Source organism: Tetrao urogallus (assembly GCF_951394365.1).
Source record: "Tetrao urogallus genome assembly, chromosome: 8".
Taxonomy (NCBI): domain Eukaryota; kingdom Metazoa; phylum Chordata; class Aves; order Galliformes; family Phasianidae; genus Tetrao; species Tetrao urogallus.
This window is the reverse complement of record NC_136821.1, coordinates 13594325-13720489: the sequence shown is the minus strand read 5'-3', so window position 1 is coordinate 13720489 and position 126165 is coordinate 13594325. Positions and strand designations below refer to the sequence as shown.

At 44.4% G+C, this 126165-nt stretch overlaps 1 protein-coding gene across 1 annotated transcript; it reads left to right on the top strand.

Annotated features, from left to right (window-relative positions):
* Positions 1 to 16412: 16412 nt before the first annotated feature.
* On the top strand, positions 16413 to 95283 carry MARCHF4 (membrane associated ring-CH-type finger 4; the record flags this gene model as incomplete). Its single annotated transcript, XM_079538743.1, has 4 exons — positions 16413 to 16874; positions 69464 to 69619; positions 76378 to 76570; positions 94922 to 95283. The coding sequence occupies 4 exons, from the start codon at positions 16413 to 16415 to the stop codon at positions 95281 to 95283; spliced, it is 1173 nt and encodes a 390-aa protein (XP_079394869.1).
* Between the last annotated feature and the right edge of the window lie 30882 nt (positions 95284 to 126165).

Sequence of the window (126165 nt, the reverse complement as noted above, 5' to 3'; positions counted from 1 at the left end):
GGGAAGGAGAAGCAGAGAAAAGCCTGTGGATATGCAGAAGTTTTGGTTTTGTTTTTTTTTTTGGGGGGGGGGGGGGGGGGGGAGCGGGGAGGGAGGTGTTTGTTTGTTTGTTTGTTTTTGTGGTTGGAAAAAAACAATTTGAATATGCTTTTAGTGTCTAACATGAATACTTTCTACAGTACCTGTCCTCCAAGGGCTGAGGGGATGTGTTTGGGATGCTCAGTGGGATCTGAGCTTTCTAATGGAGCACCAGAGCCCCAGGTTAAGAGTTCAAGAGAGTGTTTGGCCTGTTCTTGGGTTTTGGACTGGACTTGCGTGTGGTAGTTGACCTCACATCCCCCATTTCTGATTCTCTGTGGGTTTCTGTTGTTAGACAGCCATTGATTCCCTCTGCTTTCTCTTTGCCACTGCACATCACGGACCGTGGCTGACCCACTGGACAGCCCAGCTGTTACCACAAGTAGACTCTGAATAAGGTCTTTTCCCTGAGCATCTCTGTAGCATACAAGTTCAAATTTGGAGTTTGCTAAATCCAGTTGCATCAACACTGATGAAGGAAGATCTCCAGGGCCTTTTGTATGAGATTTTCTAGAATTTAAGGGTTGTTCCCCTCCTCTGATTGACAGCTTAGTGAAGACCACTTCTTTTTCCCTGCTCCTTGTCCACTGGGTGCAAGGAAAATTAGTTGCCCTCACTCTTTTGAAGCAGCCTCTTTTATCTACACAGCTTATTCTTCCCTGGCACACTGAAGCCTTCCTGCTCATGTTTATAGTACAACCCCACCAACAGATTGCAGGGTCTCTTTTCTGCCTTATGTCCTTCTTGGCTGGATTCCCCTCCACAGCTCCAGTACAGAGCAATGGTCTGCTCAGCACATGGCCTCCGCTTTGCTGCCAGGCCACCGCCTCACTCACAGGGCTGCTGCATGGCTGAGCTGGCTCTTCATCTTTTATACAATGCTGCCTAAGTGTGGGAAACAGTTTATTGGCATCTGAAAGAAAGATTTAAAAGAAAAAAAAAAAAAGGGGGGGGGGGGGGGGAGGGAAGGAAGAAAGATCTGCATTAAGATGCAAACAGTGATTCCAAAGCTTCTGTATTGCCAGCATTTAACACAACAGGAGGTGTGATCCCGCTCCAGGAGGCACAGGCAATGTGGTCTCTTCGAAGTCCTGTAGTGTGCTTGAGCTCAGGCCAGAGCACATCCCTCTGCTCTATACAACTGCTTTTTTTTTTTTTTTCTTTTTTTCTTTTCTTTCCCTCTTTATTTATTTGTTTTCTTTGTTTTTCTCCAGATGCTGAACAGAGCTTTATCATGATGAAACATGGCTGAACTGGCAGAAGGGTACAAAGAGAGAAGGGGACAACCATGTGCACACAAAGAATTTAATTGCATAAGCTTTGTTTCCTCAGGAAACCAGGCTAAAGAAACAAAAGTTGCATTTCCAGTTCTTTTCTGGAGCTTAAATTACTGGCCTGGTTTTTGAGCTCAGAATAAATAGCTAATCCTAGTGCCGCAGTATTGATATGAAGCCAGCTTTTGAGATCCTGTTTGTTAAAACTAACCACAGTCCTCTGCCTTTTCTCTTCCAGGTGCACAAGATACACAGAGATACTAAGAAATCCTCTAAGCAGGAGCATCAAAGGTGATGATGGTAAATAATTAACCATCAATCTAATGTTAGCAGTCTTTTGCCCTTGCACAGGAGCAGCATCGCTCCTTTAAAGATCTCAAAGCACACTTCAGATCAAGAGGTGTAGGCAATGAGGTAGCGGACTTCTCTGAGACACAAAGTCTGGGCTCAAGGGGGCTTCCAAGACACAGACCCAGGATTGTGGCATGCCAGAGACTTTCCTAAGAGTCCCAGTCTCACACTAGATTCTGGTACAGCTGTTTGTCCTAATCTGCTGTGTTTTAGGCCACTACTGCTTTACTGAGGAATGTAGGCTCAGGGCAATCCTCTGCCTCAATCTTTACTTAACCAAGTATGCAGGAAGGTTGTTCTCATCTTAGAAATCTCCACGAAGGCAGAGCATGGAAAGTGAGCCAGAATCTGGCCTTGCCAAGCAGCACAATTAAGCACACAGTTAACTTGAAGTGTGCATGCTAACGTTTGTTATTAAGATTCCTCTCTCAACAGAGATGGTTTTCCTTTATGTTGGGAGTCTCATCTGCTACACTGGGAAGTCGTAGGGTGATTTGTTTGCTACATTTTGTGTAGCAGACAGATCTAAAAAACACTTGCTGTCAGCTGTAGTATTTTGCTACTAGCTTGTCTCAGTGACTTCCACTGGGCTACTTGGGATAGCAGTTGCCCCACTCTTGGAGTGTCAGGTCAGCGTGCTCATAAGACGCTGCTGCAGTCGCTGCCTGAGTGGTGCTATGCAACTCTCATTATAAATAGCAAGGGTTGTGGGCAATGGGAATGCATGTGCCTGTATTTATGGAGGTATTTCCCCATTTTGATCGCAGTAAAACTCGTGATAGCTAGATCCTAAGAAACAGCTACAAAGGTTCTGCTTAAAAGTGTGTGACTACAGAAAGCAGATGCTCATCAAGTTAAATAAGGAATTTAATTAGCCGGCATTTTATCTTTTTTTCAGCAATATGATGACAAATCACATCTTAATAAAATAACATTAGGGAGCAGCACAATTCCAGTGCTTCAGGAAATGAGAAGCAGTATACGTTATAGGCCTGTTCCCACCAAAGAATGCATTCTCATTCAGAAATCTGACATGATGTTAAAAGGATAATGTTTTAGCAAAATGGTCCTCTGGCATTTAGAAAGATCTACAGCCACTTCCAGCTTTAAAAGGCTGAAAGTAGAGTGATAGGGGAGAAAAAAGTGGCATGAAGAACACAAGGGACTGGTAGGCAATTATTATTTTTTTTTTTTCTCCAATCCTCCACTGTCAAACACACACAGGGTTCTTTACAGATGAATAAAAGGAGTTGTCCTTTCCCCCATGGGACTATAACTAAACACAGACATGGTGCACTGTGCAATAAGTAGCAGTTTTAATGTTTGTTGTGTTGTCAGATATGTCCACATTCAATTACAAACTCCCATTTGATCTAGGAAATTGGTTTTATGTAACATTATGATCACAAGTCTCACTTTCAGAAAGGTTCCTGAAGGATTTTCAGAAGGTTCACTCAGGTCACAGCTTGAAGGCTGCAGAAGTTTGTCTCAACTCAGGTGTAACTTCTGGGACTCAACAAAGTAGCATGTTTTAGAATATTTCTGTCCAGTAAAAAGGATTATTAAAATACAAGAAAAAAAAAATCATTGCTTTAACAAGAGTTATAACAATTAAAGATGATGATATTTCATTTCATTATACAAGAATACAGGAGCCACATGTCCCATTCAGCATGGTTGTCTATTGATTCCTTTCTTCCGTCTACCAGCAAGCAGATTCATGTTTTAAGTGATAATTCATGGGATTAGTACTTAATTGTCCATCATAAAATGCACTGTTTGATCCTGAGTGATATCTCGAGGCAGTAGATTTCACTTGCTGATTGTATGCTGTAACAACCCTTATTCTCAGTGGTCCATTTGACATTTTCCATCTTTCAGATTCACTGGCTGCTCCATAGCACTGGTAACAGAAAGGGAGTATAAGAGTTGTCGGTTAGATCTTGTCATGCAAGAATGCACACATACACAAACAGTACACACATTAGTGCATATATAAATACATGCATGTATATATTTGCTGAGAGGATTGTTTAATGATTTCATAATTTTAATCAACCTGAAATTATATTGCTCTTACTGAGAACAGGAAGCCTTCAGAGATTATCAAATTAAGTTCTTCTGATAGTAACTTGGCCTGCCTTTGGGTTAAGTAAGTGAGGGCTGGAAGCTCTGGGTCCCAGACAGCCATTCACTGATGCATGTGAAATGAGTTTATGATTCTTTATGTACTTCCTACAAAAACAGATGTACATGCTGCAAAATTCACCTTTGCCATTTTAGATCCTCACTAAAATTTACTGGAGGGATGATGGTGAAGCTCTGCTCATTGCTGTGTGGCAGCGTTGAATCAAACCACAGTGTAAAAGTATGGGTTGGGAGCAGATCTCCTCCTTTAACAGGCATCAACTTTCTTTTAAAAGGATCTTGCAGGACACAAATTTGAAACTGAATGTAGAAGGGTGAGGTTTTCCCTTCTCTCCATCAGTGGAAAAATTTTTGAAATGTATTGACCTAGAAAATCCAAGCTTGGGAGCACAGCTGGGTTTTCAGCAAGTCTTTTGCTTCTTCTCCTATTGTCCATCTGGATTAATTGTAACACAAAGAAATGAAGCGTTCCCTCTGAGGTCAAGTAAAGTTTGGAAATAGCCATCATTTCCGTGCAGTTTTGTCAGGGGTGGATGGTGCTGCTTTGAAAATGGTACTTGCCAGACGTGCAGGGCTCAGGACTGCAAAGGATGGTGCAGCTGATTTTTTCATTTGCAGAATTAGATCCTAAGTCCTCCTGGAGCAAATTGTGAGGCAATGCATGAATCAAATCAAGATGCTGACTGTGACTGCATCATGGCACAATATCATGCGGATAGAATTTGAGGCTAAAAGCAATGACATTCATGTCTAGTGACATCTAATACATCATATGGTTGTAAAGTGACAAGCAAGTCCTGGAGGACAAAGATTCACACCCCCCCCCCCCACCTCCCCCCCAAAATGCCCCACCAATATTTTCTAGTCCACGGGCAAGTTAAAGATCAGGCTTTGAAAATCATTGGAGGGAGCCTAATCTTGAGCTCTTAATAGCTGACCAGGTAGTTCCCTCTGCATTAGCAGATACTGTTGGGTTTTATTTATGGTCATGGCACCATTTGGTATCAATGATCCCCATGGATGCAGCCATCTTTTTTTCATAGATTTTCCAAACTTTTACTAGTTCTTAATTGGTGCACAGTAATAGAAAAAATTGAGTGTATTCCTACAGGGCAGTCATACTTCAGACAAGAACTAGACTATTTGTGAACAGAATAAAGAACAAGCAGGAGAAACATTTTCTGTTGTCCCTGTTTCATCCCTGATTTCAGCAACAAAGCTGATACATTGCTATGTACTGATCCCACTACCTGGGATTTGTCCAGACTGAAAACTTATTAGTGCTCATTTGAGAGAAGGGAGAGAGAGAGAACACAGCCTGTATAAATCAGATTAAAGTATTGACAACTCCTAGGCAGTGCTCATTCCAGGAACAAGCTCAATATGTGTTAATGCCACTGCTATGAAAAAAGTCTATCTGGAATGCATGCCACTTTGCAAGCATCTGGCGGGTCATGAGTTCCTGGGGTTAGTTCCTAGAAGAGAAAACAGCTTTTCTGGAAAAGCCAAATACTTTGGACGAAAATCATCTGAATGATTTAATAGGTGAGAGACTTAACAGTGACTGGACTTTGCTTTGCCTGTAGTTGATGGTCCAAACCCATCTTGGTGTGAAGAACTGTAGATATTTTTACAACTGCTACAGACTACATGAAAAAAATCAGGGTTTTACCACAGGCAAGGTACACAAAGGACTCCACTGCATGCCACGATTAGACTCAGCTAGCACATTCAGCAGGAAGGGCATGGTTAAATGCAAGCCTAGAAGAACAAACTTCTGTTTCTCCTCTCAGTATGATTGCTAGACGTCAGAACCATGAAATATTAATAGTCAGTGTATGTTAAGTGTCCCCCTCTCTGCCTGATCCACAGATGACTTGCATCTGCCTCTGCTTTCATCCACGGAGCTCAGCTCAAGCTGTGGACACTGTTGCTTTTTGTTTGGGAGACTTCAGTGCACTCAGCAGCACAGCAGCTTTGCCACTGGTGTTCAGTCTGGGCTTGTTAGATGGCATCAGCTTTGTGACTACCACCCTGGCATCTTGCATCAGCACTGAAAGACTCTTTGTTTTTTTTTTTCATTTGATACATCAGTTTACTTTTCCACAAAGCAGAACTGCTGGAAGCAGTGTAACATGACCAGAGCAGCAATAGATAGTAAAGTGGTAGGAAAGAGAGGGGAGAGCTTCAACTCAAAGTGGAGGGATCTTCTGTGGCTCTACCAGGATCACATCCCCTTTCCCCTTCTCTCCTTCACAAACACACTCACAGACACATGCACACACAGGGAGTTGAGCAGTGGCAGATGGGAAAAGGAAATAAGTGTCAGGAGGATGAACTGGCTTGCACTTGGTCTTCTCTCATATCTCTGCATATGTCTACTGGTATGTAAAGATCACAAGACCAAGGGACTTAGTGCTGACCCAGAAAATGTATACCTCTTAAAATAAAAATGAATAAAAAAATAAAAACATAGGAAAAGGGTGATTCTGGAAGAGGGAAAAAAAAAGGGAGTGGGATATTGGTTTTTGTTTCTATGCACATAAGGACTTGAGATTTCATTGCTACAGCAATTTCGTGAGAGTGCATATTGCCAATGATACTGCTGGAGCAGCTCAGCCTGACAAAAGACAGCAGGTGGGAGGTTTCTGCTGCTGAGATCACTCATAGTTTTGACCTTTGTCTACCTAAACAATGGCACGTCCAAGGACATCAGAGCTAAACAGGGATGAACTCAGCAGCAGTCTCAACATGTGAGACCCAGAGTCATGGTGAGTCCCAGACAGGAGAGACTGTATTTCCCTCTGTGAGCTTCTCTGATATCACACACCCAAACCAGAACAGAGGGAGGTGGATGTATTTCAGGAGCCCTCTGAGCTGGTACTGCTGTGGTTTTCCAGTTTTCCAACAAGCTCTGTGCCCAGAGGAAAATCCTGAGCAGGGAACCCGAGCAGAGGCAAGGCAATGGCTGGGAGAAAGGGAAATAATAGCCACTATTTCCTCCAGTGGGGCCACAACACGCTGAAATGCTGTTCTCTTCTCCTTCAGGGCAGGTGGGGAGATGCCAGTGTCACCTGTGGGCTGCTGGGACTCCTGGCCTCCATGCATGGCAGGAAGCCGTGCCCAAGACCACAGGCAAGTGCAAGCATGGGGTGACATTCAAATTTAGCCTTGTCTTCTGTGTGGAAACCTTCACTTTTAGAACATGCTGGAAACAATTTTTCCTATGGCACTCTCTATCCCCCAGGGCATCCTTTCCTCCTTCTCATTGCTAGTTTCTACACAAATGCAGGATCTTTGGTGCTTAGTCACTCTACCATTCCTGCTGTTTATTTCCTCTGACGGGTGTAATTCTCCACTCGGGAGGCCTTTGCGAGTTGCTGCGAAGGAGCCCTGGGCCGTTGACATCCCATTTCCAGGGGGCAATAAACAGCAGCAGTCAAACTTCCATGTAACAAAGACTGTATGGTTATTCAGCCATAAAGAGAAGGAAGAAAAACAGATATGCATTATGTGTGTTTATTTGCACATCACGCAAAGATGTGCAAATTGCTCTCATAGGCGAGCCTTCCCATAACGTAAAATAGGTCCCTATGTAGCACTTTGCAGCTGACTCTGATGAGGGCTTTTTCATTTCTGTGCCTCAGTTTCTCTGTAGAAATAGCTGTAGGCCTTCCCACCTAGCTTAAGTGTTTGCAGGGCCAGATGGTTGTTCATGTCCTTATGCATGGTCAGGATGGCAGGGATGTAAGTTATGCGGTGACATAGGCAGGGATGTGTTTCATAGGGTTATGACTTGTGTTTTCCCCCTCATTAATGAGAGCAAGTGTTTGCTTGAGAGGAAGACCTAGAGAAACAACATTAATGTTAAGGGCTGGTATTGGAATCAGCCTATTACCACAGTGACAAGGATAAAAAGACATCAACAGACAGAGCTAAAGCTGGTTAGGAAGGAAAAGTCCCTTCAGCAGCAGGGAAATGCTGCCTGCAAGCCGATGTTGGCTCAGAAGCCACTTTTGAGGGACTGTGAATTCCTCAGTCCTTTGAGGCCAACGTGTTAACAGCATAACCCAACAACCAAAGAGGATTTCCAGCCCATCAGCAGGGTCGGTTCAGCCCACTGGGAGACCCAGTGCTCAGCACCTACCTAGAGGTGTTCTGCTAGCATCCATCCCTAAAATGCTCCCCCTGCCATGAAGTGTAATTATAAAACTCCTTAACTACATAAACTTTATTCTAAACCAATTAATTATCTCAGCAAGAATATGCATATGGTTTTGAAATCTCCCTTTAATTAACACTAAGTCCATTAGGAAGTGGTAAATCTGGGCCATCACTTGGAGGTAACAGTCTCTCACCTGACATGCTCCCGCAGCCCTGGCAATGTCCCCACGGGGCCCCAGCTCCTTTTTGAATGCTCTGCCTGGTCCACGTGCAAGGCCCTAAACCTCCTTTCACAATGAGGTTTCCATGCTGTTGTACTGTCGGGGTCCCTCCTTAGAAGTGCAAGGGTCAAAAAATCAACTCCTGTTTTCACTGGTGTAAATCCTTTAACTTTCCCCACTCACTGCTCTTGCTTTTCTTCCTGCTTTCATCTCCAGCAGCACTCCATCTCTGACAGCCCTGCCTTTAAACCCACACGATCCCCTTATCCCTATCTTATCTCTTCCTGATGGAGTCCTCAGTACTTTTATCACCAGACATTGCACTTGTCCTTTGTGCAAAGGTGTGAGGAGAAATCACTGGGAAGAATGATACCTGCCAGTGAAACCATCGCACACTTATTAGCAACAGTTCCAAGCTTCCCTGCCAGAATTTATGTGTATTGGAGCATATTGAGGGAAGGGGAGAGAGCATCTCGACAGGCTCGACAGGTTTGCCCTGTACTCAGTACCTGGCACTTCCAAGCATATCTGGAAACCTACTGACTGCTCCTGCTGGGAAAACGATGTGAAACTGCTGTGTGTGGTGGGTACTTGTCAGCACAGCGAGTAATGAGGGTGTCCTCCTCTGAGATTCTCCACTGTGTGTCTTTCTCTGACCTCCAATGTAGCCTCCCTTCTCAAGACCCTCAGTATGCGATGGGCACTTAGGAGAGACCTAAAATGGCCCTCATGTCTGAATATTTTCTTCTGCCCTCACAGAAACTCATCTCCTGTTGATGAAACTAATAAGATTACCTGACTTGTAAGTGACTTCACTGCCTGCCTTGTATTTATGCAGAGTGCATACGTTTGCCTGCTGATCCAGAAACAAGCTGCTCTAGCTGAGGATGTTATCTGGGCAGACTAAGATGTTAAATCCTAAGATACAGATTTGTAAGACTTTGGGGAAACAGCATCTAATGCTCCGCCTGTTCAGTGTTCTCAGGGAGAGTTGCAGCTCAGGAGGGCTCTCACTCAGCTTAAGATCCAGGACATCCCAGCACAACATCACCATGCATGATTCCTTTGCAAAACTGTTCCCTTTTTTTTTGGCAGGAAGCTGGGACATCAGCAGAAGCACCCCAAGTGAGGCATCTCTGGCCAAGCAGCTCCTATGTCTTTAAGCTGATTGTGACAGTGTTGTGTCACAGTAAAATCACAGAATATCCTGAGTTGGTAGGGATCATCACAGGGATCATGAAGTCCAGTTCCACACAGGCCCACCCAGAAATCTAATCCTATGTCTGAGAGCCCTGTCCAAACACTTCTCAAACTCCAGAAGGCTTCATGAAGATCCTATGGGGAATATTTCAGTGTTATTTTCAGTGTTATATCCAGCTGTGAATCCTGGTAGCAAAGCAAACATCTCATAATATGTCAGGTACACTCAGCTGATCTTGACTGGGGGAGTACAGTGTATCTCTCCGAATCAGCCTCAAATAGGTTTTTTAAATCCCATTATTTTCTCTCAGTCTCATATTACACAAGTGAGAGCTGGTTCTAGACGTGGAGGACCATGTCCTCCATGTCCTCCATGTCACCGAAATAACCAGTGCATCTGAGAACACAATTAGAGAATTGAAACAAATTTGTCTTGATTCAGGAGAGGAGTGGAAACACCCAAGGGACCTGCAATTATAGGCTTTCTCTTTGTTCTGTTTGTTTGTTTGTTTGTTTGTTTGTTTTAGTATCTACATTCCAGGTCCTTTTAGTCTGGGGATTTTATCACAATTAGTGCATTCCTAGATAGTTAAAGCTGCTCAGCATCTGGCTAAACGCCTTCTGAATCTATCCTGAAATCTGCCACCTATTCCAATTGCTCTTTTCAAGTCACAGCTCTGACGAGTAACCAAGGGGACAAGAAATTCTCTCTAGGACTTGAGGACAGGCAAGTCCCATGCTTGGTGTTGCCTCATCCTAAAGATTAGTGCTCTGGCTTTCCAAATTTCAATTTGAAACCCTAAAGGAGGATTCTTTCAAAATCCAAGAAAAAAGAGATGTACAGTTATGCTTGTGCTTGTCTGCTTGCATTACTATTGCAAGACATGTCTGATTTTTTGAATAAAAACAACAGTTCCTTCTCTTCATAGAGTAGAGAGCAGGGTGTTGTGGAAGTAGAAAAAAAATGCTTTTATGTGCTCAGAGGCAGACCACGATCCTCACAGGAAGAGAAGAAATGGAAGTTCAGTCCCTGCTTGGGGAGAAAGCAATAGCACAGGGACTCTCTGAGAGCAGAGTGTCATGCTTTTTGCTGCAGCCCAAGGCAACAGAGATACCAAGGCACAGCACTTCAGAAATTATTTCTGATCTCCTTTGAGAAGATCATTCCAATCAATACATGGATTATTTCTGGATGCTTGGAGGATGCATAAACCCCCACCCACTGAGCCCTGCTTCCCAGCTCCAGCAGCCTTTTTGTCAGCACTTTGCAACTGCCCAGAAAGAAAGAAAAAAACAAAAATGTGACAGAGTTCTCTCCAGTCCCTGTCTGCATCTGCCCACAAGCTTCATCAACTGAGTTATGGTAATTACATCACTTGAGATTTATTTAATATCTCCATCTAGGAAAAAGAATCAAGAAGTCTGGCTGTGACAAGCAATCAGAGGGTACTCAGCTGATGAGCAGCTCCCCATCACTGAGAGAGCAGTAGGAATCTTCGATGAATTGGATTTAAGTAATGGTGTGCCAAAGGGACGGGGCTCACACCACAGCAATCAGAGCTCCTGTGCACCATTAAGGAGCTCTAAGTGGAGCAGGAAGCGCAGTGCAGCTACTGACCGAGTAGGTGGGCATGAAAATGGGTTTAGGTAACTGTTTGCTTTCTGAGAGATGGAAAACACAAAGGGATGTTTCTCTGGCAGCTTTCTGGCTCTCTGATCCTGGCAGTCCCTATCAACATTTATGTTGTTTATCTCTCACATACTCATGCACAATGACTGGTATGCTGTGTTCAAGCTGTTAGGCTTCAATCCACATAGTTTTCCTGCTTGCATTTACCCTCCTATGGTCTCTGACATTTCTTTTTTAATCTCTGACTTGACAACATTAAAAAAAAAAAAAAAAAAAGAATTTCTAATATGATTCAATATCATACTTCCACATAGACAGGTCAAGTATCACTACCCTCTGCACCTCACTGAACTGAGTTACAGCTTATACAGAGAATTAAGGACAAGCACATTAACAGAAATATTTCTTTCCTCTTTGTTGAGGTGGCAGCTGAGTGCCATTAGCCCACATTCTGCTCTAGAAGACCACAGTTGGGATATCTGCCATGAGATCTGCAGTCTGACATTAGAAACCATCCTGATACACGATCTGTTGCAAACCTGCTCACAGGGCTGTACTGAGATGCCTGGGCATTTCCTGAGAACACCAAGTCTCTGCAGAGGCTCTCAACATGACCTTAACAGCCCATGGTGTGGATAGCAGCAGATCTGGTGCTGAGGCCCAGCCTGGATGGGTGCTTTGTTGGATGCATGTCCTCTTTACTAAGCTCTCTACACTGTGCAGCTTACAGAATGAAAATACTTTATGGATTATTAATGCCATTGCTGCTATTAAGAATAAATAAGGGTTATAGAGAGAGCATCATGACAGAATCCTGGCCTTATTTGAAGGGAGGAAGAAAAGCATGGGAGTGGTCCCATTGAAGGGAAGATCTGTCAATAGCACAGAGAGCTAGAGGTTTGCAAAATCTGGGCTGGACCATGCTTCTCTATGCTCTGTAATGCCCTGAACCAGAGAGGCACACTCACACCACTGGTCCCCACTCACTCACTCCTCTTCAGTAAGTTATAGAGCCCAAACATTTCTCATTCCAAGACGTTGCAGAGCCCAGGATGTCCCAGTCAGTAACCAATACGTAAGCACCCAGGAGGAACCAACCAAAAGGAATCACTTCCCATTTTCAGCCCATGCACCCATGTTTTTTTCTCACTCTTTCGGTACCCGAGGAAGATAAGATAGTTTGCATTAGCACTGATGCCTCCAGTATGCTTCCTCCCTGTGTTTTCCTTGCAACTGTTGGTGGGCTCAAGAGACACAGTGCCAAAACCCTCAGAGACAGATTTTTTCTAAGAGGAGAAGGTATTGCCCATTATTTACTCTACATTGCTTCCCATGGAGCAAAGTTAGGCAGCCTGCATTGACCCACTGACAACTCCCTGCTTTCACTAGGATCTCACCAATGAGGCTTGGGCCAGCTCTTTCCAGCGTGCACATTTTAAGCAAGAGACCTCAATCCATAACAAGGGACCTGAATGCAGCATCCAAGTGTGAAAACATTGGCCGCTGTCCCATTTACTGAAAGAGGAATATTAGTACCAGCTCACCTCTGGGAAGCATATGGAGCACCTCCGATTTATTATTTGTTTTATTTATTTTGTCACATTTATCAGCCATTCAACTCTCCGGGCACACAGCCCATACATTAAAACCCAGAGTATAATATAAAGATCTCCTCTATTGTGAGCACATCCTTTCTGAAAAACCAGGCATGGCCATGAGGGAAGGATGAAGGATGCATTACACATGCAAAATATGACAACAATATATTTTTCTCCAATTCTGTTATTGATGGAACCATTCTGAAAATGTTGGTGACATCAAAACAATAGGATGAGGGCAATAAAAAGCAGGAGGGTGGAAAGCCATGCTGGAGGTTGGGCATCTAGACAGCCTCTAATCAGCCTCTCTCATGCTCAGGAAGTCCCTAAAATGCTCTTACCATTATTATTTCTCTAATGACCTCATCAGACACACGTGAAATTCTGAGAAGCCTTAAATGTTGTAGAAATCCACAACGGCAAATCTGCCCAGTTTTTCTGAGAAACAGCAAGCTGCGATGATGAATGCTTTAACACTGCAGCATCTCGATGTGTAATTTATTTGCTGGAAATTAATTGCATATGCTGGTTTCATTTTTCTGTAGCAAATAATCAGTTTTGCTCCCTTTTTAATTAGGTAGCAACATAGATTCCTCTGCTGATCATGGCACAGTGGTTTACACATCACATCTTATTCTAAGGGAGACCATTTCAAATCATTGTTCAGGACCTACCACAACTTTTGGGTGGCATCACATTCTCTGTCAGCTCTAACTCCTGAGTCAGTACTGATGAAGACCCCATGCACCCACCATCTAGAGAACCCAATCTGGGTTTTGGTGGATGTTATACATCTGCCATACGGGAGCTGGAAGAAACTCTACAGAGAAAACAAATTAAGGATCCTGACATTTCAATGGTGTTGACATGATGTCAGGCCCAGGCACTGCTTTGTTTCACCAAAAAGTGTGTCCCATGGGCGGATATTCACTGATCCTTGAGCTGAGACACTGGATTGACATTAGCAGAACTTCACAGACTAGAAGCTTCCACATCATCTGTGCCATTAATGGGTTTGGTCCACATCAAACCAGCACCTTTGCCAACTGGAAAGGCTGGAGCAGCAGGACAAAGCCCCAGCTGAGAGCTCATTTTCCCCTTATATTTGGCAGCTGAACAGGGCTGTCTGGCACACAGGGCAGGACAAGGTGGGGAAAGCCACCTCTGCTGACATTTGCAGGAGAAAGCTAATGGACTGCAGCAGCTGCTACTTAAAATTTTCAAGTAGGCTGACGAGAATAAGAAACTATGAGGTTTGGCTGCTATTGGTTACTCTCAGCAATAATTTCTATCTTAATTAATTCTAATTAAGTGATAGTGTTCAGTCATATTTACCCTTTATTGGGCTACAAGGAGCCCATATTTCTACTGAAATATGCGCGACCGAAACAAAACAAATCTATCAGTGAACGAACGCTGCTGGGGTGAAATGAAAAATATTGATTATCATCGCTATTAAACCATGAAATCCTCCGCAACTAATTAATCTGCCAGGGAAAAAGTTTGTTAGCGGCATTTCTGCTTCCTGCCGGCAACCTGACAAGCAGGAATCACCAAACACTCGATGGCTGCCACCTGCCCCTGAAAGTTTCCCCATTCCTTAGCTCCCCGCAGCAGGCGGCGGGGAGGTGAAAAGCAGCCCGAAAATATGCCTGAGCGCTGAGGTTTGGCGCTCATCAGCTCTGCCCTGTTTCGCTGCCTTCCGGCTCCTCCGCGCCGCCGTGCCCGCCTCCCTCCACGCCCGCCCTTTCCGCAGGGCTCGCTGCGGGGTCCCGGGCGTGCCCGGCCTCGGGGGCGCGCAGCGCGGTGCCGCCGTGCCCGCGCCTCTCCCCGCGCCCGCGCTCGGCGGAGCTGTCCGCGGCTCGTGGTGCTGAAGCCGCAGCGGCCGCCCAGCCCTTTCCTCCGCCCCCCTCCCTTCTTCCCCGGCGTGGGCTCTTGCAGGCAGCCGGCAGCCTGGGGCATCAAAGGCTGGGGAGGGCCCCATTCCTCCCTTTGATTCTCCCCCCCACCCCACCCCGCCTTTTTGCTTCTTCTGCCTTTTTTTTTTTTTTTTTTTTTTTTTTTTTTTTTTTTTAAAGCCGGGGGAGGGAGAGAGCGCAGCCACGTTACACCCCTCCCTTCCTGCAAATCCCCGCTTGCACTGCAAACAATCTGCCTTCCCCATTGCATCCAAGGGAGATAGCAACAGCAACATCATCACTGCAAGCCGGATGGGAGCGCAGAGAGGAGGCTGCTGAGGGAGAAAGGCATACACGCACACACCAGCTCGATGTTGCCAAAGCGGCAGGAGCCGCACGAAAAATAAGCCATGCTGCTCGGTGTGTCTGGCGCATTGTGCTCTATCAGAGCCTTTTAGGAGGAAGAAGAGAATTACCCACACCGATTTTTTTTTTTTCCTGCCTGCGAGAGTGCGACAGACTTGCGATGGTTGAATGTCAATGCCTATGAGAGAGAACAACAGTCAGAGGAGGAGGACAGAAGGGGAGGAAAATGAAGGTGGGGATGGTGGTGAAGAGAAAGAAGCACCCTCATCCAATGCATCAAAAGGAAGTCCCTGCAATTGCTGATAGAGCTCTGGCTGCCTCACCATCTACAATGGTCTGTACAAGCTGCCAATGCGTTTGATGACGTTCATGTTTTGTGAAAGGAGGAAAGGAAACGTGACCATGTAAGATCCACGTTTCTCCGGTCAATTACATGCGAAGAATAGGTCTGATTTCGACGGTTCTTTTTTTTTTTTTTTTTTTTTTTGGTCCAGGATGGTAACTGCCTAGGGAATAATACAGCCGCTTTCCCTCACCAGTTTTGCTCTGATATTTTTAATTTTTTTTTTTTAATTTTTTTTTTGGTGTGGTCCAGACAGCTGCTGGAATAGAGAAGGTCAGAATATACAAATACGTATAATATATATATATGATATATATGATATATATTATATATATAAATATATTTATCTCAGTACATCTGAGATTAAGCTCATTGAATGCTAATTATTTCTTTCAGGACTTTTAATATTTACAGTGAAATCTTTTAAAGGCAACAGTACATTCTGACGCCACCTGGGAGTACAGTGTTGGAGACGTAGGGTGTTTTCCCATAAACAATGTGAAGGTCTTTTTGTTAAAGAGGCAATTTTGATATTAACAGCAGCTACCCATTTTGCATTTTGATAGCCAGACTGGCTGCTATTTTGTTCGGGTACACACCAGGTCTCGTGCGACCGAGTTTTATTTTATAATTGAAAAAAAAAAAAAAAAAAAAGAAAAGAAGAAAAGGAAAATTACTTGAGATGCCAAATACTGTCGAGAGGACCATATTCTCCCTCTTCCCCACACCCACTGGAGACGCGGACCCTTCTTTTTTACAGGCTTAGAGTCGCCGGAGCCGAGCTGGGCTCCCTCCGGAGCGCCGCACAGCACCGTGCCCGCGCCCCCGGACCCCGCGGCGTGGGAGATTTCTTCCCTCCTCCCGCTGATTTGCAAACAAACTTGTGGAATCCGCCCCGTCCGAGGGGGAGGGGGATAAAATCCCCCCGGGGAGTAGAGTGGGTTTCGGTTTTTTTTTATATTATTGCAAGATTTCAGCGGACTGCCGGGGATCTCCCCCTTCTCGCCCTCTTTTGTCGTTTCTCGGCCGGCCAGCGCAGCCCCCCTGCAGCACTGAGGTCTCAGCAGAGCCCCCCGGCCGCGGGGCGCCCGGCTCCTGCCCTTTCTTTCCCACCTCATCCCCGCCTGTCAAGGAAAGGCACATGTTAATACCACCCGGCGCGGTCATTTTCTGTTACTGCTGCTGCGGGCTCCTCCGTCCGAGACAGATGTTGCGAAACCAAGGCCTCCTCAAGTGCCGCTGCCGCATGCTCTTCAATGACCTGAAGGTCTTCCTGCTGCGGAGACCCCCCGCGCCGCCGCCGCCCTCGCCGCCGCCGCCGCTTCCCATGCCCGGCGGCGCAGAGGCGGGGGCCGGCGGCGCCGCTCCGCTCGGGGGGCGCGGGCCCGGCTGGCGGGCGGCGGCGGCGGGCGGCGGAGCGGGCAGCCCGGGAGCCGAGGAGTGGGGCAGCCCCGCCGGGGAGCCGCCCGCCTCCCTGCCCAGCAGCACCTCCTCGGATGACTTCGGCAAGGGCAAGGCCGAGGACCGCTACTCGCTGGGAAGCAGCGTCGATAGCGGCATCCGCACCCCGCTCTGCAGGATCTGCTTCCAGGGTCCTGAGCAGGTGAGGCCGTACGCGGAGGTGGGTGGTGGGGTTGGATATTGGCTCGTCCGGAGCAAAAAGGAGATGGGAACGCTCTCCCTCAAGCAGAACGGCACCCAGGGGAAGAGAAGATGGGGATGCTCACTCCTAACTTAGAACGGCCCCAGCCCAGTGGGCTCTAGAGATGGGCATGCTCTCCCCTAACCAGAATGGCCCCAGCCCAGGTGCTGGGCAGGTGTGGGGGCCAGATGTTGCTCAGCTTAACCGCAGCTGTGGTTCTTCATGGAAATGTTGGGGCTGTGCCCCTTGCAGCCCAGGAGCCTTGGCTCCAGGTGCCCATCCCCAGGCTTACAGCCACGCAGGTGTGGCACAGTGGGGACTCACAGTCAGAGTGCATCTCAGCATGGGAGTCTCCATCCCCGAGAGGGTACTCAGTTGTGATGATGCCAAAAGGGATGCGAAGGATGGGGATCCATTGTGATGATCTCAGAAGGGTGCGTTTAATGTGCTGTTGGCTTTTAAGAATACAACTCGAGTCTGTAGGAACACGTGGTAGAAAGCAACCCCACCTCATCAGCTGTGCCCACAGCAAGAGCTCTGCAGCTTTACCAGAGCTTCCATGCTCCCACTGCACTTGCTGGAGGGAAAAAAACTGCTGGCTCCAATTGTACCTGCTGAAGCAGCAGCCTTGAAATGCTCTGTGGTACAGACTGAGGTTGGGCCAATGAAGTTTCCTTCCATCAGATGAGAGAATTAAATAAATGCAACCCCACTATAACATAAGGTGCCACCCTTGGAGCATTATTCTCCCTCTTTAATGACAATTACAAGCAATTCACGTGTTTTCAAGCTGGGAACTTCCATGAAATAACATGCACAGCACAATTTGCACTTAATGTGATACAACTGCAGGCAGCAGGGAAGGCTGCAGATCTCTCCTTTTGTGATCAAACCCAAATCCAGGGTAGCTCAATAAGGTATCCTTGCACAAGCATGAGTCGAAGTTCAACTTAGCTGATACGCATTGCTATTTCAGGCAAAGATTGTGACACACAGGGCATATGTTAAAATCCTGAGCAAAGCAGGTTTTGCTCCATGTCTTCTTCCCTGTTTAAGGACCTGTGTGCTTTGCCAAGGAAAGCCATTGTTCACCTGAGAGCAGCCACATTCAGGAACACATCCTGCCAGTCCCAGGGCGTGATGCACTGTGCTGGGCAGTGACCGTGCCTACCACTGTGTCAGTGGTAGTGGTTCACAGAGGGGGCAGTGGGCTTGCGTTTATCTTCGGGAGAAGCAGGGCCTACCATGGACTCATCTGAATGCCCTCATGTCCTCCCCATCAGAGCTAGGTGCTCAGTAGACTGTAGCCTTCTCTAACGCTTGTACAGCTGATTAATAGCCACGAGACATAGTTCTCACTGTAGGATTTTAGGTGAAGGTTGGGGTAATCACTGCTTTTTGGAGATGCTTTATGTCTTCCTCACTTGACTGTCTCATCCTTGTCTCTTCTAAAAGTTGGAAGCTGAGCAGCTCCCTGCCTGGGAATTTGCATTATTCCACGTTTCTAGTACTCTTCTCTGGCTTACAATTCTGCCTGTGTACAGGAGGCGTAGTGCCGCATGATCAGTGTGCATGTGTGAGCAAATAGAGCCTAAGCAGAATTAAAACAGAAGTAACCTGCTTCCTTGGCAAACATCAACGCTGCGAAATAATTGGATGCTAATTTTCATGCTTAAAGACTGTGTAGCTTGCATTGTAAAAGTGGGACTGTTTGCTGACCATCTGCCAGCCTACCTGAGTGAGAAGCCAAGCAGATGTGACTGGCATTTAATAGAATTTCTCTTTTTCTCTTCTCACAGTTTCTGACCAATATAATAAGACACTTACAGCTGGATTCTGTCTGTCACCCCTCAGTAGTACCTTTTTCTGCAAATAATTTCTTTTTCACCAGCATGTCTTGAAAGCCTTAGCCCAGCTAAGACTTAGCACTGGTGAGCACAAGTCAATATGTGGGCCCAAGTCGGGAGTTGTAAGGCATGGTCATATCCTGACACAGCTTTTTACAAGTACGGTTTGGAATGACTGAGACCTGAATCAATGCACTGATGTCAAGACCTGCAGTTTGGTTTGTTTGGCCCTCACATCCATGAAACTCCAATGGTCCTAAATCATAGAACGGCTTAGGTTGGAGGGGACCTTAAAGATGATCTAGTACCAAGCCCCTGCCATTGGCAGGGCTGCCAACCACTAAATACACTGCCTGAATTCTACATTCTTACTCACTGAGGTGGTTGTTACTGATTTAGTATTTATTCCCCATTTGTTTTCCAGCTGAACAGCTGAGCAAAGCCTCTTTTTCAGACGCTTGCAGCAATAGATGCCATAAATGCACGTTATTCCCTACCACCCTTGCCAAGATCATCATGAAAATGTATCCAATTGGAAAGAAAATGCAATTGCAAGTTCTTTACTGAGCAGATTAATAACAATGGCAGAAATAAATTGTGTTTTATTTACCTGTCAGAAATATCTGAAACTGCTGCAGCTGTGGGCAAATTTGCAAGGCTGCATCACAGTACCAAGAACAAAAGCCTTCATTATAAATTGACTGTTAGGCACTTTAAGCTTATTTACTCAGATAAAATGACACTGAGTCTCCAAAAGATATTTAATCCTGTTTTGATTTTTTTATATATATATGCAGCAGCCAAAAAGGTTTCTTACTAATCCGGCTTCCCAAGTGGGTTTTATTTAATATCTAATGCGAAGCAAAATCTGTAGGGATTTTCACTTTAAATTTGTGATTGCCCACTAAGCACAATACTGTGGGCTACTGAATTGCTTCTATCTTAAGCTCCTCACGTTTGTTTGTGGCTCTTATGAGTAAACTGATTCTTTCATTATAAATGTGCTGAGCACTGTAGGAAGGAGTAAAGCTCACTATTGTAGAACCAATCCTTGCAGGTTATTCAGGGAAAAAAAGTAATGCAGACAAGAATGAAGGGACCTGGTGCCCAGGTGAGCACAGCACCTCCCACTTCGAGGGCATGGAGAGAGTGCAGCTTGGGTCTGGCAGTTGAAAGAGACAATTGAATATACTGAAGATTGGTTTAATGTCATGAAAGCCAGTGAGCTGGACTGTACACTTGGCAATGGCGTTGCCTTTCAGAGACTGACTTGGCATTTTGAAAGGTTTTACATCCTGCACCATTGTGTCAGCTAGTTCTGAAACTGCAGATTGAAAGGCAGAGCTTGAGAGAGAAAGTGAGAAAGAAAGATTCGGGAGTATTTTCTTCTGTTTTAGTTAATGCTTCATGTTTGCAGAATCTTGTCTGCTTTCCTGGATCTTTGGCAACGTTCTGCAAGAGAAAGAAACTAAAGCGAGCTCTGCTTTCACATATGTTTCATTGTGCTTGGTATGGATCCAAGTTGAAAGCAAGTCATGGTGAGTAGCAGGAAAGTACATGGATGAGAAGTCCCTCTGCATCCGCAGATACAGTGTTTGCTCATGTCACAAGGAGTTAGCAGTATGGTAGCATTTCGGATTTCTGAGCTGGTGCTTGCTGTGCTGAAAATAAATAGAAAAGCATTCTTAGATGAAACTGAGATCATTTAGAAATCAGCGTCTCAAGGATTGCTTGCAAGATTCTGTCAGAGTGTGCATACATCTTTTCCTACCTGTCAGTTTCTGCCTGTGTTTCTCTGTTCTGAGGAAGAATTCTGTAAAGGCGGAGATTTTAATAGCATGGATAGGACTGGTTGGCTAAGGAGGATCAGAGGGAACAGACTGTGACTTTTGCCAGCAGGCTGCTAGATTGGACATAGCTGTGTACTCAGCGGAAAAGCTTGGGGAATAGATTTTTCTTCCCACTAAAGTCCCTTCCAGATTTTAAGGAGACCGGCTCATTAACATGTGAACATGGAGACCTTTAAGGAAACTGGAAGGGAAGACAACTTGTAGTGGATAGCAGGACATGTATTTCAATGTGATATGTCATAGGGCTGTGGAGCTCCCTTCTGCAGGACATTAGCAAGCCAAAGGACTTAACTACATTTAATACTGGTTGTAAAGCCGTGTGGATACCAAATCATGTCTACAGTCATCAGAATTAATTAAAGATAATGCATTTGAAAGTACAGTACATTCTTCAGGTTTGATATCAGTCTGAGATCAGGAAAACTGAAGAGGAGCAGATCCTAAGGCTGGTCTATAGCCCCAGGGCTCACAGCTCCTTGCACACAACCAGTAAGACATGCCTCTCCAATGCATGTTTAGATTTCATGCGCCTGTAAGGTAATGCAGGCACTTGCTGCCACAGTCAGAACCTGCCTGGAGCTAAGGTGGCCCTAAATTCATCGAGAACTCTCTCCTGTGTACAGGACAGGAACAGCCCCACCTGGCAATTCCTGGCTCATTCTTGTTCCACAGTCTGGATGAACACACCATTCTTGATGCTTCCATGTAGTAGCAATGCATGTTGAGTACCACTGAATGGATAGCCCTTAGCATGTGCCACTGGAAATAACAGGTGAGAATCTCGAACTTGCTCCTGTTACAAACACAGGCACACCCAGAAGCGCTCCTTAGCTTGCTGGTTCGTAGCATCTGAAGAGAAATCACAAACTATGCCAGGAAATATGGCTACTCTACAGACTGGTTTCTCCATAACACAGAGAAGTTCAGGAAATCACTGGGATGCTTGATTTTTGCTTTACAGTGTTGTAAGACAAAGCAGAATTGGGTATCTCCTTTCTAGAGTAAGATAAAGAGGATAAGAGGTAGCTTGTGGCTGAATTAGAAGCATAAATGTGATAAGGAGCAACTACACAAGTATCATTACAAGCAAGTGGAAAGGCAGGGAAGCTCAGGAAAGGAGATGCAGGTGTTTGGTGAGATCTGTCTAAGCTGGCTAGAACATTAGCACATTGTTTTCGAACATGTTGAATCACATAATGGCAGTGCAGGCACCCCATCCGAGTACTTTTCATAGGTGTGTTCCCACACGATTCATTTATGTGGTCTTAGAAGGAGAATTATTCGTTGGAAAACAGCCAGTCCTGCTAAATCTGAAGCCTCAGAGATGCTGGGTTGCAGCTCATCAGATTTCAGTCTGTATACTGCAATTTATAACAGAAAGGAAGGGAAGAAGCTTCCTGTGACGTTCAATCCACCTCTCTGCTTTCCTTTCTTTGACTTTCAGCACTTCTATACATAGCGTTTCTGTTTCACCTGTTCCTGGATGAAGTCTGTGCAGTGCAGGCAGAACTTCTTTGGCTTCAGCAAAGGCTTTTTTGAGCGATCAACTGAATGGAGCACAGGATGTCATCTATTTTAGATTTAGACTCTGTTGCCACAGAGTTGATTGGCAAAGCTCCCATTAACTTCAACAGCAGAAGAGTAGGCATCCAGTACCAGGGACTTGACCCTTGTATTTCAGTAATGTTGTGCACACAGTGGGGTTTCTATAAATAATTGTGAAGGCCGCTAATCCCATTGACTTTTAATTGCTCCAGGAGACAGGGTGCTCACCTTTTGTGCCTGCTGAAACTCTGATGCCTGACCCATTTATTTCAGTGCCACCAGCTAGCCCGAGGAGCAGTTTTTCTTTTCTTTCACTTTCCTCCATATGAAAGGCTTTCTGAAGGAACTTGTCTGTGTTTCTGTCACCGTTTCTTAAATATACATTTCAAGCCGTGATTAACAGTGGCTGATGTCAGTTAGTGACAGAACAAGCAATGCAAAAGCATGTAGCTCCATTGTTTGCATCTGTAGAGTCACTGTTATTCCCACAAAGGCAACACTTGCTCCTGGAAGGGCTCTGTTTGTACAAAACTGAACTGCATTCAGGTTTCTTTCAAACAAATATTCATTCACAGCAAGAACCTCCACTATGACAGTTTTTTTCCTGCATTGGTGTTTTTCCATTCAAGGATGGTCCAAAGGTCAGAATTACAGTTGTGCCACAATCTGCATGATTCATAGTGTCTATGACGCTGCATTTCCTATTTGTCCACTGCATGTGTGGTTCCAAGTTGTGAAAGGTGATTACCTGTGCAAAGCTTTCAACTTCATCTACATTCCTTGGGTCAGGCCTTGGTCCAAGGCTTCTGGGTGAAAGATGTCCTTGAATCACTTCCCAAGGAACTGCAAGTGCTCAGCAGCCCTTCAGATTATACCTGCAGAAATCCACTGCCGGGGGGGGGGGGGAAACATTGGTTGGGGATTGCAGGGAAAGGCAATAGTAGATAACCAGTGCAAAATTACCCAAAAAATAGTGACAGTCACAATCCAATTAAAGAAAAATTTGTTTACCCATGCCAAGGATCAGGGCTCACAAAATACTCCAAAAGAAAGGATCTCCAGATAGAGCACCTTCCCTTTTGGCAGCCAGCCCTTATGAGGCTTAGGGAGTTGCACAGGTGAATTGCTTTTACCTACTCCCAGGGCTGGCTGTGTCCTTTTACCAGGTGCTCAGTCATTGGTTCAGGCTGTGACATAGCAATTCCCATACAAGGATTGTGCTATTTTAATATGTAGGGCTTGTGATTTTAAGCTGAACTTTTATGCCAGAGACAGCAGCAGAACTACTAGCCCCACACCTAAAATCCTCCCTTTGCCTGCTAGAGAGTGAGAACCCAACAGTCTCTTGCTGAGGAGGCATTTCAGCCTCTCCATGCAGTTACACCTTAGCTCTCTCTATCAGCTGTGTAAAGGGATGATTTAATGATATGGAGTGGATTAAAATAATCTGAACTGAAAAATGGGTTATGTTTTCCTCACACCTAGGTCTAGAGTAAAATAAAGAGATAGACTATAATCAGGGTTGGCACATATCTGTGGCCACCCAGTCTCTGTTATTAGCAGATTACTGAAGTAGTAAAGCCACATGAAGGTGTTAGATTGTATGCTCATCAGCTCTCCTCTACCGTCCACTGGCTGATTTCAATCAGATTTGGCAGGGATTGGAGATCTGAAAAGAATTAAATTCCTTAAAGTTTCATGAAAACTAGCTGATGAAAAAGAGGAAAACTGTGAATGTGCTGTTATGGAAAAGACAACAGCATTGGCTCAGATGCACTGCATACTGTGGCATATGTGTGTAATCCATGTTTTTGTTGCCCTCTTTTTGTTACTTATATGCATTAACCACATGAAGTATTTTAAACGTGGCCAAAAACAATTCCTCTTTATTCAGTGTGGCCTAGGCAAGCTGAAAGGTTGGACGCCTATAAAGTCCATGGAGAACAGAGCTTCAACAGCAAGATTTAACAAGAATGTTAAATCTGTTAATTATAGGGAAGAAAAAACCCCCACAAAATAACATTATATTCTTCCCATAGAAAAGCAGGCTCAAATAATACAGCTTGTTAACTTTCTGTCTTTCTCCTTTTCTTTTGTTAATTGGGGTTACTTGACTACAATGAATTGATTGATGTTGAAAACTTACTTACTTTTCCCTGTCCTTTAACAACTGACCTTTATCCTTTTCTGCTTCATCAGTGGTTACAGTAGAACAAATTAGGTTGTTGGCAGTGAAGAGTGATGAGTGTTGCCTTCTCTCCATTGAGGAAAAAAAGAGCAAGACCTGGAAGCTTATGTAGGTAATAAATCCGCTGTCGCCATGGCCCCCTGTGAAAAGTTGTTAAGCAGGTGGTCTCCAATGACAAGATCCAGAAGCTGAAGTTCTCACAGATCATTTCTTCTGTCATAGTTTTAAACTCTTTGGTGGTTTTCTCTCAACTCCTTTTCTTTTTTGTCAAAGTCAACAAAAACATCAAGCTTTGGTCCTATCTATCCCATGGGACTCTACTCTGCATAGGTTTTCCTATGGTCCATGTTATCATCTTATCCAGGCACACTTTGTTTGTAGCTCAAACATTGGTGGTACTCTGAAAATCATCACCCACAACAGTCACATCAGTTTAACCTGCTTTCCTGGGTGCAAATGAAGGAAAGGATGGTAAAGAATAGAAGAATTATAACACAAAATATGTTTCACAGGTTGTTTCCTTCTTCCCTTTGGAGGCAAAGACTGACAAGGATCAATTGGTTGACATTGTGTTTATGTTTGTCACCTCAGCATAAAATACACGTTGTTTGGAAACATCTTTAAATAAGTTTGTAGTACATTGAGCATTTGGGGGTGTCTGCCATCATCTGACGTAGGCATGCTGTAACTAGTCTCTGTGAAGCCTTTTCCTGTGGCTACCATCGTAACCTCTGCTACTATATGGATTTACCTTGTTGCTTAAACCATGCACTGATATGCACTGATCCTGTCCAAGCAGTAGGCGGTGCACAGGTCTCAAGAGATCAATTAGTCCACCCATCTAAAAATCTAACACAGGCTGATATAACCAGTTCTTGAGGGTGAGCGTGGTTGAAGACTCCACTTGTCCCTAGACACCCTGTTATAGGACTTCATGATCCTTCTTCCCTCTTGCTAGCAAGTTTTATATAATGTCTGACCTGAATCTTTCCTGCTGCAGCCCATTTCTTCTTGCCCTCCCCATTAGGAGGACAGCAAATTATTTTTTTTCCCAAGTAGTAAGTAATTGAAAGCCTTATCCAGCAACTGAATGTAAATATAGCAAAAATTGATCCTCTGAGGACTTCACAAGTTGAAGTGATATCTAATGTTGTGACACTCCTTGCTATTTTGTAGTCCAAACAATCCCAAATTTACCTTTGCTCTTACGACATAATTTCTAGAACTCTAATAATCCTTTAGTATTCTCCTCTGGATTTTCACCAGATGGTGTATATTCTGCTTTAAAAGCACTGTCTAAAGTGGAAACAATTATCTGGTTGAGTCTTTGTTAATGCTGAGTAGTGCAGAAAGATTTTGAGTCCTCTTCAGGAGATAACAGATGCCAGCCATTTCAGGGTGATGTTTGCTTTCTCTTTTCTTTCATTTACTTATTTATTTTTGGAGCAGCAGAAGGTTATTAATTTTATTCAACTCATGGTCCCATATAATCTTTGTGTCCTTCAGAACTGCTCTCTAGTTAGTCCTCCTTCATCTTAGATCTGTGCAGTTGAAATTGCTGCCTTGGTGGAGAAGCTGTGCTTGGCCCAATTTAGTTGCATCTTTTTTTTTTCTTTTTTTTTTAACCAGTCTTCTCCTTTCAGATAAGCCTGCAGATGTAGTAAGTATTCCCTCTATTGAATCTTTCATGCTGTTAATGATTTAAGTTCTTCTGCCTTGATTCTTTAAGAGAGCTGAGAGAAAAGCGCTGCAAGAGCAGCTTTAAGGCTGTCTTCAATGAGGCTTAGGCTAGGACTGTTCCTTGTCACAAATAACCACATACAGGATGGAAGAAGAGATTCCCATCATTTCATTGCAGGCGTCTGCACTCTGTTCCCAACTAAAGGTACCCTCAGCAAGCCTGAATGTGACCTGTTCTGAGAGATCCAGGCCTCCAGCCTGTCCTACCTCAAACGTTGCCCTAGCCTCCCCTTTTTCTCCTGCTTCTCTGATCACTCTAACATTGATGTGGTGGCTCACATTTCCTCCACATTCCTTCCTAATGGAGTCCCACAAACCTCCTTTCTCTTTGCCCTTCCCATCTTTTTCCAGCTTGGATACTTTCTCCTTTATGGCCCTTAAGGCTAGTTCTGCAGGTTTCATTTCTTTCACTCCAGTCCCAGATCTCCTTGTGTTTCCCAGACTTAGTGAATGCTTCAGCATCAGTAAAAGTAGCTCAGATTTCTTGTATCCAGCATTTTCCTCCATGTTCATCTTTTTTCTGCCTTTTTCTTGTGCCAACACTTTCACTCAGGACATTAACTCTACCCTTAGCTTGAGCTTCTTTCCTCTCATTTTCCAGCTATGTATTGAGGTCATGCCCAGATTGCTTGTTGCTTTCTTTCAAGTCACACAAACACATGCTTAGATCCTTGTCTCTTGCTTTCACTTCTATAATCTTTTTTTTCTCCAACATTCCTGGCACAGACATTACCTTACTTCAGTTGAATCAAAATGAAAATGTGAAGAACATTTGCTTTGATGAACGCTTGAAGAACAGGTTTCCCAAGAACTTCCATGTGCATCTTCCCTCCCATCAGTGTTCTCTGTCATTACCCAGGTGGATCCTGTCCAGTTTTTACTCCAATTCCCAGTCTTTGGGAGAGTTAAGAAAGCCTTGTGGATGGCTGATGAAGACACAATACACAGCATTGGCACCCAGGGAGACTGCTGACACTTCACCCTCATCACATCAGCATCTACCCTGGTATTTCATGTGGGCACTGAACTAAAGCTCAGAGGTTATTTGCATTTTCCACAAGTACAGTGCCATGAACTAAGCTCACCCCAGCACTTCTAGTTGTATCAGATCTTCTCAGTCTGACTGGTATCTTGTTTGACCTTGTCCTGTCTGGGAAATGAAGCACTTTCCCTCTCCTTTTCTTCTTGTTAAGTGCACTAGGACCTGTCAGGATTAAAGGTACTGGGAGAGTACAAGTTGATTATTATCCCATTCCAGGTGATATTAAAAGAAGATTAAGACGGATCAGATGAGCATTCAAGAAAAGTAGGTAATAGTAAAGTATTATATCAGCAGAGAAATAGCAGTTAAGTAATTAAAGAGAGGGTTTGCAGAAGAGGAAGAAGTAAAGTTATAGGTGCTCCTGGCCTCTAGACCATTCTTTATTTTAATATGGTGGTAACCTTTAGAGGATGTCAGTATGTCAAGCACAGCACCAAGAAGTAATGCAGAGGCTTTTCCTGCCCCAGAGAGTTCACATTTTAGGATGTAAAAAAAACAATATTTCCTTAACATTCAAGAGAGGTGAATTCTGACAAGATTTAGGGCTTGAGGGAGGTTATTGGGCTAGTGTAGTCTGAACTTTTTATAATAGCTGTGAAATAAGTTCAGTCAATGAAATTCCTGCTTGAAGGTTAACAGCTGTGCAAGGACTGGAGAAGAAATACCCCATCTTGATTTTAAATCTTTGACAGTGGGAAATTGTTGCAGTGCCCAAGGAAAAAATCTGGGGAAAGAAAGAACTGAAATTGTCTTCGCATATGAACTTCTGTCTTTTCTGTCACAGGAAGGACCGTGTAACTTCATGTATCCTTAGAAATGAGCTTTTGTAACCCTTAGGCTGCCTGGCAAAGATTTCCCTCAAGGAAAAATGTTCTATAGTTGAAGACAGGTTTATCAGATTGAAAGCAAGAAACTTTCAGACTGGGCAAACATGCATGAGATTCAGCAAGTTAGAAAAAAAGCAGTTCATGGCCTCCTCTGACATATGAGAGCAGAAGTGTTGTCACCTACATTTAACCCACATTTGGAAAATTTTCTTCATAGATAGGATGGCTACATCATTTCTAAGAAAAACATTTCTGCAGCCCCCATAGCCCGCAGGGAGGACTCCTACATAAAATTGAGCATACTAAACTGCCATGACCTGACCCAGCTGCCATCAGCATTCTCTTTGCCAGTTCTCATGGGTTTATTTCTTGCCCTTTTTGCAGATGCGAAAATCTGCAGGAGAGCCCTTGGCCTTCCCATACTGCAGCTATTCATGAGAATTCCTCTCTCAACTTTTTCTTGATGTTGCTTCATTTCTTTGGAGATGTGCTCAGGCATGTGATGCAAATATAAGGGGAAGGAGGTAATTGTGAGTGTTTAGATCAGATTACATATTGGGAAAAATTTGTTCTTCGAAAGAGTGATGAGGCATGGGCACAGACTGCCCAGGGACGTGGGAGAGTCACTGTCCCTGGAGGTGCTGAAGAACCGTGGAGATGGGACACTGAGGGACACAATTAGGGGGAACAGTGGAGATGGGTTGATGGTTGGACTAGATGAACTGAATGGTCTTTTCCAACCTTGATGATTCTATGATTTGATGACCTCAGCTCGAGCAAAATCACATGACCATAGAATGCTTTAGGAAGCTGGGACCTCTGGAGGTCATCTCTATCACCTTGCTCAAGTAGGTTGGACTGATTGAGGCTGGGCAGGCCTTGTCAAAGTGAGAGCTGTGTCACTCAAAGAATGGTTATTCTACTTACTTCTCTGGTCCAGTATTGGGCACCTGGTCCAATATTTGAATGCCCTCCTGGTGCAAATGTTTGCTTTTTTTTTCCGATTTCCAATTTGAATTTCTGCTGTTCCAAATTGTGTATGTTTTCTTATCTTATAACCAGGTACCTTCGAGAAAAGTCTAGCTCTGTCTTTGCTCTACCTATCCTTGAGATGGCTGAAGACAGCAATAACATCTCCCCTTAGCCTTTACAGTGATTTCAGCAGGAGGTGTACAAAAGGATAGGATTAAATGTCTGCTTTAGCTCCCCAGGGTGGATTTGGACAGTGGTTGAGATTTTTCTAATGGTAGTCAGATAAATATCAAGGGAAAATAGCTGCCCAACCACAGGTTGAAGAATGAGAACAAACATCGCTAATAATAGCAAAGGCTCAGATATTTCTGTTTGTCGTAGCCAAGATATTTCTTGATCCAATAATCACTAAGCCTCCAAGAGGTGAAACTGTTTTAAATCCAAGTCACAGAAAAACTGATTGTAGAAAAGCTTGATTGAGCAAGAACTATTTCTGTTTACATTAAACAGAAGGAAAGGCAAAAGGAGATTTGTAAGTAAGGTTTTCAACTTTGCAAATGCAGATTTTTAAAAATCAGGAATCTTTAAAACTATGCAGTATGTTATTATTGTACCTTGACTAATGGCTACCGAAATAGGCATTAGTCTCTTTATAACAAACAAAAGCATTCTGTTACAAGTGCTGGAAGCTCACTGTCATTCTACAGGCTATTTTTGCTTTCTGCTTTCACTTAATTTGGCTGAAAAGCTGGAAGGCTTCAAATACTGTCCCAAAATGTATTTTAACAATGAAAAAATCTTCTCCCTTTCTAGCTTGCTTTCCTAAGATACTACTAAGCTACAGTGCTTATCTGTGCGAGGTCTGTTTAGAAGTCCATGAGATGCACTGAATAACATATAAATTTATTTGCCAAAGTCAGCCACCTTTGACAAAGAAAGGATGCAGAACTCTTAAGCTCTTATGAGTTGCATAAAAACAAGTGACCAAGTGATAACACTGGAACATAAGAAGTCCACTCTTACTAGGCAGCAAAGAAGCCAGCTTAGCAAGTTTAATTACCCTACATTTTTTAGGAAATTGTGGTATTCAATTTAGGGAAACCAAGGAACCACGCAGTATAAGTTTTGGAGTCCTCTCTGCTGACCACAGTCCAGGATCAGCTGTTTTTGTTGGCCTCTTCTGACAGGGCAATTGCACCCAGCCAAGACATTTTCACCTCAGACAGAACAAGCATGGAGGATGTTAATGGGAAGCCCTGAAAACCTGAGCCAGCATACTGGAAGTTGGTTAGTAGAGAAAACCCAATTGGAGTGGAGAGCCAGATGGTAGGGGCAATTGCAGACCAGTTAAATGAGCATGTACGGTGGGGATAATATCAGAAGTAATTCTGTGCTGTTTAAGGAAAGAAGGAACTTTGATAAGAGGTGGCCGAAGTGCCTCTGTTACTGGGAAAGGGAACTAAGCTGCTGGAACCCTTCAGAAATTGTCACGGTCTTGGTACACCAAGGGCAGTGCAGTGATGGCTGCAAGCTTATGTATTTCCTCAGAGCAGTTTGAGAGGCTCCACGTCAGAGATTATTTGCAAATGCAGGACGTACAAATGTGTGTGTGTGTGTTTGTGTAACTGAGCTGCTGTCTCTGTGTTCAGGAGGATCAGAAACATACAGGATGAATGTTGCAATCTCCTCTGAAGCTGGTGAGAGGCTTATCACCATATCAAGGCTCTGTTTTATGTTTTGGTTGGATCCAGTTATTTTTCTTTTTACTGGATTTGAGGAGGCCTCTGAGTGGAATAGCGCAGGCAAATGATCTTGAGAGAGTACTGGTTGGAAGCTATGCTCTGCTTCTCTGATCAGTAGCAGGCTGTGTTCCTGCAGGCGATCCCACCACCTGCAGGAGACCCAGGGACATTCACCTTCCATAATCCTTGCTCCCTCACAGCACTCCCAGTTCTGCCCTTCCATTTGTGTAACTCTTTCTATGGGATTTATCACTTCCTACAACAAGGGAGGCTTTTACCTTCACTGACTACGTCCTGACTGTTCCCAGTTTTTCAGCATGCTCTGCATTTCAGTCTGATTAGACTATTTGTTCTGTTGGATTGTAGAGACAAAGAGTGGCACTTAGAGGCAAGAGAACATGTTCTTTCTATATGCAGGAAAATAAGGGAAAATGTGCTCAGCTGTGCTCAGCCTGGAGTTCAAAACACTTCTACAGACAGCTTTTCTGCATTTTCATACCCTTAGCAGCCACCAGCACTGACCACACACTCTACCCCAGAGTAAATGCCCCCATTGGCACTTAAGAGTTTCTTTGGCACTTAATCCGTATCTTTGCTGCAGATATGGATGAGGAAATGAGTAGCAGCAAAAACACATGGAGATTGGAAAAACCATCCAAATCTCTGCCATCCAGCCTGCTTTAACTCTGACTGTTGCAAGCTTGGAGCCCTTGAGTCTCTTTTCTCAGGCTGCTTTATTGAATTCAGCAGATTTCGGATAAAACCTAGGAGCCTCCTTGTCAACACTCTGTTGCTAGAGTTTGGAAACCCTGTGGGTCAGAAATGTGCTGGTCCCCTCAGTAATGGGTGGGTGGCAGCATGAATAGGACTCCACAAGATTTATATCCCACAGGGAAGGAGAAGGAGGGATCTTTGCCAGATATCTATCTACCTGTAAATGCATATGGCGTAACTGCTAGGACCCAGCTGCACTCACATGACTGTCTTTAATCTGTTTCCTTTTAAATCGCTGTGTCTACATTGCCTTGTGCTGTTTTTTTTTCTTTCCAACTCCTGAAATGCACACACAGCATTCAAGGTAGATATCTTCAGTGCATTGCTCCAATCCTGGACTATACACCCTCCAGGGCTTTCATGGGATGCCCCAAGGGATGCTATAGGCCAGGGACTCGTGATTTCCAGGCAGCAGACAGCCACCTTGCATCTTCACAGCATGCACTGAGCACAGCACTCATTAGGCAGGGATTTGCTGTGTGCAGATCTGTGGCAGTGCAGAGGAAGGCAGATGCCACGTGGCTGAGCCAAATTGGATAGAGAAGGAGCTTAAATGGTCACTTGTGGGTCATCTTCTCCTGTTGAAAGTGACTCATCTGGGTAGTTGAGTAGAAGCAGCAGTTTCAGGCTGTTGCAAGGCATCTTCCTGGAAATCTCTCCACAGCGTTGGAGACACAACACACAACCCAAGAGCTTCCTGTCCAGGGACATTCCTCTGCAGAAAGCAGCTCTTTGGAAGGCGAGTGCTCCTCACTGCTGCCTGTACGTTTGTACTCAAAGATCAGTACTTTCCTTTATTTCAGTCTCCATACAATATTCTGTGTTCATCCACTGAAAAGATCTATCCATTTGGCTGGTCAGTCATCAGGTTCACCAGGTCATGAAAGCAAGCTGACTTAACCATTCTAAGTCATTATGGTGTATGAGAAGTTAGGATTGCTTTTACTACTCGTAAAAGAAGTTTTGAATCCTAGGACAGCCCTAGCAGTAGTAATTCCTACTTTATTTCCTTTTGGTCAACCTTCCCCGTCTTGTCAAACCTTTTTTTCAAACACTTGCACAGATGTATCTGTGCCTGCAGAGTTGTATGAGCTTGGAAAACTAAATAGCCTTCATGAGTGCCTAGAGAAGGGCATCTCCACTTCCTGAGGAATCAAGATCTGCCATTCTGCAGGAGGAAAAAAAAAAAAAAAAAAGTACAACGAAGGATGGGAGAAGCTGAGCAGCAAACAGATTTTCAAGATGAGCAGTGTTAGCAAAGACCAGGCATTAGGATTAAGGTGGCAGCTTGGTAACTGGTTACTAAACAGGATCTTAACTAAAGTGCAGGGGAACACTTTTAGAGTAAATCCTCCATAAGTACAACTTTACTAGGTGTTACTCTTCCAGTTCAAGTGAGTGAAGATAGAAGATCTTAACTTTTCCTGTGCTTTGTAAACAAGCCATGATCTTGGGCACATCCTTGAGGTGGGATGCAGCTCTGGATTACAGACATCTCAGCGTGTCACCTTGTAGGTGTTTGCATGTGGACTGGGTGTCTAGGCAGAGAAAATCAAAAGCTTGATTCATACCCACACAGTGATTACATAGTGGAAAAACTTCTCAAGGTAGGTAATTGAATTGAGCCCCCAGTCAATACATTCAGTGGAGCTGCAGAGCTAGACACCTACATTTGCTCAGCTGACTCACTCTCGGGGCTCCACTGTCAGCAGTGACTAGACCTTCTGTTGATTACGTAGGAAGACAAATGCCCACTGTGCATATAGCTACTACATCCAGGTATAATCTTTCTGGACTCAGATTCTCCTATGGTGATATGAACAACTCTTTCATCCCACCATAAAGTAAGTCTAGAAACCTTCACTTCCTCCTAGGAAAGCTGTAAGGGATTGTTCCTGATCTGTACAACGCTTCAAAGCTAGGTGCTCTTTGACTGCTGAGAATTCATATTATTATAAACACACCGTGATTTAGAAATGCATGTAAGACATTGAAGAGTAGTAAACAGATGGGAGATGGTGCCAAGTAAGGCCACGTTGAAGTAGCGAGCAAAAATAAGTGTAAGAGACAGTCTGACATCTTCATAAAGAGACAGACACAGCCATAATTTGAAGCACATAGCAATGAAATAGGGTCAGGGGGGTGAACTGCCTTTTCTTGGCCAAGTTATTCTCTTATGGGGCAGCTCCTTCTGCACTCAGACCAGAAAATCCTTACGGCTTACCAGGCTTGGCATCTTCAAGATGATCACTGCACAGCTCCAGTGGACAAGGCAGGAAAAATGATAGTGTTTATGATGAGCTGCTGTGTGGGAGAGATTTTAAACGCATCTTTGAAGTCACTGGGTTACATCAGCTCTGGGCTGGCTGAACTGACAGGTACTAATTACTAAAAGAAAAGTGACTCACTGAAAACCAATAATAATTGTCTTATATCTAATTAAAATGGATGATTTACAGTCAAATAGAGGACTACAGCCTAAGCATGAGGGGCATACAGGATGTGATGGACAGTCTGCAGCCCCACATATTTCATACAGAAATAAAAGTTCAAAAGTTGGGTGAGTTGTGCTCTATTTTAATTAGCTACAGTCCAGAAAAGCTGTTCTGTAAGAGGCAGAAACTGCACATGGCAGGACCTTCTGCCAGTAAAACAATGAAAGCGCAGTCGATGCTGCTAACACCAAAACTTCTGTGGCTTCTGAGGAGTCAGTGTATTCATTCCTTTTTTCAGTATCCTACCAACACTGCCGCTGGAAACTGTTCCATGGGAAAGGGAGAGCACCTGCATCTCATAAAGAAGTGGTGAGGAGGGGGACAGTACTCAGGGACAAAAATAGTAAGCATGTAACAGACACTTCTGAAAATTCATGCATTCATTGAAGGCGTTAAAACTATCTTCTGCTGGTGTGATAAGAATGTATGAAATATTTGTAGGGATTTACATGTGCATGGATTATAAGGAAAGCTCTTGTATTTTAAGGGATTACATACTCTAACAGCCTATATGCTACATAAGTAGTACTGAGAACAGTTCTTGTGTATGCAGTGTGCCATGAAAGAACAGAAAGCAGAAGACAAATGATTGACCATAGTCTTAGGTGTAATTTGGATGAATAAGCAGTTTACCTCTTTTTGGCAACCAAAGTCATCTTCTTGCCTCCATGGAGTCACCTGCAGTCCACAGGAAAACCAAGCTGACAGTTGAGTTTCTCCTTTTTCATTGAGTTTCTCCTTTTTTGAGTGACAATGGCTCCATTGTACTTCATGGGTATCAGAGCTCAGGGATGTCTCTAGGTCCCAGTTCACTATTTAACCTTAGTCAGGCCATCTCCAATCCCTGTTTTGGTAGGGGCAGCTCAGCACATCTCAGCTCTGAATGTCAAGCTACTGGCCCCACTCAGCAGCCAGAGACATTTCCTGGGGAAACACCTCTGGGATGCACTGTCAGTTCAGTGTCATTTACTTCTAGAAAAAATTGGCTTGGCCTTTCACTTAGCGTTACCTTTTCATGAGTTTGTTGATAATCCCTTGCTTTTGGGTTATTTCTGTTGGTAAAGCACTTAAAGGTCCCACTTTACACTTCAAGACCAGTTTGGGACACACTTTTTCCTAACATGAAGCTGTCCTCTTTGCTTTCCCTTCTCTCATAAGTTCCTTCAAGCCCTTGATTTCCTGGTTTGCCTTGGACTTCGAATAGCAAGTCTTAATCTAGGGGACTTCTCTGATTTTGGGGTCTGAGTGGGAGGTCTGCGCAATTGCTCTGAACAGCAAACCCATTTATGCAAAGTGTTTCACTCTCTGAGTGGAATTACTGAGGAAGGATGAGATTAGAAGGATATCACTGGCAAAGTGACTAAGAGATTTATCCTATTCATAGGCTTGGCTGGTACTTAAGGAATTTGCATTATTGGGATTTTTCAAAATCTGAGCTGGCTGAATCCGTTCTTCAAACAGCATCACAGGTATTCAAGGCCTACTTTTTCTTTTCAAGCTTTTACCTTTCCACACAGACGCATTGCTTCCATTGCATTCTCTGTTATTACACACTTATTTCCCAGTGCCAAGAGTAGCACAGCCTCCTCCAATCATTAAGGCAATTCAGTGTCAAGATATATTCCCTAATGTTCAGCATGTTGGTTTTTTTTTTCCTTTTGCTTAATTTCTTGCTGATTTGTCTAGTTAATATTGTTGGAAAGAATTAAGAGGGGTACATCTTCCTCTGACACTGTTACATCCAGATATTTGCAGACTTTGAAGAGTTAGATCTCCTTGAAACATCTAGGTTGGAGAACTCAAAAAATTGGGCTAGACCATACGCACAGTAAAAGAAGGCAATAACAGTGCCTTCAAAGGGGATACAGGCACTAAAGAGCAATTGCAGGTAATAAAGAGAGAAAAGTTAGCTCACCTCTTCCAACAACCAGTGAGAGCCTCAGAAGAGCACCACATTTACCAAGAGAGCTTCTGCTCCTTGGCTGCCAATCCTTAAATGAGAGTGAGAAGGATTGGATCCTTGCTTTACCCCTTCCAGTCACTCAGGTACATTGCTTGCACCTGAGCTCCCTGGGTTAGCCATGCCTTCTCACCTGGTGCTCAACCATTGGTCAACCATTGGTTCAGCTGTGACCTGGCAATTCCACTGCACTGTATAGTAGATAAAGATGTTTCATTGCATCTGTCCTGAGGGAAAATCCTCAAGAGTACAGATTTCAGGGAGTCCTGCAGTAGGGGATGCCAGCGCCAGCCCCCAGCTCACAATACCAAAAGAAGTCCTGCAGTGCCTTTTCTCTGCTAGTAATCTGCATTCAGCCTGCCTACTTCAGAAATTGTAGCAGCCAAAAAATATACTTATCAGCTAATGGAGGCTGACACCTTGATGGTGTCTTCAGAGAGGTGGATGGGGGTAGAAATGGCTGGGCTGGGCTGACACAAATGAGATGCTCTGGGTAAAGACTGCACGGAATGAGACATACGGTGCTGGAAGGCAAAATGTCTGTGGTGAACAAAGTCAGACTAATGTCAGTTCAGAAACTGTGTCCTCCCAGTGTGTTATCTCCCTGCTCAGTAACTGAGCCAGGAGCCGCAGGGACGTACCAAGGAGAACAAAAGGTGTCAGTGGAAGTTGGATGTTAGGAAAAAATTCATCTGAGAAAGAGTGGTGAGGTACTAGAATAGGCTGCCCAGGGAGGTGGTGGAGTCACCGTCCGTGGAGGTGTTCAAAGAACGTGTGGACGTGGCACTGAGAACATGGTTAGTGGGCACAGTGGGGATGGGTGGATGCTTGGACTGGATGATATTAGAGGTCTTTTCTGGCCTTGGTGATTCTGTGACTCTATGAAAGAAAACAAAACCTTATCTATAGCTCTTTCCTCGGTGTATCAGTGACTTTGTGATCTCTTGGTGTGTGTTCACGAGCTCATCTAGACCCACACTGCTACAGTGAGCGGCAGCCTCAGCTTTGCATTTCCACCTTATTCTTTAAACTGCTATTCATTTCCTCTTTATAAATTTCATCCCATTCTCCTGTACTGTCTGGCTGGGATCAGGTCCCACCACCATGGTGTGAGGCTGGCACCAGCTCCTTGGCTCACCCAGGAACCTGATCCTGGGCGTGATCCTGGGCTTGTCCTCAAGCTGCCGTGAAAGGAGAGGCAGTAGTGAAGGGCTGTGAGGTCTCCAGAAAGCTAGACCCAGGTGGAAGTGTGAAATGCCGCTGTGCTGGCGGGGAAGAAGGAAGAAAGCGTGTTAATGCTTCCCCGGAGCACGGTCAGGCTACAGCTTTCATTTCTCAGCCATCCACCTCGCTGTGCTATTCGGCAAACCGCAAATAGTAACACCTCCCGCCCGCCCTCTGGGAAGCAAAATTAACTATTGCAAAGCCTGCCAGGCACAGGAAACAAAGAGTCCACAATGTAAATTCTCACTTGCGATGTATTTTGGGCTTTCATTTAAAAAATATTAAAGCACAAAGAGAGACGAGCCGCCTCCCAGTGCGCAGAGCCAGGCATGTGTACAAGGCTCATAGCAGGCTCTGCTCCTCGAGCGGAAGAAGTGAGCCCAGCCTCGCATTGTGCTTTAAGATCCGTAGCACAAAAAGACGGGTTTTGAGTCCAGGAAGCAGTGCTGCCTTTCGCTGCCACCATTGTTCCACCTTTGTTCCAGCAGCTTGCTGCTGTCGGCAATTAGGCAGAATGAATTTTGTTCTTGCTGAGAGAATGGGCGTTAGCACAGCTCTCGTGCATAGGTTTGAATTTTGCTGTGAAAACATGGCTTGGCTTGGGGAATTTTCTTTTTGACGGGGTGCTGCCATGCAGGTTGGGACCAGCTGGTTTTGTTAGAGGAGCAATGGATGCAAAGCATGGAGGGGATACAGGCTAGATAGAATGCAGTGTGGTGGGAAAGCAGGATGTTGGCACATGGAAGTCCGTGGCTTAAATCTCTGGTCCACCAGAGCCCTCCCACATGTCCTCCCATGCATCCCTGCCCATGCACTGGCACCTGGGGACATCACGCTGTCCCTTCTCCCTGGGGACCCCACAAAGGTAAAGGCATCGACCATTACGCATCCCCCAGACAGTCAGAAAAAAGGAGACACACACATGCCTGAGATAGCTGCTATTAACCTTGCCTTATTTTATATGTTTTTACAGCTGCAGCAGATGTCTGCGAGCCTCCCTGGGGGGACCTTAGGTACTTAGCCTTTTCAGAACTGCCTTAGAGGAGCTGATGGCTTCAGACCCAGCTCTGCGAGGCTCCCTGCTCACAGGCAGGCTGAAGCTGCCTTGATAGGGAATTGCCTGTGAGAGTACGGCTGGATTGCAGCAGCCAGGTCAGCACCGCTCATCCAGCTCTAATTGCAAGCTGGGAACATAAATAAGACAAAGGATAAATAAGAAAGGATGCACTGGGAAGCCCCACAAGAGGAAATAAGGATATTATTATTGATTGATAAAGATAATAACAATAGTTGTTATCGACTCGGTGTTGCAGAGTAGGGCACACCAGCCATGTTGTGCTAATGCAGGAGAAGCAGGAGGTGCCGCCACCCCTGCATGCCTATCATGCAGCTCATTTGCTCTCACTGAGCAGAGCTGGAGGGAGCACATTTCTAAGAGGCAGCCTGAATATCACAAAATAAGTGACCCATAAGATTTTCCCACTACAGTTGGCAGCAGTAGTCTAGGCGTATTTTTCCATGGCATTGGCGAAGAGGGCTGTGATGACCGGCAAAACTGCTTCTGCCTATGCATGCACCCCACACTGGCCTAACCCTGGCTAGACCCCCCTCTGCAAAATACAGATGGTGTTCACACCTGAGCATCACTCCCCTAGGCAACCCAAGTGGGAGCACAGCTTTGAGGTGGGACACAGAGCTGCCAGAGTGGGACAGCCCTGATGGGCAGCTTTGCCTCCCCTTAGTCCTGCTCCCCATCTCATGCATGGGCTCCTCCAGTCACCTCTGCTCTGCCTCCCACTTTCCTTGTAAAAATAAAGGGATTTCTCAGCCTCTGCAGTTGCTTTATAGGGCAGATTTGGGTGTTGGAGAGCCAAAGCCCTGGCACATCACATCCTGCAGTTTGCAGCTGCTCCCTCTGCCCTGCTTGTGCATCATTTTGCACTATATGTGAAGTACAAATGAGAGCAGCAAGCTTTGAGAGGTGCTTGGATGTTTAATGTATTAAAGATCACACAGCACTTGGGTAGCCTTGATTGAAGGCAAATGGGAAACAGCTCCATGTCACTATTAACACCTGCATTTCTCACCACTCGTGTGCTGCCTCTAAGTCTCTTGCAGATCCAGTGTAGATCTTGCACCTAGCAGCACAGGGATGCTGTGGTACAGACTTGGGGCTTTGCTTTGGAATTGGGGGGCTCACCATGCCACCCCATGCTTGGAGCTGACACAGCTGCTCCTGAAGATGATGTATTTCTCCAGTTTGCTTTGTCCTCTCACTCCTAAGCCTGATGAAGGATGGCATTATCTAGTACAAAAAAGTGCTGATTTACCATTTCTTCCATGTTTTGGAGCATCTTGATGTTCATCCTGCTAGTACATGGGTGTAAGTGCACCGGGGGGTGGGATACCATTTGGAACAAGAAATGTCACAGTCCTGCCTCTATGCAGTGAATCTGCTCTGCGAAGGGAAGTTGAGTTAATTGGCCCCCAGGATCAGGCACAATGCTAGCTGTAGTTGTTCTTAGCATGCCATAGGCTGTACTAACTATACTCTGCCTTCTGCAGGAGGCTTTATCAAATAACACCATAACCCCCCCAGACTTCACAAAGTGTTCCACGCTGGTGTCAGTGTCTGCAGCCTGGAGTCTGTCCTACTCAGTGGTGCTGTGGAGATATTCTGTTGCATGCACTGGTGATGTGACCACCCAGGCTGATCACTCCAGGGTACACCATCATGACAAAGCACCCCATGGCTCTGCCTTTTTTTGCAGGGCTATCGCCACTTTGCCTGTGACATAGGCATGAATCATTCTACCCAACGTTAGCAAACAGCCTCCTCCAGAATTGCTACTGGTTACTCATGCACATCAATGCTACGTGCTGGCTTAGTGCTCCAGGCCTGTCCTCTCCAGCTTCAGAAAACAAGATGAGGGGATTTGGACTTGCCCCATGCCATAGCTGACTGGGGCTGAGCCCCTCAGTAGGCAAGAGGAGGGGTAGCAAATTGCCCCCTTCTCTCTGTGAAGAGCGAAGCTGCATCAGGACTCTTAGCCCAGTGTTGAGCTCAGAGCTGCTCCATTGCCTGACATAGGAACACGGACTTGTCGTCACTAGAGACCTTCCCCCACACTAATCTGGCCTGGCAGGGGAGACAGAGTGAGGTGCCAGAATGCTATTTTCTTTTCCTTTTCATCCTCTTTTTAAATGGCAGTTCAGCTGATGGGCAAAACATGATCTAGAGCAGTGTTTCAGGCAGCAGAAAATTAGTTCAGCTTTTACCCTCATTAGCTGATTGCCAGTAATTAACATTTTGTCATTAACTACAGATGTTTATGGCCTGGAAGAGAAGTTTGGGTGTCTACACATTAGCTCTCAGAAATGCACTGATTATCTCCATTTAATTGGCTGACTGTGCCTCAGTTTCCTTATCTGCTAAGGGGAAAAAAGATTATCATGACTCATCCCCATCCGCTACTTCACATTTCAGCCTACTAGGAATGTCAAAGGAGAATCTGCTGCCTTTGGATATGGGTCTTTTTAGGAAGTTCAGCTTCAGGAAATGCAATTTTTCACTTTCTCTAGCTTGCCAGCCCTTGCCTTTAATGAGCCTCATTGTCCAATAGATCATAATCTCCTTGGCATTAAGTGACTCTCCATTGAGTCCTGGGGCTTTATTCTAACTATTATCTTCAAATGAGTGTAGATGCTCACAGATTCATTAATGCCTGTTTTTTTTCTTGGTTCCTTTGCTGCTGGTAATGCTGAGGTGTGTTAATGAACCACAGCTGTGGACCAACCCACTCAGAAGACCCCACTTCTGAACTGGAAATATGTGCTTAGCCCAGCACTTGGGTCCCAGCCGAGTGGGTGCTGGTTCAAAGGGGCTTGGCAAAACAGCATATTGCCTTGACCCTTCCACAAAGCTTGGGCTGTGCAGGCCTTGTTTATATCACAGTGGCACCCAAATTGTGCTGTTAATAGCATGATCCCTAGGGTGAGCCTGTCTGATTGGTCATGATGTGAGGGCATGAGTGGTGTCCTGGTTAGGGCTATTCAAAGCAGGATGGAACTACTGGGGTGGGAGACCAGGCACAAGTTGTTGCGTGCAGACAGAAGTGAAATATATCCCTTGCACATTGAGAGGAAATTTCTGAGGAGTGTGGAAAACGTGCTCTTCTTACTAGTTAGATGTCTTCAAAATGGCTGGATCCTCCACCCAAGGCAAACATGGTCCCCAGCACCGGTGCCCTACTCCTAGCTCTGCTGTATTAGGGCTGCGCAGACTGGTGCACCTAGTTCTGCACACACTACTGCACAAATGCTTTATGCTCTGGGGAAGGGCTTCAGGGTTGGGCTGCCAAAGCATCTCAAAGGGTTTGGACAGGAAGGTCTCTGGCAGCTGCTCAGTATGCCAATGAGAATGGAAAATGCCTGTGGGACATCTCATTGCATAACTATGAGAGAAATTCTTTCATTCTCTCGACAGCACTGTGGTGTCCGTTTGGTCACCAGATGGATACAAGCAAGGCCATTTTGCTTGTGAGAAGTTTTTCATTGAGATACAACAGCTTATCCAGAACAACCACTTCCAAGTGGGGCTGGAGAGGCATCTGGGACCCAATCATGGCCCTGTACAGCATTTAGAAACCTTTCCCATGCCCCAGCAAGCATGAGAACAGAGAGAAACACTGCAAACTGGGAGCCAGATATTCTGCCTGGCTCAAGACACATTCACAAGGTCTGAGAGGATCCAAGAGGGAAACAGTAATGTAAGTACCAAAGAGATTTGGGGAGAAAACAGTGTGAGAATGGTGTGGGAACTGACTACAAGAGGAGGCAGGTTATTCTGCTCTTGAACGGATGAGGAGCAGAGGTCACAGCTGTCATAGGGCCCTTGAAAACCAAAGCGGGAGAGGAGGAGTGTGTGCAGGTGATTAAGAGCCTGATTAACGTTCTCCTGTGGAGAATATGTATAGTTGTGCGATGCACAACTCGTGGCTGGAAGGCAAGAGCTGTTAAAGAGAAATTCGGAAGCCTGTAGGAGGTAAAAGTAAATTTGTGGATTTTTAAGTGGGTTTTTATAAACCAGCTATCGTGCTTTCTGTGTGAAGGGAAACTGTAGCAGGTGCCTGAATTTCAGACCCATTGATACATGTCATTTCTAACATAACAAGGTTTTGTTTAAGACTTAAGAGGTGGGAGACTTGATGCATCTCTTTGTAGGTTCTTTTAATGGCTAATTTCTTTCTCAGTTTTAAACAAAAATATACCTTATTTCTGGACTGCATCTGCCTGTCTTCAGCTTCTATCCACTGGATCTCATTCTGCTTGTCTAGTGAATTAAAAAGCCCTCCACCGTTAAAAGCCTTCTCCCAGTGGTAGTACTTAGCAGACTGCAGTGGCGTCATGTCTTCACCTTCTCTTCATTAAGCTAAGCAGATTAAGCTTCTCTCTCTGCTCATCAGAGAGGCAGGCTTTCTCTAACACGGCCGTGCGGCTCAGTTTTCCACTGCTGAAATTGCAGCAGGATTGTAGGGAGTCAGGGCACTCTCCAGGTGGTCTAGATGGCCAGACTAACCTTAGGACTTGAGGATACGTCGCTGGATGTCTTTGATAGGCTTTGGGATGCTGATTTTGTGGAATTGTAGAATCATAGAATGGTTTGGGTTGGAAGGGACTTCAAAGATCATCTAACCCCAACCTCCCTGCCTTGGACAGGGTTGCCAACTTCTAGATCAGGCACCAGACCAGGCTGCTCAGGGCCCCATCCAGTTTAGCCATGAACACCTCCAGGGATGGGGCATCCGCAACCTCTCTGGGCAGCCTTTACCAGTTCCTCACCGCCCTCTTGGAGAAAAACCTACCCCTGACAGTGTCAGAGTGTTGTGCATGGAGATGAGGTATTGTGAAGTATGGCCATGGAGACCGCTACACTGCGTCTCCTTTCAGGATGTATTTACAGGAATACAGGTCCAAGAGCATACTACCTAACTTGTAGTGAGTCCTCTTCACGTCTGGCAGTCTTTGGGTTAATCTTGCACTTGGAAGTTTAGTGATTTTCAGAAATCTGCTTATTTCATATGTACACTTTGTTAAGGAAAGGTCCATATGTCCTGTCTGCTCCTCTAGCACGAATAGGATTGACACAAATGAATGATGCCATCCACAGCCTGATCATACTTGGCATCCTCGCATTTGGCAGAGGCTGTGGAGCTAGTTTTAAAAAAGAAGGAAGAAGAAAAAACTGTAAGATGCTGTCAGCTCTGCTTTCCTAAAGGGCTTATTAGAAGGTATGTTGTAAAAATCTGCTCAGCATTTTTGTGATTTGATCAAGAGTACCCAGGAGGGATGAGTGAAGCAATCTGGAAGGAATAAGAATTGATCCGAAGCTCAGCCCTAAGATTATTGGAAGTCTGTAAGTTTGAGCAGACTCTTGTTTCCACCACTAGTTTCGTGAGCTCCTACCTTGGTTACACTGGGGCCAGTGTCCCGAACAACAGTAGAACTGCTTTTAAACTAGGATGTGTCCTGCCTGACCAGGCATGCCAAGTTTTGGAAAGGATTTCTGCCTCTGGGACCACATGTTCCTTGGTGTAAATGCAGTTTCTCATCCTGGCAGTCTGAGAACATGCTGTCACTGTTACCACTCAGGTCTCTGAGCTAGGGCCTGAAAGATGTCCAATCCTTTATGTTTGCATGTTTTATATGATATTGTCTTTGAAATGGGAATCTGTTACTATCTAATTTGGTTTAATGCACTCAAATCACTTTGTCTGATCTCCCTAAAAGGCTTTCTGGCCCCGTTCATCCCAGGAAAGGGATGATCAACAGGCCAAACTTTACCAGGGACTGTAGAGTCCTCAAGAGGGATGATGACACAGAAAGATGTAGTGAGGGAAAAGATCAGGAAGCAAACAACTCCACACTTCATGGTGAGAAAGGTATTAGGTATGTTACCTGCTGAGCTGGAGCATAGATACACTCAGTTACAGACAATGTTCAGACTAAAAATAATTAATCCTTATGAATGCTAAGAAGGAGTTTAAGGTGCCGCCTGTCTGTTTGGTTATAAATCCCAACTAAATGCATTTACCGCAGTCAATCAACCGTGTAACTTAATTCCTGCTAAATTTCTTCCTAAGCAATGAGATAATTAGCTATTTGGGCAGGAAGAGTGGATCAGAGTGTTGGTTCTTAGAAGTCAGCACTCCTGTGGTGGTTAAAATGTCCTCTCCATGCCCTGCTGGGATTCCACAGAGCACACAGGGCAGGAAGTTCAGCCACTCTTACTTAAGTCACGGGTGAAATTTTCAAGCCTCAGGAGGCTTGGGGATACCAAACCCACCAAGGATTGGTTAGCATTGAGGGAATATTCTAACACTGTGTTTTCCATGGAGAGATCATGTGTGTTTAATATGTATACCTGTATGGATTCACATTCCTTTTTGCGCCTTAAAATCAAAGAACATGGCAAGGTTGAGAAAACACAGGGTGCAATAATAAAGATTAGAAAAGAAAAAAGGAAGAGGAAATAAGTATGTATAACACAGAGAGATACCATCTCTACAGCTTTCTCCACCTCTGGACATGTCCAGAATAAGTACCAGACCTCTGGTACTCTGCGCAGCTAGCACAGCCCTATTCATGTCTGCTTGTGTGATGAGTTTTGTTTAGCAGGGGAAGGAAAAGCCTGACTGAAGGGTATAGGGACTCGGTGGGCTATTACAAGAATGCCCTAATAAAATCTGCTGATGATATGAGGTTCAGAGGCACTGGCCATGGACAGGAGAATGAGAGTATCAATTTTAGACTACTTTGGGTAACAGAAATTACATGAAATGAAGTAAACCTACAGGGATCAACAGCCTGGGTTTCCAGTCTTGTTCCAGGACTGATTCCTTTATTTGGGATTGAGACTTGCATTGGAAGTCACGTGATTTCATTGGTCCAAATTCAAAGTCTCATATATACAGGTCTGTTCAGAGACGTCTCATGTAAATCAAGCACTCAGATTATATCCCAGACTGTAATCCTATTGTTCTTCACACACCCAGCACACATTTGCCAAAAATTGTACATAAGGCAGCGACAGGTATGAGAAATCATAGAATCATTAAGGTTGGAAAAGACCTCCACGATAATCTAGTCCAACCATCGGCCTATTGCCAGTACTGCCCACTAACCACATCCCTAAGTGCCACATCTGCACAGTTCTTAACACCTCCAGAGATGGTGACACCACCACCTCCCTGGGCAGCCTGTGCCAGTCCCTCATCACTCTTTCAGGGTAGTTTTTCCTAATATCCAACCAGAACCGTGCCTGACACAGCTTGAGGCCAACTTGAGATGAGGTTTTACTTGAGAGAAGACAGTTTGAGATTCCAACATTAAGTAAGCTGATAAATTCCATCTGGGTTTGTTTTAGTCATTCAAGTCATCCACTAGCAAAAATAAAAATAACTCCCAACTTATGACTATTTCATCATCTCTGATCAAAATCTGGAGCTATAAATCAGTTCATCTTTGGAATCTACAATAAAGAAATGCTACCATAGATAGTAATCAGAGTAAGGCTTCCTCTGGACACAGAGTATTCAATATGGCTAAGGTCTTGGGCTCCACACATACTCTTCGTCATATCAAAGTCACCTGGTCTGCTGTCATAGAGAGGAGCTAAGAGTTGTTCTAGTACAGCAAGCAGACACCAGTCTGTCAAGATACGGCTATCTGAGGACAATCCCAGCTGATCAGCAGAGAATTGGGTTTTGCGTTAGCTGTAGCTAATTACATCTAACTAGTGCAGGCTCTTCAGAGGTAGCCTCGAGTGATGGTCGTGTTGTCCCTCAGCCATCCGTCCAAACTCCCCTCTGTCCCCAACATGAAGTGGGCCTGGGAAAGAGCCTTCAGTTCTTCCCAGTGAACACCTAATGGATTTGAGTCCACCCTCCCCAAGCACCCTGCCCTGAGACTGTACTGCAGCAAGATATAAATTACCCAGCTCCTGCCAGCTGTGCAGAGAGCATTAAATGACTCACTAGGCTTTTCTACCAATTTGGGTTATTTTTTTTTAAATCTTTTTTATTATTATTTAGCCTGCAAAAGCATTTTCTGTATCCTCTCATCTGCTTTTAATGGAATGCATTTAGATTTCCTTTTTTTTTTTTTTTTAACCTAAGACTAAGGCAGAATTTTCTGTTTTTAGACATAGAATGGATGGCCATTATCTCTAAGTTTTTGGTGTGTCGAGGATTTACTGTGCCTGCCACAAGAACAGTTTCTTATTGAAATGAAGATGCTTCTTATATCTGTGGTGGCAACTGCCAGAGAGAAAGCATTACACTTCCAGCATATGCAGTGTGGTTGTGGTGCTGTGTGTAGGAAGGAGGAGCGTATTTCTGGAAGAGCCCTTTATGCAGGTGCAGATGCCCTTCTACCACAGAATTCTTGCAGCTGGGCTGAGGGACACCATGAGCAGTAGTTAGCTTCTCAGGAAAACATGGAAAGAGCAATTGAGATGAATGGCATGAGAGTGTTGCATTTTTAGGAAGCCTTTGCTTTCGCTGCACTCTGGCTAAGGCTGACGTGCTTTTCTGGTAGAGCAGAGGGCCTCTCAGATGCCTCCAAGAGGAGCAGCACAGCACTTACTGCCCACCTACACAATGGCACATCAAGGTCTCATTCCCAGCCTCTCCTGAAGTCTTCGCCAGCCGTGGAGATGGAGGCGTATGTGGATGAGATAGTGCCTCTCAGAGCAGCTCTCCAAATTACGTCATTGGAACAAAACAAGGAATACAGGGGAGGCGGAGGGAGGCAAATCAGGATGAAGCCAGGAGCAGGGGAGGGGAGATCAGCAGGATGCCAGGAGAGAAGCCTAAATATTGCTTGATGTTATCGAAGCTTGCATGCAGCCAAGAAGGATCAGATGTAGAGTATGGGGGTCCCGAGAACTGTGTGTGGCTGCGCTGGGACATGTGGGTGTATTTGTTATCTGCCAGAGATTGCACAGCATCATCATCATCCCTATCTAAAATTTTGACTGTGATTAATGCTATTACATGGTGTATCCAATTAATTAACAATGGCCTCCCACTTGTGGCTGCTCCTAGCCCAGCAAGTACATCAGCTCTCTCCTGGCAGTTGCTGGCTGTGGTGTTGCTGGTACCAACAACAGAGCTCCCCGGTGTGGTAGCATAGTGTCTGGGACCATAACAAAAGGACTGGAGGAGATGTGCAGATGGACCACACTGGTGGCAAACCAAGCTTTGTCCCAGCGCAGGGTGGCCCATGGTGGGAGCAGAAGCGGTAACAAAGAGGTGGGTGTTATCTGGCTGGAAGGACAGAAGGCGTGGAGGATTGAGAGCTGCCTATGGGTTTCAGGAGCCTGCATGCCTTCATCTCCCCTCTTCTGCTCTCAAAAGCCACGTTAATGCTCTGTCGATTGGTGCTCACATGGGAACCAGAGGCGAGTGGCAGCCCTCCTCCTGCCTTCCCCCTCACCCAGGGATAAAAACTCTTTGGCATTCCTATCCCTGCTACCTCCCCACTGCCACCACTTTCACGTGATGTCTTTTTTTATTTTGTAGATAGTTTTTGATAGCTGATAACCTGTTGCCATGACAACCAGCCTCTGTTGTGACACTGGTCTTGAAGCAAGCTCAGTTTTCAAAGTTCCCACATGTCTCGAGCAGTTAGAGGGCTGCCTTTGTGCCCTCACATACCCTGGCACGCCTCTGAGGCTGAGGAAGAGGCTAGAGTTTCCTTTTAACCGGGGCAGTGGGTGCCTGGCTACATTTTTATGTATTAGTGACTCAAGAGAGATTAAAAGAGAGGCTCCACTAAAGGATTAGCAGATTTGGTTATTCAGCTATCTCTTTAAATTATTATCCCCTAATTATGAGTATGTTGAAAGTCCACTTGGTGAGGGATTAGAAAAGAGTCAGAGCCAGTACTTGGGGCTCTTGTGCTGATGTCTGGCTCCAGGGAAGGTCTCCATGTTGTGCTTTTGTGTGCTCTGCTCAAACAACTCATTTAAATGAGGGGCTGAGGGCCTAGAGTTGCCTGTTCTCTGTTCTAAACCCAGAATGTAGGGGAAAACAGGTGAAGAGGACCTATCAGCTTCCTGGCTCCCATGGCTTACGTTTATGTTTGAACATGGTTTCTTTATCTCCCCACATCAAGCCATGATCAGAGCCTCACCATGATTTGCAAAACCCCTTGGAGTTCTCATTATTTGCCAGATGCAAAAACTACTGGTATTTTAAACCCATTCTCTTTTTGCTACTTGTAGATCTTTTGCATCTGCTGTGTTATTTTGCAATTAAAGGACTTCAGGGACAGGACTTTCCTGCAGCTGATGGTACTGGTGCTGGTAGGGAAGAAGAAAGTGACTGCCATACAACAGTTCAAGCAGAGCTGGAAGGGCAAGGGATTTTCTTCTAGGAAGAAAGTTGCAGTTTGGGCAGGAGACAGGGACTAACCCACATATGCCTGCAGAGTGCACACAAAGAGATTGTAGGTCATTTTTGAGTGCTGTTGCCCATTTTCCTGGTAAGCTAACATACCCCTTCCTTGCAGTCTGTAGGGTCAGTCAAGAGGCAAAGCTTAGTGACCCGACAGCCCCATGTGATTTGTGTCTTCCTCAGAAGACTCAGGGCAGCAGATCAGAAGCCCCAAACCTGCTGCAGTGTGGGTTCTTGTGTGCAATCGTGCATTTTTTTTGACTGAACCATTTCTTTTTTTTGGCATTAGGTGTTTGGGGATGGGGGAGGGAAGGGTAAATAACTGGCAAGAAATGGAAACACAGCAATTAAAAGGATTAAAGTGTCATGTTTTACAGGGCTGCGTACATGATTTACTATAATGGGAGTTGTAATTATAAGTGCTCCCAACTGACAGAGGAGGCAGGCACAGCTCTGCAAGTCAGAGTACCTTATCCAGCTTGTGGCAGCATCTCTTTGGGATGGGGAACAAATGAGCAGCCCTGCCTGGGAGCAGCATCATTTTGGGAGAGGAGTTGTTACATCAGCTTGTATGGGAAAGCAGAGTGGCCCCAGGTAGGGAATGGAAACTGCATCCAAACTGCTGTGGGCAGGTGAACATCATCATAGTTCTTAGGGCTGCTGGCCATTATAGCATTGTCTCCAAGCAGGTGTAACCATGGCTTTTCTGAGATTTTTGCTGAGAAGATCAGAGAGGAGGTGGGAAATCATATTTTGATCACTACTTTGGCTCAGTAGGTATAAATGTTCTACAGGTTTCTTAATAATAACCTTAGGTTTGGTGGAATAAAAGTGGATGGTATGGGAGGAGCGCTACAGGTACAGGGAAGATCAGTGGGGTGAGTTGAAAGGGCTCCTTGGCAGGACTAAGGAGTGGTGCCTTGTGCTACAGATAGCTGCCCACCTGGGTCAGTCTTCTCCATAGGGCAAAGCAGCTCCATTTTCTGGGTCTAAAAGAGGGAAGGTATTTGGCTTCAGCTAATCTTTTAGGTCTTTGGATAATTGATAACGTCACAGTGAGGAACCAAGAGGTGTTGGCAATTGGATTCTACTACATTTCATTTGTAGCATGCACATTTGGAGTTTTCTGGCACAGGGATGTGGGTGCCAAGCTGGATTCTGGAGGATTTCCATCTTGGGGAACTCTCTTGAGGTTGTCTGTGGCATGAACTTTTCTTATTCAGCATGCAGTTGAACTAGTTCTCCTGCCCACCTAGTGCCACAGGCTCTCAGGAGGAAATCCAGGCTCTACATCATTACCTGGGTAAATTGTGCATGTTGAGCTATGGTACACTGTCCCCAACACAGCCAGTATGGAAAGGCCAAGATGGGTAAACTAAGAAGCCTGGGAGAGATGACCTAACTTCTGTTTTTATAAGCTTCAACTTAAACCATTCAGGGCAAAAGCTGAATTTTACTTGTTAGTTTTCAGTGCTGGGGTGCTGTGGCAGGCTTGGATTCAAATGGATGATTTACCCAGCATCACAGCAATTTACACCTGCTCCCATGTCATGGGAGGAAGCACACTGAGGCAGAATCTGTCCTTTTCTTTGTCTTCCAAAAAGCAGGGGAGCTTCCCACAAATGGTTCTCTCAGCACTACATGGGTATACTCCAGAACAGTCTCATATCTCTAGAAGCCAGGATCAGGTTCCCCATAAAGATCAGCTTGGGAATTACCAGGTCTCCAGGGGCAAACAGGGACAAGCTGGTCTATATGGTCTAATACCAGAGTCCAGCACCAAGTAGAAAAATTCCAAACTCTCAGTGAATCTTCACTGAGTGAAGGCTTTTCTGTTGTGTTTCAGTAGCAGCATTCAAAGTCACCCTCCATGTGAATTTCAAGCCACCCTCTCACTGATTTAAGTGTTTCATAGCTTGCAGGGCCTTAAATGAGTTGTGCATTACGAACAACAAATTACATCACAGCATGTGCAGTCAGGCTAAGCATTTAAAAATGAAACACTCCTTTTCCTTAGTCAGCAAATTTTCCTGGATAACTTTTAAGAGCATTTGTATTTACACGTCATCTGCACTGCATTGGGCCCTATCACTTCACATGCTGTATCCAATGACTGCCTGCTGAATGTCAGCAAGAGTAAAAAGAATGCTAGTTATCCCCACTCCTTTTGCCCATGAGCTTATTGCTTTGCTCACAGAATTTTCACGTGATGGGTGAATACAATACTCTATTCTACTCTATTCTATTCCATTTCATTCTATTCTACGCTGCAAAATATGATTGGCAATTTCAGTCTTTGGTGTCTGGACTGGGTCTTGAGTTTGACTCCAAAGTCCTTATTTACTCTCCCAAGATCAACCTGTGACTCAGTTTCCTCACTGGGGAAATTGGAGATAATTATGCACTCTTCATGTAAACTGCTATGAAGCAGTTCTGCAAAACATCTCAAAAGAGAGGGGTTGTATTCTTCAATACAGTGTTAATAAATACTGCAGTACGAATCTTTCAGTAGCCTTACATATAATTATATACCCTCCTTAATTATTGAACAGATGCTTTAATAAAACATGCAACAAATAAAATCTATTCAAGGAAAAAGATGTAAAAAAAAATTCTTCCCTTAAGTATGTACAAAAAATAATCTGTTTATTATTTAAAAATCAGAGCAGTCCTTTTCTCTATCTATGGAGAATTGAATAGAAAAATATTGAAGTTAGTAAAGAGCAACTTAATAATTCACGTAGTATTTACAGTCATCCTACACAATATTTTCCTACCAACTGCATGTTCCCTTTCCACTAATCAGCTGAAGAGATGCTGCAGTCAAAGGCACTGGTAGCTGGACACTTTTTTGAGTTCTTTAGTGTCTGAGGAATGCAGCTGTGAGTGACATATCAAGTTGTTCTGCTGCCATTGTGGCCAGTGAAAACTTGCCAAGATGGAAAACCAGCTTCTGTTTAAAGGTCTGCAGTGTTTCTGCTCCAGTAGTTAAAGCATAGAAACATGAAGTCTGAAAAAAAACACTAAGATCATCTAGTCCAGCCCCAACCCATCACATCTGCTGTGTCTGTCAGCACCACATCCACACGTTTCTTGAACACCTCCAGGGATGACAACTCCATCACCTCCCTGGGCAGCCTGTGCCAGTGCCTGACCACTCCTTCTGAGGATAAGTTTTCCCTGATATCCAGACTGAACCTCCACCTGTACAACTTGAGGCCATTCTCTCTTGCCCTAAAACATTATACAAGCTTTGCTTTATGCGAGGACTAGCGATCTCATTGGCACATTCTGCATCCTGGTACTGCTGTCACAGGCTGAATCCAGTTTATGGCACACAGAGAATATGTTTTTAAATTATTTGCTTTGCTTCTACCTCTGCAGTGGTCAATTTTGGAGACAACTGTTACATGTTAACATTTATTCTTTTCTTAAATTGTCACAAAATCTATTCCTTGGCCAACACCAAAACCTGTGTGTTGCTCAGGAAAAATAAGAGTTTACAATGCTTACTTAAAGAGGAAATGAGGACAGAAACCAAACTTTCTTCTAGCCTCCCATGGGATCTTGTTGAATCTCTCAGAGCCAAACTGAAACTGCCAGTAGTACAACATGCGAGTTCAAAGGAAAAAGGACCAGTTTGGATCACCTGCTCCCCCAAGGGATGAGCACCCTTCTGTACCTCAATATTGAGTTCACAGGACTCATAGAATAGAATCATAGAATGGCTTAATTAGGTTGGAAGGAACCTCAAAGATCATTCAGTTCCAACCCCCTGCCACAGGCATGGTTGCCCCCCACTAGATCAGTCTGCCCAGGGTCATATTACCTTGGCCTTGAACACCTCCAGGGGGTGGGGCATCCATGTCCCTGTCCCTTGGTGATGAATCAGGTCTGTAAATGGAGTGGTTTGAAAGCATTCTCAGAAGAAGGCAACATGCAAGGAGGCACCAGAAGGTCTCAGATGCAGTGGGGGTTTCTGTACGCACCCTATTGAGTCAGTCCCAGGCAGAGAGGACTCTGTAGGTGTGTGCTGTTTTAGGCTCTGGAGCCTACAGCAGGCTGAAGTCAAACCCCCCCCAGTCAGACTTGATGCGGGCAGCCCTCTGGGGAGGGCTTCAGACTTGAATCCAGCAGCTTTGGATCACTTCTGTTAGTATCAGCTCTGACTTTCCATTTTTTTCTAATAGCATTACCCAGGGCAGGTCTCCAGAGTTGAGTGTGTTTAAAAGTTACTCTTTTTAGTGCTAAATCTTGGGGGAAGAAAGCCTTTTCAGAGGCTCTTCGAACAGTTTTTTCTAAGATCTAAGTTTCCATTGTGTCCCTTCCCTTTCTTGAAATCTGAAAATTAAGAGCTACCTGACTTTTCCAGGAACTTATTCCCAGAGTGCTCAGATTTTGCTTCCTTGCTGAAAATCTGGACCACTCACAGCATCAGAGTACTGAAATTGGGAAAAATAAGGGTTTTCACTTTTAGCTTACCAGTCTAAATCCTGGTCAGCCACTGCCCACATGGAAAGGTCCTTCCAGAAGAGCTGAACCCCCAGGCAGGAGTTAAAGAGTTCAACCCGGAGGTTGAGCAGGGAGAGATAGACCCACACTCCTGGTCACAAAACTCCAGGACATGAAACCTCAGCAGGAGTGTCTGGCTCCGCTGATGAGGATGAGGAGGAGAACCACCAGAGACCTGCCTCCAGGGTTATTTCTTCAATCAGCCTCCTCTGTGTTTCCTCCAGAGAGCCCCTGAGTGACAGCTCTCCAGCAGGGATTCACGCAGTGCCGTCAGTCATTCATTACTGCCAGAGACACTACGTGCTGACAGCAGCCACCAATGGCACTATATAGGAGCACAGGGTGTCCGAGGGACAGGAGGTAAATTTTACTCCATCTATCATTTCCCCTCCTTGCTGGGGTTCGTGTGACTTTGTATCCGCCTTACAAAGACAGGGCTATTATCTTCAGCACTGTGACTAGATTTTAATGAGGCAATTCTTTTATTTCTGCTTTACATTCACTGAATGCCTGGATGCAGAGAGGACGCACAGCACGAGGATTAAACCATTATCAAACCTGCCAGATGTTTCAAGCCAGAGCCTCCTAGAGAGGCTGCAATGGACACCTTGCTTCAACCTGTAGTCCACAATTTCATCAGGGAATGTCTGGTAGCCTGGGGTGAGAGTTGCCTGTGAAAAACAACATCTTGCCACTTAAGGTTAAGGCTGTAGGATTATGCCTGAATAAGGCATAATTGGATGCCCTGGGTTTCACAAGTGGGAGTACAACATGGGCATGCATTGGGGACATCCTGGGAAAAAGAGCCCTTTGGTTCATCTCATCTTGTGCATTTTCTTAAACATGGAGAACCACATTAAACAGAAGAAAGAGAAATTATGCGAGCCAGGGAGGTGGCAGGCTCACCACCACTGGAGATATTCAAGAAAAGGTTAGATGTGGTGCAGAGGGATGTGGTTAGTGGGCATGGTGGTGATCTGTTGATGGTAGGAACTTGATGATCTTAGTGGCCTTTTCCAACCTTAATGACTGTATGAACCACATGGCAGCCTCTGCTATTTTCAGTTCTAAGTGCTCTCTCATATTTTTAGTTCCTGTGGGATCTGTGCCTCTCCCAGCACCCCTGCAGTTGTCTACTCATGGGGGTGGACAGTTTTAGCACTGTCTCATGCTTTGGCCCCATGCTGACAGGTGCCTAAACTCAGGGTTGGCTGTTCCTGGCAACAATAACTTCCCTATCATCCCGGTGGGGGCCTTCCCCACTACCCCCCCCTCGTTCGTCCCCCCCACCAAGGGGATGCTCTAATTCTCTAGAGATTTAATACTGCAGATAATTCCCATTGCTACCATGAGGGAGAACTTTTTTGGGGGCCTTTGGCATGCATTTAATGTACTTAGCATCCTTCTCATGCTAATGCTGCTGTTTTCTTTTGCTCCTGTAAGAGCACCAAAAGAAGTGAAGTGAGATACAGAAGATTTTCTTCTTTGTTCTCCCAGAAATATAAAAGGCATTATTCACGGTAAATATATATTTAAATCAACCGCAACAGAAAGTCCATCTCCCTCTTTATATACGTATAATGTAATTTTAACTGCAATTTAAGAATGAAGAAAGTTATCCCTATAAAAGCTAATTATACTCAAAGACGATTAGTACAAATGAGATGTCAACTGATCAAAAATATTTTTGCATTTATAAAAATTTAAATTCTACTCAGCCTGATTGTGCAGGAAAAAAAAAAAGTCTAAAAATATCACATCGCTGATTTCTTGAGACAGAATTTCTGCCACTGAGATCCAAGAAGAGAAATTTCCAGGTCCTCAGAGAAGGTGAGCACACTGCACCCTATAAACCTCCAAAAGCAGCCAGAAAACAAGAGCTGGCCCAGGACACTGTCTTCATGGATTAATAGTGGATACAGCACAGTTAGGAAGTACTGTACTCATGACCAACTAGTTGAGCCTGGCTGCCCAATGGTTATTGCTATGGTTGCCAACTGAGAATTCCTGCTTACTGTGGGTCTCATCACATCAGAAAGCAGGTGACCACCTCTGACTCAGCCTCCCTCAAGAACAGTGGGCTGGAGGGCATGAATCATCTCACAAAATAAATAAAATAAAATGAGCCCTGTCCTCATCTGTCTTGGCTAGCCCCTACATCAGGAGAACAGGGAGACAACCTCAGATGGAATGTCTGCACAGGAACGCTGCATGTTATATGCAATAAATCCCACTGTCTCTGAATTGAAGTGTTTGTCTTGCTGCCATTGCCTTTCTTAATGTTCCTCTCCATTTCAGATGGTTTTTTTTTTTTTTTTTTTTTTTTTTTTTTTAAAAGGCTGATGTTGCTGCTATCTTTAGGTTATGCAAATGAAACAGTTTCCCCAAAAATATGCCACCTTCCTTTGCTGTGCTATTAGATAGGAAGAAACTAAATAACGTTAGTTTGGTAAAGGAATGATGATAGGGCAATAAAATGAAATGTGGAATAGAATAAAAGGACTGGGAAGAATTACTCAGTGCTCATTCCAGTCCAGCCCTAAGGATGATCAGGTACCAGATAACAGATCTGAAGGCAGCAAAAGGGAAGTACTCACATACAGTGCACGGGCAACTCATTTCCTCAGGATGTTGCAGGTGGAAAAAGTAATAAAGCACCTGAAAGACAGATTAGGAGTTATTAAACTCAGTATTCCATAGGCAACCTCTCAGTGAACTTCTGGCCTGGCCTTGATTTTATGACAATTGCTGCTGTGAAACATGAACACCAGCCACTGTTGTAACCCCAAGAGAGACACTGATTAAAATGCAGTTGTCTATCTAGTCCAGGGCAGAAAGTGCCTGGTGGTAATGGGAGGCAATGTAGTCCTCTGTAAAAAAGACAAGACCAGCTGGGCTCCAGGAAATGAAAGGTTGGTCTGCTGCACAGCCTTAGGCAAACCATTTCCTCAGTATTGCTAGTGACCCTGGTTTGTCTTATTAATACGATGGTCACCCTATAGGGCAGGAGCAATCTTTCACTATTTGCCTGTTCATCTCTTAGGAGAAATCAACCCATTTCCCAGGCAGGGTCTCTCTGCACTCGCAATGGGGACTAAAATCTGCATTAGTTATGAAAAAAATTCATTCCACTGTGTTTAAATCTGCATATCTGAACCTGTTCCACTTACAGATACCCTCCATGTGTCACTCCACTCACTGACGGATGCAGATGGTCCAATTATTTATTAATTTGGTTTTAAAATATCTTCAGTGTTTCAGCAGGAGACACTTTTATCAAGGTCCCATTTCCAGCAGTCACTAAGAGTTCTGCTGTTGACTTTGATGGCAAGCAGGATCAAGAATTCTTTCATCTTTTCTGACCTTCTCTTTCACACATAACCATCTTGGACCTGGGAGGGGCAGTTTCTCTTATTGCATCTTTAATCTGTCTCCATCCCTAGAGCGTCTTCACACTCTCACAAGCTATGGCAGCATGGATAAGATAAGTATGGGATATGAATTACATGCTAAGAGCTGTTTCTTTCTGCAGTGCATTCCAGAAGACTCAGGACATCTAGGATGTCAGCCCCAGGCACTGGTATGCACTGGTTTAGTGGCAGCTCCTTGGATTTTGTCCCACTCTTTGCCAGTAGGTGAAGCTGACCAGGCAGTTCATCCAACTGCAGCTGAATCAGGCATGCCCATGACTCAGGGTTTCATGTCACAGCTAGAGAAAACATCTCACTGCAGAATAGGCACAGCCAGTCTCCATTAGCTAGTCATTGAGCTGGCCACCAGCTGCACTGATGAGCTGGAACTTGCAGAGAGCACTGAAAGTCAAAGGACAAAGTCACCTAAATCATAGGAGAATTCAGACATCAACTTGGGGATTGTGCCCTTCCTCTGTAAAAATAAAAAGTGCTTGGAAGCATTTCAGCAGGCCGCTGTTTTCCAGCACCACTGACTGTGCACCTTTACTGATGTGTTCAGGGAATTGATGCACCAAAGGGGTTCAGAAGGCACTCAGGGACCTGTCCTGCAACCTCCCACTGACTTCACAAGGTGAGGCCTGAAAATAACCACAACCTTCAAAAGATCACAGCGGAAAACACTACACAGATGATGGCTTGTGCATCTCATGAGCCTGAGGCCATAATATTACACCAGTAGAGCCAGCCTGAGCTCATGTGGGAACAGCACTGCCTTGTGCCAGTGGTGCCAAATATAACCTTGGTCTGAGCTTCTGCCTCCACTCAGCACTCTGCCTCATGTGTAAGAGCAGCTGAAGAGGTGCAGGGGACCAAGTAAACTACAAACCTTGTGTCCTTGTTTGGCCTCATGTCCTGACCCCCCCCTCCCTTCCCCCCCCCCCCCCCCCCCCCCCCCGCCTTTTCGAGGGGGATAAGCATTCAAATTCAGTCATAGCCAGGTTAAGCTCCCTTTGGTTGCAGCAAGTCAATTTAGAAGCAGTTAGTTAATTGGTACATTTGTTACACGCACACTGAATTGCAGTGCAGCAGAAAAGGTTTACCACCAATAAAACAATTACAATAGAAAATGAAAGGAGCTGTTTAATTCCATTTTACAATTAATTGCTTGAACAATGTAACATTTGAACTGACGAGGAGGAAACAAAGAAATCCTGCCTTGCAGGAGCAGACGTTCTCCCACTGCTGATCCCTGACCTCCCAGCTAGGAGCATCACTGCACCTTGTGAGGAGGTGCAGTCAAGTGGCATCCCCAAGGCTTCAGCTTTGGTGAAGAAAAAAAAAAAAAAAAAAAAAAAAAAAAAGAAATCTTTAGCTCATCTGGGCTTTTGCTTTGTTCTGCCACTGCATGCTTGTCCTCATTTTGGCCTTTTTGTAACCAGAGCTTTCTGTCATGTAAAAACACTTGGGGCTTTAGGAATAGCTCAGATCCTTGCCCTGGGACTAAAGAACACATCTAGTGATAAGACAAGAGGTAATGTCCTTAAATTGAACTGGGGGAAGTTCAAGTTGGATATTAGGAAAAATATCTTCTCCGAAAGAGCAGTGAGGCATTGGCACAGGCTGCCCAGGAAGGTGGTGCAGTCACCATCTCTGGAGTATTCAAGAAAAGGGTAGACGTGGCACAGAGAAACAAGGTTAGTGGCAGTATTGGTGGTGATGGGTTGACGATTGGACTAGATGATCTTAGTAGACTTTTCCAACCTTAATGATTCTACATGAGGAGGAAACACAGTGCCAGTTCAGTCTTGGGCTGTTCTGGAGCCAGTCTATTGCAGAACAGTGCCAGAAGTAGGGTATCACCTCATAAAACCTCAGTCCCCAGTGCACAGCTTAGCAATTTGATAAATGTGAGACTTCCCCTGGGATAACATCTCTTGTAGGCTAGGCTCAAAGCTCCAATGTACATGGAGTGGTACAAATAATATTCCTACACTTGTTGCTACAAAGTTTTGCACGAATCAGAAGCAAAAAATAAAAGTTTCTTCTCACATCTTATATTTTTCCCTCAAAAAAATTAAGAACATAGAAAAGGCAACCGAGCTCCTTGAGGAAGTTTGTACGTAGTAGAAAAAGACCTTGGTGGTGTAGTTGAACCTTATGGTAACTTCAAACAACTACGGTACTAATAAGCTGAGACGTACAACTGCCATCCTGCAACAGGATGGAAAACAGGGACACCCCCACTGCACTTATGCAGCATTAACACCTCTGGCTGGGAGCTAGGAGGTCTGGGCAAGGAGCAAAACACTTAGAAACAGGCTACAAAGAAATACAGTGCTTGGAGACCAGGGAAAAAATAACAGCTGACATGAGGTGCAATTTCTCTCTGGAAATACACAAAAGGAAACTCTGGGGAGGAAAAATGGCTACTCAAGCCACCCCAGATAGTCGGTAAGTGGAATAAAGTGGGTATAACTATAGCTATAATGAGTTTAAGAGGAAGATCATAAACAAGTTTAAGTAACCAAGTCATGAGCTTCCCAGAAGGTGGAGCATCTCTAATATAATACATCAGCAGCCCAGATGAGGCATTTACAAATAGAAAAGAATTATGGTTCGTGACACACAAAACATGGGCCATAGCCAATGCAAGGGAAGGACATTTCCCTGCATCTCCTTTAACTTTACTAAATAATTGCTCTTCTTCATTGCCCCTGCAGCTCTCAGCAGGTCCATACACCAAGGATGTCCATTCCTCTGTAGCCTTCTGGGGGACTTACAGTACAGGTGCTCCCCTGCTCCCCTCTGCTGAACCCTTTGAGTTTTGTAAGTCCCAACCAGGGTAAGCAATATCAACCACAATCCTTGAAAGCTACCAGCTCCAAACTTGCACATACGTGAGGGAGCAAGTAAGCCTCAAACTGGTAAACAATTTATTACTCATTTAATTTTATCATTCAGCAGATCCCAGTTTGCTAATACACCTGGGTGTTTTTGTTACAATTACCGCTGAATTGCAGAGAAACATCCCCCAAGATCTTCCCATGTAGACAATGTCTGTCTGATAGACAGGTCTGAGGATCCCTTGTCATAAGAGTTCTAACCACACCTACATAGAATCTAACAAGCCGTCTGGGAGAAGAAACTCACTGCTCTGAAGAAAAGCATCCCAAACAACAAAACAGCCTTCTGCTAGCCATAGTTTTATTTTTTACGTAATATTAAGAAGCAGTTTTATGGGAATAGCCCTTTTGCTGGTACCATCAAAACAATTAGTGTGTACCCACTTGATTTACAGCCAGCCTAGCAAAGAGAGGGGACCCAACTCACAGCAACCCAAGTGCCAGAACAATACAAGAGAACCAACCAAATCTTCCCAGATTTGGAAAACAACACCCCTCCAGAGCCTTCTCTCTTTCAAGCTAAAAAAGCCCAACTCCCTCAACCTTTCTTTGTAGGAGAAGTGTTCCAGCTCTTTGATCATCTTCTTGCCCTTCCTCTAGACCTGCTCCAACAGTTAGCTGACTGTGAGGCTTCCTTACAGTGGTCTCTCACGTTTATAAAGAATACCTTGAACAACATACCTGCTCTAGATTGGGCCCATCTCCAGCAGCTGAACAACAGGACCTCAGGACAAGAAGGAAGAAAATACTTCATCCAAAACCAAAGGTGCTCTTGCTTTCTGTTCTTAAAAGGAGTACATGAGATGTTCAGGTACACCTGATAATGAGGAAGAGTACTCTGAAGATTGGCTTAGTTTCCTACCACAAGTGACTTTAATCACCAAATTAAGGAGAGAGCTTGGGCACGTTTGTCCTGGGGTGTCTGTAGTGTTGCTGAATGGTTTATGCTGAGGTGATCTGAGCCTGAGAAGCCATACATTCCCCCCTAGACCATCTTTTAGGAGGTTAGGCTCCTGGATATGCTTTCCAGTTTGGCTAGGATACTTTTATTATGAAATCAATGTTAATACTTCAGAAGGAAGGCTGTGATAGGACTACTTCATATTCTAGGTTTTTTTAGGACCCTTCCTGTTCATGGGAACAGGAAAGATTTTCTATGTGTGACTGTTTCTGTGACTGAGTAGCAAAGGGCAAAACCTGTGTACGCCCTTACTGGTGCCACACTGCAACCTATAGGATGGAAAACCTGCTAAAAAACCAGCCAGCGCTGCTGTTGGTGCAGAGATTGTTGGCACAGAGACTGTGACGGGCTGTGTCCAGCACCTGCCGTTGCCTCTGTTCCTCACACCACAGCTCCTGTGTTGCAGTTTCACACCTCACTCCGTTCTATGGCATTGCCCCAAGGTGACTGCTTCTCTCCCTTCTCTTCCTTTCCCAAACATTGATGTTGCCAGTACATGCCCAAGTCACCTGCAGGCTCTCAAATAAAATCATTCCTGCAGTGATGAGCACGCCCATATTTTTGGATTGCCTTGGGGGAAACACTCAGCTCGTGTCCTGGCTTCCTTCCAATATGACTACTTAAGGGGGACGAGATCTTCTCCTGTAACCACAAGCAGATTTAATGGTTGCAGATTCTTTTTCCTATTATCAGTGAATATAACAAGGCCAGGAGAAACCTGGGCTGCCCACTCTGTAATCCAGATGGCCCTAAAGCACGTGGCAGCACAGCAGGGCATATTTCAAGATCTAACCTCAGTGTAGTTGTTTGGCACTGTTAGCAGGCAGACTTCCATCTCTAGTATTTCCAAATAAAAAAATACCAGGAGTTTTTCGCCCTCCTCCTAGCAGCAGGGGGGCAAAGCTGCTGGAGATCCTTTGTGGTGATCGCAGAGATAAACTGAGGGATGCAGAAGGAGCACTTCTATCTGAAGGCACAGAGGCTGTCAAAAGTCCCTTGAATTCTCAAGATGAATCATAGAATCACAGAATCATTAAGGTTGGAAAAGATCTATAAGATCATCCAGTCCACCTACCACCAATAATTTCCTCACTAAACTACGTCCGTTAGTACAACATCTAAACATTTCCTGAACACCTCCAGGGATGGTCACCTCTCTGGACCATTCCAGCTCCTGACCACTCATTTGGAGAATACATTCTCCTTGCTTGCAGATACTGCAATTTTCCCCCTCTTTGATGGTCCCACAGAAGCAGGATATAGGTGGTAGAGACAGGGAGAATATTGCTCTCGGCCAAAGTGGCAGCAGAGGGTCAAGCTGATGTGCAGAGCTGGGGATTTTTGAGGCCCACCAAGCCTTCTCTGCCATTTCAGTTTAACTGGAGCTTTATAAGGGTGGAGTCTGGTGTGTTCAGCAGATATTGGTGTGCAATGCACTGTGTCCCAGGCCATTGCCACTGTCAGAGACTGCCCAAAAGTCAATGGCATGGTGTGGCTGGAGCTGCAGGAAGGGCTGGGGCTCACTCTGCTCATGCTGACCCAGGGGCACCTCAGGCTGTGAGGAGCGCTTGCAGCTGCCACAGCTCTTCCCTATTTTCAGAGCATCACTACAGAGGGTGATGGCTGTGTAATGAGTTTCTTTAGTCTTGCCTGAATGCTTTCAGCTCTGCAGACAAAACATCTCAGTGTTTGGCACTAAGGAGCAGATGAGTAGCTGATTACACACTACCCTGCCCTGAACACAAATCTTCACAATTAGTGGGATTTCTTCCAGGTAATGCACCTCTATGAATAGTGATAATTTTTGAGCTCATCTCTTTACCAACTGGGGAAAAAAAGAACAACAAGAAGAACTTGCAAAAACCTCTTAAAACCTTTCTAGCATAAAAAAGGAGTCCAGGAGTGATGCAGTGAAAGATCTCAGGACCCCATCTGGGCCCACCCAACGTGCTCAAGAGGTGGGCTTGTATGTATCTCAGCAATGCCAAGTGCAAGGTCCTATGCTTGGGTAAGGGGTATCTCAAACATGAGGAGATTGAGAGCAAACCTGGGGGAAGAGTCTGGGCATGCTGATTGTTGAGATGAGATTTTTGGGTAAGGGTGTTAAATGTAGGAAGAAAGGAAAACCAGAGCAACTAGTGGTTTTCCTTTTTGAATTGGACTCTATTGCAACAGATATGACTTATTTAATTGTTTAGGTGCTTGGCAGCAGTTACCCATCCCAGAAAATGATAGTGAAGGAGTACCTGGTTTTGCCAGAAGACAGCAGTCATCATCAGGAAAGGGAGCTGGTTACATGGCACGCTGCCATGGTGCTCTTAGTTCAGTGCTCTGAGAAGTAGGGTAGAGTGGCTGGGTTGGTGTGAAGGAAGATGCTGGACATTGCCAAGGAAAAATAAAAGCCCAGCCAGGACCAGGCATTTGGACATTGCCTGTGCAGAGATACAACTTGCAGAGGGAATTGCATGTTGTTATGGAGCAGACATGTTGATTTGGATGAAAGCAGCCTATTTCTGAGCTAAGGAGTACGTGGCAAGGCCAATCTGATTGAATTATCTAATCTAGGTGCGGTAAGGGAAACATCATCTGGCTGAAACAGGTTCTGTATCTTATAGTACAGATCTTGGGAAGGAAGTGGCAGAAGCAATCTGATTGTGCACAATAACAACCAACAACAGAGAGGCTAATAATTCTTATTTCAATAGAGCATCTTTCATGCTGAAGGATACAAATGAGTTTTTCCTACTGGCCACTTTGAAATTAGGCCACCTCGAGAGTGGAACAAAGCTGTGCATAACATCTGACATCGCTTCCATGTTGATGTATTTGTTAATATGCAAATTGCCAATCAGTGTACCTTCAAAAGGTTGTTGCAGTCAGATAACAAATCAGCCCTATGTACCTATGTGTTGACAGTGCCCAAACCTCAGAGCCCTGCTGTTGTTTTTGTATACGTGCATCTCGGTGTGGAGTTCAGTGCACTGAGCATTGTTTTTCTGCAATAGGAAGATCAAAAGAAAGAAACAGAAGATGGCATTTGTGGTCCTCTTCTCTGATGTTACAGAGTTCTACACTCATTTCTGAATTTTCTGCTCTCTGTTTTGCATTCTGCCTGGAAAAGGAAGGCTGCCTGCATTCCTCTGCTGGAGGAGGAAAACACAAGACTTTTCACCAGGAGGCATATGCAGGCAAAGACAGAAACACATGGATTCATGCAGCTTCAGATACAGGAGGTCTTTGGCCAGGACAGCAGAAAATCAGAATTAATATTGTGCAGCTTCTCCTGGCACATGCAGGCAGTGCCTTTGCTCTGTCCTCTTGGCCTTCTCTCAACTTGAGTGTTGTCAAGAGGCAAGGGGATTTGGGGATTAAGCCACCTGCTCTTCTTTCACATGGTTTGGTTTTTGCTACCAGCTTCACGCTGGTACAGCTACATGCTGTCCTACAGGTCCTTCCCCAGGTCCTGCTGAGAGGTGTGACTGCTATGGGTAGATGTGCCCACTCAGATCCTCCCAGAACATCCATCACCACTATATGTGTGCATCCTGCGAGCAGCAGCCTCACTGCCACACCACCAACCACACTGTTGGGTACCTGTTAGAGAAACCCTTGGTGTTCCTGGCTGGTTTCTGCCAGATGAGGCAGCTCTGCCTCAGCTCTTAGCTGCAGCATTGCAGGGCAGTTGGACCAGATGGTCCTTAAGGGTCCCTTCCAACTCAAATAATTCTATGATTCTATGAAATGCTTTCCCCACAAAGACGTTCTGTAGTCATAAGGAGCTTGATCTCACCCAAATTGGGATGTTCTGAGAACCATTTTAATTTCTTCTAATCAGCATATAAAAAATGAATTACTTCAGATGTCATGTCCTGCCACATGGACCTCATAACGCTTGGAAAAAATGCAACGTAGCTACCTGGTAATTGAAGGGCTCTACATGGGTGAACTTTGTAATTGCATATTCTTCTCCTCAGGTCTGGGAGGCAGAAAGGAAAAGCAGATCAGGGCCATGTCTTAATGAAATGGTTGAGTCCTGCCAAGCTACTGCAGATAAAATTAACCAAACCACTCACATTATTTCTTACTGCAGCTCCTTATACCAGCATACCTGTGGGTGCAACACAGGCCAGTTCCCAGATGAGAGATGCTGGGAACACTGGGAAGATGCTCTAGACTTCTGTCTTCGCATTGTTACTGGGCTCCAATTAAAGTGCATGCAGACCCTCTGGTTCCCTGCTAATGCTGCCCTCTGCCTGCATGGGAGCCACTCAAGGTTGATAATGTCGAACAGGGGCAAATATTGCAGAATAGAGACTCTCTCAGCTGTCATGCCAGAGGCTTTTTTCTGGGAAAAAAAGAAAAGAAAAAAAAAAAAAACAAAACAAAAAAACAAAAAAAAACAAAAGGTCTACTGCTGTTTGTTTCACTGTCTTTGAAAATGGGATCTATCATCTGGAGAATCTAACCAGCGTCCATTTCTGTGGATTTTCCATGGCTGCTTCTTAGCGGTTGATGGCATAATGTTGTCTGAAATGGCCATTAGCTGGGTATCTTTATGAACAGCTTCTCAGAGAAAGTTCAATTTGCTGAATTATGAGCACATCTCTGAGAAGAGTTGCATTATATGGTACTCGCATGCTGAAAGCATTAACTTTATACTTTTAAAATACGCACTGATGGATCCGATGAGGATTGAAGAAGTAGAAAGGTGAAGGTCCCAATGGATTAGATACAATACGCAATAATTGGTATCTTTTTTTTTCCAAGAAAAATAAATGGTAAATTTAGAAAAATTCTATTTAGCTGAGGCTTTTTCACTAGGAAAAAAAAAAAAAAGGCAATTGTATAAAAAAATTAATGGAAAACCTCTTCACTTGATACAAGCCATAACTTAAGGGCACTTGATTTGAGCTGAAGAGCTGTTTGGCTCCATGGAGTCACATCACATTTATCCCCAGCATCCATGGGAACAGAGCTTAGCTCACTATTCTGTCTCATATAGAGTAAATCTAAGTATTGTCAAAAATACTTTGTTTTTTAATTAGAAGAAGCAGAGTGAAACAACAGTGAATTTCTCTTTCAGAAGAGACGAGATCATTCCGTCTCACAAAATGGACGCGGTCCACGGCAAATCTCCAGAAGTTTAAAGCCTCAGTATGCACTGGGTGAAAGCCCAGGAGCTATAGACTAGGAGACCTCTTCTCCTTGATGCTGAGACAGCTCCCACTCTGTATTCAGCTCAAGTCTGGAGCTGAACTCTCTCTCACGCCCAAGAGAGCTCAGAAGTATTCAGGTATCTTGATTCCACATGCGCAGCACTGTGATTTCTCTGCATTGAAGGCACTTCACTTAATCGGTGCTATTATCACACCTGATGAGGCACAGCAGGTGATATTTGAGATGCTTGCCTTTTGATTCCTTGCAACTGAGCAACATTTAGTAAGAATTACTTAAATCAGCTAATCAAAAACAAGTTCAATGACATTAGGATGAAGTGGGCTCCAGAACACCTAGGCAAAGTTATTTATCTTGTGGAAATCCTTCTTTAGATGGAGAAGCAAATAATTCCCAATGTGCTCTATAAGCTCTCTGCTTCTTGGGCTGTAGATAAGTAGATGTCGTTCCTGAAAATCCTTCATTATCCCCTATTTCAGGCAAAGTTTGAGGTTGTTCTTGTGGAACAGATTTCCATGACCCTTTGCCTGCCTCCTGGTGCTGGGGAAGCAGGATGGTGGGGCTGCTTGCAGGTGGGGACCGGATGGAGGTATGTGCATGAGGCTGCCCTGGGAATGACATTGTCTTACTCAAAAATTCACATCTGACTTCCCAGCTATGGAGGTGACCCAGCATTTCCTTTCTTCAACAGGGATTGTCCCAAAGCAGAACCAGCCCTTAGCATTCCCACTGATCCCCTTTCATAGCTGAATGGGGCTTGAATTATTCTCTGCCTTAACTGAGGTGCTAACATCCTCCAGAGCCCATTGCACAAAAAATAACCTGCAATCGTCTGCATCTTGGGAAAATGTGTTTTCTGCTCCTTTGAACTACTTTAAAAAGAAACTGATGATAAGAGACACCTGGTCTGCCTTTAGGGCAAGTCTCCCATAGCTTATGGAGCCAGTGATGGTGCTGGGGACCATTTGGGACATATGGACCCAATGGTGGGGCTGAGGGCCATTTTTGGGGCCTGGGCAGATGCCACCCATCTGTGACTGTTCCCAGTGATGTCCCAGCATCTGGGATACATAAGCTTTGTGGGGTCCATGCTTAGCATCAGTGTCTCAGAGTGCTGGAGAATTTCATGCAGTGCACGCAATAATGGCTGAGAGAAAAAGCACGATGGAAACATGTGGCTTCAGTTCTTCAGAGGTAGCTATTAAGTGTCCCCTGTTGTCTGTTGCTGGCTGGCACAGCACTCACACACAGGAGGGGATGCACAGAAAGCATTCAAGTTGCTGGTAGCAACGCATGTATTTAGGTTTGAAAGGATGGAGGTTCCTGTAAGCGAGTGTGAAGACAGAAAGATCATTAGCACATATTTATTGGAGTTTACCAGCTCTGTTAACAATGGGTTTCTCTTTGCCATCAGAGTTAATTCCTCTGTAATTATGTTCCTAATATAGAAATCATTTGGCATTTATTTGCCATAATAAAACTTCCCATTGCATTTAAATTCAATGTGAAGTTAAGTGTATTTAGAAGACTCGATTGAAGACCCAAAATTAAATATTCCTGGTTTCCTTTTGCAAACAAGACAAACTCAGACAAATGCTAGCAGTCAAGTCCATGCGTGCAGCTGCTCCTATGAGCACTGGATGCTACTTGTGCTTATCTGGAGGGATAAGCTCTGTTCTAGTGCACTGATCATGCAGGCAATGCCAACAATTGGTCCTTCTTGTTACACCTGAGCAAGGAAAATGCTCAGCTGAGGAAGCATTACTAACAGCCATCCTGGTTAGTAAGTTGTTTCCAAAATAGGAAAATACTCTGGCAGCTGGGGTGGCAGGATGTGTGCAAGTGGCTCTTCCCAGCTCCCAGGAGCAGCTTGGGACAGCTGGGGCTGGGAGAGCCCAGAGACCTCATCCTGGTCAAATGACACAACTGTCCCCACCCCTATGCCTTTCAGCTGATGTGTGAGCCATCACAGCTTTGGAAGCAGCCTGTGGATGTGGATGGGCTCCCAGCACTGGTAAATGATAAATAAAATGGCCAGGGCAACACACTGACATCAGTATGCAGAAGTGCTGATGCTGATCCTGATGTCAGTATTTTCTCTCTGAATACACCAACCTTTAGAAGCATGCACTGGCAACAGTGTTTTTCCCATCCTTTCTCAGAAGTCTTCCCAGCAGGCTGAAAATAGGCAATCCTTAATCGCGCTGATGTACTGCAATGGGCACTGAGTGGGAGCAGCTTCAGTCCATCTCCAGCAGCATGGTCCTCCTGCAGTAAAGCCAGGTCAGCCTGGCCTGGCCTTGCTGCTCCTGAAGACAAGCTCCTATTTTAGACAGGAAACAAAGCAGGTTGTTCCAGGGGGACAGTACAGAATCATAGAATCATTAAGGTTGGAAAAGACCACTAAGATCAACCCTGCCATGGCAAGGAGATTGGAAGTAGATGATCTCTGAGCTTCCTTCCAATCCTAATCTGTCTCTGATTCTATGATTCTGTGATTCTATGATTCTATGATCTAGTCCAACCTTCAGCCCACTCCCACCATCTCCCTGGGCAGGCTGTTCCAGTGCCTCACCACTCTTTCTGAAGCTTTTTCTCCATCCAGAGCATCTTTGTAGAGCAGTGACAAAGAGCATTGGTGGGAACGCCGTTCTCTGGGGCACTGAAGAGCAAGTTGTGCAGAGCTATCTTCTACAAACCTACAGAAATGGCCGTGGAGTTTAACTTCCATTTCTCAGGGCACAGCTGAGGGACTGTTCCTGAGCAAACTGTACAGCCAGTGACAAAGCTCCTTCTCCTTTGCATACAAAGGATTTATGCCTTTAATATGCCCCCAGTGTTTATTTTTTCTGTTGGTACACGAGCACGTGTGTGCAAGTGTGCGTGTGGCAGTGTTTTATGAATGCCTGCTGTGGACAGAATTGGGCTTCACAGTATGCAAAAATAGCTGTGTGCCACATGCAGGGATATCATACTTCACATGGCTGGAGGAAATGTGATAAATCACAGTTTTGCTGGATTTGCAAAAGCCCAAAAACTGTGGGTTTCATCTCTGTGTTCCAGCCCTGAGCTCTAGCGAAGGGCAGCAGGGCTGTCTGGGTTGGAGCAGTGTGATGTTAGAGGACCAGGTTGGACCAGGAGCAGGTCTCCACTGCTGTGTAGGATGTCTGTGGACATCTCTTGGCTCTGAGCAGCTGGAATTTCATAGACCCATTTACTATGGAGACCAAGGAGACCTAACAAAGGTTGTCACTGTTGGCTTCTGCTCCATCCCATCCATCCCTGCTGCCTCCAGCCACCTGTTAAGCCAAACCGCAGTCATGCTGTGGAGCCCTGCAGAGATCCTGGTGTGTGGGACACCGTCCTGATGCTTGTCCTTAAAAAGTTTGGGGATTCTAAAGCCTTTCTTGCTCCCCTCTCATTGTGTCTTTTCCAGTGTGCAATGGAAGTGGCTGACAGGTAGGGCTGAGCCTGGTTTTGTAGCATAAACAGTTATTTACAGTTGTGCTGAAATTTCATGGAAGATGACATTTTTAGGTCACCTAGCTGAAGCAAATGAAATGATTAATGTGTTTGCATTAGATTTCATAAAAAAAAGTATCACTCTTGCCCAGCATGGCTCTCACTTCCTCGGGCTTTCAGCTCTGATGTGATGCCCTGAAACCTCAGGCAGTTTTCCCCCAGGTTTAGGAGGAGCAGGATCTGGCCTCCCGACCCAAGGCAGATGGGATGTGGATGTCTTCTGCTACGTCCAGCATCCTCAGGGAGGTAACAAGATTACCTAAGCCAAACCAAGTGAAAAGGGGCAAAGAGCAAAGGGGTGGTGGAAGGCGCACTTTGGCCAGCACCAGGTCTGTGCAGGACCTCCTTGCTGTGCCCTGCGGGAGGAGGGAGCCTCATGATGCTATCTCTCTTTTCCAGGGGGAGTTGCTGAGCCCGTGTCGATGCGACGGATCGGTGAAATGCACGCACCAGCCATGTCTGATCAAATGGATTAGCGAGAGAGGCTGCTGGAGCTGTGAGCTGTGTTACTACAAGTACCACGTCATTGCCATAAGCACAAAGAACCCTCTGCAGGTAAAGGTACTAGAGACATTTCAAAGTCTATTTATTCTTGGTCCTCTGTTTGTTTCTGGGAGCAAGTAGATTTTACTGGCACGGGTTTTGCCTCCCTGTATGATGGTCCCTAGGAAGGGCTGTAGGGCTGCTCCAATGAGCCCCATGCCCTCACTGGTGGTGCTGGGGCATCCCTCAGGCCCTGCTCTTTCTACCTCTCCTCTCCGACCTTGATACCTTTTTCACTTCACTGCTCCCTGTGTCCTAGTATAGCCTGCCACAGCACTGGAGGTGGTTGCTCTGGTGCTCTGGTCTCTCCAGGCTTAATTCTCAGCGTGCAGGTGTGCACACAACAGGTAGAGCACATCCGAATGTAAGTACCTGTGGAAGGCAGCAGAAGACCTTCCTTTTTCCTCTTGTGAGTTCAAAAGCGCTGCGGTTTATTAAACGCCACTGCAGGCTAGTAATTTAAAATCAAGATTTAGAATGGAGAAAGCTGTCTGACTGTTAAAAATGGGATAATTTATCCTTAATAGCTATTGATTTATTGCTGAAGCAACACCTGAAGATGGACTAATTGCTGAGCACCATTAGTGCCTCAGACATAAGGAAACACATTAGACCCAGGCACTACTGCTTAATTAGCATCATGTGGAGGGAGAGACATTGCAGCAGCATGCTGTGCTCAGACACCAGGACAACGCTTGTGTGAATGTTGATCTGTCCAGCACTTGGTTGCATTGGCTCTCTGTTCATCTCTCTGTTTCTAACAGGAGGCAAACCCTTTGCCTGTGATGGTACCCAATTGTACAGCACTTGGGGGATGCAAATCCCTGTTCTCTCCTCCAAATGGCTGCCTGTATTCAAGGCTAGGTTGGATGGGACCCTGGTCATCCTTTCCAATGGGTGGTAACCTTTCCCATGGCAGGGGGTTGGAACTGGAAGATCTTTAAGATCCCTTCCAACCTCAGCCATTCTGTGATTCTAAGATTCTGTGATTCTGTATGTGTCCTTCTTCATGCCCGAGGTCACTAAAAACAGTGGAGAAAGAGGCACAGCCCTTAGGACTCCAGGTTGAAATGAAGTAGCAAAATTAGTGAGGCATCATGAGGAAATTTTACTGGGGGGAAGGAAGAAGCATCCCTACTCTCTGCAAGTCCCTGCAGCTTCTAATTCAATTTTCCCTGTGCCACGGCCTGGAGAGAACAGTAGTTCCATCCCAAGCCTAAGACCCAGAGTGTTGGAGATTCTTGGCTCCACTAAATCAGTCCAGATTGAAACACAGCAGGGGATATGTGGACAGAGCAGCATTTGTTTATTTCTGGAAAGCTGGTCCATAAGTGCCCGAATACTTCATGAGCCTCAGGTTGATGGAATGATGCTGAGCAGTGTCAAAGGCTTGTGGGTGCAGATTTGCAATATGTGTGTAGCCAGCCTTTAACGAACAACCTCCAAGTTCTCTACATCCCCATACGGCTCAGGGCAACTCAGGACATTCCTATGACTCCTCACTTGGCTAAAATTTCTTGAAGCAATTCACAAATGAGCTCTCATCCCGTAAACACATTTCAAATGCCTGCCCGAAGGATCAGTTTTTTTGTCTCCCCTGTTAGAAAGTGACCTTTGCCACAAACATGAAAACTGACTGCCAGGGGCAGCCAAGCCAGAGAGCTAGATAGACATCTCTGCTCCGTGAGCAAGGTTCCTGGGGGACTGTGTTCTGAGGGCTTCTCACTGCTAGCAGGGACTTCACAGTGCCTCTCATAGAAATATGGGAGATATGGATCAGCAGAGGGTGGGAAGAACCAACTGGAGTGAAAAGCCACTTGATCTGGAACAAATGCTGCACGTGCAGAGCTGCAGCTGTGTGCCCCAGTGTCCTGCCTGATGTCAGCACAAAGGCACGGCTGGGAAGCAGGTGTTACACCAGCACAGCATGTGAAATCCTGCGGGATGTGGGTCATGTATGAAGCCTGGAGTTCCCAAGAGGACTAAAGGATGTGAGACCTGTAGCCTATCACCATGCACACCTCTGTGCTCCTTGGTGTTTCTTGCCATTCTCCAGTGCTGGAAAAGGAAGGCAGAGAGGCTGTGATGCTCTGGTACTATGTGCCATAACAACTTGCCACAGTGTGGCTGGGTGGGAAGTGTGTCTTTTCTGCTCAGTCTTCACCCTGCATGTGGTCAGCAGGGGCCCCTGGACATAGTGATATGTCTCTCAGCAAAGCCATTAATTCCTGGCTTTTCTTCTCAGGGTCTGTTGGAATTTCTACCCAGCTTTATTCTTTTTAGAAAGCTCTGAATTTCTCAAGCACAGACTTTGGAAGGCAGGGACGTCCCTTTATTCCAGACCAACCATCATATGGGCAAAGACCACATAGAACTCACCTCCTCATCAAGTGAAGGATGTTCAGATGAAGCTCAGAGCATGGCTGCGCTCCAGTTGGTCAGAGCCAGGCAGTACACCCAACACCCACACGCCCCCCACGATCTGCCTATTTCTCTGCCCATTTGGACACATGCTGCACATTTTCTAGCGAGCCTAGGAGTATGGCATGGGCCAGATGTGCATGGTGTGGGCAGAGAAGTTGCAGTCAGGGGAACGTGGTTCATACATAATTAACACAGATTCCTTCAAGCCTCCAGGCTGTTATGATGTCTCATAGCAGAGAGGAGCCTTCAGTCTGGCATTTTGATATAAAGAATTTCTATAAATTAACCCCTCAGCCCTGGATGGCTGAAATTTTAAAGCAAAAGACTTAAAGCAGCAACACTGCTGAGACTGGAGGATTAAAGTTGTTGGAGAACATGGCAAGTGTTCTGGCAAGCAGCAGCAAATGAGCAAAAATTTCCCACCCACTATGAGCAATCAGGAGGTGCACAGCCTTTGTCCATCCGTCCCCCGCTGTAATTCTGCTGGTCCCTGAGGCAGGAGATATGGGCATGGAGAGTCTAAAAGCTCTGCTGTGTTTGTGCAAAGCCTATGATTTTAATGAGACCCTGAAAACACAGTTTTGGAAGCATGCAATAGCACTTGCTATGACAGGGCTCTGCAGTGGGTTTCATGTATACAGCTTTGTAGCCACTCCTATGCCACGTTCATTCGGATGCTCTGATTTCAGCAAATACCAGATCAGTTTGAACTAGCCTTCCCAGACCTACTGCTGTTTGCAGTCTCAAGGAGTCCAACTCTGCATCACATTCCTTTCCCTGCCTCTTCATATCCAAAGGCCCTCAGTTCTGGAATGCTGGGGTTGGGATGTGGTCTCGGTTCTCTCCAGTGCTTTGGGAATGGCCCCTCCTTCTCCCTGCTCTCTTTCTTGCATCTGAATAAACCAAAGCATCTGTAAGTGTACAGCAGGGAAGCTACCACAGCTTTAGGACAAATTTGCTTGGTAAGTGTACTCTCCTAAAGATAATCAAGGTGGATAGCCAAGGCCTCAGGACAGCACTGAGGAGAGAGCCAGACCCAAGCAGTGATGGGAATGCTCCACTGCATCCTTCTAGGATAAACCTCCACTTGTTTGGGATGCTGGGTTTGAAACAAAATTGCTGAGTAGCACACTCAGGATGTTAATGATACGTACTAAGGGGACGTGTCAGATATAGCAATAAAAATAAACTGAACTGCCTGAGGCAGGCATGGGAGAGCTCTCAGAGGAGTGTAGGAAGGCTTTTCTAGCAAGCAAGGCTTCTTAGCAAGCTGCTGCACTAAGACAGAGATATCTTCTGCAGGCAAATACGTGCCTTGGATCTGCTCGTGCTCATGCTTGTGAATCTTTGGAGACTGCTGGTGTTGAAGAAAGGGAAATACGGATCAGACCCTAAATACTAGACTAGTGACTTAATTTTTGTTATATTAGCAGCAGGGGCTTTGGTTACAAGGCTCTGAGAGAAGCACTGAAGCAAACAGGGGAACGGTCTTGCCCCAGGTACAAACCACAGATCGCATCAAATGGGATACGATGGGAAAGCACCAGTCCTAGATTCATCTCTACCTATGATCATTGCAGATGTCAGACTTGGGCTCCTAAGAACCTTTTCTGAGGCATCTGGTGCACAGAACTTTGGGGAAATTGAGGAAGGTTGGGGGAAATTCATCAAGAGAGTATGGTGTTTTGCACATGAACATCTGGGTGTTGTGCCAAAGTGGTCAGACGGGGAGAATGGTGACAAAAGACACCTGAATGAATTAGGACGTTTAAGGTGGTGTGGCAAGGCACAGGCTGCCCAGAGAAGCTGTGGTGCCCCATCTCTGGAGGTGCTCGAGGCCAGGTTGGATGGAGCCGTGAGCAGCCTGAGCTGGTGGGAGGCAACCAGCCCACAGCAGGGGGTTGGAACTGGATGATCCTTGAGGTCCTTTCCAACCCAAGGCATTCTGTGATTCTATGAATCTTCAAAGCAGTCTGCAGAAAAAGAGCCCTTTTTCCAGTGTGGTTGCCAAAGCCATTGCAGAGAGCTGCTTCAGCTCTCTTTGTGGCCTCTGTGAGTCCAGCACTCAAAAGCTGTTTCTGTTATCCCACAGAAGCCTGTAATGCTTCCTGGTATCTCCAAGTTACACCCTGTTCAGCAGCGGCACACCATCTATAGGGCTTTCTACCTGCCCAAACTCGGTCTCGATTGACAATGTGAGTCAGCTTTCTGTTGTTAAAGGTATGCTGCAGTACAGGCCAGCAGCTCACTGCACTCAACAGTTCACATGTGACACTTCACCCTCTAAATCCCTGGTTTGCTGGCCTTACTGATGATGGAGAGAGATTAGGAAAAAATGAAATTCTTGTGTGAGCTGGTTGTTTTCCCCAGCATTCAGCTCTGACCTGTGAATAATTGCCCCCAAAAGGCAACCCCCTGAACAGTCAGGGTTGCTTTGTTACCACCAGCACCAGGCAGCAGCCCTGTCAGTGTTGCAGCATCTCTGCTCTCATCCAAAGGCAGGTTTGAAGCTGTTTCACAGGTGTAGCTTCTCTGCCCTGAGCCACGTCCCCTTTGAAAGTATAATGTATTTAAAATCACACTGATGCCTCCCTGTCTCTGTAAAGCAGTTGCACGCAGCTGCTAGCTGTAGGAAACATCTCCTCCTTTTTCTCTTTTTAATTGCTACCTTGGAAGGACCTGTTGCTGCCACAAGCCTTGCAGTGTGCCAGACAGATGGTGAGGAGCCAGCCCATTACCTCCTTGAGAGAGAGAAATGATGCAGAATGATTTTGCTGGCACCGGCGGGTCAATGTGAGGAACCTGCAGTAAAACCATAGCACGCAGCTCTAGGAAAGGCTCCCTGCACCCCCATCCCTTCAGCATTTGCCAGGCTTAGTGGAAGGGTAGAGGACTGCCTCAGCATGGAACAGCCTCTGTCTCTTCTCAGAAGCTTTGCAGTCATCTATCTATTCCATGGTCATCTATGAATCAGGCTGATACCATCACCTCAGAGAAGCTGCACATCCCTGACGCACAACTTGAGGGCTGTCTGCCCTTGCAGGACATAAGCCAAAGACTGAAGCTAGCAGAGGCAGACACTTCAGCTCACCTCTGAGCCAAGGCATGCGATCACCTTCCAGATCCAACCTTTTCCAAAGCAGCACTTTGCAGGGGACTGCATGTAGTTCAGGAGTCTGGTAACTGGAACGGTAACAGTGTAGCACGAGTCACCTTACTGCCCTTTGAGCAAGGGGCAAAGTTCTCCCTGCATCCCAAAAATGTTGGTGACCTCTAGCAGGTCTGGACATTAAAGAGCAAACGGCTTTCTTGCCGTACAAAATAAGGTGATGAGGCTTGACAGATGACCCCTGGTGTCCCAGGATGTGTTTGACAAAGAGGCAGGGTGCTCGGGGCTCTCCAGAGCTGACACCTCACTTGGACATTGAATTTGGCACGAATCCAGGCTAAAATGTTCAATCTCTCTGAATCCTCTTCACTTGGAGGAGGTTGAAGTCTCCCTTTATTTATCCTTCTACCAGCCCTATTGAGATTTCAAGGGCATGTATCTCACAGCTAAAGGTGGCCTATATATTTCCATCTCTCCCAGCCTGTTTACGCATTTGATTTCTGATTTGCAGGAGGCACTGTGGGCCATGTCCCCCCAGGTCTTGTTAGAAAAAGCAATTTCTGCTCTTGGTTTTTACAGGACAGTTCTCTCAGTAGCATAAATCTGAGTAAGGAGGTTTTATTCTGGATGACAGAGAGGAGTTCGGGCTTTGGATATTCATAATGTAGCTTATACAAAGCTATTTGACAAAGCAAATGGATTTGAGGGAGTTAGTACTATTTTTTTCCTCTTCTGAGAAAGAAGCACTGCCTTTTACCTTAGTAAACAGCCTGAACATGTCATCACCTAAAGGCAGGGAGTCCTGGCAGCAGCAACTTTCATCGTTGGTAACATTTTGTGGGGTGTGTATTGCTTCCATGAGATCTTATGTACTGCGGTTCTGTCACATCTCACCAAGCATCACGGAGCCTGCTCACAGGAGACCTGCAAGGCAAAGCATGGCTGTCTGAGACAAATCTTGTGGTAAAAGGATGCCATCACCAAGGCTGCTGCCTGGCCTCCATTTGAGACAGCGTCCTGGTTTGTGATGGCCAGGTTTATCTCCAGCCACAGGGTGGACCAGGTAAAAGCGTCTGTGTGTAGAGTGCACATATATGAGGCATAGGTGATCTATGGGATTTCCATGAATCACCGCAATGAAGCAAAATAGCAATGTCCATCATGTAATTACTTTCTCCTCTTTTTCTCTCCTCCCTTCCCTTGTCTCCCTTCCTCTCCCTCTTGCCATCCCTTGCAGTGGCAGGCCATCTCCCTGACAGTCATTGAGAAGGTTCAGATAGCAGCGGCCATCCTGGGTTCCCTCTTCCTCATCGCCAGTATCTCGTGGCTCATCTGGTCGACCTTCAGTCCTTCAGCCAAATGGCAGCGCCAGGACCTGCTCTTCCAGATCTGCTATGGAATGTATGGCTTCATGGACATTGTCTGTATAGGTGGGTGAACACCTCTTGCAGCACACGGCCAGGGTTGCCAACTGCCCACTCACCTGCAGAGAGGAGTAAGAGAGGGTGTGGAGGGGCTCTGTTGTTCTTGGATTGAACCTCCTCTGTTCTTTCCCTTCTTTGCTTTTTTTGACATCTTTTCTACAGTGCTCTCTGCCAGTCTCTGTAGCCCTGGAGAATCTCTTTGGCTGGGCTGGCAGAGGGACTTGCAGCAAGCCTGGAGAGAAACAAATCTCTCTTCAAAGCAAGAAGAGGGCAGGGAGGTCTGGGGGAGGCTGGCAAGTATTGATTAACACTGGGGAGGAAACACCTGCCTTTCTGGAATAGCTGATACAGGGACTGATACAGGGACTGCCCTGTGTTTGACCATGGCATGCTCTGGTTTGCACCTTGCAGAGCCACACTCTCCACGTGCATGGCTGTGCAGGGAGCTGTGGGAGGGTGGTGGGTTCAGAGCAAGGTTTCTGTCCCCGCAGGCAGCCTGAATAAGAGGACATGGCTGACAATACCTGTGGGCAGAGGCACTTACCAGCCAGGCCACGAAACAGTGGTAGTTACCAAAACAGTCAAGTAAATATCAACGATCTCCAATTGAAGATGAATTTCCATCCAAGCACAGGCCACCGGATAACATGAATTTGAGTGACCTTGCTGGGAAGCAAAGAGCATTCCAGAAGGCTCCTCATACCTGTTTTCTTCCATTTTGGTATAAATGCAGAATGAGTTTCCCAGAAAAAAAAAATAAAAAATAGGACAAGGCAGTACTCTTGGCTTGGTGCATTAGTGTTAGTGTGAGTAGAACCATTCCTGAGGAAAGGAGCACAGCCCCAGGTCAGCCTTCAGGAAGAGCAGTACAATCTGTATCGCAGTTAGTGAAATTGGGATAGGGAAATAACACAAACCAGGCCTCGGGAGAGAGGTATTGGCAACAAGCCCTGGTCTGGGTTCAGATTGGCATCAGAACCTCCCAGGACAGGACAGCCGAAACCCAGACCAGTTTTTCCCACTGTTGCCATCCCTGTGCTGACAAGATATGAGCGTGAGCCTCATCTGCTCCACTGTGAGCTGCCACAGATCTACAGCAACAAGAAGTGGCCAAGGAGGGTGAATGAGAGACAGGCAGCCCTGGTGACATTTTCTTGTTGGTGTGATTGGAAGTGGAAAAAAGTGATCTCTTTGTGCATGTGGCATGCACACGTGTCACCTTGCTGTCGGAGGACAGAAGTGGAGAGCCTTGGCATGGGCAGACGTCAGTAATATGATTAACTGGCTTTGATAAAGCTTCAAGAGCTGAGGGGAACTGATTAGCTCATCTGTCAATAGATGCTAAATCCTCCCACATGGCAGAGAACAAGCTATGCCAGCTAGGAACTGAAAGGGAGCTGGGTGGAAAGATTCGTCTTTGAGGGGTTTTGCTTCTTCTTCTTTTCTTTTCTTCTTTTTTTTTTTTTTTTTTTTTTTTAAAGGATCTGGCCTTTATTTTTCCTCTCTGTCTTCTCTAGGGGGTAAAAAAATATCCCTTTGCCTCTCTACTGATGTCACCACTAAGCACACTGCCCCAAGCTGTGAGCTTTGATTTTTCCAGTCAGAGAGCAAGGGGCCATCCCATTCCCAGGAATACTTCAGAGCTGCAGCTGAGAGCAGCCCCTTGCCTTGCAGCCCTCCCTGCACAGCTGGCAGCCCTGGTGAGCCAGACATGCTGTTTTTCCCACAAACTCAAAAGCAAGTGGGAAGCACTACAATGCAGTGCCTTGATGTGTATGTTTTCTCTTGCCCAGCACCTCAGAGCAGTACCCACCCACGGCTGGCTCCAGTCGTGTTGTGTCTGCTGTGCTTTCAGGCAGCCCACCCATGATCAGCCAGGGGAGATGATGTTTTGTACCATGAGAGCCTTTTGTGTACATTTCATACATTTCTCTGGAAAAGCTGATATGTGCATGCAGTCAGCACCAGTGTTAAAATGTGCTTGTGTTGTGGCCTTTGCAATCCCAGTTGCTTAATTGATTTAGATTGGATACAAGGAAGAATTTTTTTACAATAAGAGTAGTGAAGCACTGGCACAGGTTGCCCAGAGAGGTGGTAGATGCCCCATCCTTGCAGACACTCAGGGTCAGGCTGGAGGGGCTCTGAGCACTGATGGAGCTGTAGGTGTCCCTGCTCATTGCAGGGGGTAGGACCAAATGGTCTTTAAGGGTACCTTCCAACTTAAACAGTTCTATGACTCTATGGACTCCTCATTCATGGCAGCTTTCCTTGACTGTGATGGATGCAGCAATGGCAGCTCTCTAAAAGTTTCACATTGAGTTTCTTGGTGCAGAACTGCTACTTCCCATCTTTTGTCCTTCTCCCAGGCCTCACAGCCCCATGCAATGTCTTTGATCACAGCTGGGCAAAACTGGCTCCAGAGACTCAGAGTTCTGCTCCTGACTGCCTGAAGCCTGGTGTTACTCCTCCCCGGGCTTTTTCACTTCTGCAAGTTCAGGATAAAACCTCTCATAGATAATTGTAGTGACAACAGTTCTAGAAATACCAGGGTGCAGTCTGTGCATTTTTGTAACTCCTCCTCCACAGCCCAGCCCTCTTCTCCTTTTGCTTTCCAGCCTGTGGACAGGTACAAAAAAAATAAGGCACTAAGAAATGCTCAGTGATGGGGAAAGAGCAGGACATTTAGATGCACTCAGTCCTGTTAGATTTGTTGTTTTTTTTTTTCCAGCTAACATAACACTCACATCCTTACCTTCCAGATGCTATTGTGTAGGTCCTACACTAACTGTGTGTATTCCAATTGCTCCTTCCATCAGTTTGATCCCGAGTTTTGCTTCCACTGGCAGACGAGCCGAGGTTTGAAAGGCAAGGAAGACTCTCAGCAACCTGATCCAGCTGTAGGTGTCCCTGGTCATTGCAGGGAAGTTGGACTAGATGGCCCCTCCCAACTCAAACTCTAATTCTATGATTTCCATGTGAGCAGATGTGCTGAAGCAGAGTCCCTTGGCACTTCCTGCCTGTGTCCACTTTGGTTGTTCTTCTATTTCTCAAGTCCATTGGGTAGTCATTGAGTGACTTTTGTCCAGGAGAACAATTGGCACATGGAAATTGGGATTCACACCAATCATTTGGGGATTATTATCCTCACTTGAGTTGCATGCACATGCTCTGAAACTGTCTGATCTGCTCCAAACTGAGCTTTCAAAAGAAAGCATTAACCCAGAGACTACTGAACCATGCATTCAAATTCAGAGGGTTTGACTCAGGCACTCACATGCAGTAATACACAAGCTTTCTTTGGACTCCACTAGATCCCAGCATGCTCAGCAAAGACAGCTTAATGGACAGATATCATTTACTGCCCCTGCACCCACCTATAGAAACAAAAAACACAACCGAAATAAAATGAATCTGCTCCTCAAAACCAGCAAGACAGAAGGCATGGCCCTGTGCGCCAGAAGTTGTATCCATCTGGGCAAGATGTGCAAGATGGTCTTTCAGCATTGTTCTCCCCTTTGTTCTCAGATATCTAACAGGAAGGCAGGATGCTCTGAAAAGGATTGCTTGGAATTTGCAGGAGTCTCCAATACTGGAAATTTTAAAGAACCTGTTAGAAAAACATATGTCAAGAACAGGTTGCAGAGAGATGATCCCAGTTTGTGAAGGAGGAACAGACTAAATGCTTCTTGATATCCAGCCAGCCCTAATGTCTTTCACTCTGATCTCTCTCTCTTTCTTTTATGTGTGCTACATCTCGTCATGACTACAGGACAGACATGAGAGCTGAATTAAACCAGAAACTGGCAACAGTGCCAGCATAAGTATTGCTCTGCTATGAAGCCATCCACAACATAAGAGCCTTGAGATCCATGGCCAGGAGGTGAATGAGAAGCGAGGTGGGGCAGTTCATTTGATTAACTGCTCTCTCCACAGGTCTCTGTGAGGTAAATCCAGAAATCTGGCCTAAAGAGGGATTAGCAGAAATGCAGGTATTTGAAATGTAAAGATAAGTGGAGTGAGCCTGAGCTACAGACTAGAGAGATTGGCAGCTTATAGCTGGGCTATAAATCCTGAGAGATACCTGCCTGTTAATTAAATGACAGTCCTTGGAGGGGGAAGGAGGGGTTTGTCTCTCTTTCTGTCAAGGTGCAATTAGAGAAAGTCGGTGTTTGTAGATTAAAGTGTCATTTGGGGTCAGGAGGACAGGAAACAATCTCCTGTTAAACAAGGAGTGACTCTGCCAGCTAATGAGAGCATGTCACAGCCTAGGCTTAGGAAATCACCAAGCCTGCTCCAAGGGAGAAATGTGGCTCAGGAAGGACATAAGCAGGCTGTTGTGTGCAGCACTGTCATTGTGTATGCGCGCAGTCCTGCTTGTTTTTGCTCACATGGCATCCCTGTGATTGACATGTCAGGGGCTTATCCCCAGCGATGCAGAAGCAACCTGATCTGCCTTTCCTTGGGTTGCTGTCTGGTGGGGTTGATGCTTTGTCTGTGCTCAACCACTCCTTGCACTCTGACTCACCCTGCTTTGCTGCTGACAGTTACTCACTTTTGTAGGCACTAAATCCTCGTGTTCTTTGAAGCTTTTCCCTCGCTTTCCTTGGCAGCCAGTCCCTGAGGGTATTTGCCTTCACTACATAGCTGCAGTGCAGCTCAATAGCACAAGAGACAGGCAGAGCAGGACCATTCATCCTGCCAACGATTTTTGTTGGCACACCATGGCAATCCATTACAGATCAGGAAGTGTGTGCCCGCTGTTTTTAATCCCAGCTGCCAGCAAGAATAATCAAAAGCATCCAATATGTCTGACGGCATCTCAGCACAACCGTAGGTAATAACATAAGAAATCAATAGCCAATTAAAACTGATCCACAGCATTTGATCCTTCATAGAGCAATGGGAGCAGTAATTAATGGAGCTTCCTTGCGATGGTCACAATTCAAGCTTCCTGCCAAGACTAATGTGGTTTTGTTTTAAATGAGCTTTGCTTCCTAGAGGAAATGCCAGGCTGAGGAAGCCTTGGGGTATTTTCTAGACAGGTTACTTGGGCCCTGAGCATTCAAAGGATTTAGGAGCCTAAGTCCCAACAAAATAAAATGAAACTGAGAAGTGCCTTCAGAGTCTTAGTCTTCATCTGTATAAATGATCTGATTCTCAAAAGTAGATGCTTTCATTCAGGTCTGCGAAGTTTCCCAAAGAACATAGAAGGAATTACTACAGCAGCAGGGAATAAGTTCAGGGAAAGCAACAAGCTGGCATGTTCTTGATGACACTCTATATGTGGATTAAAAACAGAGAAGACAAGTTCAGCCTGAAGAAGAGAAGACTTCATGGAGACCTGAGAACAGCCTTTCAGTATCTAGAAGGGGAGTTATAAGAAAGGAGATAGACTCTTTAGCAGGGTCTGTAGTAAGAGATCATGGGGAACTGGTTTCAAACCAAAAGAGGGGAGATTTAGATTAGATATAAGAAAGATATTTTTTACAGTAAGGGTGGTGAAGAGCTGTAGGAGGTTGCCCCAAGATATGGTGGAAGCCCCTTCCTGGAGACACTGAAAGTCAGGCTGTAGGTGTCCCTGTTCATTGCAGGGAGTTGGACTAGTTGACTTTTAAGCGTCCCTTCCAACCCAAATGATGCTATGAGTCTATGAAATGTCATCAGAGGATAAGCCTGAGGCCAACCCAGAAAGCAAACATGTATACCATCAACACACCTGCAAGAATCCCATGAGTATTCACAAGTCTTCCATTCCCATCAGCTTAATGCACAGCTTGCCATGCTGTTCATGTACTTTTTGACCAGTTTGCCTGCAAACAGATGAGGACAATCTGGGAGCACGGTCCCAGATTAGTCGGTCCCAAAAGGTCTCTTTAGAAGCAGATGTAGCTAAAATGCCCCTGTAGTCTAAGAGGTCTCTCTCAACTAACATTCAAAATGGAGCCAGCAGGCCAGGAGAGACAAGGACAGTCCCAAGAGGGGGACAGGATGAACAGTCCAGCTTTGCATGTTAATTGACTGATGGGGGATGTTAGACTGTTAGACTCCTCCCTGCTCACTGTGGAGCAGTTTTCTGTGAGCTATGAGGAGCTAAGTGGAATGACCAGTGCCCATGCCCTGTCAACAGAGAAGGCAGTAAGGAAAAAGGCAGGCTCATTTTTTCATACTGTGAATCTTGGTTTGCATACATTTGGTCAAAATGTGCATGCCCTAAAAGTCTCTCAGTAAATCATTGATTTATCAGTTGTGGAGACAGGAGCATTCCCTGCAGGATGTGTTGCGAGGCTCTCAATCCAGATGGGCAGGGACTATCCCTTGCCACTACTCACTCAGGGCCCTGTACCTGGACCAGCACAAGCAGCAAGGCTGCACAGTTGAGCTGCTCACCAGCTTCTTGGCCACTATCCAGGAACAGTGGATGCTCAGCAAAGCCAAGCCATGCCACCCCTCTGTTCCTGAAAGATAGGACCTATTTTTATCTAATGCTGCATTGATTATTCAATAAGAGCAGAGTAGGCCAGGCTAATTCTGTGTGTATGTGTGTGCTGCTCTCACCAGCAGGCATTGCTGCAGGAGCTCAACTTGCATTCTGAATTCCAGCACAGCAATGGCAGTTTTTTTCTCCCTTTTCTCCCTCTCTCTCCCTTTTTACAAGGTGGGCCTTGGTTTCCAGCACCACCAGAGCAGAACCTGGGCTTTTTACATACGTTCTTTCAGCCCCAAAATCCTTCGCCACATCTAGCTCCATACAGTTTCCCACTGTTGCAACAGGGCTTTGGAGATGTATTTTGTCATGAATAACCATATGGTGCTCTCTGCTCCAGTGGATCAATGTGTTTAGCATTTAGTGAGGGCAACATAATTAACATTTTCGAAGGGGGAGAAGAAATCCTTCTGCCTTGTGAACTGCATCTTCTGATATGTTATAATCAGAACGTGGCTTCCCTGTCACTGGATCCTCTGTTGAAATGGAGAGCCTTTTGTCACTGGGTTCAGCTCCTAACCACAGACAGAGGCAGAAGCACTCACCTGCCTGTCATAGCAGGAGATTCCCTTGTAAGCAGCTGGTATAACCTCCACACCAGCTGCATAAATTGTGGTGCATAGTTAGGATGGAGGAAGCCAGAGGAAGAGGTAAGAAGAGATCAACATGAAGGCACATTAACCCAGTCCTGGAATCACTTCTTATAACAGTGACTGATCAGTTCTCCTAAGGACAGCCATCCTTCAGACCCATACACAACAATTCCGTGAGCAAGAATTGAAACAGGAGCATGGGTGGTCTCAGGTCAAGATCTGATCCTGGGTAGTGATGGATCAGAAATGATAAACATGGCCCTTGGCCTCTTGGCTCTGATTTCCTTCCTTAGTTCTGCACAGTTAGCGGAAGAGTGCTTTGGTGGCAGAAGCAATCTCAAGGGGTTAGGCTCAGACAGGACCTGCAGCCCTCAGAAAATGAAAAATTCTGTGAAGCTGTCCCCATTTTCCCTTACAGAATTTCATTTCCTAATAAAAACAGAGAGACATTAGCTCTACCTTCAATAAGCAAATGTCATATTTTGATCATTACTGAACAAAGCATTTTGATTTAGCATTTAGAGATGACTGCTCACACTGAGTATTTTAAATTCAGCATCAGAATTGGAATACATTAAAAAAAAAACAAGTCCAAATGAAACATTTTCATCTGTCTGAAAACATATACGTATACTTCCATCCTGGGGGACAGCATGACTTTTCAAGTCTTGCTTCAAGCTGGTATGATGCCAGATTTCAAAGCTCTACACAAAACAATGCTGTTGCCCAGCTTTCCCTTTAGAGAAATATCCCAGGAATATCTGAGGATATAACATGATTACAAAAGTAGCACCTTAGTCAAAGTGGTATTAGTTATAGGATAGGGAGGTTTAGAACCCTCACCAGGAGGGCTGACTGCTGTGGCAACAGAAGAAATGTCCACCTCCATGGACTTCTATCAGAGAACATCCTGAAGATGTAAAGGAGACCCATAGAGTCACCAATAAATGAGGGTGTGCACCAGGCCAATGCCCTTCTCGATCCAGTTTGATCTTCTGTTTCCTTCTTTTAAAGAACCAATAGCATCTGCCATGCACACAACTGGTGCCATGTACCTCTTGTGCACAATGTCCTATCAAGGTGTGGGGTGCTACTGTCCTCTCCATTGTAAATGTGGGGAGAAAAAACACGCCAAAAGGATTCGTACAATCCTCACTATGAAGCAAGGAGGAGAATCTTGAAGAGAGCAAGGGGGTATATGGGCAATGCCTTTAAGCCCTATAATTGCACAGTTACAGGTAGACTCACAAGTGAGGAATAGTGGAGGCGTATGATTCAGAACTAAGAGCATTCTGCTTGTGGAGTTCCACTCCTTATTTATTTATTTGCCTTTTCCAAGAACAGTCTCCATTTTTTTGCTGCCTGTATAGCTAGAGACTGCCCTTTAATCTTCTGCTTTATCGTGTGCTACGAATTAAATACCACAGGAGTACAAGGGCCCTTAAGGGCACAACATCCATTTTGCTGTAGCTGTCCACAGCCAGCTGAGCTTGCAGGAGTGCTTTTGTTTATGGCTTGACTGTTTCCTGAGCGAGGATTACTTAGAGGTTTATTTTACTCATTTTTGCTGATAATTCTTGTTTTGTTTTTTTTTTTGTCCAGGTTTTGAGGGAGGGAGTGCAAGTGGGCAGGGTGGGAGAAAGTTGTGGCTGGTAGATTGTATATGTAGAGTTGAAAATACTTTGGCATTTCTAGAGTGATGGCACTGCTCTGTGTGGCTCCCAGGGCCAGCCCAGCTCCTCTATCACAAGTGGCATCCTGCAGACAACTGATGCTGTTTTCCCAGGGCAAACAAACCATGTTTAGGAGTGCTAAATGGAAAGGAATTTCCTATCCCTCGGACACTTGATATCACCTTCTTCCATTTCCTTATTTGGGGCCTTACCAGCTCAGCCCAACAGGGCTATGCCCATGTGTTGTGGAGGTACACATGGCTGGGCAGAGGACTTGACTGCAGATGTAGGCAGCAGCTCTCAGAGAAGCTGGCTTCTGCCTGGTAGCCATAAAAGCTCTACATTGCACCTATACCATATTGACCCCACTCCCATCAGCCCTATGACAGAAAGTCTCTACCCATCCTCTCCACTCATCCCAGTGGATTAAGTGATCCACCTCCTACCAGTGCCATAGCAACTGTAGTGACCTTATGAGACAATGGCACATTGATCCCTCTTCCAGCCAGCAGGAATCCTGCTGAGTCCGAAGGTGGGTGTTAATGGCTGTGCAGAGCTTGGGACATAGCTCAGATGGGGCTGCTGCTCCTGTTGTTCTGCCAGATGGAGCAGAGGAGGGAAGCAGAAGAGCTCCTGCTACCACTGCATGGGATTGTGGCCCACCTGGGGCTGAGGAAGCGTTAAGGCAGAGCTGTCCTTCAAGCCCAGCTTGCATGAGAGGAGCCAAGCTGTACTAAGTCAAAGTTTGCTGGTTTATCAGCAGCAGAGGGCCTGGGGGCCTGCTTATGCTGTTAATGATCTGAAAGGGAATAGTCCACACCTTCACAAAGTACCTCACCAAGAGAGCTGGGAGCAGCTTGTCTGTATACATTGGAGGGGCTCATCTTCAGTTTTGCCAGAGTCGTGGCCCGTGTGACCTGAGGAGCGCTAAGCATGAGACAGGTGTGAAAGCTGCCTGTCAGTGCAATCCCATTACAGAAAATACACCTAAGGGTGATGGGGAGAAGAAAGTGGTTTGTCTTCCCCAGACCCATGGGCTCCATGATGGCACATATCACTCACTGATCCAAAGGTCATGCTGGACCAGGCTCTGAGTGCCCTGATGCAGCTGTAGTTGTCCCTGTGCACTGCAGGGGTGTTGAACTAGATGGCCTTTAAAGGTCCCTTCCAACTTAAACAATTCTGTGATCAACAGCAGTGAACAAGGCCCAGCCACACAGCCATCCCAGTTCTGCTTGGCCAAATTACAGCTCAGCCTTGCACATATTTAATCATCTCTCGAGGTATTAAAAAATGTGCATGGAGAATGATTGATAAGAAAATGCCTGATTATAATCAGCTAATTATTTTTTTCCATATGCTAAGCATTCACTCGAGCTCTAATCTTTATGAATAAGTTTTCAGTGTATGCTGTGTATCTTTCAATGCCGGACATTTCCCAGCTTGCACAGCCTTCTTCTATCAGCATTCAGGGCAGACCTTTGCCAGATATCCTGTGGACTAAAAGCATTCTGCTCACTGCTCTGATGCCTCGCAACAATTAGAGATGTCTTAAGGATGGTGTGGAGGTCCCAGGTCATCCATTACCCTCGTGTATGCAGGGTAGACTATCCACTAAGCACTGGAAACATGGTGTAGAAAAAAAATTATATTTTGGAAAACAGAGATGAGGGTTAGGAAGGAGTCTATCCTTCATATTTGAGTTTTCCTGAGAGCAAAGAATCCCTGAAAATCTGAACTTTGTACGAAAAGGGAGTGTGTGATGAAAGCATTCCTGAACTCAAGAAATATATGATGTGAGGATAATGGACTCCAGAAAAGCAGCAGCAGCAGCAGCCTCAGGGGAGCAGAGCAGGGAGTAACTCTTGGGAAGAGAATCAGAAGGATAAAAGAGCTGCGAACAGCTCGCGATTGCCAAAAGGGATGATACTAAAGGCACAACAGCAAACTGTGCCTGTGCAGGGGAAGGCTCAGAAGCGTGGGAAGAGAGCACTGAGGCTGCATCAGGAGCTCTTTGAGGACCCAAAATCAGAAGCTGCAATCACAAAAAGGCAGAAAGAAGAGCCTGCAACTAATGACAGGTCTCCAGGAATCACACAGGCAAAGGGACCAGTCAGACCCAAGCCCCAGGATGACCATACAGGGAGAGAGAAGGCAACAACAAATGGGTCCGTAAGGTTATGTTAAAGCAAGTGTAAGAGCTCAAATAATACTTGATGGGGGAGGAAAAAAAAAAAAAAAAAAAGGCCAAACATTAAATGTTGCCTTTGTTTCAGTCTTCAAAACTTAACTAAAATAATTTTAATGAGGAGAAAGGAGCCCAGGGCAGAATCAGAAAAGAACAGACTTGAAAATATTTAGACAAGTTAGCTGTGTCCTTGTCAGCACATTTTAATGAACTTCAGAGGAAGCCGCAGGAGCAATCCCTGACCCATGAGCATTGTATCATCACGAACTCAGGGAGGACACAGGAGGTGCCAGGCAGCTGGGGAAATGCAGGCAGAGTACCTGGCTTTGAATATAATCTCTGTCATTGCAGAAGGTTTGAACGGCAAATCAAGGACATGAAGGGCAAAGGAGTTTAACAGATTCATAGAAAGATACTAGAAAAAAATAATTAACAGACCAATTGAGGAGCATGAGAGTATAACCACCTCTAATTTGGGAGGGTCACTATCCTAGTGGCTGAGGAGGAAGCAGTCAGTTTGACATCCCATGGCTTGAGCAATGCTTTTGATGCTTTGCCTTCAGGTTCCCCTAAAGAAAACAGTGAAATGTGGTTTCGATTATGTAACTAAAAGGCAGATGTACAAACAATTGAAAAACTGCTTTCATAGTTGTTGTCAGTGGTGTAGTGGAAACACATTTCAAGTAGGAATGTTTTGGACTCTGCTCTCTTCATTATTTCTATCAATTGCTTTGATAATGAAACAGGAAGTGCTATTACAAAATCTGCAGATGACACCAAACTTGGAAAGGCCACAAGCACTCTGGAGAGTCAGATCAAACCTTGAAATGATCTTGACAAACTGGAGAGATCAACAAGATGGAATTCAATAAAAAGAAGTGCAAAGTGCTATTCTTGGGAAGGAGAAAACAAAACCCTTAACAAAAGCTGGGCCAGGCAGTCACAGTACCAGAGACAGTGATGCTGTGACCACATATCAGCACGTTTCATCACGGTACTGCAAGGAGGGCAGCATTATAGTTCTGTCTCTGCACCTCTGCTCTGGGGATTGCACTCATTGGGACCTTGCAGAAAGAGGGTGTCAAATTGAAGAGATTCTGGGGATGAGGAACAGGTGTGAGGGGAAGGAGAAAATTTCCTGATTCCCCACTTGATAGTCACTTCTTCCCTTCCCAGTCAGTCCAAGTGTAGTATCTGCACTGATGCCATGGCATTACTTTCAGTTATAAATCTACCTATTCCCTGGTTCATCCACTTCACTAGTGCCTGTTGAGCAATTCTACAGCCTTGAGTCTTGGCTCTGGAGGATTTAAAGATGTTGTGTTGTTTAAAGAACTTGTCAGATTCAACTAGAAGAGACCTTGAGGAGGTGCCAGATACCAGATGCCCCTTTCCCAGCCCATATTTCCAAGGAAAGGTCTCTCTGGCTTTTTTTTGTTTTTCCCCTCAAGTTTATCACCAAGGACTCTCTTGCATCACTGATGAGGGTAACCCTTCCCATGGCAGGGGGTTGGAACTGGATAATCTTTAAGATCCCTTCCAACCTCAGCTTGGTGACTCATCTCTCGTGTACTGTGAGATATGAGGTTGACATGAGCAGAGATTCATGGTTATTTCTAAAGTATCTTTTAGAATGGAGCAATCTCAGAGAGACTATGAGAATTTGGGGTGTGTAGGGTCAGCTTACCTGAGCAAAAGCAGAGGTCAGAGCACAAGTCAGTACATTTCAGTGTAGTGCACTAGAAACCTATGGTCTGTTGTGATAGGACAAGGGAAAATGGTTTCAAACTAAAATAGGGGAGATTTAGGCTGGATATAAGGAAGAAGTTTTCACAAGAAAGTTGGTGAGGCACTGGCACAGGTTGTCCAGGGGTGGAAGCTCCGTCCCTGGAGACACTCAAGGTCAGGCTAGAGGGGCTCTGAGCAATTGATGGAGATGTAGGTGTCCCTGTTCACTGCAGGGAGTGAGACCCAATGGCCTTTAAGGGTCCCTTCCCACTCAAATGATTCTATGATTCTAAAGAGACCTCTCCCTGCTATGTTGTACTGTCCTGACTTCTTGTACTGATGGCTGCTGGGGAGGTGGGAGGCTGTGACAGGCAGACCTCTTCTCTGAACTAGTACAGCCACTTTTCTGCTATTAGATTAAGATAAAAGGAGGGTAAGGATGAAGCATATAGGATGAGATTAATGCAAGAAAATAACTGAAGTGGGCAAATTTGAAATTGCCACAAAAGATGAAAGAATTCACAGGAAGGGAAAGAAGGCTATGTGTATGCAATTATGTCAATAGGGGGAAAGTCCAGCAATGAAAGCCCTATCTCCCAGGAGGATTGCTTGGCCTTGGCCTGAGCCATCACTACTGGGGATACAGATATTTAACTTTGATCACAGCTGCCATAATCTTCCCCTGACACTCAGCAAGGAAAGCATCAGAAACAGGCAAAAGCATGGCAGCTGTATGGCTGAGGTGAAACTGCACTTGGAAAGGAAACGGAACAGTGGAAGAGCTGCTGAAGGTGGAAACAAGAGATGACAGCTCAGATTACAGGGCAGGGGCTTTATGAGAAGCAGGACAGAGTAACTGGCTAGGACAGATTGTGATTTTTGTTCCTGTAGATAATGTGAGTGACAGCACAAGGGCAAACTACCACTCACTGTCAGCAAAGGTCTTGTTTTCATGGTTTCTTTAGTGGCAAATGGGAGAAAAAGTTTCTGCCCCAAGAATTTACCTGTCTGTTTCAAGAAAATGCATGGCAAGTGTTGGAATGAGGGGAAGGTTAATTAGAGGCTGGAGGTCCTGGAGAAAAGATCGCTTGGTGGTAGAGCTGACAGTGTGCACAAGGTGACTGCTTGTCATTTCTGGGAAACTGCTGCTCCAAAGTTGCTGTAAATTGAAGACTTGCAGCCTCTTGGGTTAATCTCACAGGATGCTGGTACCTTAGCTGATCCCCTCTTGCCTATCTGGAGGCTCAAATTTGTGTTCTTTAATATCTTTTTTTTGCCCATGCTCTGCCAACAGCCATTCTGGCTACTGAGGGTCTCTCTTGACCTCTCACAGGCTCAACAATGGCAATGCACCTCTGTTCCAACTAAACCCAGGGCAGGTATTGCAAGGCTCAGAGAAGCCCTACAGTGATATCAGCCTTATCTCTGGGCCATCACCCTTGGTCATGCTCTTCTTTCCAATTCCTGCATCTTTGATGTGAAGAAGCTCAGGCATAGCTGTGCAAATCAGTAGAACGTGGAACTGGAACTGCTTTCAGCAGTGCTAGCTCTGTTGCAGACTGCAGCTTGATCATCTGGAAAAGAAATTGCACAAATGTCTTTGTTCTAGGAAGAGAATGAGGGTGAGGTTGGTGGATAGATGGAAGAGCTAGATCCTTCCCAGACTCAACAGTTGTCAGCTTGCCTTCTCAGCTGCTTGGGTCATGTGTATGCAACTGCACTGGCACAATCCTTGCCTGCCCAACTTCAAATGATTTTTCTGGCTAGACACTACACAGCTCCTCAGAGCTGCCCATGGTCTGACTCTGCATGGACTCATGCAGAGTAATAAAGTCATAATAGAAGGAGCAAGAAAGTCTGATGTATAAGAGAGTGAATATAGCAAAAAGAGATAAATATAGTATCCTTTGTGTACTGTCGAGTTTAGCATGTTTTAAGCATGACCAGAGCTCAGTCTGGCTTTTTATTATGCCTCCATCATGGAAATAAACAGACATAAGAGTTAAATCATATAAGCAAGACAAGCATATATGATAAGTTCCCTGATTATTTCCCCTGACATTCAACCATTTTCAGTTCAAGGAATCTGCTCTGGTACTGGTCCAGTCAGGTCTTTGCATGAGTAAACAAAATGAGAAGGACTCATCTTCAGCACTTACGTTCTCTAGGAGCCTCATTTCACCTGCACTGCAAAAAGGAATTTCATGGACCTGGCAACAATCTGGAGCAATGCAGATTTGTGTGAAACTCACACAGATTTTACTTCTGAAGAGGATGTCTTTCACATAGGATATGTTGAGAACAGATTTTGTGGAGCAGAAGAGGGAAGGATAAACTTGGGAGGAGTGGAAAAGGATTAGGCCACTACTGGAATCCATCTGAAATTCTCATAGAGATATTTCTGAGTTGAAGGGAGAGAAGTTCACAAAGAGAGGAGTTCGCACCAAATTGCTATCTTCCCCACATATAGAGGATTTGGCTTACGGAATAATTGCTTCCAGCTGGATGCTTGCAGTTGAACACAGTTCTTCGTGAAGGATTTTCCACTTTTCTCTGGCCTTTAATTGCAAAGATTCAGCTCTCTTAACCAGAATGAATCTCAAGGGAGGAGTATTTCTGGAAGGGGGTACACACAGCTGAACGTAGGAATTCCAAACCTAATTTAACTCAGGCAGACCAAATTTGTTTCAAGTGTTAAGCATCCTGCAAGATGATATGAAGTGATGGACTCTTGCTTAATCTTGGCATTCTCTGTTGCAAATGAATCACTGTTACTTCCGCCTCCCTGCCCACCCCTCTGCTTGGTTCTTTTTTAATTTTACAGCTTCCTGAGCTTGACACTGGGAAATCAATAAGTAATTTAGAGCCCCGCAAATACAGAGGAAAACAAGTTATTTTGTAGTTTCATAAATATTTGGAAACCAAAATTATCTAAGAAAACAGGTGCTCAGTTGACTCAGCAACCCATCCATCAGCATCACACAGCTAATTGCATAAGATCATAAACATTTATAATTAGAAGGCAAACAAACAAGAATTTTATAAACAGCCCTCTTGAATCAGCCTGCGCATTAAATATTTGTGATAAGGTAATTAAGAATAGATTTACAGTCCTGGCTCAGTGTTTAATACTTTGGAGAATGGATTTGATTCTATGGAGGATGTTCTACAGCCAAGGAGAAAATATTTGATTTCGGTTCTTTTATCCAAGGCTTAAAGTGGTCTCAGAGAAATATTGGCTCTGTCATTGATCAGAGTGGAATTTCATTCACTACACATCAGACAGCTCATTTAAATATGTGTCTAATGTCCCTTGTCATGGACCAATCCACTTTAGCCCTGCTTCAAAGCTGTCTCCTTGGATGGATCTGCAGGCTTTCCCTAAGTCCTGCTTTTTATGGTTATGCTTTGATCAGAAGATGTCAGAATTCTCAACCATGTTCCAAACTAGACAGGAAAAAAACACCTTTTTTTTGTTTTGTTTTGTTATGACATCATATTGTTTCATTTTGAAAAGCTGGCATCATTACAGGATTATACCTGTGCAATCTCAGTGTTTATGAGAACCAGAAAAAGGATCTCACCCATATTTTTAGCCCATTTTACTTCCCATCTATTTTCCATGTCCCAAAATAGCTAGATTTGAATACTTAGATTAACTCATGTAATTACTTCTACAGCCAGTAAACAAGCTCAGCACTACATTAAGATGAATGTGAGTCCCCCTGAAGCTAATTTGTGATCAAGTCAGTAGGGCTTCTAGTTGTGTTTAGAATCAGAAGGGCTAGAAACTCAGACAGCAGTAAACCTAGAATTTAAAGTTTGTAAAGTCAGATGCATGCCCTGAGAAATTAGATATCTGCACACCATTGGTGGGTCAAAGGGAGGTCAGCCCTGAGGGTAGGATGACATTCTGATATTTGGGTTTTTTTGTATGGAACTGGTTTACTTAGTAGTTGGCTGTCATCAGAAACAGTCCAGGAAAGCTGGATGGAGGGTAATGCCCCAACATTCAATTCATCAGGGATAACAGTAAACCACTTACGGTATCCTGTTGTGAACATCATCACCCCTCAGTGGACAAGGCAGCCTCCTCATTTTGATATGGTTTTGCTTCTTGCATCTTGTAGGTCTTTTGTTCTTTGCTCTCGTAATTGAACTCCTGGAACAGGTAGGCAAAAGAACTGCTCTTAATACAAACATTTCTGGTAATGTTGATGGTGACCAAGAATAGTGAAGCCATCACCGTTGTGAAGAATGAAGTTATGCATCTGCTAACTCAACTAGTACGTGCCCTACCTGCTGGTAAAAAGTGCCACAGTTACACAAGGGCACTTTCCTATCAGACAGATGGCTGCAAATCAAGGACACAAAGAACCTCTCACATTGCATAAATCCCAATCTCCAGTAAAGCTTATTAACTATATTACAGTGCATCATCTAAGCCAGTCTACATGGGAAGCTTCGTTCAGCCTCAGTGGGTAAGAACAACACCGTTGTAGGCACTGCTGCTTGCATTGCATTCAGAGAGTATAGTCAAAGCTTGGTCACTTGAATGGTATCAATGCTTAATAGTCACATAATGTCATCTGCCTAACCACTTCTGGCATTATCTCATCCTTCCAGCCCTCTAGTTGTGGGGAGGATGGCAGAGCTCTGGGAGATGAGCTAACTCCTGGTGGAAGGGTCTGAGCAGCTCACTCTCTTTCAAACGCAGAGAAATCAATTGTCCTAAAGCCCACTTGCCATCCCCCAGATATCAGTTCTATCAGGTGCATACAGGTGGGTAACAGGACATATGCATTCCCTGCATACTCACAGCAGAAACTACGTAAGCTCTTTTTTTCCAAGTGTGTTGTTTTCTCCCCTTGGAAGCGATGAGGTCTGACAAGGTACCTGCTTTGCCAATGAGCAAACATTTGCTGAGAAGGACAAACCATTCACAGGTATAGCCAGCCCCTTCTTGTTTTTGACTGCTGTCCCTGGCCTCTGTGCGCATATCTGCTCCGCTGCAGTGTGTGTGGGGAGATGTGCTCTGAGTTTGCAGTGACGTTGGTGCAGCAGACGTCACCAGCACGTCAGCTGCAGTTACTTACCCTCCAAACACACAGTGAATCATGCCTATGCAGCATGCAAAACCAGCTCGGTGATAGATAAACCTCAGGCATTTATTGGTAAACAGATACTGTTCTGCTGTAAGAGCATAACTCACTCCGCTGCATTTAAGACCTGTTTATTGATTGCTGAGATGAAGCTGTAATCCTTTTAATTCAGGGGGAAAGGGATCCAGCAGAGCAGAAGCAGAAGAGGAAATGGTTTCAAATTGAAAGAAAGGAGATTTAGACTGAATATGAGAGAAAAATTTTTTGCAGTAAGGGAGGTGAAGCACTGGCACAGGTTGCCCAGAGATGTGGTGGAAGCCCCATCCCTGCAGACACTCAAGGTCAGGATGGAGGGGCTCTGAGCACTGGTGGGGCTGTAGGCGTGCCTGTTCACTGCAGGGGGTTGGACCAGATGGCCTGTAAGGGTCCCTTCCATGGACTCTGTGATCCCATGATATATCACTGAATAAGCTGAGGGAGAGCTGAGCAGAACAGCCAGCTGGAGGGCGCGATGCTGGGGTGATGAAGATGATGGTTCTTCTAAAGTTTATCTCTACTTTATGTTTAATTCTTTCCCCCTTCCCTCCAGGTCTAATAATACACGAAGGGCCCTCAGTTTACCGGATTTTTAAACGGTGGCAGGCGGTCAATCAGCAGTGGAAAGTGCTGAACTATGACAAAACAAAGGACATGGAGGAACAAAAAACAGGGACCAGGACAAATCAGCGTCCCTCCTCCCAAACCACCCACTCGTCCTCCACTGGTGGTACAGCCACTAACTCCGCTCCGGCTGACAGCGGGGCCCGGGCCACCGGCCATGCCACAGGCACCCTCTCTGACCACCACTGTGCTTACACCATCCTGCATATACTCAGCCACCTGAGGCCTCACGAACAGAGGAGTCAGTCTAGTAGTAACAGAGAGCTCGTCATGAGGGTCACGACGGTCTGAGCCGAGGAATTCAGGAGGCCTTAACGCAGAGCGGAGGAGACGCAGAACTCGTAACGCAGAGGAGCATGGTGTGCCTTTTTCTTTCTCTTCCCTTTTATTCTTTTCTTTTCTTCTTCTTCTGTTCCTTCTTTTCTTTTTTTTTTGGTAACTGCACAAGATATAAGAGGCGGCACCTGGCCAGCTGAGGAGAAAGCAGGTGGAGGGAGAGCTGCACACTCATGCTAAAGAGGTTAATATTTTCCAGCCAGTTTAAAAAAAAAAAAAGGGAAAAAACAAAACAAAACAAAACAAAAACAACCACACAAATCACAAAAAGAAAAAAAAAACAACAAAACAAGTGCAATACAGACTAAAAACTGAGTAGGCAGAGTTCTGGGGAAGCAGAGGAACAGACGGTTTAGCATGTCTTACAAATCCTATTACCTGGAATAGGTGATGCTCTGTACACACCCACCCTACACACACACACACGCACGCAAGTGTGAGATTTATATAAACCAGGAAGGGAATGAAGTATTTGGAGTATTTTTTTTTTTTTCCAGACTGTGATTAACCAGGGCTATGAGTCGTTTTGTTCATGAGTCATTCTGGAACCTTGTTCGATTTACCATAGGATATCTGAAGTGAAATGGCTGGGGATTTTTCAGTAGTGATTTATGGGAAAAAAAAAAAAACCAAACACAACAACAACTGACCGTTGAATCATCTCGCCAAGAAAATGCAACAAAGCCCAGGCGTACCCAAATTTCACCAAAACAAAAATTGTGATTTTTCCTAATGTTCCTGACAAAGGGTTTGTGAGGGTGGAGTTGGGAGGGGGGGAGGGAGGGCATTCCATGACCTTTATTCAACGTATAGGCATTTTTGGCGAATTTTGTACAAATGCTCCGCAGGTGTTTCAAGCACAAGTACTGGTATGATTTATGCCTTCATAACCCCAAATCCAGCATCCAGATCTTTCCCATTCACGCACCATTTTTCCATGCAGGCATCCCAGGTTAATTTCCTTTCATTTTACTCCAGTCACAGAAAGCTGACCCATCTCTGTGGGTTTCTGGTACTTTGCTGATTCACGTACTCATACATTTGAGAAATATGTGGGTTTTTTTTTTCCTGTGTCTTTACCCCTGCTGCTCAATATGTAACAGTCTCAGTCTTGTAGGCTGAACCTTTCACATCCAGTTTGTTTGTTACAGAGTCTGTTCCATTCAGTAGTTCAACAGAGAGTTAGTCTGAAGAGGGAGCACAGTTGCTGATCAAATACGTAACACTTCTAATAAGTCTCCTTCTCTAGGATATATCCACGAAGGTACTTGTTGCTCTTCAGGAACGTTCTCTTTCAGTGCACAATGGCTGAATCATTTGTGGATATTAAAGGGACACTGTCAAGTACTTTTTAAATAGTTTTTAGAGTTCGGGCTTTTTTTACTCTCCATTGTTTGTAATATTCTCTTACAATCTTGGAAATAAAATTTCTTTCCCTACTGATATTGTTATTTTCCATTTGGCATGTAGTGTTTTCTCTATTCACCTCATTGCTTTTACCATCCCTGTCCTTCTCCACCTTTCATCTGCAACAGGAAGAGATCCATGTTTCCAATTTCCTGCTCACTGTCCTCGCTCCATGGAGTGTATCTCCCAGCTCTCTGAGGCTAAGCTCTTTTGCTGATGCAGCTGCCACAAAGCAAGCATCAGAGTAGAAAGCCTAAAAACAGAGAGATCGGCTCACTGAGAAGCAGCAGCTCAGGAGTCCAAAAACAACGAGCCTGCAGTGATCAAGCCTGAACTCAGCCCTCCCAAAAATTGCTGTGACTTCAGCCAAACCATGCCCATTCTGCAGATGTGCTGAGAAGCAGTGTGCAGTGGCTGTGTCCGACTGCCTGCTGTCATTGCACCAACACCTCCCACAGCTTTTAATGGAGCCGTGGCAAATGCAAGCCACAAGCCCCCACAGCAGCAAGGCTGTTATAGGTTGAATGTTTCTGCACTGGGGGACGTGTCAAATTTAGCCCCCATGTTTGAACTACCAGCCATTCTGTAATGCTGGAGAGATGGAGGATAGAGTCTTAAGGCAGGGTCATGTTTTTCATCCAGATTACTTGACAGTGTCCCTTTGAATATCAGAAGGCAACAGAGCAGGTACTGCTCTAGCAGAGAATCTGGGAGGTGAAACACCAGCCAAGAAAGTTGACATGATGAAGACAGACATGAACAGCATGCTTTCTGAGGCCACTGTACCTGTATCTGACCAATCTTACTATCAACCAAAGAGTGCTTTTGGCTGAGGTGAGGGAAAGGACATTAGTGGGAAGAAGGAGAGGAACAGGTGATTCTGATCATCTCTAAAAGCAGCTATACTAGAATAACAGTATTGCAGTGAACAGACTCTGGAAGAAGTACTTCTGACCCACAGTAGAGATGAACTTGGTTAAAAAAAGCAAACTCAGCAGCCTCACCCCCACGCCCGTCTTGGAAGCTGCTCTTTCCAAGAGATGGGCAGTGGTGATGGTTTTGGGGAGGGGAAGGCGTATGCCAATGAACAGAAGGCTATCAGACAACATGTTGTTTCCCCCCCCGTCCTCCCCTCATTTAAAATGGAGAATTCCAATTCCTTTAATTTGGCAAAAGGCTAAAAACTTACCAGGTCAGAAGCACAATTTGCCGTGCGAGAGTGGTGTGACAGCGATCCGAGCACACAGGACTCTGCGTTACTCTCACTCCAGCTCTGCCACCGACTCTGTAGCCTTGGGCTGTTTGGCTCAGTCCCCCATCCACACAGAGGGGGAATAACAATACGTACCTACCTCACAGGGGTGTTGTGAGAATCCACGTTGGTAAAGCCTGCTGAAGTGCCACAGGGAGTCGCGAGGTGTGTGGTGGGGGTGAGCAGCGCTGCCTGTTTGCTGGTTACAGTCCGAAGTGCTCAGCAGGAGAACCACAGGCCCTCTCCTTGCTTGGAGATCCGCCTCGATCTGAAGCAGAGGGTGTCCTCTGAGTGCCCTCTCCTCCATTGCATGACATTTCAAACAGCTGTGAGGTGCAGGGTAGTGACCGACATGAAGTCCTACTTGACCAGGGATTTGCTACAACCTTTTCTATATCTGTGGGGTTTGTTGGTTTGGTTTTTCCATATATTGTGCTTAGAAATAAACTTTCCACTTAGGGCTGGCGGTTCGGGGTCTCTTCTGTTGCATGGCAATGTATACAAGTCTTATTGTCTGTCTTACTGTGCAAATGATCCCGCAGCCCAATTTCAAAGATGGGTATGGTCTGAGCCTTTTCCTAGTGGCATAAGACTCAAAAGCCTGTCTAGATTGTTTAATATTTAAACACCACTATGAACTTGTCAATTGTATGTGTTCTGTGCAATACAAAGCATGTCATTACCCGGCTTGATGGGCAAAAGGAAGGTCAAAACTTGTTCAAAGAGCTTCATACACATGCCAGCTTGGAGCCAAAGGGCTGCCACCAGCAAAGCAAACTCGGTGAAGCCATTGGAAATTATTTTCAGAACAGCTTATTCCAAAACAAGGTAATTCCGAGTTTATGAACTTCGAGGCTGCCGGCCCGAGAGAACAAGTGCATATTTAGTGGCATATTTAGTGTGGGGCTTGGGGTTTGGGATTTTCTCTTTTCTTTCCTCCCCAAAGTATTGATGGCAGAAATACTGATGAGGGTCTCTTCCTTTCATAGCACAGTTCTCTCGACTCCCATAACCTTCTCGTGCCATCCTGTTTATGCTACTATGCAGGATTTTAAAATGTGCAAATAGAGATAGTACACTCCTGAGACATGCAAAACGCATTGTGCACTGGAGCCAGACCTATGTTGCAGAAGGTTTCTCTTTTTTCCGTGCATCTTTTCTCCAGTTGTCTGCTGGGTTCCTAAAGAAACGTTATCTGTATTTTCTTACAGAGCAACCACATCAGCTCCACCAACAAAGTTTGCTGAATTTGGCAGCTGTTTCTCCCACTGGAGAAAAATTCCAGGTCCTATCACTGTGGACATCCCCCAGTTCTTGGGCTTTGTGGTCCTCCAGTGCTGTCTGGTGGTGGTCAAGGTGGGGGACTGTGTTCACACATCAAAAACTATGTCTGTGGTCCTGCTCATTCTTGTGATTTCTGCTAGTTCCCCGATTTTAATCAGTTTTGACAGGTCTTTCTGGTAATGCTTTTCTGATTTTATGGTTTTCAGAGGTGCTTCGCTCTGTGTCAGTTGTCACTGCTATTCTCACCTACTACATTAACGCTGGCCTCTTGCTTCCACAGCTCTTCCGGTTTGTGCCATTCATTTTCTTGCTAAACATCCACTGCCAAATTCAGATTCTTATCATCTGTGCCTGTAATGGCTCAAACACATGGACCAAGGTGATCAGAAAACATTAAGACTATAGCAATAGTCAGATTCTGTCAAAGCCAGCTGGTCCTCTTCAATGTATACTTGCCAATCTCAGAGCCTGCTGTTAATTGGTTGCCACAGAAGACTATAAAACTATCAAAACTCTTATGCTCAGTTAACACTTGGTTTCTGATTTCAAATGTCAGAAATAATGAGATGTTTCCTGAGTAAATCAGATGTGCTCCCTGATGTTGTTTCCCAAGCAAGGTGCTGAAGATGTTCACATCCTACCTTACCATGACGGGTGACCAAAGGAAAGAGCAAGTCAGCTACAGAGATTTGAGTCACTGGATGGTGGCATTTTTAGTTGGGGAGACAGGTAAATACTGCTCATGTCTGCCAATTCCATAACAGCACTCAAAGCCCTTGCATCTGGCAGCAGTAAAACATCTGAGCCAAGACCTGTAGACGATGGACAATTCTGAAAACCTTCCAGTTTGGAAGACCATCCCCTGCCCAAATCCAGTGGCCAGTCATTCGAACTGCTTCTCTTTGTTTTCCTCTAAAGAAAAATGTTTACTCTGATTAAACATCAGCTACTCATCGGTGTGGGAGCAATCATCTTCCAACCTGTGGCTTATCTACCAGGACTCCTGCACATCTCCTTGTGAGACTTCAAGCAAGAAGACCTACTCCTTTCCCTTGCTGTCAGTCAAGGACTTAGAGGCAAAATTGCTGCAGTAATTGATGTGAGTCAGCAGTACAATTGCCTTAGGATATCCTAACCTCCTCCTCCTCATTCTTGTGCTAACAGATTCCTCATCCTCTTTGCCACCCCTAACCTCCAACACTGCAGATCTCCTGAGCAGACAGTGGCACAGAATTCCTCACTGTCCAGTTTCAGTCTTGCTACATCCTTCATGTATTCAGATAGGCAAATTCATGCCATTGACAGGTAATGACATATTTAAATCCCAAGAGAAAAAATAAGTGAAGGAACTCATTGCATTGACGTTCACCTCCCTTTCCACGTGAATGGGGGTATAGTGAAAATATCAGTTGGCTTTCATGACAGCAGAGCTGATAGCTCAAGGAAGATTTCCCTCAGTAACATGAGTCTGACACGCTGACGTTACTGAAGGCACTTTGATCTCACATCTATCATTTTGGATGTAAGGAGAACTGAATCTGACACTTCTGTGCTGATGACACAAACATCAAAACTAACTTAGTTCATTATTCAAATTACCTCCAGGTCAGTGGGTGAATTTCTCCTTTGATGAAAGAATGATGTTTTCTCTTCCAGATTTGGAATCACAAGATAAAATATATGTACATATATACATATATATTTATAAATGTTTTCCTGCAAAAAAAAAAAAAAAAAAAAAAAAGAGAGGAAAACAAACAAACCTGAAAGAATGCATAATGGCATTGAATAAGTCTTGACAGGAGCTAGGGAGTTACTGTGTGGAAAGTACTACATATGATTTGACTTCAGGCAAAGAGAAGACAGAAGAGTGAAATGCTTTTATGAGATCTTTGGCCTGCCTCTCTGGTTCATACTCATTACTGTATAGCATTTAATTAATGCAGAAGTATGTGGAAAACAGACACTTAACTCCAGCAATGGGAAACAGACTGAAGTCTCCTCAAACTTATCTGAGCCATACTCAAACAAGCACAATGATGCAAAAGCACAAGGACCTACCATCAAAAAACATTTGACAAGAGATGGATATCCAAACAAGGACAGGTACAATTTTCCAAGCCAAATTCTTCCTTGCTTACTTTCTATTATTATCTTTTTTTTTCCCCCCCCCAAGCATCCTGGGTTTAAAAAAACAAAAATTAAAAAAACAAACAAACAAACAAAACAACAACCAAGACTTAAACAATTAAATAACAGAAAAGAGCTTCTTAGTATTATGTATAAAGATATGGCTTTAAAACACACAATTAGCTACAATTAATTCCTTGCTTGCTAAATGAAAGTCTAGGTGATTGGGTCTGCTCATTATAAAGAAGGAGCCTTGCTAGATTGCAGCCTTCTACAGAAAACTACAGATTACCTCTGCTTGAGCTAGCCAGCTTCTTGCACTTCTCTAAGGCAAGATGGCATCCTGTTTGCTACCACATCACATCCGCACCACGTGAGCTGGTGACAGCAGGCTCAAATGTGAGATGAAGTTCAAGCATTTGTGCAATTACCAATGCCACCACTAGCAAGTGGTCAAGAAGAAAGCTTTTCCCAACAAGGAGAAGGCTGCTGTTAACAAGTCTCTGTGGGGCAGCAGGAGCATCTATCAGTTTGTAACAGCTTTGAAATCAGTAATCACAAGAACTGCAGCTGCCCTGTGTACCCCACTAGTGACTCACCTCATCCTTTCATAATTCAGAATTGATGAGCAGACTAGCTCTGTCACCACCTTCCTTTCAACACTGCCATCCTTTAGCATCCAGCTAGCCACATTCCTCTGGAAATTTTTGCATTGCACATTACAAAGTTTCAGTATAGTCCTCTTTCCAAGAAGGACAGACAGATCTCTACCTAGTCCACCCTATCTTCTAACACAACTACAGATAAAAAAAAAAATCTTTGTTCTCTGAACAGTTGATCTCATTACTCATGTTCCCCTTCTCTTTCAGACCTTATTCCCTAATCTCTCTGCTTTTGCTTAGAAAGGGGTGATTCCTTGCTACAAAGAGGCACAGCATCTTTCTGAGATGGAAGTATGGGCAGCCCTTCTCCTCCTTCTAAGAGGCACACAAACCTTTCTCCACATCCCCCTGGACTTGCGTGGCCAGCAGAATCCTTATTCACAGTCTAGCTTCTTAATTCAGAAGAACAAACACTTTCAAGCATTTCCTTCACTGCTACAGAGCCATGAGATACTGGCACTGGGAATCTTTCGTATCTTAGCCTCAGGGTAACTAGAGTGGATGATGTACCTGAGCCCAACACACAGTGAAGGCAAAGTACTTGTATTTTAGAAGGTGGTAAAACTGGGTGAGGTTTGCCCAGATAGAGGGGAGAAAAAATCTTTATCAGGTTCATATGGCAGCAAAACAAAACTGCCTTTTCCCTAGCGTTTTTAGCTTGTACACATCAGCTCTCTATTTTAAACAAACCTTCTGTAGGCAAAGCAGGCCCAGCTTGAGGAGAAAATCTTCCTCATAGCAGAAGCACAACCAGCCCATAGCTATGCATCAGCCCCTTCAGGACTTCTGCCCCAGTGAGGCTGAGAGTAAGAAGAGAGGTAACCAGCGGGGATGGCTACGACACTTCCCTTAACCTACATCCCCAATAGGGTTGGTCCCCAGCAGGCTAATTCCACATCTCCTCACATGAGCCCCCCTTTGAAATCACTCCCAAGGACTATGGACTGATCCTTCATTACTACAGGGTCTGACCAGGAGAGAGAACAGCTTCTGCATGGATCTCCAAGATCTTGGAAGGGTCCTGAAGTGGGCCTGGAACCAATCTGCACCCATTGAGGGATGAGATGATGGTATGTCCATGCAGAAATGCACTCTTGGAGACTTTCTACAGAGACATCTGTGGGGTAGGGAAGGGGGGAGGTGGGGGGGGCTGGTTTTGTTCAGAGCAGGAAGCACGGGAGGAAAGAAGTTGCAATGTAAGAAAATCAGCCACAAGGGAGGGGTTGACTAAGAGGAATGACCATGTCAACTGTGTTACTGTCCCGTCATTCTCCTGAACCCAGAATGGAAACTTCCAAGTGCTCTTCATGAGCTTATGTTTATTAGAAAACTATTCCTGGGTGTTTAAGGTTGTTTTCTAATGAAAATATCCATAATAAAAAAAAGAAAAAAAAAAGCAAATGAAAGGCTCTTGTTAATTTTTTCCTCTCTTCTCTGTTAACCTGTATTGCACTGTGAAATTTACCTCCTCCTCATTTGTTTACTGCCATTCCTGGTCAATAAAATGTCTTTCTTTCTGGTCACAATCTGCACAGGGTGCATACAGTAAGCTTTCATCTCCTGCCTACACATCAGCAGTCAAGGCTTCATGTAAAGAATGTGAAAAAAACCTGTGGCTTAGCACCACAGCACAAAGCCTTTGCACTTTGACTCCACATTCATTTACATCATTAAACAGCAAACGTTGTTTACCAAACATTGCTAGAAGGTTCATGCATAGTGCCAGGGAGAAGTTCAACCACAGTAAGTACGTGCAGCACTGAAAAACATGCTGCTATTTTTGGAGCACCCCCTCTGCTATCATGGTACATGGCTCTATCATACACAAATTGCTGCGAGGGCTTCAAGACACAGAGACGGCTTAGAGCAAATATATGCTGAGAAAGTAAGGGTTAAGGAAGGTCTGCACAGGCTGTCCAGAGAAGCTGTGGATTTTTCATGCCTGGAGAAGTTCAAGGCCAGGTTGGATAGGGCCCTAGGCAGCCTAATCTGATGGGTGGCAACCAGTCCATTGCAGGAGATTGGAACTGGATGATCTTTAAGGTCTCTTCCAACCCAAGATACGAAGCAACCATCAACATCATAGCAGGAAGGGATTGGTAAGGAGCTAGGCTAGAGCTGCAGCTCCTCAACGGACTACTGCATACATGACAGCAAGATGTACTTTTCCTGTTCTGAATGTCTTTCCTTGTTTTGGCAGTACCTACTAACTGCCTAAAACATCACTTCTACACAATGCATCCTGAAGTCCATTGCCACTAGCTGCACATTTCCATGGCAGGAGGAAAGCATGGGCAATGCTTTCTCAGCCAGACACAGGGCTCAGAAAAGACATGGGCACAAGTAACATTGAAAACGCTTCTGCTGAAGGGTCAGTGAGCCATGAGTGGACATGCAGCGATCCTCCTGTGGAGGCTGACAGACTTTATACCTCATCCTTCCCCTATCTGTTCCGAGGTCTATTCCAGTAAGTCTGTGATAAAACACAGACAGACAGAGAGAAAAAGGAACAAAAGGAGAAAAAGAAATGGAAAATATGAGGATCTGATTGGAGAGAAACAGCTGTGCAAATCAGAAAATAGCAATATATGGAGGACTGAAAAGACAAGGAGAAGGAACTTGACAATGGGAGCAAGGACAGGGCTGAGAGAAGGGAAGAGTATGGTGTGATGTGGCTAGTGGCACCTATTGATTCATGAGCAATAACATTCATAGTTTGGAGAAAATAGGGCATGGCAGGCCCTAGAGAATCCCTGAGGAAAGGAGGAAGGAACCATGGAGCATCAGCAGACAGCTTCACCAAGTCCTGTCCAGGCAACCTGTCTGTAAGTCCAGAACCAAAATAGGATATTTCACATGTAGCAGCCTGGTTTGTTTTATGCTGTGCACACAGCTACAGTGCTACAAACCGTAACATGGCCTGCATCTGCTCAGACCAAAATTTCCTACACCAGCCAGCCAGGAATATACCGAATTGTAGCAGCTGTAACACACTGGTCTTTGCCAACTCAGAAGAACTGGAATACTGAAATGACAATTTGCTCTAAAGAGATAGAAGGTTGTCTGTAAAACAAGGAGGTTTCAGTGATTCTGCAGCCTGGATTCTCTCACACACAGGCAAGAGTGTTGCCAAAACATTGAGATCTGAGCTCAAACTGCAAAATTCACAGCAGAATTGGAAAAAAAAAAAAAATTAAAAAAAAAATCACAGACTTGAAAGTAAAAAAAACTTCAGGTAAGGTGGTAGCAGGAAGAGGCTTTAACCATAGAGAATGTGAGGTCCCCTTCCAACCCATTCTATGATTCTACAATATTTACTTGAATATTAAAAAGAAAATAATCTAGTTTGAGAATTTCAAGTCTCCCAACCAGAAGTGATACAACAGCCTTCTGCTCGATGTCCAGAGGACAACAGACCTTGAAAAGGCTGGCAAGCAATTGTCTGCAACTTCACTGATACATTTCTCACTGTAATTTAGATCTATCGGGAAGTGGTTTATTAACTTTGAAAGAGATCACCTAAGGGCCTGAAACAAACCTGGATGAAACCATTAGGATTCCTCCTCAGACTGCAGTGTTGCATAGAGTCAAGCACGTGCCCTCAGAGACAGATTGTGCTCCCAAGTCCTCAGCACTCACATCTTCTAGTCTTATAGACCTCATGACTGATTAGCTGAAACACTGCATTCGTTACCAGGATTGGTTACTTTCATATGTCCACAACCAAGCACGAGCCTCCCCAGAAACAGCCCCATGCTTCTGTGCAAGGCACAGTCACTGAGCTGTATGTCTTACAGACAGTAATTAATGTATTCCCCTTCCTCTCATTTTGAATTTGGCTGAGAGCAAGAAAAACTGATATTTGATACAAACAATACCCTGATTATTCAATGCACTAAATAACAACGGGCATGTATAAACTCTCTTCTTTCTTCTTCATTTCTTTTCCTTCTTCTCTTCCAATTCCCTGAGCCTTCTCTAGTTTGTGAATGTCATGAAATTCACTGTATCATGGAAGTCTTCACTGAATCTCAGAGGTTGGAATGGATCTCAAGAAATCATTAAGTCCAACCCCTCTGCTAAAGCAGGTACCCTACAAAATCTTGTCAGTCTCAGGTCCAAGCACAATGTCTCATTTTCAAGGTTACATGCAAAACAGAGGGAGGTGAAATCACTTCACCAGATTCCCACTTTCCCGTACAGCCATAAAAGAAACCTAGTCTGGAGTTGTTTCAGCCCACAGCATTTAGAGTGACCGAAGTTACATCTGTCCTCAACCTCCAGTAAACACCCTCATGAGATGAGCAATACTTGGGTCATATGCACATATTTCAGCCTACTTATAGAGATATTTAACCTGAGCATCTACATCTCACCAAACTGTACACGTATAAAGGGCACTTGTCAAATTCTAAGCTGCCTTAGCAATCTTCAGAGAAAAATAGGTACCTCCAAGGAATTATTCATCCCAATTGTATTCAGCACCAAGCTGCCTACACAGTTGTCTAGTATGATTTGAGATGCTTGACTGGCCTCCAGTGTTTCAATTTTAAACTGACACCCATCCCTAAAGTTAGGAAGAAAGAACCCACCTCTTCTGAAAGGAGGAACGAGCAGTCAAACCAGGTGTCCTTCCCTTGACTTTATTGATCTTAGGAAATCAGCTCAGCTGTTAATCACATGAAGTAAGTTATGCTGAACTCAACATGCAATGCCCAAAACACAGGTTCCTTCAATCATCTTATTGAAAAGGGGAGAAGGAAGGCTAAAGGATTCATGAGGTTCTCCTTCCATTTGCAGACTACAGCCACATAGCATTGTAGCCCTGCAATTAACTGTGCTAATGGCCTGCAGCTCGTTAAGTATGGCTTGCAGCCAGCCTCCTGCTCTCAACTTTTGTTCTGTACTTGCAAAAAAGATGTTTGATTTCAGGGATTCTTTATAAAGCACAATCCCAAAAAGATGCTGTTCAACTTGTCCTAAAAATAAAAAATAAATAAAACTCTTGGCAGAAGTGATGGTCCTCAAATTACTGCTGCCTCCTAGAAATTTAGGCCTGGATTTCTAAACAAAAAGTGGAGAAGCAGCATTTTTCAAACAGCAAACTCTGCAATGCTGTGAATGAAATCTGGCAAGAAGCCGTTCTCTGAAAAGTTCTGTGGCTGTCACAATCTGTGACTCGTGATACTGCAGAGAGCTCTCATCATTACAGTGCATCTTGTGTCAAAAGCATCTTTTGGAGCTTTGGGGAATTGTTTGTTTGCTTGTTTGAAGGCTGCAGTAGAAGAAAAAAAATCTTAACAAAAGAGAGGAGGGACAGCTGAGCTCTCAGGCAGAATAGGGCAAGAGCAGCCACCGCAGTCCCATGAACTGGGCTCCCATGAAGCCTTTTTCCAAGAGAGCCCCTGGAATAAAAAGATCCCTGGAAATGTTTAACTAAGGTATTTGCCTGCTTGTCAAGGCAAGCAAGAAGCATCTGAGGATAGAATGAGGTTGTAAAAGCACTTGGAAGGCTGAAAAAGAGCAGGGGTTCAACAAGCCAAAGCTATCCACACCCACAGTATATTCCAGAGCAGTGGACATGTGATAGAGAATTGCCCACACCCTAACACAACAAACAACAATTAGAGAAACTGACCTGGTAACAAGGGTCCTCTAAACAGGAAGAAAGGCCTTAAATAGGGACAGTCTGACACCCAGATGATAGCTCTTGGCTCACCACTCTCACCTACCCACACAGCAGGGCTCCTCTCCCACCACTCGACCTTCAGCCTCAGCCTCCCATTCTGAAAAGCCAAAGATTTTCTGTTCTACAGAGCAGGCATCCCTAGCTCCAATTAGCATCCCATCCCCACCTGCAAGTGGGCCATAGGGCCTGAACTCATAAACACTGACACCTGTACTGGCACCACCCCTACACTTCACATGGGCACATCTAAGGGGACCAGCAGTGCTGTTCCTTTTCCTACGATTGAACTTATCATCTTAAGCTCAAATTACAGCCCAATGGGCATTTGAAATGTTCACAGTACTTCTCTAAGCACAGTATTTATAAGCATGTGTAAAATAAAAATCCCGTTGCTTTACCTCTCCAGAAAATAAAAATCTACTGTTGCCTTCGGCATCTATCTCCACACTTCTTCCACACTTTTCTCTGGGCTTGTGGTGGAATTTGCTGCTGCTACTGAGATGCATAGGATTATGCAACTGTCTAGCATTTTGATTTAATCAGCTAGGGGAAAAAAACTGTTCCAAATTCTATTAATAACTAGCAGCCAGCTCCCTCCCTCCCCACATTCCCACAGAAGGAGATCACAGTCAGATCCCTGTGAACACAAACTACCAGCCTGACTGGATCAATACCATCCATGGATCCAATTCTGCACTGAATTCTGGGTAATTAATCTGCCAGGGGGAGAGAATCTTAATTAAGAAAAGCCAAGCTGTTCTTTTCCAAAACCTTTTGATTAATAAAGCTGCAGCATCGGTTTGGCTGAGGATTTTTGTCTAAATTCTCAGTTTTTCTGTTCCTACTAATTGGTTTTGAAAACAAGGGAGTGGGAGAATCTTCAAGCAGCAGAAATGTATATTATTCACTTTGTTTCCTCACACCACATTAATGATGAACATTCTCATTATTCAGAATGATATCAGCACTGGGGAGAAGCTCCACATCTTGGATGGACAGCATCACTGAGGGGCTGCTCCATCCTCATGTAAAGGGGCCACAGCTGGGATAAGACTGGGACCTTTCCTCCCAGGAAGGGCATCCAGGACAAAAGGTTTTCCTCAGAAGGCCAAAGCTTTCATATCTCTTTCAGGAAATCCTGGAAATACCTGGAAAAAGTTCCTGAAGCAGCTGTCATTGGGAAGCCATCATAAATCCTCTCAGAAACATGTGGAGGTTTAGGAGTATGGGATATATTTCAGAGACAGTGAGGTTGGAGTTCTATGTTTTTTCTTCTTCAAATTCATCGTTACATGATGTGTAGCAAATATCTATAGCAACACCTATCCCATCATGCTCAGGACCTTCTTCTGGTGCTAATACTAACAGGTACAACCTCACGCAAGCCCAAATTCCTATTTTGTAGGGCAACAGAGGCCAAAGGGTACCACAGAGCAACTGCCTATTCCTTCCGGTCTGCATTTGCTCTTGAACCATGTTGGGTACTCTTTGGGCCAAAAATACATCAGAAACTATGTTAACAACTCAACACAACATCTCTGGGACTCTTTCCTGATATGGGCAGAGCCTGCGTAATTTAGCCTGATGGGAAACAAATGCCTTTATCTCATGGTGATATCAAGATATTTATGAATCGTTACTGTTTATCACGATTCATGGCAAAGGACATGTCTCAAACCATTCTGGCACAGCACACGCAGAAAGATGCAAGAAACTCCACCCAAAGTAGGGTTATTCCCAGCAAAGACTCGATTAGCTGCAAGCAAAACCCTCCTGCAGCAATTTGCACACACAGTTCTGAGGGACTAAGAATGTATCTTCTTTTTATTTCCCCTAGACAAAACTAGTCTGTGAAAAAATGTGATATAATTGATCATGTTTCTATTCTGACAGAAATAGAAGCAAAGAGCCAGGAGAGCAGACGGCTCAATGAAATGGGCATTTCTGGAGGCCCTATATGAGCTGGGTGAGTACCAAGCAAACTCAGTTTCCAGCAGCCCTATTTATCTTTAAGGTCAAACTCCACTCACCTGTCTGAAGCCAAGGAAGGACCCACATATTTACTGCAAAAAATTAGCATATTCCCTATTGGTATCCTAGATACAGGATAATTATGGTAAAGACTGATGAAAATTATTTAACTCCTGCTAAGGGGAAAGCATTATGGCAGCTAGATTAAAGATGTCCTTTATAAACCACCACAGAGCAAGAGAACACGATAATGAATGAGTTAATTACACCAGCATTTGAGGATGATACTACCCATCTGCTGCTTTGATTAATTAAAGTCTGACGGACAACAATGAGGCCTTCTCAGGTCTGAAAGTAATTAATTACCAAAGTCCTCAATAAATCTAACAGTGTCACTGACTGAACTGGCAGAAGGGAGCACTTTGAACAGCTCTCAGAAGCAGCAAAGCAGATTATGAAGTCTGAAGTATCCTTAGCATGATGTGCCAATGAATTGATGTAATACTGAGAGCTGTGGCATAGCAACTTTAACTTCTTGTTTAAACTCCTCCTCAACCGCTTTTCTCTCCTCCCAACACTGACAAAGGAGTCTCACTAATACATATGAACTTCTCAGGGGGTTGGTAAGAAGACACTGGCCCTTTCTGGCCTTTGTCCAGACTCTCCAAGCTATGATGAATGGGTTCAAGTTTTTGCTCTTGAATGCCTGTTTCCTTAGACCAATTGACGAGACCTGACAGAGAAGTACTTTGGATCGGGGGGGACCGTTGGATGGGGAAGCTGGACATAAGCCAGCATTGCACCCTCACGGCCCAGCCAGACAAATGTATCATGGGCTGCATTCAAAAGCACCATGGCCAGCAGGTCAGGGAGGTGACCCTGCACTTCTGCTCTGTGCTGTGAAACCTCATCTGGAATACTGTGTCCAGATGGAGAGTCCTCAGTACAGGAGAGACATGGATGGAGTGTGTCTAGAGAAGGGCCACAAAAATGATCCAAGTAGGGAAGGTGTTCCATTCCAAGGACAGGCTGAGAGCTGGGGCTGTTCAGCTTAGAGAAGGTTCTGAGGAGACCTGAGAGAGGCCTTTCAGTATCTAAAGGGGAGCTGTAAGAAAGAAGGGGACAGAGCCTGTTGTGATAGGACAATAGGAAATGACTTAAAATTGTAAGAGGGAGATTCAGATTGGATATAAGGAAGTGTTTTATGATAAAGGTGATGAGGCACTGGCACACACTGTCCGAGAAGTGGCAAACGCCCTGTCCCTGGAGACACTCAAGGTCAGGCTGGAGGGGCTCTGAGAACCCTGATTGAACTGTAGGTGTCCCTGCTCACTGCAGGGAGTTGGACCAGATGGCCTTTAAGGGCTCCTTCCAACTCAAACAATTTTATGAAATGCAGTGGAGAGCAGAACTCTTCCAATGCTTTCCCTCTTCATCATCCAAAGAATCCAAAAAGAAACAGCAATTACCCAGAAACTGGTGGCAAATTAATACCACCATTTGAAAAGGCCTGAGAGACTCAACACTGAGCTGGAACCTGAGGAACCAGACACAGCTGTGGAGACCAGGAGCAAAGGCAGCTCACAAGTAACAGAAGCAGCTGCTAATCAAAGAGCAAAAAATGTTGTCAACCAATTGTAGAGAAAATTGGCCACAACAAGCAGAGAGGGGAGGAAATAGTGCTTTTCACTCTTTGTCTACACTGGACATCAGTCTTGCAATATAAGCCCAGCTGGGACACAATGGTATTTTCAGGCAACACCATGAAAGATCAGTTTCTTTTGCAGTAAACAGTGCTAGAGGACAACAGACCACCTTCAGAGCCAGTAGAGTTCAAAGATATAGCTTGGAGTCCTTGCACTATAAGATGTTACTTTTCCAGAGAGATGGGAGACAATAAAAAAGTATTTTATATCTCCTTCCATTTTTATCCTATTTATGCACTGTTAAGCAGCACTCGCATATCACCTCAAACAGTTGCAACTGAAGAACTAAAGCTTCTTCATACTACCGATCCAAGACAATGATTAATAATAATTATCAGCGGTGATTAGCTAATATGACCATAATACAACAATCCCACTGCCTGCCAGTCATTTGCAGGCATGAGCACATTGACGCATGACAGTTATTCTTACTAAACACTGCCTCGTTCCTGAGGACACAAGGAGAATCGTCTTTGCAGCAGCACCCTCAGCTGAATGTGAAGGAGACTGCAATTTCCCATCCTGGAATGGGACAGGAAAGTGTGAGTTTAGAGATGTTGAGCCCAGCAGACATGTTTATATAATCATGTTAAAGACAGGGATAAGTATATTATGGCATGGCTGCTTTGTGTGTTATTGTTGGCTATTTGTTTCAGCAATTGAACAAAAAGAACCGCAAACCCTCGGTGTAAAAGGGTAAATGGGTAACTAAGCAGAGGACACCAAAAAGGGTTTATTTACAGTACACCTATTTTACATGACAGAAGCTTGTTCTCAGATTACTGAAAAAAGGTTTGCTAAGGAAAGGAACTTCTAACATGCAAGTTAAATAAACAACAGACCAATGTTCCAGTTGCAGGAGAATACAGAACTAGTCCAGGAAAGGAACAGACATGAAAGGGTGGCAATAGGAAGGCACTTTCCACCAGATAAAATGGACTCTTTGTCTCCATATAAACAAAGGAGGGTGAGAGACAGATGCCACATACATTACCTAGATTTCCCAGGAGAAGAATAGAAGAGAAATTAGGACAGAGCAGATGTTTCAGGAATTAAAATTTCCAAGAGTGACTCAAATAGAGGAGCTGTTACTGCTCAGGTGAGCTCCAGCTGCCTCAAAGTATGACTACATCATGCAGTACAGAAGCATGTGGATGTGCCCTGTGCACCTCAAAAAAGCCCTTTAGGTTAGAGTAATACAAGCACTGGGCTCTCAGAGCCCAAAGGACAAGAGGAGCTCAAGTTCTGCCAGTCCATTTTTAGGAAGCAGATAAGAAGGCGTGTCTCTGCAGATCATTTGATGACAGATACGTATGGACGTGTGCACCCACTGCAGGGTGAATCCATCATTCAACCTATGATTTGGGTCAGTTCTTCTGACTCTACCTGAGACTCAACTGAAGACCACTCAAAAAAAAAAAAAAAAACAAAAAAAACAACACACCACCCAAACAAAACAACCAACCCAAATCAAGGATGGGGGGTAGAAAGGGGTGACTGTTCTCACATATTTTTGCCTTCTAACCTTCCCAATGACCACATATTTAACTCATGTTACTATCCAGAAATCCCTCCCCTGTTGCTAACAGAAGAACACATTTCAAGAAGGGACTTGAGAAGCTATTCTTTAAGGGCAGGATATTTTTGTCTGAGTTTCAAGGTTATGCCCATTTCACTTCTAATATTAAATACATAGATCCCTCCCTCCAAAAAAAAAAAAAAAAAAAAAGTCAATTTAGAACAACGACTTAAGAAAACATTAAAATCTTACATGACACTGTAAGACAAACCATTGATCCAAGCTCCCTGCCATTTTTTGTCATTGCAAGGGAACATGGGGATTCAAGATCATACAATCATACGATTGTTTGAGTTGGAAGGGACCCCCTTAAAGGTCACTTGGTCCAACTCCTCAGAACCACAGAATTGGTTGAAGATAAGCCCCAATGTTATTTTTTCCTCTACTGCACAGACCACGTGCTACAGAAGTTCCTGGTGTAACCCCACACACTGCAAAACAAGTGTCACACAGAATTAGCAATTCTCTACCACACTTCTGTCCTGTTCTTTCCAAACAGGCACGTAGTAGAAGCGTAACCAAAAACACATATCGCTTTCTAACTCCTATTTTATAGGGCAGTGAAGACCTTCCACAGTATTATCATCATGGATTGTAAAGAAAATCACTAATTAAGCTAGCACATTAGACACTTGTTAATTGCAATCTTGGTTCTCAATGTCAGGAGACACTCTCATTTGTATATTTCTAAGCAGAGAAAGGAAGAAGGATTTATCTCTGAGGGAAAAAAGAAAAGCAGCTGTTCCCTGATAGTGTGCAGCTTACAAGTTGGCTAACCAGCTACTGCAGTATTTTATTTTTATTTTTTTTTTAACAGGGTAATGCAAGTATCTGGATGTTTGGATAGACTGATTTTACACAGCAGAGGATACAAACTAAGCACCTCTTAGCTCGAGTCAATGAAACTGTATTGATAGGTAAAGCAGCAAAAATGAAATAAAAATCACGACTCCTACTGCCTAAATCTTGGCCTGAGATCTGTATTCACAGATGAATTTTATAAGTATTTAAACATGCCTCAAAATGGATATTCAGTTCAGCTGGTAAGAAATCAGACAAAAACGCTATCAGGTTTGAGGAAGTTACATAATGCATTTTTCAGTCAACTCTGTCTTGAAGAGGCTTTCCCCTTACCCATGCACACAGTGCACTTTTAATACCTTCCTCTCAAAAAAAAAAAATTCCTTTCCCACATCTGTCCAACCAATCTAGGTATGACAACATACCACATTTCTATAGCTCATTCAGAGGTGGCTTCTGAGCCACCATATCCTTTCTGAAATTCACTAAAGCACAGAATAGAGAAGGATACCTGCCCAAGAAATGCCAAATGGATCAAAGGACTGCAGAACCAATCAGCAGGCTGCACTCTTAACAAGGAAGCACTGAAAAGAATGAACATTTAGTATTTGAGTCAATGCTTTACTATTAATCAGTGAACCCGGCCGGAACAAAAATTAGATGCTTTCTCTTTCTCCATTAATTGCTAGGAGGAAAATTGCCCTTTCAAGAGTTTGCATTTGCCACTATAAGTCCATGCCAATGCTCTATCTTACTCAAGATACCTGAGGCAAAACAAACTGCTTAGCACCTGCCAACTGCCTTCTTCCATATTCAAACATGGAAAGGAAAGTGTGTAGAGCTGCAGATTGCTAGCATGAGAACTAAAAGTTGGGTTATATGTCCTCACTTCTCCAGGCCCTTTAGTTCCTTTGGCTAATAATGTATTTCCAATAAAACCATCCACAGCACTGATCTGAAGGCTTCAAAAAAATCCATCCATCTCCTCAGTATTTTGATCTGAACTGTCAGAGCTCAGAATCTACTCTCTCCAGTTCTGCTGCCTTTGCTTCTTGAAATTACGCGTCCTGAAGCAAAGCACTTAACTGCACATTACAAACCTCAAATCAAGAGCCCAAAGGCTCACCAGCCCACCAAAGTGCCGTGAAATCACCATAAGAAATATTTCCAATTAAAAATAGGCTGTGTAGAAATCAAACACTATCTGCAAAGGGGATCAAAAATTAAAGGTGTTAATACAAACAAGTGTGCCTGGAATCAACATTTCTCTGCCAACGTCAACTGTCTATCATGGTTGCATCCTTTATTCAACCAGGGAGGCAGCAAGACATGCTTGCTTTTGAAGTGCATTTTGCAAGAGAATTTGCTATGCCATCCCCATGAGAAGATGAGTTGGTAGAAAAAAATGGGCTTATATTAGGCTCAATAATATTAGATTGGAGAGCTATTAAAGACTGGAATGTGACAGATGACAGGAGAATGCTAGTCTCAATACAGGCACATTTTGAACCCACAGACATATATTCTGCTACCAAGAACAGCAAGAGTATTTTTGGAGTCACTCAGAATCTGCCTTGTTGCATGTCTTGTCACCCTTCTCTTCACCCTCCCACGCTTTCTCTACCTTTCCTCCAAACCTGCAGTACAGAGAAAGTTTGGGGTTTTGCATTGTTTGCATCTGTAAAGGCACAAGACTTTCCAACTGCCCCTTCCCGCAGCTTCCCAGTGACAAACCAGTACTGAAAAGGATTTGCAAGTAGGAGAAAGCCTGCTACCAAGCACCACTTCCGTGGAGGAAGGATTCCAGTTTCTCTCTAAAGCTTTCGGTCTTGAGAGCCGACTTGGATGACACCCTTTTCTTCCTCCTGCTGATCTACAGATCAATATGAACCTCTTTATTGATCTAATTATGGCTGCAGGGGGCTCTTCGCAACTTGAGTGCATTTGTCTCCCTGTGATGTTAATACAATCAGGCACAAAGATCACTTCATTACAAGATCATCTACGCTTGATCTTACTTGAGCTATAAAACAACCACTCCTTTGTTGTACAAACTGTACACAGAAAGCACAGAGCTGGATGACTGTAGTTAGCCTGAGAAGCAGCACTCAGCTCCCAAGAGCAGCTGGAAGAGGAGCTAACATGGCATTCCCACCATGATTGCGATGGAGCCAGACACTGCACTCCAAGCCCCTGCCAGCTTCTTGCAAGGCCTCAGCTCACCGCTACCTTGGCACTGTTCTAGCACTAGTTGAAGACATTGGGACATGGTGATGACCAGTTAGTGGTTGGACTGGTGATCTCTGGGGTCTTTTTCAACCTTAATGATTCCCAACACATACCCCTTCTGAAATGCACTGTGGGTTTGCACAGGCAGACACTCCTCAGAGCAGAAGAGGCTGTAAGTAGCTGATGGCCCAGACAGGATGCTGTCTGCAAAGGAGGCTGAGAATGCCCCAGTAAATGCAGCTCCATGTCTGTACTTTAAGTCACCTGAGAAATGTGGCTCTTAGCACATTACCCAGTGGATATTCCACTTACATAAAAGTGCACATCTTCAGCAGTGAAGACTAAGAGTCAAGATTAACAGCCAAAAAGAATCAGGCAGAAAAAAGATCTGAATTTGAGATTCCAATGTAGTCAGAAAAGGCTTTAACCTCTTTGCTAGAGGAGGCATTACAGGGACAAAGGAGCAGCACAACCAGCCTGTCTTCACTAGTTTGTTTTCAGATCTACTCTACTTTCGCAGACATCATCTGAGGACATCCACGCCTCAGGCCTGTGAGCAAAGAACACTTTCTTTGTGAATTCTGCAAAGAAAGCAATGCACCCTTGGGATGTGGATGGCAAAGCATGTGCACAGGCACAGCACACATAGCCTTTGCTACTGTGTCCCAGTCTGGAAGGGACACCTAAAAAATCCTCCAGTGAAACCATCTCACCATGTCAATACATTTTTAACAATACGGACCTATTTATGTGGCTATTACCTGTCTGCATTACAATTCACCTAGCAGAAAAATAGAGAGCAACTTAACCTTCTTTTCAAAACCTCAGGATGAAAGTAAGCTATTACAGCGCTTTCTGTACCATTAACTTTATTAATAAGTACAGAGAAAACCCTGAAATCTTTTAAGCCAGTTCTTGCACCCGTATGTGCTAGAAATGAAGCAGTACAGGAAAAACTAGATCCTCAGTTCATCATTCATAGAAATTTCTGAAAATAAATTTTCATCATGCACATTTGATACTAGAAGTACTTATACAGCAAGCTTTTCTCATCCAAGCAGCCAGCATAGCATTCAGGAACCAGCAATCATGAGAAAATTCTGAGAGAGGTTATTAAAGATCACTAGGCTGACACAGACCAGTTTACAAAGTGGAGGATAGTTGTACAACTAGAACAAGATGGAGAGCTACAATAGAGCATCTGAGTACTAAAGAAGATAAAATGTCAAGATCTTGGCCATATAGCACTGAAGAGAGTACAGCTGGATGGAGGGAGAGCAGCACACTGCTTCTTATGAGGTCATCTCCCCTAAAACCACCTGTTGACAGCAAGGCAGTGATGCTTATGCTATGAGCATTCACACACAGCTTACGGCAGTTCAGACCACTCACTGCTGCTTATCTGAAATCACTGCAGCAAGCCTCAGCTCAGGTCCAGCCTTATGTGAGGAAAAACAGTACAAACGCCAAACAAAATGATCTCTCCTACCATACACGATTTGTCATTGCTTTGATTTTTATATGGGCATCTTCCACCAAGCACTTATTCTCTCATTCACTCCACCTGATCTCTTTCAGAATCTTTAATAGAGGGCTAACACTACTTATTCCCAGAGTGAGGCTAGGAGGAGCTCTGCATTCTCAAACATACACATGCAGAAACAGTATGACAGCTACTGACCTCATATGCTGATTGTAACAGACATGCAGCAGGCACATGGCAGTGGTAAGGGAAGAAAGAGAACACATTAGGGACTCCCAACCCACCTCTGACAGTACAGAGTGATGGTACTTCCCTGTCTTTTTGCATTAAATCTGTTCAAACACCAACCAGCAAAGGCACTCACTCAACACATTTTCTTTTCCTTCAAATATCCTCCAGCTGAAGGGGTACCTTTGCTGCTTGTTCGTTGTGTAAGAGGCTAAATCTACAAGCACATTTTGTGAACTTGAGAGAAGTGAGAGTGCCTTTCCTGAGCTCTGTTTGTAAATATAAAATCTGCATTTGCTGCCTTGGTACCGACAGCCAGCTGGTCAACAGTGAGCCCTCTAAGGGCCCGAGGGCTCAAACAAGAAATAAAATCATACACTAACAGTATGGCACCTCAAAAATTATTCATTGCTTCTTACCCTTAAATGCAGCACACACAGTGTTTCTGTTCTGTGCTGTTAGGGAGCTGAGCACTTCTGTAGGAACACTTGTCACGTGCGCACCTGCCTCCACATGACCACTGGCAACCTTTCCGAAGGAAACAAAGAAGAAACTGAGAATCTGACCCTGGGTTGTCAGTAAGTTTCTACCCTGATGAGCTCAGAAAGAACAACAACAGCATTCTGATAAAGCAACTATTCTATTTGTTTCATTTTGCAACGGCTGCACAAGCAAGGAGGACACCCACGTGAGGGACAGCATGACATCAGCATCATGACACAATGCTTTGGGATTCCTCAACACTGATCCCCCAATCCTGTATCCCCACACCTGTATACACACTGGCCAGCTACACCTTTCAAGGCTTCTACAGTCATGCTGGCAGAAGCAATAAGCTCACCTTGAATTAGCCAAGTGACTAATTGCAAGACAACTGATCTGTCTAGTCCAGGAAGCACAGCTGCTCGTGAAAAGGTTGATGTAGTACAGAAATTGTGTAGTTCTGTGTTGTCACTTTGCAAAATGCCCTTGGTAAGCAATCCAAGCCAACTAATCATTGTTAAAAGCATCCCACTAAGGGATTGCAGCTCTAGGACATACGGATATTATCTACAAACAGCTAATGCACATTTATAAAGATCGGTTTATACATTACAAGTATTGACACGCTCCATGCATAGTAGCTACAACAACTCCCAGTTATCAAATAGTACTTTCAGTTGATGACACACACAGCTAAATCCTGACAGCCATGCAAAGGCCAGAAAAGCACATATTTTTTTTCCTACAGTACTGTGCTTCTTAGGGCCTCCATTGGAGTGCATCCATTTAAATGAATCCTAAGGGAATACACTTGTATGATTTGCTCTCATACAATAGTAAATATTATGCCCTCATCTCTTCATATCTTCAGCAGTTAAACTTAAGACAAAGATAACTGCCTTTGAGAAGTATGCTCCTTTGCATAGCTGGGACATTGTCTCTACCACACAGAGGATCTCCGGAACTCCATACTGATCTTCTGTACAGAACTAGATTCTACAAAGTAATTCTTCCCCACAAAGAATTAACAGCTGTCCCGAAGGTGGAATTGATCCTGCTTTCCAGCACACCCTCACACTGTTATACATATGCAGTGATTGAGTTCCCTTAATTTCCAGTGGTCAACTTGGTATGTATCAATCCTGCCGTGTTTCAAGTTACAGTGACCTGTTGCAGGAAATCCTACAAATTTTTTTCCACTCCGTACTGGCTTTTTCTTGTGCCCTCAATCCCACTGCAGTTCCAATATCTGAGTCATCATCAGCATTGTGCTAATGGAGATTATACACAATCTCACTTGTAAACCTTGAGGGGCAAAATCCCCAATTGCTCCCATCTCCAGAGGATGGAAGAGAAAGCTCTCCCGGTCAAGCTACAACACAATTACATGATACTGTCTTTCTGGGCTAACCCTATTCCTTCTACAATGATTTTTGTCACTGCCCGAAGGGAACTCTGTAACAATTTGCATTTTTAAATAGGTCAGTGTGCGCGTCCAGGAGAAGAGTAAGTGGACGTTCATCGTATAAAACAGCTCATTCTTTCTGGACTGTGAAAGAGATACAAAAAGTATATTCTTTCAGATAATAAGCTTTGAAACCTCATTTGTTTCCTGTCCTTGCTTTCCAAAGTCATTAAGTGAAATAACCGATTGTTATTTCTCAATAATATCTTGGTCTTGTCTCTTTAATGCTTGCCTCTCATACGTTCCTTCTGGTTGTGAGCCACTTACTGGAATTCCCTCTGCTCCACTTCTCTAGGCTAATGATCACGTTCTCTTTCCATGCTCCCAGGAAATATCACAATAACTAGATGGTTTTTCTGTCTTCACTTGCTTCCTCCTCCACCTCTCTCTACATTAACCTTTTGCACTTAAATATCCTCCCTATACAACGAAGACTTTAATCAACCTAAGTCTCTCAAAACTCTTTGAACTATTTTCTCTATGAGACAGCATGAATAAAAAACCCTCCTCATTGGAAAGTGAGAGATAATCAAGAGGTTGAATAAGAGGGCCCAGATAGGTCTTGAGTAGAGCTAGGATTAAAATCCTGCTGTTACTGTTCTCCACAAGTGAACCAGATTCTCTCTCCTACCTCCTTATGAAGTTAAGGAAATTTTTTTTACTGAAACTAACAAACATCAAGTGTTTCCCTTCTTCTTCTACCTGTCATATATGTTGTATAGATTAACCTCCTTTATGTCCCAAGTAGCCCATCCACCAGAACTCACCTGTTTCAAATCATCCCTTTTGATCTGTCTTTTAGCAGACCCACAGACTAATCAGAATCCAAGTTAAAAAACCCAAGCAGAAGGGCAGAACTGCAATGTGGAATTACTCTGCTTGCTAACAGCTGAAAACCACTTTCTAAAAAGAAATTTTAAGGTGGATACCCTACAACAGTGATGTTCCAGGTTATGATTACTACTTACACTGTGGTGTCACTTGCCAAGATCCAAGTTAGCTGAGTAGGTCTGCACTGTACAGAAGGGACAGCAAAATGGTGAATGTCCAAAAAAAAAAAAAAAAAATTCACAAGGAGGGTTAAAAAAGACTCGTTTTGGGGTTTAAGTATGGTAAGGAAACTACATCTCAAATCACTAAGAAAGAATGCTATGTTATTTCTTATTTCACATCCGCTGCTGAGCCATTTTTTATTCTACGTAGGCAGACCAGCGCCATCTCATGAGAATCCAGGAATGCTGTGGGCTAGAAGATGGAATTTACATAGGATTCACACATGGTATTAAGGCATGACCAGGAAAAGCTTTTGGCCAACTCTTACACATTCAGATCAGGGCTTTCCATAATGACCTCCTTGACACCAAGTAAATTTTTCCACCCTCCATTTTAGTATGTAAAAGATCCGTAAGCTTCCTAAAATAGCTGCTTTAACTCTTGGGGAAAGCCAACATGATGCAGAGGGCTATATGCTGTTTCTTCATGCTGGAGATGTACCTCACTGCATGGAGAGAAAATATTTGACTACTTGCACTAGCAGACTTGAGAAGGGATTCTCACACATCCAAACTATATTACAACTCCAACAAGGAAGTGCTTACAGCTACTTTATTTTACCTAGCATTATCTCTGATCCACATGCTTCAGGCAAAAATACCTGCATCACAGTTGGTCTCCCCAGGGGCTCGTGTAGAAAATGTTTCTAGCTACATTCCACACTGCAGATATTTCTGCTTTCTGTTATATCTTGAAACCTGCAATATTAGCTCCTTCTGGAGGAAAAGGAAATGACAGTTATTAGTTGTTATTGTCCATAAAATTAGGAAGAATATGTTAAGACAGAAGTAAAATTTAGTAAATAGAAGCAAGAAGAAAAATCCTTTGATTTGATAAATAGAAAGAAACACAATATATGTCTATGATCACTCCACCAATTCCATCACAGACTTCCCCAGCTGTCCATCATACGAATCTATATATCTGACTTGCTGTATACAGACAGGTCCTAAAAATTAGTAAACCAAAAAATGTACACATTATGAAATTTAAGTGTGACTGAATAACTCCTCATTTCACAACAGCAACAATCAGACATATTTGCTGTACTGCACATGTGCTTAGGTTACCAGGACTGGAACTATTCCTTTCATTTTCTGCAGCTACTTGTTTGTCAGTGTGACTGAGCACAAAGCTCAGCTCATCTCTACTTTGAGCAACATATCACAGGAAGGACTCTCTATTTAAAAAGGAGACTCTTTCTGATCATTCTTCTGTGAGTAGGATTTTTAGGGTGCTGGTAGGGGGGATGCTTTTGAGAATCGATAGTTGAAAATTGTGAAGTCAGGCACCAGTAGAAATAGGATTTGTTTCACTGTCTTCTTTATGTTGGCTTCACAAAGTTATTGGGAAGCAGCAGAAGATCAATTTCTGCTCAACTTAAATCACTGATTTAAAGTAAATGCTGAAAAAAAGAAGTCAGATGAATGAACTATTTTAAGGCATTCTTAGCTCAGAAATGCACTATATTTATGCACGGTCTATAAAAACAAGAAGGGACAGGTTTTCTAGATTTTCTTTAGAGCTCTTATTTTCATAAATTTAAGTTTTGTTCCAGAGTTGTAAAATATGGGGGAGAGGGCAGAGAGGATAACTACATTTTCAAATTATTAGAACCTGCTACTTGGAAAAATATGGTTGAACTTTAACACAAGATGTATTCCAAAGTTTTTTAAGTTCCTAGTGCCTGTATATACCAGCACAGAGCTTCTCCCAAAGCTGCCTGGCAGCATGTTTCACTCACACAAGGGACAACTGTCTTCCAAACAATGCACAGAAATGCTACATATGTAAACTCCACACTCAAAAAGACAAGCAGCCTCTTGAATGAAAACACCAGGACAAAGGAATAAAGCTGAAAAGCTTGGTGAAATAAAGCTGAAAAGCTTGAGTTTTCCTCTCTAATAAACAAACAGATACAGTTAACTACTTACTACATCTGGTAAGAAAAAAAATAATAATAAACAAAAACATAGCTTGTAAGCACAATGAGAACATCCACAATATAACTGTTAATTTAACAGAATACAGTCCAGCTCTGCTCCAGTCTTCCCTGGACAACTGTGAATTTCCTTCCTAATTATCTAATTCCAAAAACCTGCCCCAGCACCACACAGATCATGTGCCACAACACAAAGCACCACAAAAGTTATCAAGAAGAAAAATTACCCTGGCATGGTAGAATGAGATCTTTGTATCAGAAGTGCTTTGATAGCATGTGTCATATTTTATGCCACATTGTAAGAATTCTGTAGGCAGGCTGATACTATACTGCTGACCTGACAATTCATTTCAAGCCAATCCAGTCTCAGAGGAATAAGTATCCAAACATGGAACAACTTGGAAATCACCTTCCATTGCTTCTGTGACATTTTCACAACTGTCTTGAGCACAAACTGGATTTCTGAGCACTGACTGAAAGAAGACAGACTTGAAAACTACATTACCAAGTCTGCAGATCCCACATCTCAATGACAGAGTAAACTACAGCAAAAGTAATATAGCCTGGTTGCTTACAGATTAACATTGCTTTCCTGGTGCACTGCTACTGGAAGAACTTCACTCTTCTTCCCCAAAACACTATTTTGGTCATTTTGTAAAGTACTCATAGGTCCATGCTGCACCCCAAGTTCTATCTCACAAGTGGTACATTCCCATATATCACTTCCTGGTATACCTCTGGATGCTTTCCACCTTTCAAAGTCCACTCTGCAAAATATCTTTTCCAGTCCAAGTTCTTCATCCAACTAGAGAAAAGAAGGACAGTATCTGACAACTAGGCAACATATGTTATTGCTGATGCCACCTGATGATTAGTCTGCTGACTGATCATTTCAGCTGCAAGACCAACCAAACAAGGAGAATAGGGGTTAAGAAATTCATTACTTTCCCTTTCACCTCTTCACAGTATTAACTTTCATAAAAACCTTTCAGCACATAGGGCAGAAATCACTGCTTCTCCATCAAAGATAATGTTTTAACTCTTTGGACATTATTATAGTAGTAGACTAATGGAAATACACAGACAATATGCTAGTAAGCTTTGATTGCTTGGCAAGAAAAGGCTAACCAAGCTTGTTAGCACCAGAAAAGCTTTCCAGAGAGGTACCTTTTCAAGTAAAAAAGAATTGTATCAGTGATATAAAACAAAGACATGACCATCCGTTTTTCTTTTTTGTTTGTTCATTTAAAAACACCTTGATAATCCCTTCAAGAGGGAAAGTTACACTGTTTGCAAGAAAAGAAAATTGCATGGTGTATAATTATATGTATTTGGTTTTACTTTCGAAGTGAATGGCTAACTGCTTTATTGTTTTTGAAGACTGGTCAGTATTGCAATTCAGACTGAGAATCTTCAGTATAAACAGTAACTACATCAGACTTCATAACTGAAAATGAGTGCATAGACTAAGTGATTTTTTCCAGTCATTTGATAAGAATCTGAAAGCTGATTCTTCAGCAAAGAAAAGGTATAAAATGAGAGGGCTTTCTAGTAAAACTGAAGGTGAATCATAAGCTTCTGATGACTGATGCCCAGAAGGCTGGGCAGAAAGACATTTTGCTTGCCTTCTAAGCATTCACTTTAGATCATAAGTTTCTGTCCTCTTTAGTCTATCAACTCAGTTACTAAGTGTGCTTTATAGGTAACGAGACATACAAAATACCGTGTACAATCCTAAATGCTTGACAGAAGCAATGTACACTAAAAACATAGCCAGCTGATTAAAAACAAATGGAAAGTCCCAATCCTCACTTAGATTTGCAAAGTAATTCTATACCCTGTTTGGTCATAAATAAAACTTACCTCTGCAGAACAGTAAAAATCATTTTACTTTGAGTGTTGTGAAAGTTTGTGTTAGTAAAGTACAGATAAAGTAATAACACTCAGCTTCTTTCGAGGGCTTTCTATGTTCAGTGTTTGCATTGTATGCACAGAAAAGGACTTTTTGATAGTCCTTCCCAAGTACTGCTACACAGGTAGTTAATCATCTAGCTTTAGCAAGCAATGTTCCAAAGAAAACAAAAGTTATCCATTAAATCTTTTATTAATCAAAACAATTAAGAAAATGTGAAAAAAAAAGCCAGAATTACACACAATAAATTGTTCTATTTACAATTCAGAAAAAATACTTTTATGTAGCATAAATGCTCTAAAGGCCTACAAATTCTACCTATTCCCTGCACTCAGGAAACTGCTTTCACAGGCTGCATGAACTCAGTCAAGACAGGACAAAAGAGAGGAGAAAGCAGGTCTCTGTGTGGGCAGGTGCAGGAAAAAGCAATTTCTGTTTCCTACACAGGAGCTGTAGAGGCACAGACATTCCATAGATACTCTTCAGCACAGATAATCTTTTATCTACAGCTCATGATTATTTCTTACGATATTATTACCACTTTGCACAGTGTGTTTAAACACAGTAAGAATAGCTTTTAAAGGAATGAACCTGGCTGTAAGAAATAAGCATCTGTGAAGGTGTCATTAGTGCCCCTTCAGATCCGTAAAACAAATCTGAGCATCTGTTTCTGAGCAGTATCTGACTACTTTAGATTGCTTTGCATAGATAGTAGCCCATTTTGGTTATCAATGTTAACGATCATCAGTTATCATAGGTGTCAGCATATAGATTTCATGGATTCCTTTGCTCTGCATTAGCAGTTACCTGCAGTGTAACAGGGATATAAATGATTCATTCATCCTTTCAGCAGCAGGAGTGTATCTACAGTACTGTATATCTACAGTAACCATACTAGTTAAAAATATTAAAACAAACACAACAGAAATCTCAACATATGAAAGAGGACAACTTGTAACAGAGACAAAAATTTTTTTAGGAAATTAACTCTGCTGTTGAGCTGAAAGAAAAGAACCTGCAGCACAGAAAGACCATTAGTGCTAATTTGGGTACAGTGCAGCAAAATCAGCACACATCATTTTGCTTGTGTGCTTCAGATTCTGTTGTTTATTTCAATCAATTACTCTGTGACTACAATGACGGTTTGTTGTTTTGTTGTTTTGTTGTTTTTTTTTTTTTTTTTCTCCTCTCTTTTTCTCACCTAGAAAACTTTTTCTCACATAGGGAAAACTATGAAAATACATTCTTTTTTCTTCTATAACTCCATAGCATTATGGAGTTACATCCATTAAAAATTCTACATTACCTGGTAGCCTCACTGTGACATTTCTATCTTTTCATGCAAAGTAAGAAGAATTTCAGGAGTCACCAAGGGCTCTCATTAATTTTGTGGTTTCAGGGATAAGATCAAAAGAAAAAAAGATTCCTTAAAGCTATCATTACTTCACAAATACTTTCAATCTTCTGTTCTGCTCTTGAGAAGTCAGATGACATTTATACCGGCTGGAAATGTCTCTAGGACTTCTGGTCTCATTCACAAAAATAAAGACGATTTACTGCC